General features: G+C 33.9%; 4 protein-coding genes, 1 non-coding gene and 2 pseudogenes across 5 annotated transcripts; 4 read left to right on the forward strand and 3 right to left on the reverse strand.

Moving 5' to 3' along the window:
- The first annotated feature begins 16,418 nt into the window (after nt 1–16,418).
- LOC123905178 lies at nt 16,419–17,874 on the forward strand (annotated as a pseudogene).
- A 29,905-nt stretch (nt 17,875–47,779) lies between these two features.
- On the forward strand, nt 47,780–50,442 carry LOC123907841 (50S ribosomal protein L18, chloroplastic). The gene is made up of 3 exons (XM_045958235.1): nt 47,780–48,085; nt 49,166–49,327; nt 50,201–50,442. Exons 1-3 carry the CDS (start codon nt 47,894–47,896, stop codon nt 50,348–50,350), a joined length of 504 nt encoding a protein of 167 aa, XP_045814191.1. The 5' UTR covers nt 47,780–47,893; the 3' UTR covers nt 50,351–50,442.
- Nucleotides 50,443–50,839: 397 nt separating this feature from the next.
- On the reverse strand, nt 50,840–54,471 carry LOC123907840 (protein TIFY 3B-like). Its single transcript, XM_045958234.1, has 5 exons — nt 54,269–54,471; nt 51,964–52,069; nt 51,659–51,848; nt 51,390–51,447; nt 50,840–51,278 (listed from the first exon to the last, which is right to left on the reverse strand). Exons 1-5 carry the CDS (start codon nt 54,289–54,291, stop codon nt 51,131–51,133), a joined length of 525 nt encoding a protein of 174 aa, XP_045814190.1. The 5' UTR covers nt 54,292–54,471; the 3' UTR covers nt 50,840–51,130.
- Nucleotides 54,472–74,255: 19,784 nt separating this feature from the next.
- Nucleotides 74,256–76,672, reverse strand: LOC123905179. Its single transcript, XM_045954811.1, has 4 exons — nt 76,411–76,672; nt 76,035–76,209; nt 75,271–75,921; nt 74,256–75,183 (listed from the first exon to the last, which is right to left on the reverse strand). Exons 1-4 carry the CDS (start codon nt 76,670–76,672, stop codon nt 74,256–74,258), a joined length of 2,016 nt encoding a protein of 671 aa, XP_045810767.1.
- LOC123912004 lies at nt 75,996–76,097 on the forward strand. The gene has a single exon (XR_006810858.1). It is a non-coding gene; the product is annotated as a small nucleolar RNA R71 (small nucleolar RNA).
- An 11,466-nt stretch (nt 76,673–88,138) lies between the features above and the next one.
- On the forward strand, nt 88,139–92,818 carry LOC123910221. The gene is made up of 6 exons (XM_045961311.1): nt 88,139–88,901; nt 89,196–89,293; nt 90,276–90,300; nt 90,472–90,592; nt 90,684–90,818; nt 92,363–92,818. Exons 1-6 carry the CDS (start codon nt 88,571–88,573, stop codon nt 92,565–92,567), a joined length of 915 nt encoding a protein of 304 aa, XP_045817267.1. The 5' UTR covers nt 88,139–88,570; the 3' UTR covers nt 92,568–92,818.
- A 43,759-nt stretch (nt 92,819–136,577) lies between these two features.
- Nucleotides 136,578–141,596, reverse strand: LOC123905181 (annotated as a pseudogene).
- Nucleotides 141,597–144,179: the final 2,583 nt, after the last annotated feature.

A 144,179-nucleotide genomic window follows, 5' to 3' on the forward strand; every position in this document is an offset into this window, starting at 1 on the left:
TTTGTGAACTCTTGCATTATACCTTCTGTCTTGTCAGACCTTTTTGCGGCTCTTTTTGCTTCATTCTTGCATTACAATTAAAAACAGAGCATATCACAAATTTTGAGAGAGATCAACCACATTGAAAGGTAAAAACTAAAAACCCTTGATACAATTAATTTCGTACTTTTTTATAACTGATTGTTTTATGTTTTTGTGTTTGTCTTGTTTGAATCACTTGTTTCTTCTTCTCTTCATTTGGCAAGTTGTTTTTTATTTTTAAAATTTTTGTACATATATTGTGCAAATAAAGAAATAAGTTAAACCAACTCATAGAGTTTAATTGGTTAGGAAAAAAATTTATAGCACGAATTGTTGAAGAAAATTCGAATTCAATTTCTTAAAAAAATAATTGTTTGTGCACTTAAGATAGTTTTTATATTTATTTGTTTCACTAGAATAATATTTTGGATTTATTATAGATATAATAATATATAACCGACATATATTAAGTGTGAGTCCTACGTTGGATAGAAGAGTATAGGTTACCATATAATTGAAATTACTCATAAATTTAATGTATTAAGATTTTAGAGAAAGAGGTGGTGTTAAAGCCACTTGTGTTGATTCGACCCAATGAATCTCACCTTCCTATATCCAATACTAACTTTCACAATCAAAGATGTAATAGTCATAGCCCACTTAGGGTTGCCCTAGTAATAGTTAGGTTCAATTCCTCATGGTGTTAATTTTAGTGGACTAGTCCATATATATTAAAAAAAACTCTGATTTTAAATGGGTGTCCACAAATGGGCGTGAGATTGATCATTGGGTTGGATACCAAATTTTCAAAATAAAATAAAACTTTACTTTTTTTACCCATCAAATTAAATCCTTTTTTTTTACTATTGCAAAAATAAAAGTAAATCTTTTAGTACTTACACAATCAAAGATCTCGTATTTATTGTAAACAAAAAAAAGATTTTGTATTTATGCAATTAGAAGATCGTAACCCACATTATAAATTAATCCAATTGATACTTTCATTACAACAACATCGCATTACCTATAGCTAGTGTGAGCTTATAAAAAAAAACCTATATCTATTGTGAGAGGTCAACAACACTGTGATTGGTAAAAAAAACCTCGTTATATACAACCTTCATATTATTTATACATTTACATAGTTAAATGCTTTTTCTTTGTTATTGCATTTGATTCTTTTATGTTCTTGTGTTTGATGTTGTTTGAAACCTTTACATTCATACTTTTGTCTCTGATTATTGTAGCTGTTAATAATGTTAAAGTGATTTTGTGAAAATAAGCTCTTGTGGGCCTATAATAATGTTAAGGCTTAAATATGACATTCTTTCCTACATGTACGCGCTTTTTTGATTTTAGTTTCTGTATTGTTTTTTTTTAAAACGTTCATGAATGTGCAAATCTTGTTGATTTCCATCCCTACCGGTTGCGTTTGTAGCTAATTAACTACCAATTAGCTATAAATGCAGTCGTTTTTTAACTGGAGGGATGAAAATCAACAAGATTTGCACATTCAGTGATATTTTTTTATATAAAAAAAAACAATACAGGGACTAAAACAAAAAAATCGCGTACACACATGAATGAATGTGATATTTAAGCCATTAAAAAATTAATTCAGGACAAAATAGAAAGAATTAAAGACTAAAATAGTTTGTATTTATATTTTTTCCTCCAAGATATTTTTTTTACTAACAATTGTTATATTTATATTTGTAGAAATGGGTCGTGGAAAAGTAACTCTGAAATACATTCAAAATAAGAACGATCGGAAAATATCATTCGGTCAGAGAATGGAGGGATTAACAAAGAAAGTTTCTAAATTTTCTAGCAATTTTGGGGTTGAATCTTGCTTAATTGTTCATGATGGTGATGCTACTAGACCAATGACATGGCCACAAGACTCTACAACTATACAAACCATGCTTAAAAAATATGAGCATCAAAAGTTTGTGACGGCTGCAAAGATATTTGATGTGAGAGACTATTTTGCAAATAAGAAGAATAAAGCTCAAGACGAGATTACTAGAGTGCGCAAACAGATTGCAATGTATAAGTATCCACCTTGGAGTCCATTTTTTAAAGTCATGGGGGAGGAGCAAATCAAAGTCTTTATTGGTATTGTAGATGCTAAGATTAAAGCTTGTAATCAAAGAATTAACATGCTAAAGAATATGCAACAAAGTGAAAATATCTCTGCTCGCATCATGGACGATCAAGAGAAAATTGATGTCGTGCACAACGTTCCTCAAATGCCGCAAAATTTCTTTGCTCCTGTGAAGGCGATTAATGAGATGGTGGATTTAACAAATCATGTTAGGTTGCCTCCTGTTTTGGCAACAAACAAACATGAGGAATGGATTAATCAGCTTTTCAGGTTAGATGATTGGATTAAGGAACTACATAAAGATTATATTAGTGGGATGGTGGACTTCACTAATGATGTTTATGTGCAACAAGGTGAAATTAGTTTCATGCTAAACACTGCTCAGGCGAATGTTATCTCGTCACATTCAAGCCAACAAGATGTCATGCATAACATTCCTAAAAAGCAACATTTTGATGAACTTGCTGCGTTGGAAGATTTTCTAATGGCTGAACCTGAGCAAGAATGTGATCCTCAACTTTGTGGTAAAGTACTTTTAGAGTTGAATGACCTTATGGGTGAACCCGAGGATTGTGATACTAAACTCGATGTGCCACTTGTTTCGTCAACAAACCAACTTGATGTCATGCATAACATTCCTAAAAAGCAACATATTTCTGATGATCCTATAAAGCAACTTAATAATGTCATTAATGTTGATGTGCCTCATGTTTCTTCAACAAAACAAATTGATGAACTTGCTGTGTTGGAAGATTTTCTAATGGCTGAACCTGAGCAAGAATGTGATCCTCAACTTTGTGGTAAAGTACTTTTAGAGTTAAATGACCTTCTGGGTGAACCCGAGGATTGTGATACTAAACTCGATGTGCCATTTGTTTCGTCAACAACCCAACTTGGTGGAGTTTTGGAGTTGGATAATCTTGTGGGCGAGGACGCCAAGCCTAATGACGGGGATACTGAAGTTGTAGATTTTGAAGATAATGCGAATTGGGTTAGTCAACCTGACGTGTTTGGGAAGCAAGGCCTTTCTTTGTTGTCCAAGAATCAACAACATTGAAACAATGAGAGTTAGACAACATTGAGTGAACTTATTTTGATTTTATTGATTATTTTGATCTAGTTTGACAACATTGAGTGTAAGAATGTTTTAGATACTCATTTACTTTTGAGCATTTTTTTTTCTTTCTATCAAGGAGATGCTAACAAACTCTACTAGTCCTCAATATTGATAAATCAAAGTAGTAAGCAAAAATATGACTTTAATCAAAGGTTTTTGTGCAACTTTTGGATTTTACTATTAAGATGAAACAAATTGTGTGCAATTTTTGTCCTTCTCAATTGTGTGCAATGTATGTTTCAAATTTAGATGAATTATTTGATGCCCTTCCTGTTGAACTTGGATCTCAAATTCATGTTATAGTTCAACAATGTGAACAAAACCACTAAAGGTTTCTTGAATGAACCACTAAAGGTATGCATTTGCAAATTCAAGTTTTCCCATCACAGAACACTTAGTTGGAGGCAGAGTTCTTAAAAATTATCACATAATCGAAAAATCTTAACAGAAGCTGTACATCAATGTTTTTTATGGGAAAGGAAAAATTAAGAATTAAGTAATACCGAACACGTCACAAAAAAATGAGCTCAAACGTTATAGGGGGCAAAATTTTGAGTTATCAAACTAATCTTTTATGCTAACACTAAGGTAGTTTGAAGGAGTGACATTTAAAACTTGTGTGGAACATTTGAGCTATTTTTTTTTACGTGTTCGGTATTAAGTTCTTCCTCCGTTCCAAAAAATAAGTTGATTTCAGACGTTTTTGGCAATGTTTGTTCAAATTTTCTCATCAAGAAATAAAATTTATGAACTTCAAATCCTAATTTGTGTCAAATCTAATGAAAAATCTTACTTTTAACAATATCTCAACCATTTATTTTAAGAACATTCAAATTAGTGTTTATTGAATAAACTGTGATTATGCAATGGTATATAAACAGTGTAGTTACATAGTAGTTTCATTTTATATAGCTTGTGAAATTTCAAAATGATTTCACGCCGCAATAGCCGCATTGCGCATTGCAGCAACCACAATGACCGCATTCGCAACAACCGCAACCATTACAACCGCAATTTAAAACCTTGCTTCCAACTACCTTCCTACATGAAACCAGATTGATATTTTTTTATATAATAATGTATTTGATGTTATTATATTTGGTTTCTATTTTATGTGATGTTATTAGATTTGTTTCCTATTTTCATGTGTAGATCTTTTCAGCATAAAAAATTATATACTCCTCCATTTTTTTAAGAGTTTTTTTAGAATATTAACACTAAATTAACAAAGTGTATTTTTGCGCATTATCTTTTTATTATATCATAATTTTAATCCACTAATAAATTCATATTTTTTTGCACACACTTTCTCTTTCCAATAAATTTAATATATTATGTACAAAAAAAATATGTTATGTACCAAAAAAATTTTTTTTTAAAAAAATAGGTTTCCAAATATATAACATCAATTAGTTTTATTGAAAAATATAAGAGTAATTGATAATGAGTATAATTGACAAATCGTACCCTTAAAATACAAAAATGACAATTAAATAGGAACGCTAAATTCGACATCAAAAGACACTAAAAAACCGGAAGAATTATAAAATTACTTTTTTTTTTTTAATCAAGAAAGATAGATATATAAAGCTTCAGATATATAAAATTACATTTTAGTGTAAAAGATATTACTCCCTCTGTTTCTTTTCAAGTGTCTGTTTAGAATAGTGACACAAAATTAAAAAAGTGTATTTTTGCACATTATCTTACTATTATACCCTAATTTTAATCCACCAATAAATTGCTATTTTTTTGCACACACTTTCATTTTCCAATAAATTGAATATATATTATGTAAAAAAAAATTTAATATGTTATGTACCAAAAAATACCTTTAGTTTTCCAAATATATAACATTAATTAGTTTTATTAAAAAAATAAGAGTAATCGACAAAGAGTACAATTGACAAATCGTAACCTTAAAACACCAAATGAACAGTTAAATAAGAACGTTAAATCTGACCTTTTTTGGACACTTCAAAAAAAACGGAGGAAGTATTAATATTAATAAGGACAAATTAAATAACTTGGTTGTGATTACTATAAATATATTGTTTAGTAAATTAGATATCAATATAAAATATTAAAATTAAACTATATGCTTATCCTTTAAACTTTGAAGTAAAATCTTTTAACATGTTCCGAATTAGAAAAAAGAAATCTTATAGGACAAATAAAATAATTTAAATTTTGGTTGAAAGATATATAAAATCAATCAAAGATTATGTAGTAAATTTTTTTTTTTCCGATAGTAATAGATTAAGCTGTGATTTTTTTAATGACATTACGTAGTGATAAGCATCTTATTTCGACTGTAACAAAATTTGTGTAGTAATCTTGAAAGATCCAACACCTATAAATCCAGTCTTAAAAAAAAAAAAAAACCTATAAATCCATGTCTTGTTAACTAATTCTAACATTATAATCATTCTGTTCATTTTTATTTATCATTTTAGAAAAAAAGAAAAAATTAAATTAAGAAAGTGTGTTTTTGCTTTCTATTATACCCTAATTTTAATCCACCAATAAATTAGTTTTTTTTTCACATGTTTTCTCTTTCTAATAAATTTAATATATTATGTAAACAAAAAAAAAACCAAATTTAATATGTTATGTACCAAAATAAAAATTTTAAAAAAATCTTTACTTTTCCAAATATCTATCAGTTTTATTGAAAGGATACTGTAATAGACAAAATATTCCGTATGATCCTTTTTTTTTCCTAACATACTCCGTATAATCTTAAATTGACAAAACGACAAATAAAAAGCAACGAGGGAATATTAATTTTGTGAACTCTTGCATTATACCTTCTGTCTTGTCAGACCTTTTTGCGGCTCTTTCTGCTTCATTCTTGCATTACAATTAAAAACAGAGCATATCACAAATTTTGAGAGAGATCAACCACATTGAACGGTAAAAACTAAAAACCCTTGATACAATTAATTTCGTACTTTTTTATAACTGATTGTTTTATGTTTTTGTGTTTGTCTTGTTTGAATCACTTGTTTCTTCTTCTCTTCATTTGGCAAGTTCTTTTTTATTTTTAAAATTTTTGTACATATATTGTGCAAATAAAGAAATAAGTTAAACCAACTCATAGAGTTTAATTGGTTAGGAAAAAAATTTATAGCACGAATTGTTGAAGAAAATTCGAATTCAATTTCTTAAAAAAATAATTGTTTGTGCACTTAAGATAGTTTTTATATTTATTTGTTTCACTAGAATAATATTTTGGATTTATTATAGATATAATAATATATAACCGACATATATTAAGTGTGAGTCCTACGTTGGATAGAAGAGTATAGGTTACCATATAATTGAAATTACTCATAAATTTAATGTATTAAGATTTTAGAGAAAGAGGTGGTGTTAAAGCCACTTGTGTTGATTCGGCCCAATGAATCTCACCTTCCTATATCGAATACTAACTTCCACAATCAAAGATGTAATAGTCATAGCCCACTTAGGGTTGCCCTAGTAATAGTTAGGTTCAATTCCTCATGGTGTTAATTGTAACGACCCAATTTTCAAATTATTAATTTTAATGTGTTAAAATATTTTATTTAACGTGGCATTTTAATTAAGTTAATAACTAGAGTTATTTATCGAGTACTTTAGTTATTAAGCGAATAGTGAGAGTTATGGTATTATTGGGCCAAGCCAATTGGGCTTGAGGCCCAATGGGCCTTGTGAGTGTGTGTGGCGCCCTTATGGCCATGAGGGGGGAGAAGAGAACATTTCATTTTTCTCATAAGTCTTGTGTTCTTGAGAGAAGAGAGGAGAGTTTGTGGAGCTTGGAGAAGGGATTCGAGGAGCAATCTTCGTGAGTTCGTCGATCCAAGGTAAGAGAGTAGATTTCATATTCGTGGGTGACCCGAGGAAGGGGAGAATGTCGATTTCTCCTCACCCGAACTTCCTCCACCCCATTTTCGTTTTAGTTGTGAATGGATTTTCTTTATGGAAATCGATTCTAAGGTTCATAACATGTTTAACATGCTCTTATCATGATGTATGAACGAATTTATTGGATAAAAACAATGTTTATGAAAGATTAAACTCAAGAACTTTGTGTTCTTGAGTGTTTTGAGTAAAAGTGATAAATCCTTACTTTTTCGTAGTAAAAATGGTAGATCGGTGAAATGAACCGTCCTTTTGTGTTTAGATATGCTTGTTATGCTTGAATATGAACTTATTTGGGGTTTATAACATGAAAAATGGGATTTTTGGGCGTTTTTGTGTAGAAAACGCATGTTTTTCCGCCTCAGGCACCATAATTTCCGCCTGAAACGGCAGATCAGTGAGCAGCCAACCTTTCAGATGTTTCTGCGCCTCAAACGTAAACTTTTGCGCCTCAGGCGTAAACTTCCGCCTCAAACGTAAATATTTTCGCCCCAGGCGGAAATGCTGCAGATTTCACCAATTTTTCATCTGCTATCTTCCTTTGCATGTATTTTCAATCAGTGTCTTATTCTTACATGATTGTTGATGCTTGTTGATGCTTATAACGATTGTTAATCATGTATGAAGTATAAATGAAGTATATTAAGGTGTTAATCAACTTAATAAAGAAGGATATTAGAATTATGTTATTCTAATAAAGACGGATATTAAGGTATTGATTATCTTAATAAAGACGGACGTTGGATAGTGTTCCACGTTATTGTTGACGGGCTATATGCCAAAATTGTTGATGAATATATTCATGAGTTTGAGTGCATGCATCATGAATATGTAGGGATATTGGCTTGTCCAATAAAGAAGGATATCGAACTATATTTGTTTGATAAAGACGGATATCGGAGGTGAAATACTCTGATAAAGACGATGGTACCACATGCATTAGAGGTGTCTAGAGGACATAACATGAATGTGAAGCATTAGATTGCATTAGGGATTATGTGTGCATTTTATAATAAATGATGTTTGACACATACTTGGTAAATGTTGATTGTTAATCCGTATGTGAGGAGCAGAGTCCGTCATGACTATAAAATGAACAACGCAGGGTCCGTCATGACCATAATCTGAACAATGTATTTGTTGATGTTTTGGTATTGTCCGAGACGACGTGAAACTATATGTTTGGTGTATTTTGTGGATGATTGATTATGTGATAATTGTTGACGTATAAGTGATGTTTGAATTATAATTTGTCTAGTAGATTATAATGGAATGATAGATGTTGGTGAATATGTATAGATGTATGATTATGCATGAGTATGAAGAAGTGTTTAAGTACCGTTTTACTTACACTTATATTTTGAGTATGTTATCTAACTCTCTTTTATGTGTTATGTGCTGGACCGTTGGGGGTCCAGATTTTACAGGATTTTGTGGTATTCGATGTCGAGTCGTCGGTGAAGCTCCGCTCTGATTGTGACACGGGAAAAAGGGGTTTTATATGTATATAGAGTCTCCTTATCTAGGTTGTTTTGTATAGCTAATAAATACATTAGTTGATTTAACATTTGTATAAACAAGTATTTTTACTAATTAACTACATTAGTATTATTTTGGTAGAGGAGTGTAATACTCGAACCGATATTCAATAAATTAAATGTGATTTTCCGTTGCGTATTTTGAAAAAGATTTTTCTAAGGTAGAAATATATAAATAATGGGTTTGGGTGTTACAATTGGTATCAGAGCCCCGTTGTCTTCGGACTGTGTGGGTTATGTGTCGATCAGAGCAGGTCTGTGCAGTCAGACCAAGTGAGTATTGTGTGTCAGTCGTGTTTGTCTAACAATTTTGTTGTGTTTGTTTTGTGAAATCATTCATGTTGTTCATTTAGGAACTATGAGTGATGTGAATTGGATTAAATTATTCGTTCTTTTTGTGAGTAATGGTGTGAGTGCTATACTCCTATGTTTATAATAGTTGTATATGCGTAGAGTTTAACCTTTTTGTAGTTTAAACTTGGTTGGTCGATGCTTATTTGCTAATTGTTGACGATCCGGCATGATATAAAACTGCATGTGATGATCCGGCATGATATAAAACTGCATGTGATGATCCGACATGATATAAAACTGCATGTGATAATGATTTGAAATAATTTTAAAAGAAAAACTAATATTATTTCTTGATGATGAAGATTTTGGTGAAAATATAAAATTATTTTCTTTTAAGTGAAAACTAAAATTTTTCATGAAAGTGAGAAGAGTAGGATGTTAGTGAATCCTAGTGTGTGTTGTTATATGTTTGTTTATAACATGTGCTAGATGATTACTAGGAAATCGAATTGTCATGCGTTTTATGAGTAAAAATATATAGATCTCATAATTCTATGTCGTGATTGTTGATGCATGATTCTAATTGTGCTTTCAAGTCTATTATGATGTTATATGCTTGATGTTTTGGATTTTGTGGATTAGTGAGTCGAGAAAACGAGAGTTTAGTGAGCGTAAGTTCAAAACCGTAGCAGAGCACCCAGATTTTTGGATGTGCTCGCTAGGCGAAGAATGAACCTCGCTAAGTCTCGCTAAGTCTTACTAAATCCTGTGAATGTTTTTGACTTGTCTCGCCGGGAGCTCGCTAGCTTTTGCTAAGCGAGGGAGCCAGACAAGAAATTTATTTTGTTGATGTCTTGTTCTAAGTTGATTAGATGTGAATATGAATTATTGCTATGCAATGTTCATTTTTCTTGTGTTGTTTTGATTTCCTAACTTTGAAAAGTGAGGGAAGTATAGGTTACTTGGATGCTTGCATGGTTTTGTGTAAGTGTTTAGGTATCGTGGGTTAGGTTTTGTCCCCTGTATGCGACATGCGTATAAACGATGTCGATACTAGTTTCTTCTTAGGAAGAATATGTTTAGAGACGATAGAACCGTTAGGTGTGAGCACCAGAAGTTCTAATGGAAGAGTGTAGGTGGGTTTGAGATAAGTGGGGGAGAAGGTTATATCCCTCCGAGATGTCTCGATCGTGAGAAGATGAGATGAGTAGAGATTGAAATTCCTGGCACACAGTGGACAGGTGTTGTTCAAGGTGTAGCAACACTTGTCTGTAGTAGACAGATGTTGTTACTGATGCGCCAACACTTGTCTATAAACAGAGCAAATAACATAAAACAATACAAACAGTAAAGTAAATAACACACGAGAGTTGTTAACCCAGTTCAGCCTAAAGCCTACTCTGGGGGATACCAATCCAGGAATGAAGTCCACTATCAGCAGTATTACTTCGAAGCTAAACTCACCCGTTTACAACTTCTCACTTAATCACTACCCAATGACCCTTCTACCTAGGAACTCCTAGATATGAGACCCCGTCCCAATTCCTACCTTAGCAACACAGACAGCGCTGCTATTCAATTCAACAATCACAACAGGTGGAGACACACTCCTAAGAAACTAGGATTCACTCTTGCTTAAAAGCTTGCGAGTAAACCACTCAACACAATAGAACAATCTCCGTACTTCAAAGCTTAGGAGAAGTTCACAATTACAACTCAGTAAAAACACAGGTCCTAAGCTTGCATCAATGAGATACAAGAAAGGCTCACAATTAACACTCTAAAACCCTAATAACACACGCTTTGTAAGAACACGGTTTTAGATACTTGAAACCATATGCTTGCCTTCGTATTTATAGCAGTAGAATGACTTGGGCTTCAAGACAAAATTAGGGCTTCTAGAATTGCGGCAGCAGTGATATATTTTTGAAAATAATAATTATATTTTTGAAACCGCAAAAATATATTTTCCAAAAATATAATTCCTTTGGAAAATAAAACTAGGGTTTGGCTGCCTCATGAAACACATTAAACACGTGCGCCTTCCTCTGTAAGAAACCTTGAAACAATTCTTCAAACAGATCTTCAAAAGATTGAGTAGAAAATAATAACACCTTAGCTGGCGCGCGCAGGAACAGAGTCAGGTGTTGTTCCAAAATGTCCCAACATTTGTCACAACACTTGGGGTCAGCACATTTGTCTCAACACTTGGCTAAGATATGTTTTTGCAAAATGTAGCCAATATACAAAAACCCAACAGAGATGTTCTTGAAGCGGAATATTCAGGAATTGGCGACGTCGTTCAAAGTGGAATGAATGGGCGTAACAAGTTATGAGAAACTATTAGAAGAGGAGTTGTCGGACCAAGTGTTTTGCCGTGAGGCGTTAGTGAGATTGGTTAAGTGAGATGAAGAGTATTCGGAATGATTGGAAATCGAGTGTTGCACTAAAAGTATGGAGGCGTGTTTTGTGGACCAAAGTTGAAGTACCTGTTTGATCGAAAGGAGTCGAATGTGAGGAAGAGGAAGTGATTATGATTCTTGAGAGGTGATGATTTTGAAGTAAGTTGTCATCCAAGTGGATCGGATGTTGTAGCGGATTCTTGAGTAAGAAGTTTTACGTGAGTCGTGCATATAGTAGTAGGTTGAATTGGTTGAACAATTTGGAATTCTAAGTCTAGTGTGTGAAGTGATTTTCAGAAGAGATTTGAGAAGCTTAGAGAAAGAGATGTGAAGATTAGTGAACCGTTGGTGTTAATTAATCAAGGAAGGGAAGTAAGTTTTAAAGTAGATGAGAATGGAATTGAGAAATATCATAATAGGATTGGTATGTTTGTTGAATCGTTGGAAGTGAGGATTGTATGAGTAGTCGAGTTTATTCGAAGATGGAAGTAGGATAACAATTCGAAAGATTTTGTGAGAGGCTTGCCGAAGAAAGGGTAATTGGATTTGGATAATGACAGGGCAATTTGTGTCGAAGTTGAATGAGATCCTAGAAGTGGAGATGAAGCTAAAAGAGAGGTATTATTTTTGAATGATGAAGAATAAGAAAGTTAGCCGTTGGAGAACGTGTTGAGAGTGAGTAATAGGAGGTCATGTTGGAAGTGACTTGTGTTAGGTGAGAGTTTGCGAAAAGGATTACCGCACATATGAGTAGATGTTGTGTTTGAGCACATATAGTAAGGAGTTGAAGGTGATGCCTAAGGTAAGTATCGGAGAGCATTTTGTAGTGCCCAAAAGATAAGAGTGAGTAAGTATTTGCTAAGGAAATTTGGATTTATGGAATACGAAAGTCGGTGGAGACTAGTGTTGTTAGATGCATCGTGGATGTTGATGTGGTATGGTCACAATCGGTGACAATGAAGTAAAAGATTTTAAATTGTTTCATCATGGATGATGGGACGGTAGTGATTTGGTGAATAAGAAACCGATGAGTGAATAAACGGAGAAGAGTGTGATTGTTGCAATGCAAGATGATGGGGAACATGGATAGGTGGAGCGTGAGCGAGTTGAAGATGTCGTTTGGAATCAACGAGATAGAAGTTATGATTGTTTGGAGAACCAATTTTAGGCAGTGGTCTAATTTGGAAGTAGCGAATTACTAAAAGATTAAGAAGTGGTATTGGAAATTGTTTGTGTTAAGGAATGCAAAGGTTGGTTAAGAGATTACTTGGGAATAGAATAGTCGTAACGAGATTCGACTCAATGATTGGAGATATGTTAAAAAAGGAATTTGACGGTTAGAGACGGTAGTTTTTAGCATGTGTCAATGAAGTTTGAGAATGTTGGTCATCAAGTGATTGTTGGAATTGAATTATCGAGTGATATGTTGGAATAAGATTCGAATATGAATAAGTGATGTAACACGGTTAAGTGATCCATGAGGGAATCAGAGATTTATAGGATTTGTGGAGTTATGGAGTATTCCACGGGAGTATCTTTTCGGAGTGTGTTCGATTAGTTGTACTTGTTGTGGGTAGCATTATGTGTACCGTAGAATGTGAGTCTATGGATGTTTCGTGAGAAGTTGACGTTTTAGCGGTTTGATAAGAATGGTTTATGCCGATATCATGATTGTTGACTATCTATCGACAAATTGAGGAACTGGCCGTCCTTGATCTCTTGTTGATAAATGGACAAAAATTGTGTTGGATGGGATAAACTAATTTTGTCAAACTTAGTAGTGTGTAGTGTTTTGAGCGTTTCGTTGGAGAGTCGGATACAGGAGTTATCCGGAGTTGTTTTAGTAGCATAATTTTCGAGGGCGAAAATCTTCTAAGTGGGGGAGAGTTGTAACGACCCAATTTTCAAATTATTAATTTTAATGTGTTAAAATATTTTATTTAACGTGGCATTTTAATTAAGTTAATAACTAGAGTTATTTATCGAGTACTTTAGTTATTAAGCGAATAGTGAGAGTTATCGTATTATTGGGCCAAGCCAATTGGGCTTGAGGCCCAATGGGCCTTGTGAGTGTGTGTGGCGCCCTTATGGCCATGAGGGGGGAGAAGAGAACATTTCATTTTTCTCATAAGTCTTGTGTTCTTGAGAGAAGAGAGGAGAGTTTGTGGAGCTTGGAGAAGGGATTCGAGGAGCAATCTTCGTGAGTTCGTCGATCCAAGGTAAGAGAGTAGATTTCATATTCGTGGGTGACCCGAGGAAGGGGAGAATGTCGATTTCTCCTCACCCGAACTTCCTCCACCCCATTTTCGTTTTAGTTGTGAATGGATTTTCTTTATGGAAATCGATTCTAAGGTTCATAACATGTTTAACATGCTCTTATCATGATGTATGAACGAATTTATTGGATAAAAACGATGTTTATGAAAGATTAAACTCAAGAACTTTGTGTTCTTGAGTGTTTTGAGTAAATGTGATAAATCCTTACTTTTTCGTAGTAAAAATGGTAGATCGGTGAAATGAACCGTCCTTTTGTGTTTAGATATGCTTGTTATGCTTGAATATGAACTTATTTGGGGTTTATAACATGAAAAATGGGATTTTTTGGCGTTTTTGTGTAGAAAACGCATGTTTTTCCGCCTCAGGCACCATAATTTCCGCCTGAAACGGCAGATCAGTGAGCAGCCAACCTTTCAGATGTTTCTGCGCCTCAAACGTAAACTTTTGCGCCTCAGGCATAAACTTCCGCCTCAAACGTAAATATTTCCGCCCCAGGCGGAAATGCTGCAGATTTCACCAATTTTTCATCTGCTATCTTCCTTTGCATGTATTTTCAATCAGTGTCTTATTCTTACATGATTGTTGATGCTTGTTGATGCTTATAACGATTGTTAATCATGTATGAAGTATAAATGAAGTATATTAAGGTGTTAATCAACTTAATAAAGAAGGATATTAGAATTATGTTATTCTAATAAAGACGGATATTAAGGTATTGATTATCTTAATAAAGACGGACGTTGGATAGTGTTCCACGTTATTGTTGACGGGCTATATGCCAAAATTGTTGATGAATATATTCATGAGTTTGAGTGCATGCATCATGAATATGTAGGGATATTGGCTTGTCCAATAAAGAAGGATATCGAACTATATTTGTTTGATAAAGACGGATATCGGAGGTGAAATACTCTGATAAAGACGATGGTACCACATGCATTAGAGGTGTCTAGAGGACATAACATGAATGTGAAGCATTAGATTGCATTAGGGATTATGTGTGCATTTTATAATAAATGATGTTTGACACATACTTGGTAAATGTTGATTGTTAATCCGTATGTGAGGAGCAGAGTCCGTCATGACTATAAAATGAACAACGCAGGGTCCGTCATGACCATAATCTGAACAATGTATTTGTTGATGTTTTGGTATTGTCCTAGACGACGTGAAACTATATGTTTGGTGTATTTTGTGGATGATTGATTATGTGATAATTGTTGACGTATAAGTGATGTTTGAATTATAATTTGTCTAGTAGATTATAATGGAATGATAGATGTTGGTGAATATGTATAGATGTATGATTATGCATGAGTATGAAGAAGTGTTTAAGTACCGTTTTACTTACACTTATATTTTGAGTATGTTATCTAACTCTCTTTTATGTGTTATGTGCTGGACCGTTGGGGGTCCAGATTTTACAGGATTTTGTGGTATTCGATGTCGAGTCGTCGGTGAAGCTCCGCTCTGATTGTGACACGGGAAAAAGGGGTTTTATATGTATATAGAGTCTCCTTATCTAGGTTGTTTTGTATAGCTAATAAATACATTAGTTGATTTAACATTTGTATAAACAAGTATTTTTACTAATTAACTACATTAGTATTATTTTGGTAGAGGAGTGTAATACTCGAACCGATATTCAATAAATTAAATGTGATTTTCCGTTGCGTATTTTGAAAAAGATTTTTCTAAGGTAGAAATATATAAATAATGGGTTTGGGTGTTACATTAATTTTAGTGGACTAGTCCATATATATTAAAAAAAAACTCTGATTTTAAATGGGTGTCCACAAATGGGCGTGAGATTGATCATTGGGTTGGATACCAAATTTTCAAAATAAAATAAAACTTTACTTTTTTTACCCATCAAATTAAATCCCTTTTTTTTTTTACTATTGCAAAAATAAAAGTAAATCTTTTAGTACTTACACAATCAAAGATCTCGTATTTATTGTAAACAAAAAAAAGATTTCGTATTTATGCAATTAGAAGATCGTAACCCACATTATAAATTAATCCAATTGATACTTTCATTACAACAACATCGCATTACCTATAGCTAGTGTGAGCTTATAAAAAAAAACCTATAGCTATTGTGAGAGGTCAACAACACTGTGATTGGTAAGAAAATCCCCATTATATACAACCTTCATATTATTTATACATTTACATAGTTAAATGCTTTTTCTTTGTTATTGCATTTGATTCTTTTATGTTCTTGTGTTTGATGTTGTTTGAAACCTTTACATTCATACTTTTGTCTCTGTTTATTGTAGCTGTTAATAATGTTAAAGTGATTTTGTGAAAATAAGCTCTTGTGGGCCTATAATAATGTTAAGGCTTAAATATGACATTCTTTCCTGCATGTACGCGCTTTTTTGATTTTAGTTTCTGTATTGTTTTTTTTTAAAACGTCCATGAATGTGCAAATCTTGTTGATTTCCATCCCTACTGGTTGCGTTTGTAGCTAATTAGCTACCAATTAGCTATAAACGCAGTCGTCTTTTAACTGGAGGGATGAAAATCAACAAGATTTGCACATTCAGTGATATTTTTTTATATAAAAAAAAACAATACAGGGATTAAAACAAAAAAAGCGCATACACACATGAATGAATGTGATATTTAAGCCATTAAAAAATTAATTCAGGACAAAATAGAAAGAATTAAAGACTAAAATAGTTTGTATTTATATTTTTTCCTCCAAGATATTTTTTTTACTAACAATTGTTATATTTATATTTGTAGAAATGGGTCGTGGAAAAGTAACTCTGAAATACATTCAAAATAAGAACGATCGGAAAATATCATTCGGTCAAAGAATGGAGGGATTAACAAAAAAGTTTCTAAATTTTCTAGCAATTTTGGGGTTGAATCTTGCTTAATTGTTCATGATGGTGATGCTACTAGACCAATGACATGGCCACAAGACTCTACAACTGTACAAACCATGCTTAAAAAATATGAGCATCAAAAGTTTGTGACGGCTGCAAAGATATTTGATGTGAGAGACTATTTTGCAAATAAGAAGAATAAAGCTCAAGACGAGATTACTAGAGTGCGCAAACAGATTGCAATGTATAAGTATCCACCTTGGAGTCCATTTTTTAAAGTCATGGGGGAGGAGCAAATCAAAGTCTTTATTGGTATTGTAGATGCTAAGATTAAAGCTTGTAATCAAAGAATTAACATGCTAAAGAATATGCAACAAAGTGAAAATATCTCTCCTCGCATCATGGACGATCAAGAGAAAATTGATGTCGTGCACAACGTTCCTCAAATGCCGCAAAATTTCTTTGCTCCTGTGAAGGCGATTAATGAGATGGTGGATTTAACAAATCATGTTAGGTTGCCTCCTGTTTTGGCAACAAACAAACATGAGGAATGGATTAATCAGCTTTTCAGGTTAGATGATTGGATTAAGGAACTACATAAAAATTATATTAGTGGGATGGTGGACTTCACTAATGATGTTTGTTGGAACAAAATTGATTTAAAAATGTTTGCCCCTAAATCTATTAAGGTTTTGATGATAACAAAGTATTAATAAACAATTGGAAGGACTAAAAATTTAATTTAAGTGTGCAGGACTTAGATTCAATTAAGCTCTGATTAATGATCAGAAGATAAGGACTTCAGAAGTTTGTTAGTGTTCAGAAGATTGTGAGACTCAGAAGTTGTAATCCTCAGACGATGAAGTCTTCAGAACTTCTTAAGGTCTTAACTTCATAAAGCTCTGATGATCTTCTTGAAGTTTGTAAAGATTCTCTTTTGCAAGTCAACTCTTCTACCAATGAAGAAAAGGACCTTTCAAGCCTGATCAGAACAGCTAATCTCCTTTTGTCTGTCCTCTTTTGAGAACGTGGGTCATCAGTAGTGTTAGCTGAATAAGGAAAGTCTTCTCTGCAGTAGTCAAAGTACCTGAAACTCTTTCTCAGTTTTAGATACAACCAAACTGCATCAAGACAGGCTGCTTGAAGACAAAAGATTATCTACTTCAACGGTCTTCTTTGCAACGACTCTTTTCTTGTCATATATATACTAGAAGGATCAGTTGTATTAATAAACAACATTATTAAGGAATTGACAAGCGCTGAACAAACTCTGAATTCTGTATACAAGCTCTGAACCTCTGATCTAGTGTTTTTGCACTTGTAGATTCAAATACTTTGTACTCATTGTATTTGTGCCTTTAGGTTCTCCTAAGAGCAGTTGTATACTTTCATTTACTTTATTATATCTTGTACTTGAGATAACTTAAGCTTGTGTGCTTAAGTGTGAAGTCTTAAGCTTGTGTGCTTGAGCAGTGTTGAGAAGTCTCTTGCTTGTGTGCTTGAGCAGTTGTAATCTTGTGTGATTATAGTGAAATCCCTTGGAAGTGCAAGGGGACTGGACTACTCTCGTTTTGTGAGAGGAACCAGTATAAATTGCTTGTGTGATCTCTCTCTCTCTCTCTTAACTTGTTTTATTGTGTTATTTATCCGCTGTTGTGTAGTTAAGTTAAGAACTTGAAAAAGTTTTAAACTTGACTAAAACACAATTCAACCCCCCCCCCCCTTCTTGTGTTTTCACACCTTCAATTGGTATCTAGAGCTCTGGTCTGTTACTTTCACTTAACAGTGAGACAGTAAAGATCTTGTGAGAACACTATGTCTGGAGGAGACGATAGTAGCACTAGAACAACCGGTGAAGCCGGTGAGGCCAGTGGAGCTGGTGGTGGTCCTAGAAATGCTTTTGGTTTTGACTACTTGAGTAATGAATCACATGAACATAGTGGCAACAGAAAAGCCCCTATATTCAATGGTGATGCATCATTATTTGAGTGGTGGAAGGAAAGATTGTATAGTAATATTACTGCTATTGATCATGAGTTGTGGGATTTGGTTGAGCTGGGAGTAACTTTTGAAAACTTAAATGAACATGGAAGATTGTCCATTGAGCATAGAAAGTTACTCACACCAGCTAACTTAAAAATCTACACTAAGCATCATAGAGTAAAGGACATTGTTGTTGGTGCTATTAGACATGAAGATTATGTCAGAATAGAAAACAAGTCTACTGCTAAATCTATCTTTGATTCGATGTGTGCTACCTATGATGGTAATGAAAAAGTTCAAGAGGCTAAGGCTAGTCTCTTGATAAGGCAATATGAACTATTCACTATGCAACAAGATGAAAGCATTGAGACTATGTTTACAAGGTTTCAAATCCTTGTATCTGGTCTTAAAGCTCTTAAGAGGAGTTATTCCACCTATGATCATGTTCAGAAGATTCTGAGAAGTCTTCCTATTGCTTGGAGACCTAAGGTCACTGCAATAGAAGAAGCTCAAAATCTCAAGACTCTGAGTCTTGAGGCTCTGATAAGCAATCTCAGAAGCCATGAGATGGGTCTGAACGCTGACTCAGAAGCTAAGAAGAAGTCCAAGTCTGTGGCTTTACAGTCAACTAGGACTCCTTCTAAAGCTCTTAAGACTCAGCTTCTTGACATTGAAGAGGAATCTTCTGCAGATGGTCAAGAGGAGGAAATGGGTGAAGATGAATTTGCTTTATTCACCAAGTTTCAGCAATGGAACAGATTTAACAAAAGAAACTTCAGAGGTAACAGCTCCAGAAACTTTGTCAGCAAAATGGATGATCAGAAGAACTGCTTCAACTGTAAGAAGCCAGGACACTTTATTGCTGACTGTCCAGAAATGTCTGCTAAAGACAAAAGCAAAAGATACAGCTCAAAGAAGCAACAATTTAAGAGCAAATTGAAAAAGAGTCTGATGGCTACTTTTGAAGAGCTATCATCTGAGGAAGAAGTTGAGGAAGAAGAAGAGGAAAATCTAGCCCTGATGGCTTCAACTGACTCAGATGCAGACTCAGAGGATGAATCAGAATCAGATTCAGAAGTAACAGATGAGGTATTTTCTGACTGTTCTAAATCTCAACTTATAACTGCACTTAACAAGGTCATTGAGAAACATCTCAGAGTGTTAAGTAAACAAAAAATTTTACAAGAAAAGCTTAACACTCTGACTGAACAAGCAGAACATTTTCAAGGTCTATATCAAGAAACTCTGAATAGAGTGAATGACTTTGAAAAGGGTTGTGCTGTTTGTCACAAACCTATTGATGAGCAGGAAATAGCTCTTCAACAGTTTGTGCATCTCAACCTTGGGAAGAGCAAAGCTGCTAATAGAATTTATAATGTTTTGAGACATAGAGGAGAAGGACTTGGCTATGAATATGGTAGAACGTATTCAAAGCTGAAGACCTCTGCCAAAAAGGTTGGAAAATCTTGGGTTTATTATGTTGTTCCATCCAGTGAAGAGGGAAAGAATCCTGGTATTGTTGAAAACAACAATGATGATCTGAGTGATTTAGAAGCTGACAGCTCAGAGGAACCAAGTTCCTCAGGATCTGGAAAGGAAAGTTCAGAAGATAGAAGTTGTTCAGAACCTGAGAACATTAGTTCAGAAGTTCTGAAAACTTCAAAATCTGAGACTTCAAATTCTGGAACCAAAGGAACTTCAGTACCTGAGGCTAGTCAATCTAAAAGCTCAGAAGTTTTTAAAAGAAAGAATTCAAACTCCAAATCTCAGATGCAGTACAGGACTCAGATTATTTATGATTCTAGAGTCAGTAGATATAATCAATCAGAACATGGGATTGGTAATAAATACAAACCCTGGAATCATAAACAATCCAAATCCTGGAATAATAACAGATCTCAAACAAAGAAAAGATTTCAAAAAGGTTTTTATTCCAAACCAAGATCTTTCTCTAACACTAAACAACATAGTAAGCATTTGTGGACTAACAAGCGTGGACCAAGAAGATGGGTACCAAAAGCTGAAATAATGTACCATTCAGATTTACCAACTAGGAAAGGATATGTCCTACCTAGAGCATGGAAACAAGTCCTATGCAAAGGAAGAAGGGCTTATGTCCTAGACAAATGGCTGACAAGTTCTCAAGTTAACAATCAGAACTTGAAAAATGAAGAGGAAGAATACTGGGATGACTTTATCATTAACTGTGATGAAGAGTTCTACCGCAATGATTAAAGTTGTTTCTCATACAGCCTGCCACTCAAAGAAGTATCATGAATCACTCATGGTATCTGGATAGTGGATGTTCAAGGCATATGACTGGTGACAAACAACTATTTTCTAAGCTGACTATGAAAGAAGGAGGATCTGTTGGCTTTGGAGGTAATCAAAAAGGAAAGATAATAGGTACAGGTACAGTAGGTAATTCTTCCCTATCTATTAATGATGTTTGGTTAGTAGATGGACTCAAACATAACTTATTGAGCATAAGTCAATTTTGCGACAATGGTTATGTAGTTGTCTTTAATAAGGAATCATGTACTGTGTCTAAACAATCTGATAACTCCATTATATTCAAAGGTCTGAGAAAGAACAATGTTTATAAAATTAATCTTTCTGATTTGAATGAACAAAAAGTGGTGTGTCTTTTGACCTTGAGTGAAGAAAAATGGATCTGGCATAAGAGGTTAGGCCATGCTAACTGGAGGTTAATCTCTAAGCTTAGCAAGCTTGACCTTGTCAGAGGTTTACCTAAAATCAAATATCACTCAAACACACTTTGTGGTTCATGTCAAAAAGGAAAAATTACAAAATCTTCTTTTAAACCTAAGAACATTGTCTCTACCTCAAGACCATTGGAACTTCTTCACATTGATCTTTTTGGGCCAGTTCACACTGCCTCTATCAATGGAAAGAAGTATGGATTAGTGATTGTTGATGACTACAGTAGATGGACTTGGGTAAAATTCCTAAGAACAAAAGATGAAGCTTATGATGAGTTTAGCATCTTCTGCAAACAGATTCAAAATGAAAAAGGCTACACTATTTTAAAAGTTAGAAGTGATCATGGTGGAGAATTTGAAAATGAACCTTTTGAAAACTTTTGTGAAAAATATGGCATCTTGCATGAATTCTCTTCTCCTAGAACTCCTCAACAAAATGGGGTTGTAGAAAGGAAGAATAGAACTCTGCAAGAAATGGCCAGAACCATGATGCATGAAACAAATGTAGCAAAGTTTTTATGGGCAGAAGCTGTAAACACAGCATGTTATGTTCAAAATAGAATCTATATCAGATCTAAGTTGAACAAAACTGCTTATGAATTGTTCAAAGGAAGAAAACCTGATATTTCTTATTTTCATCAGTTTGGATGTACCTGTTACATTTTAAATAACAAAGTCCATCTAAAGAAATTTGATGCTAGAGGTTATAAGGGTATCTTTATAGGATATTCTGAACGCTCAAAAGCATACAGACTGTATATTTCTAAAACACACACTGTGGAAGAAACTATGCATGTCAAATTTGATGACAAAGAGCCTGACCAAGTGTCAGAGCTTGTGGAAGGTTTGTCTAGATTTCAGGTATCAGAGGATCAGTATTCAGATATTCCAGACTACTCAGAACATCCATTCTCTGAAGAACCTCTGAATATGACAGTTCCTACAGACTCTGAACAACAAAGAACTGAAGCAACTGCTGAACCTGCTGTTGATGAGTCTGAAGATGATGAGCCCCCAAGAAATACTTTCAAATACAAATCATCACATCCAGAGGAACTGATCTTAGGCAACAAGGATAGTCCAAGGAAGACAAGATCTCAACTAAGAAATGAGGAATCTTTAGTTGGTCTTATCTCAATGATGGAACCTTCAAAGATTGATGAAGCTCTGAAAGATGATGCTTGGATTGTAGCAATGCATGAAGAGCTGAATCAATTTCAAAGGAATGATGTATGGACTCTAGTGCCTAAACCTTCACACAAGAACATTATTGGAACAAAATGGGTATTCAGAAACAAGCTGAATGAACAAGGTGAAGTGGTAAGAAATAAGGCTAGATTGGTCGCACAAGGTTATAGTCAGCAAGAGGGGATTGACTATACTGAAACCTTTGCACCAGTTGCTAGACTTGAAGCAATCAGGTTACTTCTATCTTATGCTGTTAATTATGGAATAACTTTGTATCAGATGGATGTTAAGAGTGCCTTCTTAAATGGTTTTATTTCTGAAGAAGTGTATGTTAAGCAACCTCCTGGTTTTGAAGATATCTCAAATCCAGAACATGTCTTCAAATTGAAGAAATCACTGTATGGTCTGAAACAAGCTCCAAGAGCTTGGTATGATAGACTCAGTAATTTCCTTCTTGAAAAGGGTTTTGAAAAAGGGAAGGTTGACTGCACACTCTTTAGAAAAACAACCAAAGAAGACATTTTAATCATTCAAATTTATGTTGATGATATTATTTTTGGTTCAACTAATGCTTCCTTGTGCAAGAATTTTTCTAAGATAATGCAGGATGAATTTGAAATGAGCATGATGGGAGAATTGAAGTTCTTTCTTGGAATTCAAATCAATCAGAAGAAGGAAGGAACTTATGTTCATCAATCAAAATATACCAAGGAACTTCTGAAGAAATTCAACCTAGATGATTGCAAGATAATGAACACTCCTATGCATCCAACTACCAACATGAGCAAGTCAGAAGAAGAAGGAAAAGTAGATCAAAAGGTCTACAGAGGTATGATTGGTTCCTTACTCTATCTGACAGCCTCTAGACCAGATATTTTATTCAGTGTTTGCTTATGTGCAAGATTCCAGTCAGATCCTAGAGAATCTCATCTTACTGCTGTAAAGAGAATCTTTAGGTATCTGAAAGGAACAACTAATCTTGGACTTCTCTATAAGAAATCCAATGATTATGTGCTAAATGGATTCTGTGATGCTGACTATGCTGGAGATAAAATTGAAAGAAAATCCACAAGTGGCAATTGTCAATTTGTTGGTGAAAACCTTATCTCCTGGGCTAGTAAAAGACAAACTACTATAGCTTTGTCTACAGCAGAAGCAGAATACATTTCAGCAGCTAAGTGTTGCACACAACTACTCTGGCTAAAATATCAGTTAGAAGATTATCAGGTAAGCAGTCACAATATTCCTTTATATTGTGATAACACTGCAGCCATTCATTTATCTAAAAATCCTATCCTACACTCTAGAGCCAAACATATTGAAATCAAACACCATTTTATCAGAGATTATGTTCAGAGAGGCATTATAGATATTAAGTTTGTTGATACTGAAAATCAATGGGCTGATATATTTACTAAAGCTTTATCTGTTGAGAGATTTGATTTTATAAAGAAACATCTGAACATGTTTTCAATCTCTGAATGAAAACTTTTTTTTGGCAATTAAAGTGTAAGAGGTTATGTATATCAGAACTTATGTTTCAGAACATCTGAAACACAAGCTCTGAAGTACTTAACTCTGATAGAGAATTTTAAAAAATCTCAGAGGCTCTGAAATATTTAAGTGGGAAACGTTTAGCATTCGCTGCTGAACAGTTGTCCATTAAAATAGCAGTTACCGAGTAAATTTCTGCACGTGGTCTACGTGTGTCAGGTAGTGGGTGGTTAATGATGATTTTTAGTATTCATATATTTGTCATTAAGCGTAACTTCCCAAATTTGCCATTTTTGTGTTTACTGTACACATTTAAATAAAACTTACACAATACACTTGCACACTTCTCACTCTCACAACCTACACTTTCTTTTCTCTCTAAACCTTCAACCAAAATTTTCTTTCTCTCTCATTAGTTCCTACCCTTACCTAAACTCCATCATGGCTGGTTCTTCGTCTTCTTCAACAACAAAGATTCCTCCGTTCATGTTCAGACATCTTCAGATTGTTGGGAACGAGATGGAATTCCCAGAATCTCAACTGACGTTACTACCTGAGAAGATGATCGATTTTGAAAGTCTAAAGGAAAATGGGTATGATGTGAAGCCGTACTTCTCTGCTCAAGGATGGAATAAGTATTTCGATATGTTGAATGGTCCTATTTATCCAGATCTTTTGAAGAAATTCTGGATGAAAGCAAGAGTCTTTACAAAGGTTGAAGCTAAGCAAGAAGAACTTGCAGCAATCGAAAGAGATCCTAGTCTGAAAGGAAAAACTAGGAAGGAGATGGGTCTTTTGGAGTTCACTGGTACACAGATTAGGTCTAACATCTGTGGTATCAATCTTACCTTCTCTCCAATTCACTTCAATGCTTTGTTGGGTTTGGACAACTCCGGTTTGGTGCTGGATGATTTTGAAAAAGATACAAGATTCAGAGACGAACTTCTGCACAGGATGTGCATTGACATGAAGTTAAAGGGAAAAGTTAAAGGATTGACAGATGAGTGCAGGGTTCTATTCAAGATTATTTTGTCTTCTATCAGTCCAAGAGTTGGTGGTACTGATACTATTTCATGGCCTCATCGTCATTTAATTTACTTTCTTCTGACTGAAAGGAAAGTAAATCTGGGTAAATACTTCTTTGAGAGGATCTGTGAAGCCATCTTCTCAAGCAAGTCTCAGAGGAAAACAACCATTGTTTATCCTAGACTGCTTTCAGATCTTCTCTTCCAAGGTCACATTGTTCAGAATCTAAAGAAGTTCTATCCAGAACTTATGGCTCAGAAGCTCTCGCCAGAAGTTCTGAATGCAAGCTTCTTAACAAAGATGCACTTAATCGACACCAAGCTGGTTCAACCTAAACAAGAGTTTAGAGTTAGTCTGGAAGATCGCCTGTATGTGGATGGATATCCAGTGATCTCTGAAATGGATGCTGAGCACATCATTCAAGATTATCTGAAAGTTCTTAAGGATGAAGGTTATACTGTTGATAGGAGTATGGTTCCAAAGGCTCCAATAAACATGTATAAGCCTAAGAGGAAACCTAAGAGGAAAGCTGATTCTCAGGATGAACAAGTTAAACTAGATCTTCTCGCTCAGAAGAAGGTTAAGGTTGAGCAATCTATGGCTGAACAGAGAACCAAGAGAAAACATGAGGATGTTGCTAACAAGGCTGCTGAAGCATCATCTAAAAAGCCAATCATTATTGAGGAGGACAGCTCATCTTCTGAAACTCAGTCTGATTCAGAAACTGAGTCTGATGAAGAAACTCTGAGTACTAGGATGCATCAGAAACAAGTTCCTGATCCCAAAGGTAAGTCTACTAAGTACATCTTTAATGAAGCTGAAATTGGAATAGGGTTTACCAAACCTCTTAGAACTATTCTTCCCAACATTTCAACTTCTGATAACCCCCTCTCTGAGCTAGAAAAACATCTTAGCCCTGACCCCCTCAATAATCAACCTTTCACTCATGAAACCCACAAATCTTCATCACCTTCTAAACCAAAATCACCTCTACCTCAACCTCAACCACAAAAACAATCACCTGACATTCCACCATCTGAACCTCAACCAGATATTCCCACTGCTGAACAACCCTCTGAACCAACCCCTAAACACAAATCTCCTGAACCATCACCTGAACACATTTATCCTGAATCAACATCTGACATCTCTTCCTCTGAATCAACTCCTGAACCCAATCCTAATCCACGCATTCATACTTGTGCCCCTAACCCTTCAGAAGCAGAAGTTGTTATCATTGACAAACCTACTAATGACCCAACAAAACTCTCTACCTTTCCCAATATCTCACCCTCATCCTCTGACCCTTTTGGTAACCTTTCCAATCAGCTGTATGATGATTTACTTAGGTTATCCCATATTCAGGACAAGTTTTTGGTGTGTCCCTCTGATGTGGATATGGAGGTGTCACTAATCAAGGCTATAATCTGCAAAGCTCTGGATGCAATGGGTGATGAGATCAAGACTGTGATTGGACAACGGGATTTGGATATGGTACATCTGCTGAAGGACAGCTTAGCAAGAGCTAGTTTGAAACGACTGACTGAGTTTAACCATGTAGAGCATGAGCGTGCTAAGCTTGCTGCTATTGCTGCTACTGCAAGGCATATGTCTGTTTTTAAGGAATGCTGGGTGGATTCCAAGCTGTTTAAGAGCCTTGAGGATCAAAGAATTGAGAATGAACGTCTGGCTGAAGCTGCTGCAAGACTTGCTGAAGAAATCCCTGAGATGAACCAAGAGGATGATCAAGATGCTGATATTCTGATGATTGATTATCCAGAGGATGGTGAACCCTCCTCTGATAAAGGCAAGGCACCTTTGGTTGAAGAACAGGCACCTTTGGTTGTAGATCAGCTGCAGATTTTTCAAGAAGCTCTGAGGGAACAACAAGAAGGTTTGGAAAGGCAAAGGACGGCTCACCTCAATTTGGAATCTAAAGTGGATGGTCTAGTTTCCAACGTGGGGTCTCTGAATGACAAATTTGACCAGCTCTTAGCCTTTCTTAAGAAACCTTCGGATTCTTTGCACTTTTTGTCTGTCTTGATATTTATCTTCTGAACCTGATATTCATATTTTCTTTACTTTATTATTATTGTCTGAACAATTTTTATTTTGGATTTTAACTTAGTTATGTGGTTTGTTATTTTTATGTGCTAATTTTTCTTTACCAGAACATAAGAACACAAGATGAATTTAAAAGAAAACTTTATTAATGATCTAACGATGTTGAGTACATTGGCTAAAAGAAAAAGACAACCTAATCCTAGTCAGATGGATAAACCTCAGAAGAAATCTCAGATTTCTCCTCAGCATCCTCTGATGAAATTTCTATGGGATCTGGGTTCTGCTCTTCTTCTTCTTCTTGTTCTTCTTCTGGAACATAGCCAGCCAAGAACTCAACATAGTCAGCATCATCTTCAGCTTCAGAATCTGATGAAATGATTATTATCTCAGCATCTTGTGGTTTCTTATCATCTTCTTTATCTTTCACATCTTTTTCGCGTTTTTCTTCTTCTTTCTTTCTCCGAACCTCTGCAATACATGAACTAAATCTTCTCATTCTTCTTGATTTTTCTTGATACTTTTTATTGTTTTTGTGTGAAGAATGCATGTTAACTCGTTCACCTTTTATAAACCCTTTAGCGCATTGTTTTTGTTTTTGAAATAAATTCACCTTTGTAACAACCACTCTTCTTCTTTGACTGTCTTGGTTATCTAAATTTTTTTACTTTTTGATAATGACAAAAGGGGGAGTAGTTACGCATTAATTGATAAGTGATAAGTTTCAAAGTTGAAACCACGCTCACGCTTTTATCTCGCTTTTATCCGTTAAGTTAAAAGTTGTTACTTTTAAGTTGTTTTACGTATTTCAATGTGGAGACTAAGTTAGTTGAAACTGAAATAAATTTCATAAGTAAGGATAAGTTAAGAGTGCAATTTTAACTTAGCCTTATGAGACTTAGGGGGAGAGCTTGCAAACCTCTCACTCTGAAGAAAGATATGAAATTTATTTTATTCCAAATTATCTTAATCTTATACTAAATTAAAATATCATGGATAAAAATTAAAGCTTAGGCTTTAAGGAGTATCAATCTTAGGGGGAGCTTGCAAACCTCACAAACCTAAGAGAAACATGATAAGTTAATTTAACAACAATTGTCAATTAATACTTATGTTTGTCATCATCAAAAAGGGGGAGATTGTTGGAACAAAATTGATTTAAAAATGTTTGCCCCTAAATCTATTAAGGTTTTGATGATAACAAAGTATCAATAAACAATTGGAAGGACTAAAAATTTAATTTAAGTGTGCAGGACTTAGATTCAATTAAGCTCTGATTAATGATCAGAAGATAAGGACTTCAGAAGTTTGTTAGTGTTCAGAAGATTGTGAGACTCAGAAGTTGTAATCCTCAGTCGATGAAGTCTTCAGAACTTCTTAAGGTCTTAACTTCATCAAGCTCTGATGATCTTCTTGAAGTTTGTAAAGATTCTCTTTTGCAAGTCAACTCTTCTACCAATGAAGAAAAGGACCTTTCAAGCCTGATCAGAACAGCTAATCTCCTTTTGTTTGTCCTCTTTTGAGAACGTGGGTCATCAGTAGTGTTAGCTGAATAAGGAAAGTCTTCTCTGCAGTAGTCAAAGTACCTGAAACTCTTTCTCAGTTTTAGATACAACCAAACTGCATCAAGACAGGCTGCTTGAAGACAAAAGATTATCTACTTCAACGGTCTTCTTTGCAACGACTCTTTTCTTGTCATATATATACTAGAAGGATCAGTTGTATTAATAAACAACATTATTAAGGAATTGACAAGCGCTGAACAAACTCTGAATTCTGTATACAAGCTCTGAACCTCTGATCTAGTGTTTTTGCACTTGTAGATTCAAATACTTTGTACTCATTGTATTTGTGCCTTTAGGTTCTCCTAAGAGCAGTTGTATACTTTCATTTACTTTATTATATCTTGTACTTGAGATAACTTAAGCTTGTGTGCTTAAGTGTGAAGTCTTAAGCTTGTGTGCTTGAGCAGTGTTGAGAAGTCTCTTGCTTGTGTGCTTGAGCAGTTGTAATCTTGTGTGATTATAGTGAAATCCCTTGGAAGTGCAAGGGGACTGGACTACTCTCGTTTTGTGAGAGGAACCAGTATAAATTGCTTGTGTGATCTCTCTCTCTCTCTCTCTTAACTTGTTTTATTGTGTTATTTATCCGCTGCTGTGTAGTTAAGTTAAGAACTTGAAAAAGTTTTAAACTTGACTAAAACACAATTCAACCCCCCCCCCCCCCCCCCCCTTCTTGTGTTTTCACACCTTCAATGTTTATGTGCAACAAGGTGAAATTAGTTTCATGCTAAACACTGCTCAGGCGAATGTTATCTCGTCACATTCAAGCCAACAAGATGTCATGCATAACATTCCTAAAAAGCAACATATTGATGAACTTGCTGCGTTGGAAGATTTTCTAATGGCTGAACCTGAGCAAGAATGTGATCCTCAACTTTGTGGTAAAGTACTTTTAGAGTTGAATGACCTTATGGGTGAACCCGAGGATTGTTATACTAAACTCGATGTGCCACTTGTTTCGTCAACAAACCAACTTGATGTCATGCATAACATTCCTAAAAAGCAACATATTTCTGATGATCCTATAAAGCAACTTAATAATGTCATTAATGTTGATGTGCCTCATGTTTCTTCAACAAAACAAATTGATGAACTTGCTGTGTTGGAAGATTTTCTAATGGCTGATCCTGAGCAAGAATGTGATCCTCAACTTTGTGGTAAAGTACTTTTAGAGTTGAATGACCTTCTAGGTGAACCCGAGGATTGTGATACTAAACTCGATATGCCATTTGTTTCGTCAACAACCCAACTTGGTGGAGTTTTGGAGTTGGATAATCTAGTGGGCGAGGACGCCAAGCCTAATGACGGGGATACTGAAGTTGTAGATTTTGAAGATAATGCGAATTGGGTTAGTCAACCTGACGTGTTTGGGAAGCAAGGCCTTTCTTTGTTGTCCAAGAATCAACAACATTGAAACAATGAGAGTTAGACAACATTGAGTGAACTTGTTTTGATTTTATTGATTATTTTGATCTAGTTTGACAACATTGAGTGTAAGAATGTTTTAGATACTCATTTACTTTTGAGCATTTTTTTTTCTTTCTATCAAGGAGATGCTAACAAACTCTACTAGTCCTCAATATTGATAAATCAAAGTAGTAAGCAAAAATATGACTTTAATCAAAGGTTTTTGTGCAACTTTTGGATTTTACTATTAAGATGAAAAAAATTGTGTGCAATTTTTGTCCTTCTCAATTGTGTGCAATGTATGTTTCAAATTTAGATGAATTATTTGATGCCCTTCCTGTTGAACTTGGATCTCAAATTCATGTTATAGTTCAACAATGTGAACAAAACCACTAAAGGTTTCTTGAATGAACCACTAAAGGTATGCATTTGCAAATTCAAGTCACAGAACACTTAGTTGGAGGCAGAGTTCTTAAAAATTATCACATAATCGAAAAATCTTAACAGAAGCTGTACATCAATGTTTTTTATGGGAAAGGAAAAATTAAGAATTAAGTAATACCGAACACGTCACAAAAAAATGAGCTCAAACGTTATAGGGGGCAAAATTTTGAGTTATCAAACTAATCTTTTATGCTAACACTAAGGTAGTTTGAAGGAGTGACATTTAAAACTTGTGTGGAACATTTGAGCTATTTTTTTTTTACGTGTTCGGTATTAAGTTCTTCCTCCGTTCCAAAAAATAAGTTGATTTCAGACGTTTTTGGCAATGTTTGTTCAAATTTTCTCATCAAGAAATAAAATTTATGAACTTCAAATCCTAATTTGTGTCAAATCTAATGAAAAATCTTACTTTTAACAATATCTCAACCATTTATTTTAAGAACATTCAAATTAGTGTTTATTGAATAAACTGTGATTATGCAATGGTATATAAACAGTGTAGTTACATAGTAGTTTCATTTTATATAGCTTGTGAAATTTCAAAATGATTTCACGCCGCAACAGCCGCATTGCGCATTGCAGCAACCACAATGACCGCATTCGCAACAACCGCAACCATTACAACCGCAATTTAAAACCTTGCTTCCAACTACCTTCCTACATGAAACCAGATTGATATTTTTTTATATAATAATGTATTTGATGTTATTATATTTGGTTTCTATTTTATGTGATGTTATTAGATTTGTTTCCTATTTTCATGTGTAGATCTTTTCAGCATAAAAAATTATATACTCCTCCATTTTTTTAAGAGTTTTTTTAGAATATTAACACTAAATTAACCAAGTGTATTTTTGCGCATTATCTTTTTATTATATCATAATTTTAATCCACTAATAAATTCATATTTTTTTGCACACACTTTCTCTTTCAAATAAATTTAATATATTATGTACAAAAAAATATGTTATGTACCAAAAAAAAAAATTTTAAAAAAAATAGTTTTCCAAATATATAACATCAATTAGTTTTATTGAAAAATATAAGAGTAATTGATAATGAGTATAATTGACAAATCGTACCCTTAAAATACAAAAATGACAATTAAATAGGAACGCTAAATTCGACATCAAAAGACACTAAAAAACCGGAGGAATTATAAAATTACTTTTTTTTTTAATCAAGAAAGATAGATATATAAAGCTTCAGATATATAAAATTACATTTTAGTGTAAAAGATATTACTCCCTCTGTTTCTTTTCAAGTGTCTGTTTAGAATAGTGACACAAAATTAAAAAAGTGTATTTTTGCACATTATCTTACTATTATACCCTAATTTTAATCCACCAATAAATTGCTATTTTTTTGCACACACTTTCATTTTCCAATAAATTGAATATATATTATGTAAAAAAAAATTTAATATGTTATGTACCAAAAAATACCTTTAGTTTTCCAAATATATAACATTAATTAGTTTTATTAAAAAAATAAGAGTAATCGACAAAGAGTACAATTGACAAATCGTAACCTTAAAACACCAAATGAACAGTTAAATAAGAACGTTAAATCCGACCTTTTTTGGACACTTCAAAAAAAACGGAGGAAGTATTAATATTAATAAGGACAAATTAAATAACTTGGTTGTGATTACTATAAATATATTGTTTAGTAAATTAGATATCAATATAAAATATTAAAATTAAACTATATGCTTATCCTTTAAACTTTGAAGTAAAATCTTTTAACATGTTCTTGACCAAAAAAATAAAAAATCTTTTAACATGTTTCGAATTAGAAAAAAGAAATCTTATAGGACAAATAAAATAATTTAAATTTTGGTTGAAAGATATATAAAATCAATCAAAGATTATGTAGTAATTTTTTTTTCCCGATAGTAATAGATTAAGCTGTGATTTTTTTAATGACATTACGTAGTGATAAGCATCTTATTTCGACTGTAACAAAATTTGTGTAGTAATCTTGAAAGATCCAACACCTATAAATCCAGTCTTAAAAAAAAAAAAAAAACCTATAAATCCATGTCTTGTTAACTAATTCTAACATTATAATCATTCTGTTCATTTTTATTTATCATTTTAGAAAAAAAGAAAAAATTAAATTAAGAAAGTGTGTTTTTGCTTTCTATTATACCCTAATTTTAATCCACCAATAAATTAGTTTTTTTTTCACATGTTTTCTCTTTCTAATAAATTTAATATATTATGTAAACAAAAAAAAAACCAAATTTAATATGTTATGTACCAAAATAAAAATTTTAAAAAAATCTTTACTTTTCCAAATATCTATCAGTTTTATTGAAAGGATACTGTAATAGACAAAATATTCCGTATGATCCTTTTTTTTTCCTAATATACTCCGTATAATCTTAAATTGACAAAACGACAAATAAAAAGCAACGAGGGAATATTAATTTTGTGAACTCTTGCATTATACCTTCTGTCTTGTCAGACCTTTTTGCGGCTCTTTTTGCTTCATTCTTGCATTACAATTAAAAACAGAGCATATCACAAATTTTGAGAGAGATCAACCACATTGAAAGGTAAAAACTAAAAACCCTTGATACAATTAATTTCGTACTTTTTTATAACTGATTGTTTTATGTTTTTGTGTTTGTCTTGTTTGAATCACTTGTTTCTTCTTCTCTTCATTTGGCAAGTTCTTTTTTATTTTTAAAATTTTTGTACATATATTGTGCAAATAAAGAAATAAGTTAAACCAACTCATAGAGTGTAATTGGTTAGGAAAAAAATTTATAGCACGAATTGTTGAAGAAAATTCGAATTCAATTTCTTAAAAAAATAATTGTTTGTGCACTTAAGATAGTTTTTATATTTATTTGTTTCACTAGAATAATATTTTGGATTTATTATAGATATAATAATATATAACCGACATATATTAAGTGTGAGTCCTACGTTGGATAGAAGAGTATAGGTTACCACATAATTGAAATTACTCATAAATTTAATGTATTAAGATTTTAGAGAAAGAGGTGGTGTTAAAGCCACTTGTGTTGATTCGGCCCAATGAATCTCACCTTCCTATATCCAATAATAACTTCCACAATCAAAGATGTAATAGTCATAGCCCACTTAGGGTTGCCCTAGTAATAGTTAGGTTCAATTCCTCATGGTGTTAATTTTAGTGGACTAGTCCATATATATTAAAAAAAAACTCTGATTTTAAATGGGTGTCCACAAATGGGCGTGAGATTGATCATTGGGTTGGATACCAAATTTTCAAAATAAAATAAAACTTTACTTTTTTTACCCATCAAATTAAATCCCTTTTTTTTTTTACTATTGCAAAAATAAAAGTAAATCTTTTAGTACTTACACAATCAAAGATCTCGTATTTATTGTAAACAAAAAAAAGATTTCGTATTTATGCAATTAGAAGATCGTAACCCACATTATAAATTAATCCAATTGATACTTTCATTACAACAACATCGCATTACCTATAGCTAGTGTGAGCTTATAAAAAAAAACCTATAGCTATTGTGAGAGGTCAACAACACTGTGATTGGTAAGAAAAACCCCGTTATATACAACCTTCATATTATTTATACATTTACATAGTTAAATGCTTTTTCTTAGTTATTGCATTTGATTCTTTTATGTTCTTGTGCAAATCTTGTTGATTTACATCCCTACCGGTTGCGTTTGTAGCTAATTAACTACCAATTAGCTATAAACGCAGTCGTTTTTTAACTGGAGGGATGAAAATCAACAAGATTTGCACATTCAGTGATATTTTTTTATATAAAAAAAAAACAATACAGGGACTAAAACAAAAAAAGCGCGTACACACATGAATGAATGTGATATTTAAGCCATTAAAAAATTAATTCAGGACAACATAGAAAGAATTAAAGACTAAAATAGTTTGTATTTATATTTTTTCCTCCAAGATATTTTTTTTACTAACAATTGTTATATTTATATTTGTAGAAATGGGTCGTGGAAAAGTAACTCTGAAATACATTCAAAATAAGAACGATCGGAAAATATCATTCGGTCAGAGAATGGAGGGATTAACAAAGAAAGTTTCTAAATTTTCTAGCAATTTTGGGGTTGAATCTTGCTTAATTGTTCATGATGGTGATGCTACTAGACCAATGACATGGCCACAAGACTCTACAACTGTACAAACCATGCTTAAAAAATATGAGCATCAAAAGTTTGTGACGGCTGCAAAGATATTTGATGTGAGAGACTATTTTGCAAATAAGAAGAATAAAGCTCAAGACGAGATTACTAGAGTGCGCAAACAGATTGCAATGTATAAGTATCCACCTTGGAGTCCATTTTTTAAAGTCATGGGGGAGGAGCAAATCAAAGTCTTTATTGGTATTGTAGATGCTAAGATTAAAGCTTGTAATCAAAGAATTAACATACTAAAGAATATGCAACAAAGTGAAAATATCTCTGCTCGCATCATGGACGATCAAGAGAAAATTGATGTCGTGCACAACGTTCCTCAAATGCCGCAAAATTTCTTTGCTCCTGTGAAGGCGATTAATGAGATGGTGGATTTAACAAATCATGTTAGGTTGCCTCCTGTTTTGGCAACAAACAAACATGAGGAATGGATTAATCAGCTTTTCAGGTTAGATGATTGGATTAAGGAACTAAATAAAAATTATATTAGTGGGATGGTGGACTTCACTAATGATGTTTATGTGCAACAAGGTGAAATTAGTTTCATGCTAAACACTGCTCAGGCGAATGTTATCTCGTCACATTCAAGCCAACAAGATGTCATGCATAACATTCCTAAAAAGCAACATATTGATGAACTTGCTGCGTTGGAAGATTTTCTAATGGCTGAACCTGAGCAAGAATGTGATCCTCAACTTTGTGGTAAAGTACTTTTAGAGTTGAATGACCTTATGGGTGAACCCGAGGATTGTGATACTAAACTCGATGTGCCACTTGTTTCGTCAACAAACCAACTTGATGTCATGCATAACATTCCTAAAAAGCAACATATTTCTGATGATCCTATAAAGCAACTTAATAATGTCATTAATGTTGATGTGCCTCATGTTTCTTCAACAAAACAAATTGATGAACTTGCTGCGTTGGAAGATTTTCTAATGGCTGAACCTGAGCAAGAATGTGATCCTCAACTTTGTGGTAAAGTACTTTTAGAGTTGAATGACCTTCTGGGTGAACCCGAGGATTGTGATACTAAACTCGATGTGCCATTTGTTTCGTCAACAACCCAACTTGGTGGAGTTTTGGAGTTGGATAATCTAGTGGCCGAGGACGCCAAGCCTAATGACGGGGATACTGAAGTTGTAGATTTTGAAGATAATGCGAATTGGGTTGGTCAACCTGACGTGTTTGGGAAGCAAGGCCTTTCTTTGTTGTCCAAGAATCAACAACATTGAAACAATGAGAGTTAGACAACATTGAGTGAACTTGTTTTGATTTTATTGATTATTTTGATCTAGTTTGACAACATTGAGTGTAAGAATGTTTTAGATACTCATTTACTTTTGAGCATTTTTTTTTCTTTCTATCAAGGAGATGCTAACAAACTCTACTAGTCCTCAATATTGATAAATCAAAGTAGTAAGCAAAAATATGACTTTAATCAAAGGTTTTTGTGCAACTTTTGGATTTTACTATTAAGATGAAATAAATTGTGTGCAATTTTTGTCCTTCTCAATTGTGTGCAATGTATGTTTCAAATTTAGATGAATTATTTGATGCCCTTCCTGTTGAACTTGGATCTCAAATTCATGTTATAGTTCAACAATGTGAACAAAACCACTAAAGGTTTCTTGAATGAACCACTAAAGGTATGCATTTGCAAATTCAAGTCACAGAACACTTAGTTGGAGGCAGAGTTCTTAAAAATTATCACATAATCAAAAAATCTTAACAGAAGCTGTACATCAATGTTTTTTATGGGAAAGGAAAAATTAAGAATTAAGTAATACCGAACACGTCACAAAAAAATGAGCTCAAACGTTATAGGGGGCAAAATTTTGAGTTATCAAACTAATCTTTTATGCTAACACTAAGGTAGTTTGAAGGAGTGACATTTAAAACTTGTGTGGAACATTTGAGCTATTTTTTTTTTACGTGTTCGGTATTAAGTTCTTCCTCCGTTCCAAAAAATAAGTTGATTTCAGACGTTTTTGGCAATGTTTGTTCAAATTTTCTCATCAAGAAATAAAATTTATGAACTTCAAATCCTAATTTGTGTCAAATCTAATGAAAAATCTTACTTTTAACAATATCTCAACCATTTATTTTAAGAACATTCAAATTAGTGTTTATTGAATAAACTGTGATTATGCAATGGTATATAAACAGTGTAGTTACATAGTAGTTTCATTTTATATAGCTTGTGAAATTTGAAAATGATTTCACGCCGCAACAGCCGCATTGCGCATTGCAGCAACCACAATGACCGCATTCGCAACAACCGCAACCATTACAACCGCAATTTAAAACCTTGCTTCCAACTACCTTCCTACATGAAACCAGATTGATATTTTTTTATATAATAATGTATTTGATGTTATTATATTTGGTTTCTATTTTATGTGATGTTATTAGATTTGTTTCCTATTTTCATGTGTAGATCTTTTCAGCATAAAAAATTATATACTCCTCCATTTTTTTAAGAGTTTTTTTAGAATATTAACACTAAATTAACCAAGTGTATTTTTGCGCATTATCTTTTTATTATATCATAATTTTAATCCACTAATAAATTCATATTTTTTTGCACACACTTTCTCTTTCAAATAAATTTAATATATTATGTACAAAAAAATATGTTATGTACCAAAAAAAAAATTTTTTAAAAAAATAGTTTTCCAAATATATAACATCAATTAGTTTTATTGAAAAATATAAGAGTAATTGATAATGAGTATAATTGACAAATCGTACCCTTAAAATACAAAAATGACAATTAAATAGGAACGCAAAATTCGACATCAAAAGACACTAAAAAAACGGAGGAATTATAAAATTACTTTTTTTTTTTAATCAAGAAAGATAGATATATAAAGCTTCAGATATATAAAATTACATTTTAGTGTAAAAGATATTACTCCCTCTGTTTCTTTTCAAGTGTCTGTTTAGAATAGTGACACAAAATAAAAAAAGTGTATTTTTGCACATTATCTTACTATTATACCATAATTTTAATCCACCAATAAATTGCTATTTTTTTGCACACACTTTCATTTTCCAATAAATTGAATATATATTATGTAAAAAAAAATTTAATATGTTATGTACCAAAAAAAACCTTTAGTTTTCCAAATATATAACATTAATTAGTTTTATTAAAAAAATAAGAGTAATTGACAAAGAGTACAATTGACAAATCGTAACCTTAAAACACCAAATGAACAGTTAAATAAGAACGTTAAATCCGACCTTTTTTGGACACTTCAAAAAAAACGGAGGAAGTATTAATATTAATAAGGACAAATTAAATAACTTGGTTGTGATTACTATAAATATATTGTTTAGTAAATTAGATATCAATATAAAATATTAAAATTAAACTATATGCTTATCCTTTAAACTTTGAAGTAAAATCTTTTTTACGTAGTAATTTTTTTTTTCCGATAGTAATAGATTAAGCTGTGATTTTTTTAATGACATTACGTAGTGATAAGCATCTTATTTCGACCGTAACAAAATTTGTGTAGTAATCTTGAAAGATCCAACACCTATAAATCCAGTCTTAAAAAAAAAAACCTATAAATCCATTTCTTGTTAACTAATTCTAACATTATAATCCTTCTGTTCATTTTTATTTATCATTTTAGAAAAAAAGAAAAAATTAAATTAAGAAAGTGTGTTTTTGCTTTCTATTATACCCTAATTTTAATCCACCAATAAATTAGTTTTTTTTTTTTCACATGTTTTCTCTTTCCAATAAATTTAATATATTATGTAAAAAAAAAAAAAAACCAAATTTAATATGTTATGTACCAAAATAAAAATTTTAAAAAAATCTTTACTTTTTCAAATATCTATCAGTTTTATTGAAAGGATACTGTAATAGACAAAATATTCGGTATGATCTTTTTTTTTTCCTAACATACTCCGTATAATCTTAAATTGACAAAACGACAAATAAAAAGCAACGAGGGAATATTAATTTTGTGAACTCTTGCATTATACCTTCTGTCTTGTCAGACCTTTTTGCGGCTCTTTTTGCTTCATTCTTGCATTACAATTAAAAACAGAGCATATCACAAATTTTGAGAGAGATCAACCACATTGAAAGGTAAAAACTAAAAACCCTTGATACAATTAATTTCGTACTTTTTTATAACTGATTGTTTTATGTTTTTGTGTTTGTCTTGTTTGAATCACTTGTTTCTTCTTCTCTTCATTTGGCAAGTTCTTTTTTATTTTTAAAATTTTTGTACATATATTGTGCAAATAAAGAAATAAGTTAAACCAACTCATAGAGTTTAATTGGTTAGGAAAAAAATTTATAGCACGAATTGTTGAAGAAAATTCGAATTCAATTTCTTAAAAAAATAATTGTTTGTGCACTTAAGATAGTTTTTATATTTATTTGTTTCACTAGAATAATATTTTGGATTTATTATAGATATAATAATATATAACCGACATATATTAAGTTCGAGTCCTACGTTGGATAGAAGAGTATAGGTTACCATATAATTGAAATTACTCATAAATTTAATGTATTAAGATTTTAGAGAAAGAGGTGGTGTTAAAGCCAATTGCGTTGATTCGACCCAATGAATCTCACCTTCCTATATCCAATACTAACTTCCACAATCAAAGATGTAATAGTCATAGCCCACTTAGGGTTGCCCTAGTAATAGTTAGGTTCAATTCCTCATGGTGTTAATTTTAGTGGACTAGTCCATATATATTAAAAAAAAACTCTGATTTTAAATGGGTGTCCACAAATGGGCGTGAGATTGATCATTGGGTTGGATACCAAATTTTCAAAATAAAATAAAACTTTACTTTTTTTACCCATCAAATTAAATCCCTTTTTTTTTTACTATTGCAAAAATAAAAGTAAATCTTTTAGTACTTACACAATCAAAGATCTCGTATTTATTGTAAACAAAAAAAAAGATTTCGTATTTATGCAATTAGAAGATCGTAACCCACATTATAAATTAATCCAATTGATACTTTCATTACAACAACATCGCATTACCTATAGCTAGTGTGAGCTTATAAAAAAAAACCTATAGCTATTGTGAGAGGTCAACAACACTGTGATTGGTAAGAAAAACCCCGTTATATACAACCTTCATATTATTTATACATTTACATAGTTAACTGCTTTTTCTTTGTTATTGCATTTGATTCTTTTATGTTCTTGTGTTTGATGTTGTTTGAAACCTTTACATTCATACTTTTGTCTCTGTTTATTGTAGCTGTTAATAATGTTAAAGTGATTTTGTGAAAATAAGCTCTTGTGGGCCTATAATAATGTTAAGGCTTAAATATGACATTCTTTCCTGCATGTACGCGCTTTTTTGATTTTAGTTTCTGTATTGTTTTTTTTTAAAACGTCCATGAATGTGCAAATCTTGTTGATTTCCATCCCTACCGGTTGCGTTTGTAGCTAATTAACTACCAATTAGCTATAAACGCAGTCGTTTTTTAACTGGAGGGATGAAAATCAACAAGATTTGCACATTCAGTGATATTTTTTTATATAAAAAAAAAAACAATACAGGGACTAAAACAAAAAAAGCGCGTACACACATGAATGAATGTGATATTTAAGCCATTAAAAAATTAATTAAGGACAAAATAGAAAGAATTAAAGACTAAAATAGTTTGTATTTATATTTTTTCCTCCAAGATATTTTTTTTACTAACAATTGTTATATTTATATTTGTAGAAATGGGTCGTGGAAAAGTAACTCTAAAATACATTCAAAATAAGAACGATCGGAAAATATCATTCAGTCAGAGAATGGAGGGATTAACAAAGAAAGTTTCTAAATTTTCTAGCAATTTTGGGGTTGAATCTTGCTTAATTGTTCATGATGGTGATGCTACTAGACCAATGACATGGCCACAAGACTCTACAACTGTACAAACCATGCTTAAAAAATATGAGCATCAAAAGTTTGTGACGGCTGCAAAGATATTGGATGTGAGAGACTATTTTGCAAATAAGAAGAATAAAGCTCAAGACGAGATTACTAGAGTGCGCAAACAGATTGCAATGTATAAGTATCCACCTTGGAGTCCATTTTTTAAAGTCATGGGGGAGGAGCAAATCAAAGTCTTTATTGGTATTGTAGATGCTAAGATTAAAGCTTGTAATCAAAGAATTAACATGCTAAAGAATATGCAACAAAGTGAAAATATCTCTGCTCGCATCATGGACGATCAAGAGAAAACTGATGTCGTGCACAACGTTCCTCAAATGCCGCAAAATTTCTTTGCTCCTGTGAAGGCGATTAATGAGATGGTGGATTTAACAAATCATGTTAGGTTGCCTCCTGTTTTGGCAACAAACAAACATGAGGAATGGATTAATCAGCTTTTCAGGTTAGGTGATTGGATTAAGGAACTACATAAAGATTATATTAGTGGGATGGTGGACTTCACTAATGATGTTTATGTGCAACAAGGTGAAATTAGTTTCATGCTAAACACTGCTCAGGCGAATGTTATCTCGTCACATTTAAGCCAACAAGATGTCATGCATAACATTCCTAAAAAGCAACATATTGATGAACTTGCTGCGTTGGAAGATTTTCTAATGGCTGAACCTGAGCAAGAATGTGATCCTCAACTTTGTGGTAAAGTACTTTTAGAGTTGAATGACCTTATGGGTGAACCCGAGGATTGTGATACTAAACTCGACGTGCCACTTGTTTCGTCAACAAACCAACTTGATGTCATGCATAACATTCCTAAAAAGCAACATATTTCTGATGATCCTATAAAGCAACTTAATAATGTCATTAATGTTGATGTGCCTCATGTTTCTTCAACAAAACAAATTGATGAACTTGCTGCGTTGGAAGATTTTCTAATGGCTGAACCTGAGCAAGAATGTGATCCTCAACTTTGTGGTAAAGTACTTTTAGAGTTGAATGACCTTCTGGGTGAACCCGAGGATTGTGATACTAAACTCGATGTGCCATTTGTTTCGTCAACAACTCAACTTGGTGGAGTTTTGGAGTTGGATAATCTAGTGGCCGAGGACGCCAAGCCTAATGACGGGGATACTGAAGTTGTAGATTTTGAAGATAATGCGAATTGGGTTAGTCAACCTGACGTGTTTGGGAAGCAAGGCCTTTCTTTGTTGTCCAAGAATCAACAACATTGAAACAATGAGAGTTAGACAATATTGAGTGAACTTGTTTTGATTTTATTGATTATTTTGATCTAGTTTGACAACATTGAGTGTAAGAATGTTTTAGATACTCATTTACTTTTGAGCATTTTTTTTTCTTTCTATCAAGGAGATGCTAACAAACTCTACTAGTCCTCAATGTTGATAAATCAAAGTAGTAAGCAAAAATATGACTTTAATCAAAGGTTTTTGTGCAACTTTTGGATTTTACTATTAAGATGAAACAAATTGTGTGCAATTTTTGTCCTTCTCAATTGTGTGCAATGTATGTTTCAAATTTAGATGAATTATTTGATGCCCTTCCTGTTGAACTTGGATCTCAAATTCATGTTATAGTTCAACAATGTGAACAAAACCACTAAAGGTTTCTTGAATGAACCACTAAAGGTATGCATTTGCAAATTCAAGTTTTCCCATCACAGAACACTTAGTTGGAGGCAGAGTTCTTAAAAATTATCACATAATCGAAAAATCTTAACAGAAGTTGTACATCAATGTTTTTTATGGGAAAGGAAAAATTAAGAATTAAGTAATATCGAACACGTCACAAAAAAATGAGCTCAAACGTTATAGGGGGCAAAATTTTGAGTTATCAAACTAATCTTTTATGCTAACACTAAGGTAGTTTGAAGGAGTGACATTTAAAACTTGTGTGGAACATTTGAGCTTTTTTTGTTTACGTGTTCGGTATTAAGTTCTTCCTCCGTTCCAAAAAATAAGTTGATTTCAGACGTTTTTGGCAATGTTTGTTCAAATTTTCTCATCAAGAAATAAAATTTATGAACTTCAAATCCTAATTTGTGTCAAATCTAATGAAAAATCTTACTTTTAACAATATCTCAACCATTTATTTTAAGAACAAATGGAGGAGATTGATTTTGTCAAATAAATTAAAAACAAAAAGAAACATAGAGGGAAAAAAACGCAGAGGAAAGGTGGTGGTGGTGGTTCATTAGGACTCAGGAAGAAGAAAAATGCGAGAGATAGAGAGAGATGTTTGAGCGGCGGCTAGGGTTAGAGAAAGTCAGAAAACTGAGTTACATCTAAGGAGTGGTTAGGTTTTTTATTTATTTTATGGGCTGGGCTGGGCATTAAGCCCAAACTAAGGCATGTATTTTGGGTCTGAAAGTACAAGTTTGATTGTATTTTTATACGGGGAACAAATTGCTTAGCCGTGTATTTATAGATCTCGTGTGTTTCTAAAAAGTATACTACACTAATTTATACGGGCAACAAATTGTTGGTGATGAAAAATTTAAATTAAGGCTTAACTACACATTTGGTCCCTTACATTTATTTTAGGTTTCAATTTAGTCCCTTACGTTTAAAAAGTATCAATTTGGTCCCTTACGTTTATTTTAGGTTTCAAGTTAGTCCTTTCCGTTAGTTTTGTCACTAACACCGTTTGAACAGTACACGTGTCAGCGTGTCCAAGTGCCACGTGTCAGTCCACATATGCAAATTGACTGCCACATGTGACAAAATTGACGGAAATGACTAACTTGAAACGTAAAATAAACGTAAGGGACCAAATTGATACTTTTTAAACGTAAGGGACCAAATTGAAACCTAAAATAAACGTAAGGGACCAAATGTATAGTTAAGCCTTAAATTAACTATTATTATACGGGGAACAAAGTATTTGCTGATGAAAAACTTAAATTAACTGAAATATACGGGGAACAAGTTATTGTTGATGAAAAAATTATTAACTATTATAAACAAGGAACAAGTTATTCTTGATGAAATTTTTTAATTAACTATTATATACACGGAACAAGTTATTCTTGGTAATATATGAGTATTTTTCATTTTAAACGTAGTAGCACCGTATGATTCAATTAAATTTTTATTTAAACTACAAAGAAAATATCTTTTATACTATAGTAAAATGGAAGGGACGTGCATTGGGCAGTGCAAGGGCTGAAAAATTCATGGATACACACCACATCCACATGTTCATGCATGTGCTAAGGCTAGCTATCTATACTAAAGTATGGATATTGTATTATTTTATTTCTAATATATTGCAAAGACAGAAACAATATACAATGGGTATTAGGACAAAATATTCTAACATATGGGAAAAATTATAATATAGTATTATTGTTTTTTTTATAAAAATTTCAAAATATCATATATATATATCGATAACAATCTCAAAATAATTATCATATATACTAAATAAATCATACAGGAGACAAATTATGTTACTGATTCATGAAACCCATAACAATCTCAAAATAACTAAATAAATTTTACATTAGACAAATTATGCTACTAATTCATATAACTCATAACAATATCAAAATAACAATCATATTTTTTTTAAAAAAAAACATTAGCGTGCATAGGCATCACATGATAACTATGACATCCCACTATGTTGGCACCCCATAATCATCACCTATCATTTGCAGCACAAAATAACAATCATATATATATATATATATATATATATATATATATATTAAATAACAATCAACTTAACATCAACTTATTTGTACTAAAATCTTTGTATTAACCATGATTTGTGTCTATGTTTGATCGGACGACAACGTGACTGCAAGTATACAGTCGTATCGTGTAGTTTTAAAAAGATATCGAACCCAAAGGACCAATAATCGACCTACCGTATTCTAATGTTACTTTGTAAATCTAAGGCTTAATGATTTAATTAAAGAGGAATTAAATTATAAAATATATTTTTCTTGATTTTTAAATTAAATTGGAATAAGTATTACTAGGATGTGCTTTTAGTTGCTTCAGAGGGTTCAATGCTTAATTCGTGCTAGACAAACTGTTAAATCTTCGAAACTATATTGTTTTAAAAACACTAATCTCAGCTCTCGCAAATCTTGACTAGTATTATAAATTATAAAGGTGGTGCTTAACTCTCGTCCTCACACCCGCTAATAAAATACTCTTTGAAAAGCAATATAATTTAATTAACTCTAATCCCAACTCTCGTTGCGAATTAGAGTTAATGTTCAGTTTTTACTATCTAGTAGAAATCTCACGCTCTCGCTCTATTGATTTTTACTTTAATTAATTCTCACTCTCGTGACGAATTATAATCAACGTTTAATTAAAAACTGCTTAAGAAAATAAAACAATCGCCGGTTTTCAAGAATTATATTTGATTTAAAAACACTAATCTCAGCTCTCGCAAATCTTGACTAGCGTTATACTTAGATAAAATAAATGCTCTGCTCTCACGCGCTCACTTACCTATATAAGTACCTTTGAAAACCAATATAAAACTCATCAATCCTAAATAGCTCTCGCGGACTTTAGAACTAACGATCAGTTTTAACTATCTGACCCTAAACCTCAACTCTCGTCAATGTTGGTTTATTGCCTTTAAAACAATCCTCACTCTCGTGACAAATCGTTTGAAAACGTATTTATTTAAAACTGGTGGTTGAAAACTATTAAGCACGAATTAACTACCGAACCCCTATTAGCTACTAACTACACATCCTAGCAATATTAATTTAGCTAGACATAACTAAAACTAAAGACATAAAAATAAAATAAGCAAATAAATAAAAAGACATAATAAAAATAAAAACGAAAATTAAAAGCATAAAATAAAAGCAATAAAATAAAGACAAGAAATAAATAAGACCATAAAATAAAATAGAACCTGAAATAAAAAGGCCGAAAGTACGGACGTCGGGAAATAAAAAAAACTTATTAAATTCTCAACGGAGAATAAAATAATACTAAACTCTCAACTTTAGAGAACAAAACCTTGTGGTACTAAGCCTAGTTCTCAATTCTCCAAGTCAAGTGTTATATTTTTGAGTGAAGAGAACTAGCCTATTTATACTAAAATACAAGAGGGGAAAGGGGAAAACTGGCCGATGTGGGACTTGTGAAATTCTTCGCCTGGCCATTTGATCAAATGTGTGGCCGTGATTTTGAAGGAAGTGGCGAGGGCCACTTGGAACAAGCTGGCGAGCAGCACCAATGGCCAGCTGGCGGGCGCCACTTTGGGCTGCTTGGTGAGCGGCACTGCTTGCTTGCGTGTCGTGGTGGGCTGCACATGTATGGCCCAATTGGCTGCACATGTGTGGCCTTTTTCGTCCGTTTTTGCTCTTTTTTAGTTCATTTTTGCTCATTTCTTCAATTCGTGCACTTTTTATCTGTTTATTTAAAATACGAGAAATAAGTAACTATTTATATAATAAAACTTCGAAATCGAAATAAAAACATATAAAATATAATAGTAAATTAACTAAATAAATAGCATCTTTTTAGGTGTATCAATGTTGTAATTGGTATTGAATGTTAAATTACTATTATTGTTAATCATTTTTGAAATAATCATACTATTTAATATATTAATGAATATATAATTTGATTATTTTTGGAATGTGGACTAATTAGCAAAGTGTAACTAAAAAAAATACGCGTAACATTACGACCCGTGCGATAGCACGGGTATATTGCTAGTGTGAACAAAACCACTAAAGGTTTCTTGAATGAACCACTAAAGGTATGCTTTTGCAAATTCAAGTTTTCCCATCACAGAACACTTAGTTGGAGGCAGAGTTCTTAAAAATTATCACATAATCGAAAAATCTTAACAGAAGCTGTACATCAATGTTTTTTATGGGAAAGGAAAAATTAAGAATTAAGTAATACCGAACACGTCACAAAAAAATGAGCTCAAACGTTAGAGGGGGCAAAATTTTGAGTTATCAAACTAATCTTTTATGCTAACACTAAGGTAGTTTGAAGGAGTGACATTTAAAACTTGTGTGGAACATTTGAGCTTTTTTTTTTTTTACGTGTTCGGTATTAAGTACTCCCTCCGTTCCAAAAAATAAGTTGTTTTTGTTCGTCAAAAAAAAAGAAATGTGATTAATATTATAAAGAAAAGAGAAATTATGAGTTAGTTTATAAAAATAAATTGAAGAATCGAAATGAAAGAGAAATAAATAGTTAAGGGTATAATAGAAAAAAGATGATTAATGCTTCATCGGTAATGTAAAGTAACTTATAATTTGTTACAATTATTTTTCTCAAAGTGAGAGGCCGTTTGTTATAACTTATTTTAGAAAAAAATCATTTTTTTTATAAAAATAATCACTTTTAATTGTTTTGCATATGTTTGTTACAGATTTTTAAAATAATCAGAAGCTAAAAATAATCAGAAAACAGCTAAAAATGAGAAGCTACTAAGAGTAGCTTATAAAATAATAGATTTTATTTAGAGAAGAGGGAAAAGAAATGTTAAACGAAGAAAATTATTTGTAATTAAAAAAATAATTTTTATAAGTTCTATCCAAACAAACAAAAGATTATTTTTATTTAAAAAAAGTGATTTTTATTATAATAAACAAACACAAAGTAAATTCAACTTTTTTTAATCTAATCTCTAAATTATTTTACATCAAAATCATTATTTTTTTAATCTGTAGTAAACGGACCCTGAATTACATTTGAGTAAAAATAATTGTAAAAAAAAAAATGTTAGCTTAAAAATTCAAATTGTTGTTTATTTGTATATTATTTTTACATTAAAATGATTTTTTGACTAAAAAAATGAGTTTAATTGATATGTACTGACGGTGTAAAATAGTTTTACTTGATCGGCTAATAAATCACCATCATTTTGACATGTCATGTCAAGAAAGTGGGATGAAGTGGGGTGATGTGGCGGAAAACATGGTTGATAGTGTAAAACTATTTTACACCGTCGGTGCATATCAATTAAATCCTAAAAAAATTACATTTAAAACTTTTATTTATTTAGTAATAAATTAAAGGGTCATGCTAAACAGTGCTCCTGGGGCACTAGTTAAGCATACTAAAAAAAGGAAACAAATGATAAAGTTAATGATGAGAGAGAATAATTTTTCACATCATTAAAACATTGAATGTACAATTTACGAGATAAAACTTCTATATTTATATCCTTAACTAGTGCCCCGGAGGCACCGTTTAGCATTTTCCTAAATTAAATACTAAATGTTAACACAGCACAGGTGTGAAATTGAAGGCGAGTGATAGTATGATGATAGTATCAGGATAAGATACCGATAGATAGGGAAAACGCTTGGGTTCATGAGAGTGTGTGATTTTTGAACGATAACTTAAAACAATGTTAACTTCTTCGCTCTCATTCCTTCATTCTTGCACATTTCCCTCTTCTTCTTCTTCTTCTTGTTCTTCTTCTTCTTTGCTCACAATTCCAAATCCCAATTCATCGTCTTCCTCTTTATCTTTTGTCGTTCAAGCAACCTCTACCCGAAGAGAAGACAGAACTGCTCGCCATGTTCGTATCAGAAAGAAGGTATACTCATTCATCATTCTTACCGTAATTTCTCTTTTTATCGTTTAATTAGGGTAATAACAGAACGATTTTAACTTCAATTTTGCCAAATTTGTGTTTTTTTTTTATTTTTATTGCATTGCGCCATTACTTTTTTGTGAATTATGGTTTTTACTACTTGTTGGTAGAATTTGCTGATTGATTATTACCTTGCTTAATATTGATACACGTATTTCTTTTATTAGTCAATTTAGTCCTTAAATATGTTTTGCGTTGATAAATTTAGTCCATCAAATTACTTACAAAATATGCACTAGGGATGTGTTTGCAATTTTGATATATATTTAGGGACTGTAGTGACAACGTCTCACACATTCAAGGACCAAAATTGTTGTTTTCTCCTTATTTCGTTCTAATTCTAAGTTCCTAATTATAGTTAGGAAGTTACAATTAGTCACAAAAATAATGGAATTTGCAAAATGCTATGCAGTTATTAAAATAAAGTTATTTGATTGGATAAAGAACGTGCAAAATTGGAAATAGTTTGATTGAAGTGTAAAATTGGAATGAAAAGGGCCTTTAGTTTTGATTGTTGCTTTTGATAGGAGCCTTTAGTTTTGCTTCTCCTGTTACAGAGAATATGCAGTGATTAATTAATTTTTGTGCATTGTCATAATGGTCTTATGTTATATATGCAAATATGTTTTATGATCCATTTTCATCGAGAGGAAGTTTATAATAGCCTATCCAGATACGAGGATGCAACTAAACTAACATATTTGTAAACTTGTTATCTTCTTTGGACAAGTTTATATGTATCTGTTCAATGATTTAAGAATAGAGGAAACAATAGAAAGCGACGAGGAAAGATTGAGAGGTGCAGACATTTAGATTACTTCTAGTTTTAGGATCGCAACAAATGTGCCTCGTAGAAGTTTTCTCTTCCATTTCCCCTTTTAATTTTTCTTCTTGTTAGTGCTATACTTGCAATGTAAACTGTAGTCCGTTCGTTGCTGAAATGAACTCTATAAAATTTGAAATCTGATGTGATGAATAATGCAGAGCATTTTCTATTCTTGAATAACTTTTTTTATTCTTCAGGTTGAAGGAACACCTGAAAGACCAAGATTATCTATCTTCCGATCCAACAAACATCTCTTTGTCCAGGTGATTGATGACACCAAGATGCATACACTTGCTTCAGCTTCGACAATGCAGAAGGCAATTGCTGAAGAGTTGAACTACACTGCCAGCCCTACGATTGTAAGTTCCTAAGACGCTGTTACGATTCTCTGATCATAATTATACTGCTGCCAGATTAGACTCTGTGTTGTGTATAATACTGAATGTATTCTACTCCTAGTCCTTGATGAACGTAACATTTCTTGTTTTTCTAAATACTAATTGAAAGGCATAACGATTCTGTAACAATGCATAAAAGTAAACACTGATCACAGAAACTAATTTTTTCTTCCCTTGTCCTCATATCAGCATTGAATCGCCACAAGGCATGTTCCTCGTTCCAAAGAAAGATATATTATTGCTGCATGATGTCATTAGACACCCTTCATTTTTATTATCATCTCTCTCAGTAAATTCATTACCTATTGGCCACAGAATTTTTTGTTGGATATAATTTTCCAACTTGTGTCACTAGAGAAATTAAACATGGATAAAGAAGAACCTTTTTGGTTCTGAGTATATTTCTTACAGAAGCCAGAAAGATTCTCATTCTGAATTTCTTGTGCACATCCAATGGTAATAACGAATACATTATTTTAGTTTACATTTTCCATGCGGCAAAATGACTCAAAAGCAAAGTGAGTACCAATGTACCATATTGTGCATTTGCACAACAGGATTCCGTAAAAACCGACACCCCTTGAATCTACCAAACTAGGCAAATAATCTTTGAAACCTATTTCATATTTGCATTTGAACAGTTGTATATTCAGATTTTCGTTTCATTATTAATCTTTGAAACTTCTAATTGAGCATAGATAAAAACATTTCTCGGTATGGTTGATATGCATCAATCCCCCTTACTTAAGAGCTTTCTTGTTGTAACTGCTATTCATTTTTACATTTTCATTTACTAAATGATGGTCCTGATCATTTCAAACTGCGTGGCTTCAGGAAGTAGCAAAAAGGATGGGTGAGATCATTGCAAAGTCCTGTCTGGAGAAAGGGATCACAAAGGTAGCATTTGACCGAGGTGGTTACCCATACCATGGCCGTATTAAAGCTATTGCTGATGCCGCTCGTGAACAGGGCCTCGATTTCTAAAATGAGCACTGTATTTCTTTGTATTTCATGTTTAAATTTGTAACCCAATGATTTAAACAGTTATTTTTTAATGACATTTCCTCATTTACTCATTTACCTATCCTTTTTTTACATGTTTAGTTGTCTGCACCTTTTACAAGAATGTTGATAGGGGTTTGCACATATAGAGTACTTAAATGGTCTGGTCGTTCTCCGAGTTCTTATCAGAGATCTATCTTAAACGTCCAAAGAATAGGGAAATGAATTATTCACCAATGGCTATTATTGATTGAAAGTAAAAGATACACGAACGAGCTTATCTTGTTTCCTAACACAATCTTCGAACAATTGTATCAAATATGAAAATTGAAAATATATTAGACACTGAAAATACTTGGATATCTTCGACTCTTGTGATTCAGTTACAACAAGCGTAACCTATGAATCACTGTTTTTGTTAAGAAGAAAAAACATGAAGGAAAAGGCAAAAATATATTTTATAAAAGTAGATTTTGAACATCAACACAACATATACTTATTAATTAGTTGTTTACACAGTCAGATACAGGTAAATACGATTTATAATGAGTGATCTAAGCACAAAGCTTTCTTTCTAGACATGACCAGAGACATGCAACTTCCAAGTCACACTTGTTACAATTTCAGGTTCAGTAGTTATGTTTTCAGAACATAATAATAACAGTTATATTAGTTTCTGTAGTTCTACATGCATAATGCACATTATCTCCCACAGACAGAACATAAACATATAAAGTATAAACAACAACACTAGAATTCTGCTTAAGAGGTAGATATAGTTGGCAGCAATTCCTCCTTTGGTCCCTTCATTGAAACCGAATCTGGGGAATTCTCAGAACAGAAGTTGTTCTCTATGTTGTCAGCCACCTTTGTTGTTGGGGAGGAAGGATAAGGTGCTTTACTACCCAACCTGTAATAAAAATAAATTATGTTAATAATAAAACTAGTATATAATAATCATAAGAGTTTAAATCTAAACTGATTAAACACATCTATTAAAAATGGCAGGTAGAGATTGTACCTGTCTCGCCGCTTCTGAAGAAACATTTGAAGTGAATGTCTGCGTGCTATTGGAAATTCTGATGAGAAATATCAAGCCAAATCAGACAAGACGAAAATAATATTGATATTAAATGTCTTTTTGGTTCAAATAGTTAATGCTTGGTTCAAACAGTTGATGCATAGTAGAAAACACAATTATTTTCTTTTTTGGTAAGAAAACATAATTATTTTCGAGATTATTGTCGAAATATACAATAATATATACAACAATAATGGGGAAATTAACACCTTGCAGCCTGCAGATGGAACTCTTCTGTGCAGGATAGCAGAGTCCCTGCTGTGAAGCAATATTATCAGTGGTTCCATGTGGAGAAGAAGGCCTAGTTGGAGCAGGTGAAGGGACGGGAGATTGTTTCACAATCTTCTTCGTTTCAGTAGACTTGGCCGCAGCAGCAGCCATGAGCATTATTTCCTGCACCTGTTAGTAAATAGAGAAAGTCAAAATATGATTTTGATTGTATCGAAACACGGAAAGCGGAGGGCTAGATTGAAGACAACAGCATAAGTTTCAGTTATCATCAGCATAGGGTTACCTTTTCTGCAGGTATTCCATCATAGATACAAATACTCCCATTATAGAATATGGTAAGCTGACTTGTATTAGGAACCACTGTGTTCATTCCAGATGCTGGCATGGACCTAAAAGCGAAAATAATAATAATAATTATGTGTAAAACCTTATAATAGGAGATCCGTGGAGGATGACCATTATGCCCCGAAATAATCTAGGCAGCTATTTGTGGTATTTATGGGCATTTGTTGTATTATAATAAATACGGACTGAATATTTCAGACTTGAAAAGGAGAGTAGGCAATTATTTCAGACTGGATATTGATTGAGAAAGTCCAAGCTCTCTAATTCTTAGAAGGGAGAGACGAAGCTCTCGAACATCTTGGTAGCAAACTTTTGTCACTGTTTTCCTTTATCTTTCTATTCTCTTTCTGTCAAACTCGAGAGTGTTTATATTTAGACTCTTCTCGTAGAATCCTTTGATAGAGGAAACATTTGACTCATGTTTTTAACGATCCTTGTAGTGATTTAGGATAATTTAGAATACTTTACAATTTCTATGTCAGTTCATTAGTAGAACAATGGAAAATACAATCATCACCAATCCCTCCTCATTACCAGTTACCCCAATATTACCAATGGTGGGTGGCGGATTATTGCAACAAGCCAGTAATCCACCATATAAACATGGAGTAGCGGGCTATGGTGGATACAATAGGTGTTTCTACCTATGGTGGTGAACACATAATCCACTATGCTGTAAGACCATGGTAGTTCCAGAAACAAGGGAAAGGAAATGAACAAAAAACCAACCAAAATTTATCATCTTTCTTCTCTGTTGTACACATTTATAGTGAACTTGTAAGGTGCATATTACACTAGTGCTGACAAACTTTGATTTCATCAGTAAGAAGCTGGGGCAATTGAAAATATATATCAGGCATAATTTGTAATAAAAAAAAGTGGCTAAATAAGATAAGAACAATGATACTCTATCATGTGAATGTAAAGTAGAAAGGTTCCACCAACAGCCTCAAGAGAAGTAACAAGTGTCGTTGAGATTGAGAATGCTGAGATAAATGGGTGTAAATACAAGAAACTATGAGATTACAAAAGAATTTATCCTATACAAACACGAAATACCACCGCACCAATTGAGGAGAAAAGTAGGGTGGTTTGATCATGTTGCAAGAATATCAATTAAGACGATGTCCCCGTGGAGAGGGGAGTATGATCACCCCCCCAAACCTCCATAAGGTGGGGGTTCTTTCTCCCCCATCCCGGATCCCCGAATGGGATAGTTTCCACGAGGATTCCCACTTACAGGTACAAATTGACATCCTTAGGCTCCAGTACGAAAAGTGGATCAAAGATAACAATAGGAGCAACCATTATAAAGTGGATCAATAGGCTCCAGTACGTAAAGTTAACTGGCATCAGTTCACTTGTAGCTTAGAAATACCTATTAGAATTTGAGAGGCCTATACTCAACCACAAAAGCTAGCTTGAAAGTTGAGGTTTGCACTACACTTATAAAGGCTATCTTTACCATATCTCTAGCCAATGTGGGACTTCTAACACACCCCCTCACGTCCAGAATTGAACAAGCTGGAACGTGAAATCAACAACAACGGGTGGCCCAAATATGGGAGGTCTCCACAACAAACAACAAATGGATCTAGGATAGGCTCTGATACCATATTAGAATTTGAGAGGCCTATACTCAACCACAAAAGCTAGCTTGAAAGTTGAGGTTTGCACTACACTTATAAAGGCTATATTTACCATATCTCTAGCCAATGTGGGACTTCTAACAATACCGACATAACCAAGGGCACAAGCAACGATACTCACACATGAACACCGATAATTTCAAGTTATGTAATCACATGTATCAGTGTTGCATCTATATCTGACCTTGACGCAAACACATGGTAGACATTGAACATGTCTTCAATTGGAAGTTACAGATCCACATCCATAAAAGGATACTATGATCATTCCAATTAACAACTTTCCTCAACTAATTACAACAATTCTAGATCAGATTTGAAACCATATAAGATAAGATACTAAAAAGTCAGAAAACTAAAGGTCACAAATTGAAACCATATAATAAGATAAGATACTAAAATTGGAAAAGAAACACCAGAGTTGATTCTTCATCCCATGTGTTCTTCTCATCCAAAAGATTGAAAACTAAAAAAAAAAAATGGAAACAAAAAATGGGTCTTGAAGAAACATACAGCATACATAAAAAGTGAAACACACAAAACATTATCAGTAATCAAAGACATGTTTTTTTGGTGAAAACATGAAAGACTTACTTGTTTGCTGAGGAATTCATCATTGATCCCACAAGTGGATCAACAAAATTAAGAGATGAGAATTGTTGAAAGGAAGAGTTTTGACTATAAATTTTGGAAAAAAGTTTTGATAATTTCAATGGTTTTAGAAAGCTGGTTTGATTCCTTTGGGAATATTGTAGTGATCAACTATATAATTATTGCCGGTTACTTTAAGCAACATGTGTTTTTTATGGTTTCTATATTAGTATATTTATGGCCAAGTCTAACGTGTGGTTCACGTGGGGTATCATGCACAAGTTTCGGATAATATTATAACGAATACGAATTTTATAAAATTGACTGTTTAATTGAAAGATTATATCATATAAATCATCCGTATAAATTTTTAGAAAAATTGAAAATTACTTGATATGTTATTGAGACACATCAAAATTAACGGTATTAAATAAAACTCATAAACCGCTAATTTTGATGGATCTCAATGACATATTAAATGATTTTCAATTTTTCTAAAAGTTTCTACGGATGATATATATATAATATAATCTTTCAATCCAACGATCGATTTTATAAAATTCGTATTCGTTATAATATTATTCGAGATTCGTACATGGTTCACTACATTAGAAAAAGCCTTTATATGTTTCTTTCATTCGAGACTTCTTTAAATCTTGTCTGTTTCTAACAGCTACGTGTGCCCACTTTGACCCTTTCATAGCGTATAATAGTTTGTTCTTGCTTAGTTAATTAATTATATACCAATCTTAATTAAATATAATCATAATATAAAATATGAAGTTTACGTGATCTTATTTCAATGGAAATTTTAATATGGACCACTTCATCAAGTGGTTTATGGTGGACCAATCATGAATAATATTATAACGAATACGAATTTTATAAAATTCACCGTTGGATTGAAAATTTATATCATATAGATCATCCATAAAAAAAATTTAGAAAAATTGAAAATCATTTGATATGTTATTGAGACACATCAAGATTAACAGTTTATTAAATAACGTAAATCTTGATAAGTCTCAATAACATATCAAATTATTTTCAAAAAAATTTAAAAAATTTATGAATGATCCATATGATATAAAATTTCAATCCAATAGTGAATTTCGTAAAATTCATATTCGGTAGATCATTTGTCCACGGTGGACCACTTGTGAAGATGGTCCACCGTAGCATTAGCCCTTATTTCAATATAGAAATATCTCATTTTATAGGCCAAATCTAACATGCACAACCACATTAAGTGATGTATCGTGCACAAGTTAGTGTTATCGTTATAACGAATACGAATTTTACAAAATCTATCGTTGGATTGAAAGTTTGTATCGTATAGATCATTCATGTCAATTTTTAAAAGGATTGAAAATCATTTGATGTGTCATTGAGACTCATCACGATTAACTTTCGTAAAATTCATATTCGGTAGATCATTTGTCCACGGTGGACCACTTGTGAAGATGGTCCACCGTAGCATTAGCCCTTATTTCAATATAGAAATATCTCATTTTATAGGCCAAATCACATTAAGTGATGTATCGTGCACAAGTTAGTGTTATCGTTATAACGAATACGAATTTTACAAAATCTATCGTTGGATTGAAAGTTTGTATCATATAGATCATCCATGTCAAATTTCAAAAAAATTGAAAATTATTTGATATGTCATTGAGACCCATCAAGATTAACTGTTTGAGTTTTTATTAAATACCGTTAATCGTGATGAGTCTCAATGACACATCAAATGATTTTCAATCCTTTTAAAAATTGACATGAATAATCTATACGATACAAACTTTCAATCCAACGATAGATTTTATAAAATTCGAATTCTTTATAACGGTATCACGAACTTGTGCACCATGCACCACTTAACCACTTAATGTGGTGGTGCATGTTAGACAAAGCCCATTTTATATGTAGGGATAAGATTCAAATACAAACACACCACTATTTATCTTATAAATGAGAATTTTAACAACTAAATTATCTGATAAAATAATAAAAATAAATACTACATATGATTTGGGATGAGATCAATGAACACTAGCTATTCATTTATGTTAATCAAAGGCTAACAATTATAAGGCAAATGCTAAATAGTGTTCGAGAGTCACTTGTTAATCAAAGGATAATAACTATAAGTTTAGAAAGTTTTTCTTAAAATTGGTATAGTCAACATAATAAAAATCTAAATTTTGATGTTTTTAAAGCACAACTATTATTTTACTTTTATTTTTAGTTCCTTAACTAATGTTCCTAAGATACTAGTTATCAGGAGTTCAGGACCCTAACTATAATAAGGAATAAGCTAATTATGCTAACTAGTATCCGTCTCAAAATATAAATAAAAATGAGTCAAACAAACTTAATGTATTTTGTTCAAAATTTGGACCAAATACATTTATTTTTGTTAACCAACTTTTGCTTATAATTTGGGACGGATGGAGTATCTCGATACTAATTAAGAAATCAAAAGTGGTAAAATTGTCTTGAAACTTGTGTAATAATTTTTTAAAAAATGTAAAATATACCGTTTTCAATGTAAAATTTCCTACTTTTTACTTCATTAACTAATATCGCAAAGACACTATTACTTAGCATGACCCCTGTACTAGTTATATCCTTAAAAAAAAACTATACTAATTATAAGTGTCTTTTTTAGTTCATGTTCTATTCAATAAAAAAAAAGCTAAATTACACTTTTTGCCACATAACTTTCATAAACTTATGATTTTGACCCATTAATTTTTAAAACAGAACCTTTGTTTAGTGTATTTTGCAAAAGGATGCCCCTTACTAATTTTAATCAGGTCAATGTACATGTAGCAAGTGATTCACATTTCACACTAGCAATGAGGACAATGACTCGTATGTCATTTCAGCATATGTGGCAAAAAGCTTATTAATTAAATGACCAAAACGAAACTTCAAAATTAGTTAAGAGATCAAAAGAGTAACTAAGCCTTGTATTTTCTTTGTAGTTTTTGATTCATATCTTCCTAAGCCATATGTATTTTTTTATTTTTTTGTCAAATAGCTTAGTAGCGAGAAATTTCACCCTTAAGGTGGATAAGTGAGATGACCAACGGTTTGAACCCCGACTCCCTACATATATAATGTAATGTCCCTATCAACTAAACTAAATTGATGGACAAATACATCTCTAATGTATCTCTAATTTATTACTGTTGTAAATTATATTTGGGGCTTGTTGGCTCTCTAAACCCATTTAATTATTTCAACAAAATCTTTCACAAATGAATCAATGAAAGCATAATAGATTAACATCAACTGGAAATATTTTTATGTTTGAGCAAACTCTAGTGTGTTACTCTTCTGTTTTATGGGTATATTTATGTTCAAGCATTCATTAAATGTTGTATTAGTGTCGCATCGCATGCAGAGGGGGAGAGATAGAGAACTATAATCCGGTGAAAAAATGACCAATAAGATCATCTACGTTTATTTTGATCTAATGGTCAATTGAAGTGGTACATCGCTGAAAGATTTAAGTGATCCCTGATCCAAAAAATCACCATATATTAATAGATGCACATTTCTCTTAAGTATGTTGTATTTGCAATATAAGTTTTATTAATAAGTGTAGCATGTATTGGATTTAAATTTTTTCACATATCCATATATGCTTATTGTATCATACCGACACTTTACTATGTATCCATTCGTCATAGGAAATTAAGATCTTCTCAACTGAAAAAAAAAAAATGTAAAAATCATGATGAGATATAATCCATTGGATGAGTTAAAATATAAAACCCATTGGATTAATTATAAAGAAAAGATAGTATTGAAATTTGAAAAGAAAAGTTCAAAAAATAAGGAAGATAAAAAGAATAAGAAGATTCAAATCGGTTTGATAACTTTAAATCTTCTACTCCCTCCCAAAATATAAGAATTTATTGACAAATGCATAAGAATTAAGAAAAGTATAGTTTTTTGCATTAAATTTATCAATAATGTTGCATTCTCTTTCTAAAATTATATATCATTCAATTATTAAAAGAGGGAAAATAATGATCTTCAATTATCCTTCAACCGAAATTTTTTTTTCTACCCCAACAATCTTCACTCTACCCCAACATATTTTTCAAAATACCCGGTATACCCTTATAAAAATTAGTATATTTTAATAATTTTTTTTGTCGTATTATACTGTTCCGGTAGACTGTTTCATCCTCCCAAAAAACTGTCCCGGTAAATATTTATCTATACCGGTATGTTAATTTTACCGGTACACGTTTTAATAAGTGTTTCGGTGTTGATTTTACCGGTACACTTGGTTTTAATAAGTGTTCCGATATGTAAAAGAATAAAACTTGTAATAATGATATTCACCAGATCCAAAATCTGCTACCTTTAATATCCCTTCATTATTCACCAGAAGATTTGACCCTTCAATGTCCCGGTGCATTACACCCCTTGAGTGACAGTGCTCAAGACCAGATAACAACTGTTTCATGTAGCATTTGATTTGCACAACAAAATCATTTTGTCCTTTTAATCAATCTTTCATCACAATTCATAACCAAAGTTTTAAACTATTGTTGCCAATATTCATAAGGGAAAGTTAAGTTAAGCTAAGGTAAGCTAAAAATACATGTGATTCAGTAAAGTTAATTTCTGGTTTTGACAAGAGCCCTTTAACATCATGCTCCATGTACTCAAAGTCTCAAATACAAGGTAGATGCTACAAGACAATCTTGAAGTAATCAAGCCTTCCAGTTTAATGATATTGGGATGATCAAGCCTTCTAAGAATCAATATTTCTCGTGCCATAAACCGTACACTTTCTGGCTCAAAATTGTCAAATCACACCTTCTTTAAAGCCACTATCTTCCCCGTCTCAATCTCCTTCGCTCGGAAAACACTGCTATATGTTCCCTGCCCAATCTATTCATACAGGTTCCAAATAAACACCAATTGTCAAGAGATCGGTGTTTAAATTATTACAAGAGATTTGTGGTGATTCTGGAGCACAAGAGATCGGTGTTTAAATTATTACAAGAGATTGGTGTTTAAATTAAACATACTACCGGAACACTTATTAAAAAGTGTACCGGTAAAATTAATATATCGGAATATTTTTTAAAAAGTGTACCGGTAAAATTAACATATCGGTATAGATAAATATTTACCGGAACAGTTTTTTGGGAGGATGAAACAGTCTACCGGAACTGTATAATACGACAAAAAAAAATTATTAAAATATACTAATTTTTTTATAAGGGTATACTGGGTATTTTGAAAAATATGTTGGGGTAGACTGAAGATTGTTGGGGTAGAAAAAAAAAAATTTCCCTTCAACCATTCACCTGATCCAATAACACCCAACTCGGCCCATTTATCAATATGGGTCAAAACTTTTCTCTCCCGACCCCCTCATTTCTTTTCTACCCCCAAAAATCCCATTTTGCCCCTTGCAGTATGAAAATTTTTTGCCAACAAACTTCGGTTTATATAAACCGAAGTTTTTAAACATGGAAAAAAAATTCGGTTTATATAAACTGAAATAACATATACCCCCGAAAAAGAAGGAAAATTAATTATGTGAAAATTCGTGTAGAGCTACCTGTGGTAAATTTAGCATATCTCTCTGAATATAGGTCGTATGCTAATGATTTTTAATCCAGTGTAAAGAAGACAAAATTTACTACAAGATTGACACCGGAATTATTAAATTTCATTAAGTATAGTATGAGAAAATATACCTACAAGGTTGAGAAAAGTTTCTTTAAAATGTTGTAGAGATACCTGTGGTAAATTTATCATAGCTCTCTGAATATAAGTCGTATGCTAATAATTTTTAATCCAGTGTAAAGAAGACAAAATTTACTACAAGATTAACACCGGAATTGTTAAATTTCATTAAGTATAGTATGAGAAACGCTACCTACAAGTTTGAGAAAAGTTTCTGCAAAATGTTGTAGAGATACCTGTGGTAAATTTATCATAAATCTCTGAATATAAGTCGTATGCTAATGATTTTTAATCTAGTGTAAAGAAGAAAAAATTTAATACAATATTGACACCGGAATTGTTAAATTTCATTAAGTATAGTATGAGAAAATCTACCTACAAGTTTGAGAAAAGTTTATGCTCTGTTTCTGTACCAGTACCCATTATTAGGTCAAACTTAACCAATTGGATAGTTAACCCTCAAAACAAAAATTATATTTGTATTCTTGACACCCTAAGCTTTCCAACGAGTGGTCGTTTACTCAAATCGGATATTGTTTAGTATTTCAAATAAATTGTGGAAGTTGAGGGTCTCATGCAGAATTTATGTAGGAAAACTGAAAAAAAATTTGGAACACAATATTTCGGTTTATATAAACCGAATTTTTTAGCATGACAAAAAAATTCGGTTCGTATAAACCGAAGTACCCCCAAGGGCAAAAACGAAAATTCAGGGGGTAGAAAAGAAATGAGGATGGTCGGGAGAGAAACCATCTTAAATAAAAAGATAAAGGGCCGAAAATATAGCCACACATGGATTGTATGCTCCCCTAAAAATATGGACTAGTAAGGCCAGAACGTGGGGGAGCTCGCCCAATGCTTCTCTTCCAAAATCATCACATTCAACATACTCACTAACACTAAAACTTAGACCTAGAGCATCATTTAGCTAAATGCATACCTACTCAATTCTTAGCAAGAGCATAGTATTTTTATGAAAATTTAATTAATGCACCTTAAACTTTGAATAAAGTTTTATAAAATAGGACAATAAAATATTAGAAAAAAATATTATATTTTGGAACAAAGAGAGTATATAATCAAAAGGAAATAAAGTCGGAAATTCCGCAAATTAATAACTAAAAATTATCCTCGTGTTTAATTAATTCCCTAGATAACAGGAGATTAAATTACACTCCACTTTTTGAAGAAGATAATGGTGTAATTTTCACTAGGGAGTAGTCTCCCTGGTTTTTTTCTTCTTTTTCCTTTTCTCTTCATGTAACAACAAAAAATATATAATTTTGCATAAACAAACTTCTTAATAATTTTATATAAAGAAATTTCAGAGAAAAGAATTGTAGATAAATTATTTGAGACTCTTTTTTATGTTTAATGTACACATGGCATAAGGAAAAGAGTACTAGTATTCTTTTGACATTAATTTCTCATAAGCAAATTAATTAAATGTTGACCAATATATAATTGTCGACAAAAAACATTTATGTATAGCTAAAAATCCCGATTTGCCTTTAATTGATGTATGTATATTTATTGTTGTATATTAAGTTTGATCCAACAAAGTTTTTATCTTGACAGAAAATCAACAAAATTTATGTGTGCCTTTATTATCGGCAACGTGGCAAAAAACAACAAATTTTTAAAAGATTAGAAAGCCAAATTTTAAATTTTTATTGAGTGATTTTTTTTACCGAAATTTTTTATTGAGTGATAAAAACTTCTACAATACGTTTATATTATTATATACCCACAAGTATACAACAAATCCTTCACAAAAAAAAAAGTATACAACAAATATAGTTTTTTTTTGTTACAAAAATATTGTAATTGTTTAATTTCACAAATATTATATTTCTTTTTTCATTATGAACTTACATGTTGGAGTACATCTCATATTTATGCACATTTACATTAAAAAAAATGAGTGTACACATGTTTAGAAAATTTCTACTCCCTCAGGCCTCTTTTATAAGCAAATATTTCAATTTGCACACTTATAAAGAAGTTGTTTTTTGTCTTGATTTTATGTAACAGTCCTATTACAATTACTAAAATAACCTTATAATATTTTAATTTTGCATTGGACTCTACAATCATCTTAAAAAGTAGTACAATTAATGAGGATAATTTTGGAAAAATAACATTGAATAAAGTTGGTTTTGGTTACTTTTGCTTATATTTAAGACAAAAAAGATTTGTTGACTAAATTTGCTTATATTGTACAGACATTTTTGTTAGCATTAATGTATAGTTTTAATTTTCGGTTATTTCATCTATAAATCAAGAAAACTAATTAATATGATTATTTTACTCTCCCTGTCCCAAATTATAAAGGAAAAAACTCACTTTTATTGTCCCAAATTATAAGGGAAAAACACAAACATTTATCTTTTTCAAAATTACTTTTTGTTTATTCTCATAAAATTAAATGCAAACCGCATTTAATTTACTCTCTCTTATCTTTTCCATAACCAATAATCAATAAAAATTGTTTTCACATCTTACCATGCAATTATTTTCAAGAAAAATACAAAGAAACATATTTCAAATTATTATGTTTTGTTTTTTCTTAAAAAATGTGTTTTTTATTTTTTTTCTCTTATAATTTGGGACGAAGGGAGTATGTCTTTGCTTATAAATAATGCTTTTTAGACTTACATGTTTTCCACCATTTTTGAAAGCCTCCTCTAAACCTCTATTTTCTCTGTTCTTTTATATTGTTCTTTGTGTTTTATTTTTTGGTACATCATTGTGTTCATATTTTTTATTCTCATATATTATTTTTGTTGCAATTATATATTTTCAAATCATGCCTATATATTTTTAGATGAATATATGACCAAGATTTTTTCATTTTTCTTATGATTATGTTAATATGATATTTTGTATTGGATTTATTCATTATTATATTTCATTTGCAGATGTGTAGAAAGACTACGATAGGAATGAGTTAAGACCAAGATGGTTGCAATTGAACTTGACGGATCAATGATATTCTTTTATTAGAGTGGACAAAATTGATTTTATTTGATTAGGTTAAGATTATTTTCCGTATTAATTTTTTATTTATTTCGAGAAGACCGACAACAAAGAGGAGAAAGAGTGATACAATTTTCCAACTTTATTTTTGTGTTTCTATTCAATTGTTTCCATTTGTATCTATTAATCTATTAATATGAAAAAATCAGAACTATTTGCTTTTCTCTCTCATAGAAAATACTCTTCTCCAATTGTCTTTATTCCTTACTGCAATGTTTTTTATTGTTGCTACTGTAATTTTGATTTGCCTTACACAGAAATTGAGTTATAAAAGCTAGCATATGGAGTTTAACCTTACTATGAAGGAAAAAAGTATAATTGGTATGTTTGCATCATACTCTTTTGCTCAAGTTTCCTACGTTGTGAAGGAGAATAGCGTGTATAAAAGAGATTAAAATGCAGCGGAATTAAAATTTCCTTCACTGAATCCTTGCGAATGGGCATGATCAGGGTTAAACGTTATACCTTTGTAGAACTGAAACAACAAACTCTTTGCTTCTCCTATTGATCACAAGCACCACACGACGGCAACACCTCTAGCTAGTCCACACGAACAGGTCTTCAACTTTCAGTGCTAGCTGCTACAACATGAAGGCTTAGGAAGTGCGATTAGGGTTTCAGAGTTTTAGGGTTTCTCTGAAAACGAATTGTGAAAAAGCAAAAAAACAAACTGAACTACACAAGCTTCTATTTATAGAGTTTCTTGTGTGGTCAGTTGGGTCATACGGTGTTTGGTCTTCTTAAGCCCAAAACTATTTTTTCACTAATCGCACCCTCAAAATAAGTCTTACTTATTTCTTCCATATCGACTGTCCTTATGTGTGTGACCCTGTAGGTTCTTATGACGTTGGCAATAATATTAATCTTAATATTATAAACAGTGAGCGGTATCTAGCAACACATCACTGCTACCCAAGTCACAAGAATGTCACGTGATCTGACAAACCTTTCCGTGATAAAACTCATGTGTATAATTACCCTTTTACCCTTATGTCTATATTGAACACAAGGCATAGTACGTCACCCTTGTTAAGTTCAATATTGGGCCCATAGACATATCTCCTGTTATGTAGGAGGGGTAAATTCCATCTAGGTCACTCATGTCCCTTAGCATGATTCGTGGAATACCCATCAACCAACTTTATAGTCATCCTGTTACGGATAACTTTGAATGGCGACAAAGTACTACACTCCTACATCTAGGGAACATAGTGGTTTCAGGTCGAAGGGTGGAATACACCACTTATCACTATGAGAATATCTTATGACATTTCATAACATACTATGTAGTATTCTCATGGTGGGTCAATCCGATATAAATATTACTCTTAATATTTATATCTATGTGAAGACTTGATAACTCTTTATCTATGATCCGTGAGATGTGATCATCAGTCTACCAACATAATAGTCTCTATGTTTTGATGTTATCCCAATTCACAGTAAAGCTCGACTACGGATGTTTTAAGAATAGTGTTCTCATGTGTAATGGATTCTCACGATTAAGTCACACTTAACGTTCCATTCAATGAACTTACTATTCTAGGGACTCTATTATTATTTAACACATAAACATAATAAAGAAAAGCCTTTATTTAATAAGTAAATTGTCCAATACAAGTATCATGCAATTATAAATAATTGGCCTCTAGGGCTTACACCAACACGTTGCAACACACATAGTGAATGCATTAATGAACACTTTAAAAGATTGCAACTTTCAATAGTGCAATATATAACTGTATGTGCACTAAGAGTTAATTACTCGCGTAATGGGATGCTCACCGGTGATGGTCTAACATCAACGGCCAATAAGTTGTTTTGCAGCAAAGGATGGAGAACATGATATTGCTTCCTTTTTCGAAAACTATTTTCCAAAATGATGATCACACATTGTGTTGGAATGATGTGTTTTTTTTCCTTATCCGCTTCACTAAGAGTACGTGAAGTGGTGTTTTTTTTTTTTTGCTTATGAATTTCTCCTTTGTTTCGTTTAAAATTTCCTTCTAAATATGAATTTCATTTTATCAAATTACACTTCATCCTTAAAAATTGATTAAGCATACGAATACGGTGGTAGAGTTTGATTTTGTTTTTTTTAAGAGGATTGTCTTTCACCTTTCTTTACCGGATATATAATTCAATGGGTTATTTTTCTGTTTTTATGTTTCATTTTCATTAATTTATGATCTTCTAAATGTTAAGCTTATCTTTACGAATGACATCCCATATGCAAGCCATGTGTGTAAAGATCCATAGCTCACTCTCAAAATGCTCTCATCCTCTCTACGCATAACAAATTTGTTTAAAATTGACTAAAATGTGTTCTTTTGTAGTTTAATCTACGAACTATTAAAAAACTCCATTATTTGGTGACAAGTTTTATGCATCAAGTTTAAAAGATGTCAAATAAATGACATTGGAGAGACAATCAAACATAAGGTAATATTAGATTCTCAATTTCTCTAATCACTTCATCTTTTGTTCGTCCCATAAGCTTTTAATCATAACTTGAAATTTATGACTCAAACTAATGTTAGTTTAATAACCTTTAGATACTGAATGGTGAAAGGCAACAAACTAAAAGTTACAAGAAGCCTCTCCTATGTTATCTGTTATATGGATTAATCTGCAAATTTTATAATAGGCGTTCATACTAACATGTTCAAGGAAACAATGGGAAATCATGGAATAGCTAGTATGTCTTTGCTTATAAATAATGCTTTTTAGACTTATATTTTTTCCACCATTTTTGAAAGCCTTCTCTAAACCTTTATTTTCTCTGTTCTTTTATATTGTTTTTTGTGTTGTTTTTTTTGGTACATTATTGTGTTGTTATTTTTTATTCTCATATATTATTTTTGTTGCAATTATATATTTTAAAATCATGCCTATATATTTTTAGATGAATATATGACCAAGATTTTTTCATTTTTCTTATGATTATGTTAATATGATATTTTGTATTGGATTTATTCATTATTATATTTTATTTGCAGATGTGTAGAAAGACTACGATAGGAATGAGTTAAGACCAAGATGATTGCAATCGAACTTGACGGATCAATGATATTCTTTTATTAGAGTGGACAAAATTGATTTTATTTGATTAGGTTAAGATTATTTTCCGTATTAATTTTTTATTTATTTCGAAAAGACCAACAACAAAGAGAAGAAAGAGTGATACAATTTTCCAAATTTATTTTTGTTTTTCTATTCAATTGTTTCCGTTTGTATCTATTAATCTATTAATATGAAAAAACCAGAACTATTTACCTTTCTCTCTCATAGAAAATACTCTTCTCCAATTGTTTTTATTCCTTACTACAATGTTTTCTATTGTTGCTACTGTAATTTTGATTTTCCTTACACAGAAATTGAGTTATAAAAGCTAGCATCTGGAGTTTAACCTTACTATGAAGGAAAAAAGTATAATTGGTATGTTTGCATCATACTCTTTTGCTCAAGTTTCCTACGTTGCAACACACATAGTGTATAATGCATTATAATGAACACTTTAAAAGATTGCAACTTTCAATAGTGCAATATATAACTGTATGTGCACTAAGAGTTAATTACTCGCGTAATGGGCTGCTCACCGGTGATGGTCTAACATCAACGGCCAATAAGTTGTTTTGCACCAAAGGATGGAGAACATGACATTGCTTCCTTTTTCGAAAACTATTTTCCAAAATGATGATCACACATTGTGTTTGAATGATGTTTTTTTTTTCCTTATCTGCTTCACTAAGAGTACGTGAAGTGGTGTTTTTTTTTTTTTTGCTTATGAATTTCTTCTTTGTTTCGTTTAAAATTTCCTTCTAAATGTGAATTTCATTTTATCAAATTACACTTCATCCTTAAAAATTGATTAAGCATACGAATACGGTGGTAGAGTTTGATTTTGTTTTTTTTAAGAGGATTGTCTTTCACCTTTCTTTACCGGATATATAAATCAATGGGTTATTTTTCTGTTTTATGTTTCATTTTCATTAATTATGATCTTCTAAATGTTAATCTTATCTTTACGAATGACATCCCATATGCAAGTGTACAAACTTCGTCAATTGAGTAATAAAAAGATATCGATCCTCAAGGATTGCGTTGATCAATCAAGGTGATTGTGTCTATGAACATACTAAAATTAAAACACATTTTTGCGGGTTTGTTTGAGTAATTGGTTTGTAAGAAAACGTTTGGAAATCAAATGGTAAACGAGTGAGGTTGGATCATCGAAACTCCCTAAACTTGATTTTATTTGATTAGGTTAAGATTATTTTCCGTATTAATTTTTATTTATTTCGAGAAGACCAACAACAAAGAGAAGAAAGAGTGATACAATTTTCCAAATTTATTTTTGTTTTTCTATTCAATTGTTTCCGTTTGTATCTATTAATCTATTAATATGAAAAAACCAGAACTATTTACCTTTCTCTCTCATAGAAAATACTCTTCTCCAATTGTTTTTATTCCTTACTACAATGTTTTCTATTGTTGCTACTGTAATTTTGATTTTACTTACACAGAAATTGAGTTATAAAAGCTAGCATCTGGAGTTTAACCTTACTATGAAGGAAAAAAGTATAATTGGTATGTTTGCATCATACTCTTTTGCTCAAGTTTCCTACGTTGCAACACACATAGTGTATAATGCATTATAATGAACACTTTAAAAGATTGCAACTTTCAATAGTGCAATATATAACTGTATGTGCACTAAGAGTTAATTACTCGCGTAATGGGCTGCTCACCGGTGATGGTCTAACATCAACGGCCAATAAGTTGTTTTGCACCAAAGGATGGAGAACATGACATTGCTTCCTTTTTCGAAAACTATTTTCCAAAATGATGATCACACATTGTGTTTGAATGATGTTTTTTTTTCCTTATCTGCTTCACTAAGAGTACGTGAAGTGGTGTTTTTTTTTTTTTTTTGCTTATGAATTTCTTCTTTGTTTCGTTTAAAATTTCCTTCTAAATATGAATTTCATTTTATCAAATTACACTTCATCCTTAAAAATTGATTAAGCATACGAATACGGTGGTAGAGTTTGATTTTGTTTTTTTTAAGAGGATTGTCTTTCACCTTTCTTTACCGGATATATAAATCAATGGGTTATTTTTCTGTTTTATGTTTCATTTTCATTAATTATGATCTTCTAAATGTTAATCTTATCTTTACGAATGACATCCCATATGCAAGTGTACAAACTTCGTCAATTGAGTAATAAAAAGATATCGATCCTCAAGGATTGCGTTGATCAATCAAGGTGATTGTGTCTATGAACATACTAAAATTAAAACACATTTTTGCGGGTTTGTTTGAGTAATTGGTTTGTAAGAAAACGTTTGGAAATCAAATGGTAAACGAGTGAGGTTGGATCATCGAAACTCCCTAAACTTGATTTTATTTGATTAGGTTAAGATTATTTTCCGTATTAATTTTTTATTTATTTCGAGAAGACCAACAACAAAGAGAAGAAAGAGTGATACAATTTTCCAAATTTATTTTTGTTTTTCTATTCAATTGTTTCCGTTTGTATCTATTAATCTATTAATATGAAAAAACCAGAACTATTTACCTTTCTCTCTCATAGAAAATACTCTTCTCCAATTGTTTTTATTCCTTACTACAATGTTTTCTATTGTTGCTACTGTAATTTTGATTTTCCTTACACAGAAATTGAGTTATAAAAGCTAGCATCTGGAGTTTAACCTTACTATGAAGGAAAAAAGTATAATTGGTATGTTTGCATCATACTCTTTTGCTCAAGTTTCCTACGTTGCAACACACATAGTGTATAATGCATTATAATGAACACTTTAAAAGATTGCAACTTTCAATAGTGCAATATATAACTGTATGTGCACTAAGAGTTAATTACTCGCGTAATGGGCTGCTCACCGGTGATGGTCTAACATCAACGGCCAATAAGTTGTTTTGCACCAAAGGATGGAGAACATGACATTGCTTCCTTTTTCGAAAACTATTTTCCAAAATGATGATCACACATTGTGTTTGAATGATGTTTTTTTTTCCTTATCTGCTTCACTAAGAGTACGTGAAGTGGTGTTTTTTTTTTTTTTTTTTTTGCTTATGAATTTCTTCTTTGTTTCGTTTAAAATTTCCTTCTAAATATGAATTTCATTTTATCAAATTACACTTCATCCTTAAAAATTGATTAAGCATACGAATACGGTGGTAGAGTTTGATTTTGTTTTTTTTAAGAGGATTGTCTTTCACCTTTCTTTACCGGATATATAAATCAATGGGTTATTTTTCTGTTTTATGTTTCATTTTCATTAATTATGATCTTCTAAATGTTAATCTTATCTTTACGAATGACATCCCATATGCAAGTGTACAAACTTCGTCAATTGAGTAATAAAAAGATATCGATCCTCAAGGATTGCGTTGATCAATCAAGGTGATTGTGTCTATGAACATACTAAAATTAAAACACATTTTTGCTGGTTTGTTTGAGTAATTGGTTTGTAAGAAAACGTTTGGAAATCAAATGGTAAACGAGTGAGGTTGGATCATCGAAACTCCCTAAACTATAACAATCGCATGCAATCAATCATATCGTATTGAATCATTCAAGTGGCACAACTAGATCAAAAATATGGTAGATTTCAATCTCTTGATAAATTCACCCTATCCTTTATCGATACTTCTCCAATAACACTGTTGAAAAGCATTGCAAAGTTGATCAGAAATTGAAAAGCATTAAGCATTGATATTCATAATCAGAATCTAAAATCATTGCAAAGTTGATCAGAAATTAAAAAGCATTAAGCGTTGATATTCATGAAATAACACTGTTACAAGAGATTCAATACATAATAGGATAGATTACATTCAATTACATAGCTTAGTTCATCTCTAGATCCAACCTCTATGAGGGGTTTAGCTCCTCATGGTGATGTGGACAAATCCAAGCTTCAACTTCACAAGAGAGGCTCCCATGCTGTTGAACTTCTTGAATCTAGCCACTAGAATGCAGGATCAAACTTCAATTCCTGCACAAGATCTCAGAAAATCAATGATGAACTCCAAATTTTCGAACCCCTTTCCAGAAAATGAGATTTTAATATATACAGATCGCAACCACGCCGTGCGTCAGATCTATCACGCCGCGCGTGGTTGCTTCTATTCCACTACGCCGCGCGTGTAACTGCATCATGCCGCGCGTGATCAAGGCAGAGGAGAACTGATCTTCAGCACACGTTATTACGTCGTGCGTCGTTGTCTTTACGCCCCCGGCGTAGTTCATTTCTACCTTCACGCCGCGCGTGGTACCTCTCACGCCGCGCGTGATTAAGTCAGTGGCAAATCCATCTTCTGATCAGGGTATTACGCCGCGCGTGGAAAGGTCCCCACGCCGTGCATAATAGAAGCAGGGGAAAATCTTCTTCTGATAAGGCCATTACACGGCGCGTGATGCTCCACGCCCCCAGCGTAGTACAAATGCATCTTTTATTGCATAATTCCCTACTTTCTTGTAATCCAAGTAATCTTGCTTCTGAGCTGATTTCTCTTTGTTTATTCACTAAAAACCTCTAAAAAGAGTCTAATGTCCCTCAAATAAGCATGGATATAAGAGTGTGACGATAAGTCATCATGTGTAAAGATCCATAGCTCACTCTCAAAATGCTCTCATCCTCTCTACGCACAATCTTTTGCAGAACTTCGACTAGGAAAACACAGGAGTCGTCTCTCCCCTCAAGAACGAGGTGATGAGCATTCTAAGTTGTCGAGTTTTTGTCTGAATTGGGTTATTGTTTATTGGTCTTCAAGAACTTCACACTTTTCAACCGATGCTCAATGATTTCATCACAATCCTCACATACACTCTTCAATCATGGTTAATTCACTCAAATCAACACATCTAGCAAGTCAACAATGATTTTGCAAGTATTCTGGAAATTCAATCGATTCACTTTGTGCACACACATTAGAGGTCTTAAGGGTTATAACGTGGCTCGGTTAAGTAGTAGAAAAAACTTGGAGTTAGATCCACCTAAAGTCAAAGAAAAATTTTCAAACCAAAACCCTTTTTCTTTTAAAACCACAATGGACTAGAGAACTTTTCATTTCATCATACAAGTTTTTGCAAATCTTTTGCATTCAAGGCTATCACTTCTTTTGGTATTTCTTTTCTCTTTTTCTACATTCATCTCTTTCTCTTTTTTTTTTCTTTTCTTTTCTTCATATTTTTCTCTATAGCCTTGCAATCTTTTGAAAAAATTTCAACAAAACTTTTGTAAGTTCTCTAGTACCCTCATCCCAAACTTCATTGTATGCTAATTCCAAAGAGCAACCCCAAACTTAGTGGTGAGCATTGCGCATCAACCACTAAATAGGTGCCTAACCTCCAAGAAAGTCATTCATTTTTCCATAAATTTTTTTTTTAAGGTTTTGCAAAAATAAACATTGTTTCTTTCGGCTCAAATTGGTTAAGCAAAGGAGATATATGTAAGGGTGGATAAAAAGGCTCAAAGGTACCAATACAACATGCCTCGTGTGTGCGACAATATTACCAATCAAATAAAGAGAATACAAGCAAAATCGAGAGACAATACAAGAGTGGATATCACATAGAAAGAATGAGAAGTGTTTGGCTTAATACCTCACGGTTAGGTCGAATCAATGAGCCGGTAAAAAGTGTGAATTCCTTTCCTTTGCCTCTTGATCACATGAGTGCAACAAGCAATTGCACTGAAAGTATCACAAATCACACACGGATAGAATCAAACAATTGATACTCAAGTGATAGAAAGAACATGCCAAGATATTGAAACAAATTCTAAAGGTAAACGAAATTCCACAATTGAACATAAAAAGATTCAAATTCAAAGTTAATTATTACAATCATCCAGCAAATCCAAAGGAACATCAAACAATTATTAACATGACAAAGATAGTAGTAAAGTAGAAGGAGTAGGAGTAAAGTAGCAGCGGCAACATATAACCAAGATCATCTGAAAAGCTCAAGACTCGTCATCCGGCTGAGCACTGAAGTAGTCAGTGAAAGAGTGATTCAAGTTCAAGTTCAGCCCGTCAACATCCAGCATCTCACGCTCCATAGCAGCAACTTCCTCTTGCTCAACCCGGCGCCGTCTCTCCATCTCAGCAAGCTCAGAGGTCCTCAAGCTAGAGTTGTAAGATTGTCTAGCCTGAAAGGATGCCATCTCCCTAGCCTGGTGCGCCTCCCACTCGGTATCAACCGGATATAGAGTTCCAAAGGTGGGAGGAGGGAAAGTGGACCGGTAGGACATCGCCTCAGAGTACATCAAGGAGGAAGTGTCATAGTACATGTTAGGGAGACCGGAGTAGTGAGAGATCTCCATTTGGTGTAACATAGAAGCCAACTGATTAACATCATGAGAATAAAGAGGAGGGGCTGTTCCGGCACCCCTTGTGGTTCAGTTACCGGTACACCATGTTGGTCCGGATGTACACCATCTTCAAACCGATTAATTTCTTCTTCTTCCCTTGCGGCTTCATCTCTCCCCGCATTACCATCACCACGGTAAACCATAGGACCTCTCTCAAACTTTTTAGTGAAGTATGACAAAGAAAGAGGACGGATGGGATGAAGATCACCATCATGAGCAGCCACAGTGACATTCCTAGCTCTACATAATGCCGAAATCAAATTACAATGCCCAAGAGTAAATGTTTGATTGGAATTGTTAGCCATTTCATAAAGATCCTTCGACAACCATAGACCAAGACCAATAAACCTTCCCTCAGCAAGAAACCGGACTGCACCAACATTGTCCGCTTGTATTTCCGAACTATTACCAACCACTCTTACATTTTTCAGCCAAAACTCACCCCAAGCACGATGAACGGGGTTAAACGTCGTCAAACTCAACCTGGTAGGGAATGAAGTGGCCGAATGTGGTAGCCACCTAGCACCCGGCCAACAAATAATATTTTTCAACTCTTCCCTCACCGCCAAATTACCAACATCAATCCTAGCTTTTTCCGGCAAAAACTCACATGCCGCCCTAATTCTACAGCCCAATAAAGTATTAATAGCTTCAGCAGAGAAATTAACTCGCACACCTCTCACCACAGATACATAAGCAGGATACTCCGGTTTCGCCGGATCATAAGCATTGGCGAGGAATTCCCTCACCCACAATTGGTTACCCGGATTTTCCTCATCTTTCATCATCAACTTATTAAACTTGACCCACTTTCTAGCTTTTAAAGAATCACCTAACTCAGCCACCCCCTTCAACAAATCCTCTCCAAAACCCTTCTCCTGATTGATAGTAAAAGTGCGAATTTTAAAGTACCTTTGTTGGTGAACATCGCTCAAGAACCGGTTGTCGATGAGCGGTTGAGAAGAATTAGCCGGACGGAGCACCGCTGCTTGAGGAGAGGATTCCGGTGGAACTTGTGAAGAACTAGAAGATTGACCCTTTTTGTAACCCAACCATATTAATCTTTTTTTCTTCGGTGGTTCTTGTGGTGGTGTGTTGTCGTTCTTCTTTCCTTTTCCAGTGAGTCTTGTAAGCATGGAAGACATTGTAATTTCGAATTAAGGTTGAAGGTGATGGAAAATAGTTGAATATGGTAGAATTGGGAATTTGGATGAAAATAGAAATTGAAATGGAAATTGGAGTAGTTTTGATGTGGATTATGGTTGTATGGAAGATTGGAGTGATTTGTGAAGGTTTTGGATGAGTTTTGAGAAGGTTTGATGGTGAAATAGGGGTTAGAATTGGTGTTGGACGCGTGAAGGACGAGTGGGAATATTGAAAAATGGATGAGTGTTTTGGGGAAGATGGAGAAATTCGAAATTACACGTTTTCCAACGCACCTACGCCGCGCGTGATGCCCTTCCACGCCGCGCGTAGTGCAAATTCTGTAACGGTCACATTTTTACCAGAGATCATGCCGCGCATGATTATGTCAGAGAGCTAGCTTCATTTTCTTTAGATATTACGCCGCGCGTGATGTGCTTCACGCCGCGCGTGATGAAGTCAGTGAGCTTCTTCCTTTTGCTCCAGTTATTACGCCGCGCGCAGACCTATTGTGCTCCCGGCGTAATGCAATAATTCCTCCCCTGTTTTTGTCTCAGTTTTTGCTCCTGCTGCATGCTTAACCTACAAACATCAAAACAGAAAAACTAAATCATTAGTAACACGTTGGGTTGCCTCCCAACCAGCGCTTGTTTAACGTCCCGATGTTTGACGTCCAATACCCCTAAGGGTTATGGAGTAGAGTGCCACCTTGTGGCAAGTGAGTTTCCTTCCATGGTAACTTGAGAGCTTCTTTGATCATTTCATCATACACTTGGACTTGGAAACATTGAGGATCTCCATCATAGCACTTCATAGTTTTAAAGACATTGAACACAATTTGATGGTCCTCAGTTCTCTGCATAAGTTCACCCAACTCCACATCAATAAGAGCACGACTTGTGGCCAAGAAGGGTCTTCCAAGAAGTAATGGTTTCCAATCACTTGTTTCTTCTATGTCAAGCACCACAAAATCAGCCGGGAGCACAAAACCAGCCACTCTCACAAGCACATCATGTAAAATCCCTTCCGGATTTACAATAGACCTATCCGCCAAGGAAAGACTCATCTTGGTTGGATTTGCTACCGCACCCGGTATCTTCTTCATCATAGACAATGACATCAGATTAATACTCGCTCCCAAGTCACATAAAGCCTTACCAATTGTTAGATTTCCAATGGAACATGGTATAGTGAAGCTCCCCAGATCTTTCTTCTTTTGGGGTAACTTCCTTTGAATTAACGCGCTGCACTCTTCAGTCATGCTTACCATCTCATCATCTAACGGCTTCCTCTTCTTGGTGAGAAGTTCTTTCAAGAACTTAGCATAGCTTGGCATTTGTTCTAGTGCCTCAACTAAGGGAATCGCCATCTCAAGTTTATTAAGAACTTTCATGAACTTCTTAAAGTCTTTTTCACAATCTTGGTTCTTCACTCTTTTCTTCCTAGGGTATGGCACCCTAGCATATGGTGATTCATCTACACCCTTGCCTTTCTCACTCTTCTTTTTCTCCTTTTTTCTCAACTCCCTCTGTTTTTCAACTTCAACTTCCTCATCATCACTCACTTCTACTTCCCTAGACAACTTCTCATTTTCAACTTCTCCCTCATCTCTCATATTTTCAACTACACCATTATCTCTTTCTTTTTCTACTTCTCCCTCATTCATTTTCTTCTTACTAGTCTTCTCAATGACTTGCCTCTCCAGAATTTCACGGCTTCTCAAAGTAATTCCATTGCATGATTCATTCGTTGGGTTATCTAGAGTGTTTCCACCAAATCCTCCATTATTTTGCAACATAGAGAATTGCCTTGAGAGTTGACCCATTTGTACCTCTAGATTTTTTATTGAAGCCTCATGGTTTTTGTTGGAGGTTTCTTGGCTAGACTTCATAGCTTCAAAGTTGCTTTGAGTCATCATCATAAACTGATTCAATGTTTCCTCCATTCTTGAGGGAGGTCTTTGTTGAGCAGATCCTTGTCCTTGCATATTTCCCCATCCGGAACCATTGTTGTTGTTTGGATAAGATTTCCGGAAGTTGGCCAAGTACCTGGCTTCCTCCGACCCTTCTGGGAAGCATCCACCATTCGGATGGTCTTGCAAACAAAAGTCACATATCACATTTTCAACCTTGCCAACTAAAGAAGCTTGAGTTTGAAACTTCATCATGGCCTCCATTTGACTTGTCATTAACTTTTGTTGGGCCAAAAGTGCAGTTTGTGTATCAAGCTCTAACATTCCTCCTCTTTTCTTCGCACCTCTATCATTGGTTGCACGGTATTCATTCTGTGCCATACTCTCCACAAGTTCCCTTGCCTCGGTTTCATCTCTGTTTTCAATGATCCACCAGCTGATGCATCCAAAATCATTCGGGTTGAGGCTCTAAGTCCTTGAGTAAACATCTGCATCTGGTTATGCCCATCAAACCCGTGGTTTGGACATCGCTTAAGGCACACTTTAAACCTTTCCCACGCATCATACAAGGTCTCACCGTCGGCTTGTTCAAAGTTACTTATTTCTGCTCTTCTTTCCAGAAATTTATGGATTGGAAAGTAGCGATCAAGGAACTTTCTCTCTAGCTGCCTCCAAGTCTCAATGGTCCCTGCTGGAATAGTATCAAGCCAATCCTTGGCTCTACCTGACAATGAATGCTTGAACAATCTTAACCTCTTGTCGGACTCGCTTACCCCTGGAGGATCCGTGTAGTCACACACCTCGTAGAAATGAGATAAGTGCAGGTTTGGACATTGCGACTCAGAACCGGAGTATGGATTCTACTTTAACGCAGAAAGCACAGTGTTTTTGATATCAAAAGAGACCGGATTGGCCGGATGGAAACCTTGGTTGGCCAATGCATCGTTGTCTCTTCTTCCATAGTCACCTAAGGTCCTTCTCAGTGGTGGAGGTGGTTGTTCATGAACCAGTGGCTCTTGTTCGTCCTCCATATCAGAAAAATTCTGCTCTTGACAGTTTTGAGCACCACTTGAAGTAGCTTTGTGTCTAGAAGCTAGTAGAGCTTCCCTTGCTGCCTTCCTATTCGCTCGAGTAGTTTTCTCTATCTCGGGATCAAATTGCAGCTCACTCGGACCTGTTCTCCGCATGCACAATAAAACAAACAAGTAGAAATCTCTTGACAGAAAAATAAAAACAGAAAAAGTAAACTAAACACAGAAAAATAGACACAATTGCCTTGTCGAATCAATCAACAATCCCCGGAAACGGCGCCAAAAACTTGATTGACTCTTTGCAAGTGTACAAACTTCGTCAATTGAGTAATAAAAAGATATCGATCCTTAGGGATTGCGTTGATCAATCAAGGTGATTGTGTCTATGAACATACTAAAATTAAAACACATTTTTGGGGGTTTGTTTGAGTAATTGGTTTGTAAGAAAACGTTTGGAAATCAAATGGTAAATGAGTGAGGTTGGATCATCGAAACTCCCTAAACTATAACAATCGCATGCAATCAATCATATCGTATTGAATCATTCAAGTGTCACAACTAGATCAACTATATGGTGAATTTCAATCTCTTGATAAATTCACCCTATCCTTTATCGTTACTTCTCCAATCTCTTGGATGGAAGCTACCGATAACGGAGTAATTGAAAATGCGTTGATCGTGTGCTACACTCTATGTTTCAATCTCTCGACCGGAAACACTTGAGTGCTTCATGAATTCATGTCAGATTATAACTCATATTCTGCATGGATAGATTACATGCAATTACATAGCTTAGTTCATCTCTAGATCCAACCTCTATGAGGGGTTTAGCTCCTCATGGTGATGTGCACAAATCCAAACTTCAACTTCACAAGAGAGGCTTCCATGCTGTTGAACTTCTTGAATCTAGCCACTGGAATGCAGGATCAGACTTCAATTGATGCACAAGATCTCAGAAAATCAATGATGAACTCCAAATTTTCGAACCCCTTTCCAGAAAATGAGATTTCAATATATACAGATCGCAACCACGCCGCGCGTCAGATCTATCACGCCGCGCGTGGTTGCTTCTATTCCACTACGCCGCGCGTGTAACTGCATCACGCCGCGCGTGATCAAGGCAGAGGAGAACTGATCTTCAGCACACGTTATTACGCCGCGCGTCGTTGTCTTTACGCCCCCGGCGTAGTTCATTTCTGTTGGTGTAAGCCCTAGAGGCCAATTACTTATAATTGAATAATAGATGTATTGAATAATTTACTTATCAAATAAAAGGCTTTTCTTTATTTATTTTATATATGATAAAATGATAAAGTCCCTAGAATAGTCAGTTCACTTATGGAACGTTAAGTATGACTTAATCGTGAGATTCCATTAAATATAAGAACACTATTCTTAAACATATCCATAGTCAAGTTTTATTGTGAAATGGGATAACGATAAAGCATAAAGACTATTATGTTGGTAGACTGATGATCATATCTCACTGATCATGGATAATGAGTTATCAAGTCTTCACATAGATATAAATGTTAAGGGTAACTTTATATCGGATTGACCCACCATGAGAATACTACATAGAGTGTTATGAAATGTCATAAGTTTTCTCATAGTGATAAAAGGTGTATTCCACCCTTCGACCTGAAACCACTATGTACCCTAGATGCAGGAGTGTAATACCTTGTTGTCATTCAAACGTTATCCGTAACTGGATAATTATAAAGATGGTTGATGGGTATCCCACGAATCATGCTGAGGGACATGAGTGACCTAGATGGAATTTGTCCCTCCTACATAACGGGAGATATGTCTATGGGCCCAATATTGAACTAGACAAGGATGACATACTATGCCTTGTGTTCAATATAGACATGAGGACAAAAGGGTAATTGTGCACAAGATATTTATCACGGAAAGGTTAGTCAGATCACGTGACATTCCTATGACTTGGGTAACAGTGATGTGTTGCTAGATACCGCTCACTGTTTATAATATTACGATTAATATTATTGCCAACGTCATAAGAACCTACAGGGTCACACACATAAGGACAGTTAAGAAGGGAAAAATAAGTAAGACTTATTGTGGGGGTGCAGTTAGTGAAAAACGGTTATTGGGCTTGAGAAGCCCAATTTCGTGTAAACTAAAGACCTCATAAGAAACTCTATAAATAGAGCCTTATGAAGTTCAGAAGTTACACTTTTTGAAACCCTAACTGAGTTTAGAAAAATTCTGAATTTCTCTAAACCCTAAACCGCACAAAATTCCCTCAGCCTTCATCCAAGAACAGCTAGCACTGTGAGATCGAAGGTCTCTGTTCGTGTGGACTAAGTGGAGGTGCTGCAAGTGCGGTGCTTGTGATCGATAAAGGCGGCCACAGTTTTGTTCTTCAAAGGTAATATTCTAGACCTGATCATGCTCATTCACAAGAATCCATTGATGGGAAATCTTAATTTTAAAACTCCGCTGCGTTTATAAAAGTGTTTTATGAAACGATTTCCCAACAGTGGTATCAGAGCCACTTGTGAAACCATGAATCGGTTTGCTGTTTTATTACTGTTTTATTAATATGATTTTGAATCGGTATTAATAATAAGAACAACAAGGATTAATAAAATTTGATTGATCGGTTTAAAATATATATGTGATATATATTTCTGATACGACGCATCAGTGTATGTGATACATTGATCGTGTCATTCATTCGAATGTTTTGAGTGATTGGCGTTTAATTTGGATGATTGTGAGCGTGAGCTTCGGAACCGTTTATGGTGAAGCATCATATATCCAATCGTTCATCTAGAACTAGCAGTCCTGAAACGTTTTGATGAATGGCGGTTGTATTAGGGTTTATAACAATACAAGTGTTGTGTTGTTATATATAAACAGAATATATTGTTCATTGAAAGTTTTAAGTGATTGTCGTGAGCATGGATGATTGTGAGCGTGAGCTTCGGAACCGATAACTGGTGAAGCATCATATATCCAATCGTCTATGGTGAACAAAATCCTGAAACGTTTTGATGAATGATTACTGTAACAATACAAGGGTTGTGTCGTTACAAAAACAGAGTACGGCTAGGGTTTGTATCTGAAGCATCAAGTGTTGGTGCGATTAGGAACCACCGTCCGCTGACCGGGCAGCGGAACCCCCGGCTAACTCTGCGTAAGGTGATCAATCATAGTATTTTATTAATTGGACTAATGTAATAATAATAAATTGTGTGTTTATTGTTATTAAAGTTGCATGATGAATGGTTATGGCCTTAGTTCTTTTTCGTTTTATTTGGGATTTTAAATACGGCCTGCGTGTCGTGCCTCTCTTATATTTTCTTGATGTAATTTCTTTTCTCATCTCACTCCCTCGTATGAACACGAGTTTCTTGTAGAGATGTAATATAAGATTAGCAAATAGGACAGGAAGGACATCAATGAAGATCTATCTTGGAGAAGTATAGGTCATTCTTAGATATAGCATAGGTTCTCTCAATGGCTTGAGGGAACAATTACGCTAGGGGCCATAACCATATCATTTTATTATATTATGTATGTTGATGCATGTTATGAATGGAGTGACGTCATTGTATGTAAGCCGTGGTAAGGTGAGATCAAATTAATTATAAAAGCCCTCAAAGGAATTAATATTAAGTTTTATTGCTTTCCAACGAATAGCGCCCTTCAAGATCAATATCGATCAATGTAGGTTTTGCCAACGCGAAGTGCATTGTCAATATTGATAAGTTGCGGTGAGGTAATTTATTTATCCGATCGCTATTTAATGGGTCTAACTTAACTAAAGAAAATATAATAAGATTATATAACTTTAGAAGCAAGTATTGGGTTATTCCATGTGATGGATTAGAATAAGTGTTATTCACCCAATAGAAAGGATATGAGAGTTGTATGAGATACAATTGGAAAGGAGTTTCCTACCTAAATAACTAAGTTTTGTGTAATCAGCCCAACGCTGACTTAAAACGAAGTGAAATATGGATCTCATTCTCACTAGAAAATCTTCCAACGGGATTTTCCGAATCAAATGTCGAGGGTCATTTGTTTTGAGTAAAATAGTGAGAGAGCATGTTTAATTAAAGGCCTAATTAAATGTGTATTAAAATTGTTCAATACTTATATTTTCACTTTTATAATTGTAGATCACCATGTCAAACACCAATACTTCGAACAACATTTTGCGAAGCATTCTTGACAAAGAGAAATTGTCTGGGACAAATTTTCTTGATTGGCATCGTAACTTGAGGATAGTCCTCATGCACGAGAAAAAGCTGTATGCTATTGAGGAACCCCAACCTAACCCTGAGGATGAACCTGCCGCCAATGCTCCAAAGGCACAAAGGGATGCTTATCAGAAGCGTCTTGATGATGCCATGGATGCAAAGTGCCTCATGCTGGCTACCATGACCTCTGAGCTTCAGAAGCAACATGAGGACATGAATGCATTCGATATGATCGAACACTTGAAAACGCTCTATCAAGAGCAAGCCAGGATTGAGAGGTTTGAGGTTTCCAAAGCCCTGTTTTCAGCCAAGCTATCTGAGGGATCTCTAGTAAGTCCACATGTGCTCAAGATGATTGGGTACGTGGGGAACTTAGAAAAATTGGGATTTCCACTTGGAAATGAGCTTGCAACTGATCTGATCTTGCAATCGTTGCCGGAGAGTTTTAATCAGTTTGTTCTGAACTTCACCATGTCGGACATGGAGAAGACTCTGCCACAACTGCTAGGCATGTTGAGGCAAGCTGAGCAGAATATGAAAACAAAAGGGAAGTCCAACCATGTTCTTATGATTGGCAATGGAAACAAAGGGAAGGGCAACAAAGGGAAGGGAGTCAAAGGGAAGGGCAAGGAAGTTGCCAAACCCAAACCTACCCCTAAAGCCTTGAAGCCCACTGGGGGAGTTGCAAAGGAGGGTAGGTGCTTCCACTGTAACAAGACTGGACATTGGAAGAGGAACTGCCCAAAATACCTGGAAGATAAAAAGAATGGAGTAGAGAGCTCTAATTCAGCAGGTATCTTTGTTATTGAAATTAATTTATCTACTTCTTCTACATGGGTATTAGATACCGGATGTGGTTCTCACATTTGTACTAATGTGCAGGGGCTGCAAAGGAGTAGAGGATTGGCTAAAGGTGAAGTCGACCTACGAGTGGGAAATGGAGCAAGAGTTGCCGCATTAGCTGTAGGAGTTTATAATTTGACTTTACCTTCTGGTTTAATAATACAGTTAGAGAACTGTTTTTATGTACCTGCCATTAGCAGGAATATTATTTCTGTTTCTTGTTTGGATAAACTTGGCTTTTCATTTACAATAAAGAACAATTGTTGCTCCATTTATTTAAATGATATTTTTTATGCCACAGCACAAATGAGTAATGGATTATATATTCTTGATCTTGAAATGCCAATATATAACATTGATACAAAAAGGATTAAACCTAATGAGTTAAATCCTACATACCTTTGGCACTGTCGTTTAGGCCATATAAATGAGAAACGCATTTCCAAGCTCCATAAAGATGGGCTCTTGGATTCATTTGATTATGAATCTTTTGAAACATGCAGATCTTGCTTATTGGGAAAAATGACAAAGACCCCATTCACTGGTAAAGGTGAAAGGGCAAGTGATCTTTTGGCTCTCATACATACTGATGTATGTGGACCATTGAACACACATGCTAGAGGAGGTTTTCAATACTTCATCACATTTACTGATGACTACAGTAGATATGGATATGTGTATCTAATGAAGCATAAATCCGAATCCTTTGAAAAGTTCAAAGAATTTAAAAATGAAGTACAAAACCAACTAGGAAAGAAAATCAAAATCCTTCGATCAGATCGAGGAGGTGAGTATTTAAGCCTAGAGTTTGATGACCATCTAAAAGAGTGTGGGATCTTATCCCAACTCACTCCTCCTGGAACACCACAATGGAATGGTGTGTCTGAGAGAAGAAACCGAACCTTGTTGGACATGGTGCGGTCTATGATGAGTCACGCTGATCTTCCAAACTCCTTTTGGGGACACGCCCTATTGACAGCAGCTTATACACTTAACCGTGTTCCTTCTAAAACGGTTGAAAAGACACCATATGAGATATGGAGTGGCAAGAGACCACATATGTCTTACTTAAAGATTTGGGGTTGCGAAGTTTATGTAAAACGTCAAATTTCTACTAAACTTGAACCTAAATCTGACAAGTGCTTCTTTGTGGGATATCCAAAAGAAACAAAAGGATATCACTTCTACAATCCTTCTGAGGGCAAAGTGTTTGTCGCTCGAACAGGAGTATTCCTAGAAAAGGACTTTGTTTCCAAAGGAATCAGTGGGAGGAAAGTAGATCTTGAAGAAATTCACGATCCACAAAGTAGTGACACACCAATGGAGGAACAAGAGCAGGATGCACAAGATGTTGTGACAGAAAATCCTGCTCATGTAACACAAGAACCACGTAGGTCCAACAGGATACGTCAAGAACCTGAAAGATATGGATATTTCATATCGGAACAAGGCGATGTATTACTCATGGATCAAGATGAGCCTGTGACTTACCAAGAGGCCATCACTGGCCCTGAATCTGAGAAGTGGCTTGAAGCCATGAAATCTGAAATGGATTCCATGTACACAAATCAAGTTTGGAACTTGGTGGAAGCTCCTGATGGGATTAAACCCATAGGATGCAAGTGGGTCTTCAAGAAGAAGACTGACATGGATGGAAAGGTACAGACCTACAAAGCGCGATTGGTTGCTAAAGGTTTCAAACAAATTCATGGGGTAGACTATGATGAAACATTTTCACCAGTTGCGATGATCAAATCCATTCGGATCTTACTTGCCATCGCTGCATACTATGATTATGAAATCTGGCAGATGGATGTAAAAACTGTCTTCCTTAATGGGAGTCTCCTTGAGGATGTGTATATGACACAACCTGAAGGCTTTTGCATTCCAGGAGAAGCCAAAAAGATATGCAAATTACAGCGATCAATCTACGGATTGAAGCAAGCTTCCAGAAGTTGGAATCTTCGTTTTGATGAAACTGTAAAACAGTACGGATTCATTCAAAATGAAGATGAGCCTTGTGTTTACAAGAAGGTTAGTGGGAGCATAGTCGCATTCCTAGTATTATATGTAGATGACATATTACTAATAGGAAACGACATCCCTACCTTGCAACAAATTAAAACTTGGTTAGGGAATTGCTTTTCTATGAAAGATCTGGGTGAAGCAGCCTATATATTAGGAATAAGAATCTATAGAGATAGATCACAAAAACTGCTTGGCCTGAGCCAGAGTACATACATAGATAAAGTGTTAAGACGCTTTAATATGCATGATTCCAAGAAAGGATTCATTCCTATGCAACATGGCCTATGTCTTTCAAAGACACAGTCTCCTTCATCTAAAGAAGAAAGAGACCGCATGAGTAAGATCCCTTATGCATCGGCTATAGGATCTATCATGTATGCCATGATATGTACTCGACCAGATGTTTCATATGCCTTAAGCGCAACAAGCCGTTATCAGTCTGATCCTGGTGAGGCTCATTGGGTGGCTGTCAAGAACATCCTTAAATACTTAAGGAGGACTAAAGACTCATTCCTAATATATGGAGGCCAAGAAGAGCTAAATGTAATTGGTTACACTGATGCTAGCTTCCAAACAGATAGGGATGACTTTAGGTCGCAATCAGGCTATGTGTTTTGCATAAATGGTGGTGCTGTGAGCTGGAAGAGTTCAAAGCAAGATACAGTTGCTGATTCTACAACCGAAGCTGAGTACATCGCTGCATCAAATGCAGCAAAGGAAGCTGTTTGGATAAAGAAGTTCATTACTGAACTTGGCATATTCCCTAGTATTGTGGATCCCATTGAATATTTTGTGACAACAATGGTGCAATCGCACAAGCTAAGGAACCTAGATCTCACCAAAAGTCCAAACACATACTCAGGCGCTATCATCTTATTCGAGAAATAATTGATAGAGGAGATGTGAAAATATGCAGAGTACCAACACTTGACAATGCTGCTGATCCACTTACAAAGCCTCTTGCTCAGCCGAAGCATGAGGGCCACACTAGGGGCATAGGTATTAGGAGTATGCCTGATTGGCTCTAGTGCTAGTGGGAGATTGTTGGTGTAAGCCCTAGAGGCCAATTACTTATAATTGAATAATAGATGTATTGAATAATTTACATATCAAATAAAAGGCTTTTCTTTATTTATTTTATATATGATAAAATGATAAAGTCCCTAGAATAGTCAGTTCACTTATGGAACGTTAAGTATGACTTAATCGTGAGATTCCATTAAATATAAGAACACTATTCTTAAACATATCCATAGTCAAGTTTTATTGTGAAATGGGATAACGATAAAGCATAAAGACTATTATGTTGGTAGACTGATGATCATATCTCACTGATCATGGATAATGAGTTATCAAGTCTTCACATAGATATAAATGTTAAGGGTAACTTTATATCGGATTGACCCACCATGAGAATACTACATAGAGTGTTATGAAATGTCATAAGTTTTCTCATAGTGATAAAAGGTGTATTCCACCCTTCGACCTGAAACCACTATGTACCCTAGATGCAGGAGTGTAATACCTTGTTGTCATTCAAACGTTATCCGTAACTGGATAATTATAAAGATGGTTGATGGGTATCCCACGAATCATGCTGAGGGACATGAGTGACCTAGATGGAATTTGTCCCTCCTACATAACGGGAGATATGTCTATGGGCCCAATATTGAACTAGACAAGGATGACATACTATGCCTTGTGTTCAATATAGACATGAGGACAAAAGGGTAATTGTGCACAAGATATTTATCACGGAAAGGTTAGTCAGATCACGTGACATTCCTATGACTTGGGTAACAGTGATGTGTTGCTAGATACCGCTCACTGTTTATAATATTACGATTAATATTATTGCCAACGTCATAAGAACCTACAGGGTCACACACATAAGGACAATTAAGAAGGGAAAAATAAGTAAGACTTATTGTGGGGGTGCAGTTAGTGAAAAACGGTTATTGGGCTTGAGAAGCCCAATTTCGTGTAAACTAAAGACCTCATAAGAAACTCTATAAATAGAGCCTTATGAAGTTCAGAAGTTACACTTTTTGAAACCCTAACTGAGTTTAGAAAAATTCTGAATTTCTCTAAACCCTAAACCGCACAAAATTCCCTCAGCCTTCATCCAAGAACAGCTAGCACTGTGAGATCGAAGGTCTCTGTTCGTGTGGACTAAGTGGAGGTGCTGCAAGTGCGGTGCTTGTGATCGATAAAGGCGGCCACAGTTTTGTTCTTCAAAGGTAATATTCTAGACCTGATCATGCTCATTCACAAGAATCCATTGATGGGAAATCTTAATTTTAAAACTCCGCTGCGTTTATAAAAGTGTTTTATGAAACGATTTCCCAACAATTTCTACCTTCACGCCGCGCGTGATTAAGTCAGTGGCAAATCCATCTTCTGATCAGGGTATTACGCCGCGCGTGGACAGGTCCCCACGCCGCGCGTAATAGAAGCAGGGGAAAATCTTCTTCTGATAAGGCCATTACGCGGCGCGTGATGCTCCACGCCCCCAGCGTAGTACAAATGCATCTTTTACTGCATAATTCCCTACTTTCTTGTAATCCAAGTAATCTTGCTTCTGAGCTGATTTCTCTTTGTTTATTCACTAAAAACCTCTAAAAAGAGTCTAATGTCCCTCAAATAAGCATGGATATAAGAGTGTGACGATAAGTCATCATGTGTAAAGATCCATAGCTCACTCTCAAAATGCTCTCATCCTCTCTACGCACAATCTTTTGCAGAACTTCGACTAGGAAAACACAGGAGTCGTCTCTCCCCTCAAGAACGAGGTGATGAACATTCTAAGTTGTCGAGTGTCACTTTTTTGTTGATCGACCTCTTGTATTTTTATTTTGTCATTCTAGAGTTTTTGTCTGAATTTGGTTATTGTTTATTGGTCTTCAAATTTAGATTACCTAATTACATCTCTAATTTCACTAAAATGTGTTCTTTTGTAGTTTAATCTACGAACTATTAAAAAACTCCATTATTTGGTGACAAGTTTTATGCATCAAGTTTAAAAGATGTCAAATAAATGACATTGGAGAGACATTCAAACATAAGGTAATATTAGATTCTCAATTTCTCTAATCACTTCATCTTTTGTTCGTCCCATAAGCTTTTAATCATAACTTGAAATTTATGACTCAAACTAATGTTAGTTTAAAAACCTTTAGATACTGAATGATGAAAGGCAACAAACTAAAAGTTACAAGAAGCCTCTCCTATATTATCTGTTATATGGATTAATCTGCAAATTTTATAATAGGCGTTCATACTAACATGTTCATGGAAACAATGGGAAATCATGGAATAGCTAACATGTTCCACCAACTGAGGAGAGTAGCAGTGAGAACACATGTAGTAAGTATTTTTTGAAAGACATGATAAAATCTTGATTATCCTTGCTACATTTCACAACCTTGCATAAGTACTTCATGTTGGACTTCCTACTTCCAAACATGACATCTTCATCACCTTATAACTTTGGATCACTAGCAAAAGATCATGCAAAGGTATTATGCCCTTTTAATTTGAGTTATTCTAATATTATTAATCGATCAAGTTTAATATTTTCTTGGATAAGTATTAAATACTCTTTGTTGGAGTATTTCTTTCTTCTCTCAAATAATAGTTTTATATTTAATTCAATTTTTTATTAATAAAATGATAACAGGTATTAAGCATATTTTAACTGATGTGGGTATTTTGTGTGGCTTATTAAACATGTTCACTTTTTATGTTATAATTATAACTTTTAATTTTTTATATATGAAAATTTTAATAATTAAATATTATTTATGTAGTCACATTTTTACCCGTACCTGACACGGGTCCGGATACTAGTTTAGCTAAATGCATACCCGCTCAATTCTTAGCAAGAGCATAGTATTTTTATGAAAATTTAATTAATGCACCTTGAACTTTGAATAAAATTTTATAAAATAGGACAATAAAATATTAGAAAAACATATTATATTTTGAAACGAAGAGAGTATATAATCTAAAGGAAATAAAGCCGGAAATTCCCTAGATACAGGAGATTAGATTACACGGCTACTGCTACGGTGGACTACCTTCACAAGTGGTCCACCGTGGACAAGTGATCTACCGAATATGAATTTTACGAAATTCACTGTTGGATGGAAAGTTTATATCATATAGATCATCCATAAATTTTTTAAAATTTTTTGAAAATCATTTGATATGTTATTGAGACCCATCAAGATTTACGTTATTTAATAAACCGTTAATCTTGGTGTGTCTCAATAACATATCAAATGATTTTCAATTTTTCTAAATTTTTCTATGGATGATCTATATGATATGAACTTTCAATCCAACGGTGAATTTTATAAAATTCGTATTCGTTATAATGTTATTCATGACTGGTCACCACTTAGAATTTACCTAAATTACACTCCTATTTTTATTTTATTATTTTTTTACTAATATTACTGTCATCGTAAAAAAAAACTATTTTTTTTTCTCCTTCAAATGAACCCATGTCTGCATGTTTGCCACATTGATTCATCCGTTCTTCTCAAACTGATCCGTTTTCACGACAACATATTCTCCCATGAAAATTTTCTCTTCTGGGTCTTTGACTCTTTGTTTTTAGGACCAATTTTTTTTTTTGTTTTTAGGTCCATCAAATCAAACATTTCATTTGTTGTTTTTGTCGGTTAAGGTTGTCACCTCATAATAGTTATGATCAAAGTTTGTTCCTTTATGAACCATTGCATTGTTCTACTCAATTGCTTTTAGTGCTATAATTGGTACAAAAATTCAAAGGTTTTTGCTTTTTTTTCAAAATTTTACTAATTTATTTGTTTTCTTTGAATTCATCCGTTACAATTTTATGATGCTGGAATGAAATTCACAGCAAGATTCTGGTTTTATTATATTTAAATTTAAATTTAGAGAAATTTTTATTTCTGCAATCATGGCAAATTTGTTGAACTATGATCCTTCCCATGTCACAAGAGCTTTTTCTCAATACCCTTTTGTTTCTTCTTCATATTTTGAGGTTAACAGAAGTGTTAGGTTCAATCTTAGATCCTGTTTTGATACAAGTAATGGAAATGTTGATGTTAATTCCAAAAGGGGTTTTTTGAAGGCGAAGACAAAGGGTTTAGAGAAGGGTATTTCTGTCATAGATGGAAAATATGATGCCACTATTGTTGAGCATAGATCACCAGGTGGAAGTCACAATAAACCTTTTTGTGATCATCAAATTCCTCAGAAACTTGTAGTTGCTGTTGATGTTGATGAAGGTGTGCTTTTTACCGATTTTTGTCCAATAATAACTAAACATTATTGAGGTATATTACATGTACATTTGATTGAGTTTTACTTAGTGTTGTTAATATTGGCCATGGTGATGTCATGGCTGATTGTAGTAGCGGAATATTTTGCAACCGTCATGGCCAATTCGTGAAGGATTGTGGCGCCACCGCGTTCTATGACACCATTGTATCATATCAAGCATTTTTACTCTTTCTGTTGTTAAGTATGCACTTTTGTTTTCCCTCTGATGTGTATTTGTTTTATTTCTTTTTCATATGCAGTATTAGGAAACTTTGTGTCAGCGCTGAATAAGTTCATAGCAGCACGATATTCATCAAATTATTCAGTTTCTGAGTATCATGTGTACGAGTTCTTCAAGGTATCACCAATTTATATGATAGTTAACTGGACATTGGAAATTTTGCATTAACAATAAATACTACATTTATATTAGGCTTTTATGAGATTATTGAGTACTCTTTGGTATTATTCCTTGATAATGTAATTTCAGCTCAATATACTTTTGAATTTGATAATCATATAGTAGTACATTTAATAAAGGGGTATTAGCTTGGAGGGTTGGAATTTGCAGTTCCTCTGCACAAAGTGTTAGGATACCAATTGAGAAATGCGGGCCCAAAGAGTGATGTGGGGAAAATATCGGAAAAGGTAGGGAATTAGGTGATGCGGCAAATTTACCGATTTTGTTATAAGGGGTGTGCAGAGAGTGAGAATCGAGAAGTATCATTCAACATATTTTCTGTTAGAACCATATTGCTCTAGGGTTACAGCGGTTTTCTCTTCCGTAATACATCTAGTAGTTTTTCATCAATAATAGTTTTTTTTTTTTTTTTTTTGGCTTTCATCACCAGTTTAATCTGGTTTGGGCGTCAGTTCTGGAATCAAGTGGTTCCAGCCCCCTCCCGATCACAGTTGCGGGGGATCGAACCGTGGTCCTCCCTACCAAGTTCGGGGGTCAGTTCAATTTCACCTACTTTTCGAGTTCCTATCCCAAAGCAACGGAGCATGATCGATTAATTGTGCCATAAACATTTCGAGTGTTTTACTTGTGTTACTGTTTTGTAGTTAATGGTGATACATACAAGATCAAGGGAGATAGATGTTCATTGATACATAAACAAAAACATAGATTTTTCTTAACACGTGATTCTGTTCTTTAATAGTAGTTTTCTTGGTGTTTCTAGATTTGTGAACCCTTTCTCTCAATTAATTATACATTATCTTGCATTGAGAATTGAGATATACTTTTAAAAACTCATTTAGTTTGTAGTATTGTATTGCATAGAATTTTAAGCATGTTTGTAAACGAGTCTCTGATGAGCTCTTCATTTCTCTTACAGATATGGAATTGTTCACGCGAAGAAGGTATCATATAGTCGCTCTATTATTACATTTTGTTAATTATTCTTCATCATGTTATGAAAACTTGTGCGATCTTGTGATACAAATTATTTTTCACCATGTCCATTCATTGAAATTGGTTATCTTTATCCTGATAAAATTGGACTGGTTTTAAATCACTACCTTGTTGCATAGCTAATACCCGTGTTCATGAGTTTTTCGAGACACCGTATTTCAAGTCAGGGATCCACCCTATCCCAGGTGCTCAAACGGCCCTGCAGAAATTATCAAGATTCTGTGACCTATCAGTTGTAACGTACGTTTTAGCCACTGAGTTTACTTCAACATGCAGCAGAATCTGTGACTCATCAACTTATGGGCGTTTGTTTATATGTTTTAATGATCAGATCTCGGCAGAACGCAATCAAAGATCACACAATTGAGTGGATAGAGAATAACTTTTCAGGTTTGTTTGATGAGATTCACTTTGGAAACCACTTTGCCCTTGATGGGGTGTCAAGACCAAAGTCAGATATTTGTAGGTATGCCACTTAGTCCTATCCACTTTCATTTCGACTATGTTTTTTCATTCCCTAAATAATGATGCACAAATACTCCAAAATTGGAGATATATCCATATCGGATACCAATAATTTGTGGATACTCGTGGATACATAACCTAGAAGTATTAGAATTATTTATTTTACTTTTAAAAAAATATTTTAGCGGGTACATATCAGATACTTCAAGGATACTTGCGGATACGTATCTAGAATCCATATTGAGGATACATGTGAAAAATTCTCATCTTGAATCCATAGGATACATATATATATTTGATATGCTTCTCAATTCTCGTCTTGAATCCTGATACATATCCACCACTTGTTCATATCAACCCTGTATTAATTTGATATAGGACTTGAATTTTGTATTATTTTCAGATTAACAGATGATATAATAGCTTATAGGTTTGCTATGTCACTTTACATAAAAATGTCAATTATATTGGCAGTGCATCTTACAATTCATTATAGGATTCGATTCACAATCCAGAAAATAGGTCTTCCAATTCATGACTATGTTGTCAATAGAGCACTATAGCGCTGCTATAGTGGTGTAGCATGGCGGTGCGGCCCTCTACTGCTATGGCATAGGCCCGTGAAGTGCCATTGAGAGTAGCGGCCGCTATTATAGCTATTTTGATTTTTTATTTTTTTTTAAAATTTGTTGAGGGTATATTGGTCCTTTGTACCCTTTGAGTGACCTACTATTATAACTCACTTGCTGAGTGCTTAATTGTGGCCCATCATTGGTCTCTTTGCTGTTTTTTTGCTTGTCTTTTTTTGATGGGGATGTCAGTTTGACTACTTTTAGAACTTGATTTTGAGTACAATAGCGGCTATGATGTTAATAGCGGCGCTATAGCGTGGCGTCAGACCACCTCTCCGCTATGCTATAAGGCCACTTTCCGCTATTTAGAGAAGCGGAAATAGCGGCCACTATTTGCAGGACAATTGCGGTGGCATAGCGGATCGGTAGCGCTATTTGGCTGCTTTTGCATTTTGGAGGGAAAAGTTTTATAAAAACCCTTATTTTGGAAATAAATCATAAAGTGAGGGGTATTTTAGTCTTTATTTAGAACCTATTTTGATGGTAAATGACAATATTTAGTATAATTATTAAGTAAGAAAGTCCTTTTAATTTTGTGTATTTTTCTATTTTTCAGTATTTATGTATGTTGTTGGAATTGATGTTTAATTTGTACATGGCCGCTATACTGCTAAAGCGCTACCCGCTATACCGCTATAGCATTTTCTAGGGTCGGTGCTACGCGCAGCTATCTGATATTAACAACATAGAAGAGCGGTCATCCCACTATACTGCTATAACATTTTTGGGGTAGCACTGCTATCTAATATTGACAACATAGATTCATAATTTGAACCTTAATTTGATAACCATGCATTCATATATTAACATTTTGAACTATGCTCTAGATTGACAGATCCAAGTCATTTTTATCTTGATGCAAGCCTAATGGTTCCAATGATTTATTGTTTATTGAATCGTTATACATTGTCAGGTCTTTAAATGCTAAGGTTCTTATTGATGATAACCCAAGATACGCAATTGAGTGCGCTGAAGCTGGAATTCGAGTCCTACTTTTTGACTACGAAAATTCATATCCTTGGAGCAAGACTGAGTTGGCTTATCAGCATCCTCTTGTGCACAAAGTTGAGAATTGGGAAGAAGTTGAACAAGCATTAATGTCATTGATAGCTTTGTAGTTACTAAAAGTCATGCAGGATCATGGATTTTGTGAAAAGAACCCTTTTAGGTTTTTTAACTCGACTTATGTAATACTCTACACAAATTTTGATGTATTAGATACAAAGAAACTATTTGTAATACTCGCGCACAAATGAATGGTGTATATATGTAGATTGTTGAACCGAAGGGTTGACAATGTTGAGAAGCATTTTCATGTATGATGATGATTTGGAAGAATGATTAACCTCTTTCATTTGACTGTTGTAAATGGAATCAGGATACTCACAGACAAGCTACAATGTGATGGTAATATCTCTTCGGCGGAAGGAGAAAATGGGATGTGGCGGAGATTGTTAGGAAAGCATGAAGTTGGAGAAGATTAAACCCCAGCATTTTTTTTTGGTTAAGAAACCCCACAATTTTTATTTGTTTTTACGACTACCGGTAGCCACCATATGCCAAACCCCAACCCCACCATTTATCACTCCCAACTCACCGACGAATCTTCCTCTTCACCATATGCAAACAACCATTTTTTATGTGTGCTCTCATTATATGAAAAAAAAAAAAACTTAGATTTGTTTTAGCTAAGAAGATTTGTTGTTGTGTTCTCTGTAAATAAACTCTAGTGTATATTGAAAATTTGGGGTTTTGATTTTTGTGTTTAGAAGAAGTATGTGAATATAACATAGATTCATGCTAGGTATATTTGTGTAGACATGTCGGTAACACAACAAGTTATGATCCTCATAATATTTCACATTACGATTTTTTGTCCTGCATCTAATCAACTCATCAATGTGTACTACATATTTTTGAATAATTTTTTTTTATTCTTGTGTACAATTGATCTTACCTGATGATCAGAGAAGGTTGATGGCCAGATTGTTGGAACACAATCCACTCTATGAATCACACACACACAAACTGGTGTAAAACCTGAAAAGCAAAATATGAAACTATGAAACTCAAAATTGATCAACAGTGGAGGAATTGATTCGGAAGAGAGAGAGGAAGAAGATGAATACACTTTAGGGAAAGTTTATTCTCTTTAATCACAATACAAAAAAACTTAATTTTTACAATAGATGCAAGTGCATTATATAGCTATAATACTTGCACCCTAAGTTACACACTTGTAACTTCTAACAAACTCCCTAATTATTAGCTAACTAACTAATAACTACTAACTAACACTCTAACTAACTTTTATCTAGTTAGTTAGTTAGTTACACTTAACAACTGTAACGACCCAATTTTCGTATTATTATTTTTTATGTGTTAAAATATTTTATTTAACATGGCATTTTAATTAAGTTAATAACTAGAGTTATTTATCGAGTACTTTAGTTATTAAGCGAGTAGAGAGAGTTAACGTGTTATTGGGCCAAGCCAATTGTGCTTGAGGCCCAATGGGCCTTGTGTGTGTGTGTGGCGCCATATGGCTATGAGAGGGAGAAGAGAAATTCATTTTTCTCATGTTCTTATGTTCTTGGGAGAAGAGAAGAGAGAGCTTGAAGAGCTAGGGCAAGGGGAGAGCTAAGGATTCGAGAGCTTCGTCATGTTTTCTTCGAATCCAGGTAAGAGAGTAGATTTCATATTCGTGGGTGACTCGAGGAAGGGGAGAATGTCGATTTCTCCTCACCCGAACTTCCTCCACCCCATTTTCGTTTTAGTTTGGAATGGATTTTCTTGATGGAAATCGTTTCTAAGGTTCTTAATATGTTTAACATGCTTTTAACATGGTTAATGAACGAAAATAATGGTTAAAAACGAGTTTATGAAAGATTAAACTCAAGAACTTTGTGTTCTTGAGAGTTTTGATGAAAAAGTGTTCAATCTTTACTTTTTCGATGTTTATGATGTAGATCTGAGAAATGAACTGTCCTTTTGTGTTTAGATATGCTTGTTGCACTTGAATATAAACTTATTTGAGGTTTATAACATGAAAAATGGTTTATGTGAGAGTCTTGAGAGTTTAGAGTTTGAAATGAGAAATGTAGAAAATTGTTATCTATGAAGTCTGAACCTTTACGTGCAATTTTGACCTCTTTTCGTTGTGAACTGATTTTAGTGGCCAACATAAAAGTTGTAGCCCTGTTTGTTAGCTTTCCAACGAGTATATGTGCGTCTCCATTGGACTTTCGTAGCCCAAGTTATGATCGTTGCAATGAGAGGCTGTCCTGCAGAAATCCTGCACAATTTGTCTGTGGCGCACCGTTTTAGAGGAGTGGTGCCCAGGCGCCCAGAGAAGTCTAGAAATGCCATTTTGACTCTGTTTTGTGACGAAGGCTGGCGCCCCAGCGCAAACACTGTTCACAGAATTGAAAATGTTGACTTTTGGTTGACTTTTGAGGGTTTTCGACCCCGGAACCTATTTTACTCAGTTTTTCGTGTAGACTCCGATTCCGGTGTTTGTTTTATGAGTTGAGCCATGCTTAATGTAGTTGTTATATATTAATTGCATGAGGGTTGTGTTGATGTTTATGTGATGATAGCTTGTTGATGAATGATGATGTTTATTTAAATGTCAAAGAAGTATATTAAGGTGTTAATCAACTTAATAAAGAAGGATATTAGAATTATGTTATTCTAATAAAGAAGTATATCGAATTATGTTATTCGATAAAGAAGGATATTAAGGAATAGTGTTATCTTAATAAAGAAGTAATGTTGGATAGTGTTCCACATTAGTAAATGAAGAGCTTAATGCGAATTAAAATGATTGTGAGTGAATTCATGAAAAACATATACATGCATTCATGAATATATTTGATATTGGATATTCCAATAAAGAAGGATATCGGATTATATTTATCCGATAAAGAAGGATATTAGAGGTGAGATACTCTGATAAAGAAGATGGTACCACATGCATTAGAGGTGTCTAGAGGACATAGCATGAATGTGAAGCATTAGATTGCATTAGGGATTATGTGTGCATTTTATGATAAATAATGTTTGACACGTACTTGGTAAATGTTGATTGTTAATCCGTATGTGAGGAGTAGAGTCCGTCATGACTATAAAATGAACAACGCAGGGTCCGTCATGACCATAATCTGAACCGTGTATTTGTGGTGTTAGATTACATTAGGAACTTTATGTGTATTCCTATTTGTAATTGAGTTATGTGTATTTGTTGATGTTTTGGTATTGTCTGAGACGACGTGAAACTATATGTTTGGTGTATTTTGTGGATGGTTGATTAGGTGATAAATGAAGTATATGCATGATATATGAATATGCATGAATGATGGTGATGTATATGTATAATGTATGATTATGCATGTTTTTATGAAGAAGTGTTTAAGTACCATTTACTTACACTTGTATATTTGAGTATGTTATCTAACTCTCTTTTATGTGTTATGTGCTGGACCGTTGGGGGTCCAGATTTACAGGTTTTGTGGTATTCGATGTCGAGTCGTCGGTGAAGCTCTGCTCTGATTGTGACACGGGAAAAGGGGTTTTATATGTATATAGAGTCTCCTTATCTAGGTTGTTTTGTATAGCTAATAAATACATTAGTTGATTTAACATTTGTATAAACAAGTATTTTTACTAATTAACTACATTAGTATTATTTTGGTAGAGGAGTGTAATACTCGAACCGACATTCAATAAATTAAATGTGATTTTCCGTTGCGTATTTTGAAAAAGATTTTACTAAGGTAGAAATATATAAATAATGGGTTTGGGTGTTACAATTGGTATCAGAGCCCCGTTGTCTTCGGACTGTGTGGGTTATGTGTCGATCAGAGCAGGTCTGTGCAGTCAGACCAAGTGAGTATTGTGTGTCAGTCGTGTTTGTCTAACAATATTGTTGTGTTTGTTTTGTGAAATCATTCATGTTGTTTATTTAGGAACTATGAGTGATGTGAATTGGATTAAATTATTCGTTCTTTTTGTGAGTAATGGTGTGAGTGCTATACTCCTATGTTTATAATAGTTGTATATGCGTAGAGTTTAACCTTTTTGTAGTTTAAACTTGATGGATTGATGCTTATTTGCTAATTGTTGATGATCCGGCATGATGTAAAACTGCATGTGATGATCCGGCATGATATAAAACTGCATGTGGTAATGATTTGAAATAATTTTAAAAACTAATATTATTTCTTGAAGATTTTGGTGAAAATATAGAGTTATTTTCTTTTGGGTGAGTGAAAATTAAATTTTCAAAATGGTGAGAAGAGTAGGATATTAATGTGTCCTGGTATGTGTTTGTTATATGTTTGTTTATAACATGTGCTAGATGATTACTAGGCATTTGAATTGCTATGCGTTTTATGAGTAAAAACATGAAGATCTCATAATTCTATGTCGTGATTGTTGATGCATGATTCTAATTGTGCTTTCAAGTTTATAATGATGTTATATGCTTGAAGTTTTGGATTTTGTGGATTAGTGAGTCGAGAAAACGAGAGTTTAGTGAGCGTAAGTTCAAAACCGTAGCAGAGCACCCAGATTTTTGGATGTGCTCGCTAGGCGAAGAATGAACCTCGCTGAGTCTCGCTAAGTCTTGCTAAGTCCTGTGAATGTTTTGACTTGTCTCGCCGGGAGCTCGCTAGCGTTTGCTAAGCGAGGGAGCTAGACAAGAATTTTATTTTGTTGATGTCTTGTCCTAAGTTGATTAGATGTGAGATTCTTGTCTTCTTGTGTTTGCTAGGACTAGAATAAATGAGAATATGAATTATTGCTATGCAATGTTCATTTTTCTTGTGTTGTTTTGATTTCCTAACTTTGAGAAGTGAGAGAAGTATAGGTTACTTGAATGCTTGCATGAATTTGTGTTAGTGTTTAGGTATCGTGGGTTAGGTTTTGTCCCTTGTATGCGACATGCGTGTAAACGATGTCGATACTAGTTTCTTCTTAGGAAGAATATGTTTAGAGACGATAGAACCGTTAGGTGTGAGCACCGGAAGTTCTAGTGGAAGAGTACGAGCGAGTTTGAGATAAGTGGGGGAGAAGGTTATATCCCTCTGAGATGTGTCGAACGTGAGAAGATGAGATGAGTAGAGATGTTCTTGAAGCGGAATATTCAGGAATTGGCGACGTTGTTCGAAGTGGAATGAATGGGCGCAACAAGTTGTGAGAAACTACTAGAAGGGAAGTTGTCAGACCAAGTGTTTCGCCGTGGGGCGTTAGTGAGATTGGTTAAGTGAGATGAAGAGTATTCGAAATGATTTGAGGTTGAGATGAAGCTAAGTGAGTAGTAACGTCTTAGAATGATGTGAAATCAGAAAGTTAGCCGTTGAAGAACGTGCAGAGGATGAGTAGTAGGAGGTCATGTTGGAAGTGACTTGTGTTAAGTGAGAATTTGCGAAAAGGATTATCGCACATGTGAGTAGATGTCGTGTTTTAGCACATATAGTATGGAGTTGAAGGCTATGCCTAAAGTAAGTGTCAGAGAGCATTTTGTAGTGCCCAAAAGATAAGAGTGAGTAAGTATTTGCTAAGGAATTTGGATTCATGGAATGGAAGAGTCGATAGAGACTAGTTTTGTTAGATGCATCGTGGATGTTGATGTGGTATGGTCACAATCGGTGACAATGAAGTAAAAGATTTTAAATTGTTTCATCATGGATGATGGGACGATAGTGATTTGGTGAATAAACTTAAGATGTATTTTGGACGAGAATTTTGGAAATTTTCTAGAGATGTCATATTGGGATTAGACAAGAGTCATGAGTAAGAATACTAAGACAAAGGCTGATTAGAATTTAATGGATAGAGTTAGATCGTATGGCGAATATTTGGAGCTTGTGGATTAAATTCAAGAGTTTGATTTTGAGTATTGAATGTACTAAGGAGGAGTTTAAAGATAGCTATCCATAGAGAGATGATGATTGGTAGAAGTCAGAGGTGAATAAGAATTCGATGAGTGAATAAACGGAGAAGAGTGTGCTTGTTGCAATGCAAGATGATGGGGAACATGGATAGGTGGAGCGTGAGCGAACTGAAGATGTCGTTTAGAATCAACGAGATAAAAATTATGATTGTTTGGAGAACCAATTTTAGGCAGTGGTCTAATTTGGAAGTAGCGAATTACTAAAAGATTAAGAAGTGGTATTGGAAATTGTTTGTGTTAAGGAATGCAAAGGTTGGTTAAGAGATTACTTGGGAATAGAATAGTCGTAATGAGATTCGACTCAATGATTGAAGATATGTTAGAAAAGGAATTTGACGGTTAGAGACGGTAGTTTTTAGCATGTGTCAATGAAGTTTGAGAATGTTGGTCATCAAGTGATCGTTGGAATTGAATTATCGAGTGATATGTTTAGAATGAGATACGATATGAATAGGTGATGTAACACGGTTAAGTGATCCATGAGGGAACCAGAGACTTATAGGATTTGTGGAGTTATGGAGTATTCCACGGGAGTATCTTTTCGGAGTGTGTTCGATTAGTTGTACTTGTTGTGGGTAGCATTATGTGTACCGTAGAATGTGAGTCTATGGATGTTTCGTGCGGAGTGGACGTTATAGCGGTTTGATAGGAATGATTTATGTCGATATCATGATTGTTGACTATCTATCGACAAATTGAGGAACTGGCCGTCCTTGATCTCTTGTTGATAAATGGACAAAAATTGTGTTGGATGGGATAAACTAATTTTGTCAAACTTGGTAATGTGTAGCGTTTTGAGCGTTTCGTTGGAGGGTCGGATACAGGAGTTATCCGGAGTTGCTTTAGTCGCGTAATTTTCGAGGGCGAAAATCTTCTAAGTGGGGGAGAGTTGTAACGACCCAATTTTCGTATTATTATTTTTTATGTGTTAAAATATTTTATTTAACATGGCATTTTAATTAAGTTAATAACTAGAGTTATTTATCGAGTACTTTAGTTATTAAGCGAGTAGAGAGAGTTAACGTGTTATTGGGCCAAGCCAATTGGGCTTGAGGCCCAATGGGCCTTGTGTGTGTGTGTGGCGCCATATGGCCATGAGAGGGAGAAGAGAAATTCATTTTTCTCATGTTCTTATGTTCTTGAGAGAAGAGAAGAGAGAGCTTGAAGAGCTAGGGCAAGGGGAGAGCTAAGGATTCGAGAGCTTCGTCATGTTTTCTTCGAATCCAGGTAAGAGAGTAGATTTCATATTCGTGGGTGACTCGAGGAAGGGGAGAATGTCGATTTCTCCTCACCCGAACTTCCTCCACCCCATTTTCGTTTTAGTTTGGAATGGATTTTCTTGATGGAAATCGTTTCTAAGGTTCTTAATATGTTTAACATGCTTTTAACATGGTTAATGAACGAAAATAATGGTTAAAAACGAGTTTATGAAAGATTAAACTCAAGAACTTTGTGTTCTTGAGAGTTTTGATGAAAAAGTGTTCAATCTTTACTTTTTCGATGTTTATGATGTAGATCTGAGAAATGAACTGTCATTTTGTGTTTAGATATGCTTGTTGCATTTGAATATAAACTTATTTGGGGTTTATAACATGAAAAATGGTTTATGTGAGAGTCTTGAGAGTTTAGAGTTTGAAATGAGAAATGTAGAAAATTGTTATCTATGAAGTCTGAACCTTTACGTGCAATTTTGACCTCTTTTCGTTGTGAACTGATTTTAGTGACCAACATAAAAGTTGTAGCCCTGTTTGTTAGCTTTCCAACGAGTATATGTGCGTCTCCATTGGACTTTCGTAGCCCAAGTTATGATCGTTGCAATGAGAGGCTGTCCTGCAGAAATCCTGCACAATTTGTCTGTGGCGCACCGTTTTAGAGGAGTGGTGCCCAGGCGCCCAGAGAAGTCTAGAAATGCCATTTTGACTCTGTTTTGTGACGAAGGTTGGCGCCCCAGCGCAGACACTGTTCACAGGATTGAAAATGTTGACTTTTGGTTGACTTTTGAGGGTTTTCGACCCCGGAACCTATTTTACTCAGTTTTTCGTGTAGACTCCGATTCCGGTGTTTGTTTTATGAGTTGAGCCATGCTTAATGTAGTTGTTATATATTAATTGCATGAGGGTTGTGTTGATGTTTATGTGATGATAGCTTGTTGATGAATGATGATGTTTATTTAAATGTCAAAGAAGTATATTAAGGTGTTAATCAACTTAATAAAGAAGGATATTAGAATTATGTTATTCTAATAAAGAAGTATATCGAATTATGTTATTCGATAAAGAAGGATATTAAGGTATAGTGTTATCTTAATAAAGAAGTAATGTTGGATAGTGTTCCACATTAGTAAATGAAGAGCTTAATGCTAATTAAAATGATTGTGAGTGAATTCATGAAAAACATATACATGCATTCATGAATATATGTGATATTGGATATTCCAATAAAGAAGGATATCAGATTATATTTATCCGATAAAGAAGGATATTAGAGGTGAGATACTCTGATAAAGAAGATGGTACCACATGCATTAGAGGTGTCTAGAGGACATAGCATGAATGTGAAGCATTAGATTGCATTAGGGATTATGTGTGCATTTTATGATAAATAATGTTTGACACGTACTTGGTAAATGTTGATTGTTAATCCGTATGTGAGGAGTAGAGTCCGTCATGACTATAAAATGAACAACGCAGGGTCCGTCATGACCATAATCTGAACCGTGTATTTGTGGTGTTAGATTACATTAGGAACTTTATGTGTATTCCTATTTGTAATTGAGTTATGTGTATTTGTTGATGTTTTGGTATTGTCTGAGACGACGTGAAACTATATGTTTGGTGTATTTTGTGGATGGTTGATTAGGTGATAAATGAAGTATATGCATGATATATGAATATGCATGAATGATGATGATGTATATGTATAATGTATGATTATGCATGTTTTTATGAAGAAGTGTTTAAGTACCATTTACTTACACTTGTATATTTGAGTATGTTATCTAACTCTCTTTTATGTGTTATGTGCTGGACCGTTGGGGGTCCAGATTTACAGGTTTTGTGGTATTCGATGTCGAGTCGTCGGTGAAGCTCTGCTCTGATTGTGACACGGGAAAAGGGGTTTTATATGTATATAGAGTCTCCTTATCTAGGTTGTTTTGTATAGCTAATAAATACATTAGTTGATTTAACATTTGTATAAACAAGTATTTTTACTAATTAACTACATTAGTATTATTTTGGTAGAGGAGTGTAATACTCGAACCGACATTCAATAAATTAAATGTGATTTTCCGTTGCGTATTTTGAAAAAGATTTTACTAAGGTAGAAATATATAAATAATGGGTTTGGGTGTTACAACAACCAATCAAAACACTTTAAAACAAGCTATTGCTTGTAACACAAGTAAACTGCAACATATGAATTATAAACTAACACAGATAACCGTCGTTGAGCAATCCACCGAAAGGGGGTTTGTACCTGACCCTCATATTAAGGAGGGCTTTTTTTTTATTGAACTAGCCCCCGACGCTGGGCCAATGGTCTCCATAATGGGCCGAGTTGAGCAACCCACTAAGGATGACTGTCAGGATTCTACGTAGATGTAGGGGCGAGCTGTTTAGGCTCGTCATCCTGGGTCAAGCAGTTCCACTTATCAAGGATAAGTGATAGGCTTGAATGAACACGAGTCATCGTCGGAGGAGCACGTGGGACATGTGCGTGTGATGATGTGGACGGGCAAGGCCACATCCTTGTTGGGCCGTCCTCAACATCCTAGCAGGAGGGGATTTGGGTCAGCTTTAGACCAAGTCCAGAACAATAATATTATAAATATCGTTCCTACAAAAATTTAGAGTTTTTTAACAAGATAAACTAAATATGAAATTTTAGTAAGTTTATAAAAAAAAACTATAAAATTCATGATTAATCTATCCCTTGCGAAGAAAAAATTAAAATTTTTCAAGAGTGATTTCTATAACGTGTTCAACATGACCACAAAAAATAATTTAATTTTTTATTTTTTAACAATACACATGAGTTAACTTAAAAATATGGGCAAAAATTTGTGATAGAAAATATTTAGGAGACTAAAACTTATTGAAATTTTTACGTGGACTATACAAATTAATGAAATTTATGATATTTATAAGGGCAAAAAAATTATTTAATGCAATTTTTAATGAACATAAAAATAAAAAAGGTTTAGATGAGATGACATTTTTTTTTTTTAACTTCGTCAATATCTCAACTTCAAATCCGAACTTAGGCATGCAGCAAACGGCCGTCCATTTGGTCCCAAAACACTCAAGATATTAATCTCTAAAATTCTACATAGTGGTGTACCAATTTTTTTTTTTTTTTTGACAGTGTGTACCAAATTTATGTACACCAAAAATACCGCTATAAATTAAAATTGTCAATATAATGAGAGAAAAACAAAATGTCAATATAATAATTCATACTCGTAATAAATACTCTAAAAAAACATTGACTCATTTTCATTTTTGAAGGATAAAATTGTAAAAATAACACTGATTGTCAATAAATTTAATATGACACAAGTTACTTTCTTAATCTCCGTAATTTTCTTAATGGAGTCTTATACTTACTCCGGTCACTATTATAAGCAAAAACTTATTTTTTACATTCATTGAATTGAAAAATTGATATATTTGATCTATATTATAGACAAAATATATCAGGTATTCAATAAATCTAAAATGTAATTTTTTTGTTTATAATAGTGACCGAAGTATTTAAGAAAAGAGATTATTGACATATAAAAGAGAATATTGTATTGGCCTCCCTCCCAATCCCATAAACTGGCCTCCTATGTTGCCTAGGTACGGGTACGGTACCGGTATCCGGTACTGGTACGCGGTACGATATTTTTAGAAAATTTAAGGTACGGGTACGTTAGTATAAAATATTAAAAAAATTATTTTTAAGTGAATTATTATCATCATGCTTTGAAGATTTAATTTTTTTGTCTACCGTCTCAACTATTTTCATAAAAAATGAGAGATAATTGAAATATAATAAAAAATTATAATATTTTAAGAGATTTTTCAACAGTCAATATGGTTTTTCGTATTCATGATCATAAATCACCCAAATAAAAATGGGTACGGAATCGGTGCGTACCATACGAGTACCATGGAGTATCCGGTACTAATACGTACCCGTATAGGAGTACCATGCTACATAGCTGGCCTCATATCCGAATATTATTCAAAAGACAGGACCCCTACCATCCACACTTCTGTCTAAAAACAATGAACATTCATTCGCCAAGTGATTACTAGCTAGCATGCATATGGGTCGATCAAACTAGTTTTAATAAAAACAGACAAACAAACATACTTTTTAATTTTCTTATGACAGATCATATGATACACCAAAATGGTACGACTGAACATTTTGTTTGATGATCGAGTCAGTGAATCACAATAGAGAATGTTAAAAACATATGGTAAAATTGATTAGGCGGAAATTGTAGAAGTTACTTTGGATGAGATTGCAAAGGGGCGCATGCTAGGGTGGGAAAGTTAGGTAGGTCTCCCACCATGGGAAAGACATGTGAACCGTTAGATGATAGATGTTATGATGTACCAACTGTATTTTATACTTTCTCTCTCTCTCTCTCTTTTTCCATCATCTCTCTCATTGCTGCTGTGTTTTGTTTCTTAGTTGTGTCTCTCATTCCTTTCTTCTACCTCACAATCACTTCTTTTTTAATTACTTTCTTCAAACTAATTATTATACACAAATCTATTGATTTAATCTCCTATTAATTTCATTCAAATTAGCAAGAAAAATGAAAACCCTCAAATAATTTGGTGGGTTTATTTGGGTTTGATCTGAAGTCTAAAAACCTTCAATAGAGATGGAAAAAAAAAAAATTAAAATACCAAAATTTGATGAAGATGAAAAATTTGATGGAGACATTGAAATAGAGAAAGAGAAGGACTATTTTGGATTTTTAATTATTATTATTTTTTTGGAACAGCAAAAAATTTCATTAGAGAAAAACAAAAGCACAAGGAGTGCTAGAGCATAGACAGCGTTTGACACTAACACCAGTTTAATTGTCCAAAGATAATTGGAACCCATGTAAATAAGGAAAAATAACCATATCCTTCTAAATAAACTGTAAGCTCCTTTCCTTTTCAAAAACAGAGATGAAATAAGGTGTTTCATTATTATTAATTATTAATGTGTGGCTTTGATCTTAGAATAAGGTGTTGTATTTAAGAGATGAAAGTTTTGATTTGGAGGTGAAGGAAAAAAAAATGGCGTAGAAAAAGAACAAAAAATAGTTGCAGAGAGTGTGACAGAGATACACTTCTAATCAATTGATATCTTCCTGCATAACTCAAAAGCTTAGCGGTTCAGTGTCGAATTTTAGCCACTATCTTATCAATAAGAGGTCTGCATTGATGTACAGTTAGTTTTCGACTCGATAAAGGAACACCTAAGTATTTAAAAGGCAATGTACCAGCAGCAAAGCATGTAGCAGTAATAATCTTCTTTTGTTCCGGAGTTTGTACTCCTCCAAAATAAAGTTTACATTTTCAAGGGTTGACCTTCAAACCAGTTGAATCTGAGAATTTTTGAAATTCCCCCATTAGAAGCTTGACTGATGTCTCATCCCCTCTTGTGAACATAATCAGGTCATCTGCAAAACAAATGTTAGTTATTTGTAATTTCTCACACTTTGGGTGAAAATTGAAATCTGGTTTTTTATGAAGATTCTTCAAACATCTGTGCAAATACTCCATAATAAGAACAAACAACAAGGGTGATATGGGATCCCCTGTCTTAGACCCCTTTTAGCCTTTAGGATCTCACTTTGTTGACCATTGATTGCATATTTGTAAGAAACTGTGCCGACACATATCATGACCCACTTAATGAATTTTCCAGGAAAATTCATTTCTCTCATGATGGTTTCCAAAGCAGTCCATTCCACCGTATCATACGCTTTCTGTAAGTCCATTTGTATAGCACATCTAGGAGAAATATGTTTTCGATTGTATCCTCTTAATAATTCATGTGCAATGATGATGTTATCATGGATGATCTTACCAGGTACAAAAGTTGATTGACTTTCATCCACCACTGCATTGATCACCTTGCTTAAACATGTAGTTAATATTTTTGAGATAATTTTGTACATTATAGTACAACATGCAATTGGCCTCATATCTTTCATTGTTTTTGCATCAGAGGATTTTGGAATAAGTGTGACCAGGGCACAGTTGACTACAGCATATAATCTATCATAGTCAAAAAATTCATGGATTGCCGCTATTACATCTGATTTAATTACATTCCAGCTAGCTTTGAATCCATCAATCCCCGGGGCTTTGGTATCTCCTATATTTTTTAGAGCATTCCAAATTTCTTGGTCAGTCATTGGTTGAGTGAGACTACTCTGATGGATTTCCTGCAATTGTGTTCCGTTTCTAATTGCAGCAACATCGACATGTAGCAATCTTTGGGACGGTGTACCAACTAGGTCCTCATAGAAGCGTAGTACTTCCTTCTCAATATCTTTGAAATCAGTGAGCACTCTGCCATTGTGGTCCTCTAGCTTATAGATTCCAGTTTGCTTGTTTTTTCCTTTTATATTAGCATGAAAATAAGCATTATTACCGTGTCCTAATTTCAGCCATGTAATCTTGGATTTTTGCATTAGAATTTTCTCTTCCAACTCAGTAGTTTGAATTATCTCATCAGACCAGTGTTTAACATCTTTGATATATTCTTGATTGAAAAGATCTCCTGCCAAGAGATGTTGTGCTTGTTCCAATTTGATCCTGCTATCCTGGATTTTTTGGACCCCTGCAGTCACTCTTCTATTCAGTCCACATAAGATAGGTTGCAGCCGTTTGAGTTTTCTCCACAAGACATACATTGGCCTTCCTGTTATTTCTGTATTCCAGCTATTAGTAACCATGTCCAAGAATTCAGGTCTCTCCACAACACAGTTCAGAAATTTAAAACGTGTTTGGTATCGATTCATATCAGTGTTAGTGTCCGACAACCTTACTTTGAGGGGAGAGTGGTCAGAGATGTGAGGGTTCAAAACTTCAACTTCACAATTTGGATATTTAAGAAACCACTCTCTATTACATATAGCTCTGTCAATTCTAGTATATATCACTCCATTTGTGTGCTTGTTTGACCAAGTAAAATGACTCCCTCTAGTATCATGCTCATAAAGTCCTATCTCATCCATCATACAATCCAAGTCATAGAATTCTGCAGGTTGTACGGGTATCCCACCTGCTCTGTCAGCTACTGTCCACACATTATTGAAGTCGCCTATTACCATCCATGGCCCCTGTATAGAATTTGCACAATTCTTGATGTCTAGCCACAACTTTTTCCGGTTTGCTAACTGATTTTGGGCATAGATCACAGACATCAAATGTGATAGTTTACCACTGACATCATATACTTCAGAGTGAATGAATTGATCAGAGCAAGTAAGTAGTTTCACATTCCATTTACAAGTTTTCCACATCAGCCAAATTCTTCCATTAGGGTGATGATTGTAGTTATCTAGGTAGTGTAACACCCAAACCCATTATTTATATATTTCTACCTTTAGTAAAATCTTTTTCAAAATACGCAACGGAAAGTAATGTTTGATATTATAAAAGTTGTGGTTCGAGTATTACATTCTTCAATCAAAATAATACTAATGTAGTTAATTAGTAAAAATGCTTTATACAAAATAATCCTCTTTATCAAAAGGTATAGTTTTACAAATAAATATCAAAAGTTATAAAGACTCTATAGTCTAAATACAACCCTTTTTCCCGTGTCACAATCAGAGCAGAGCTTCACCAACGACTCGACATCGAATACCACAAAAACCTGTAAATCTGGACCCCCAATGGTCCAGCACATAACACATAAAAGAGAGTTAGATAACATACTCAAAATATACAAGTGTAAGTAAATGGTACTTAAACACTTCTTCAATAATCATGCATATATCATACATTCATACATATTCATCAACAATCTACCATTCAATTATAAGTACATAAACACATATAATCGAATACCCACACAATCAATTATCACTTATCACAATTAGTCAAGTATGTGTCACATATCACTTACCACATAAATGTACACATAACCTAATGCATTCTAATGCGTCAACTTCATGCAATGTCACCCTAGACATATCTAATGCATGTGGTACCATCTTCTTTATTAGAGTATCTCACCTCTAATATCCTTCTTTATCCGATAAATATAATCCGATATACTTCTTTATTGGAATATCCAATATCCTATTTAATTCATGAATGCATGTATATGTTTTTCATGAATTCACTCACAGTTATATAGCATAAAACTCTTCATTTACTATGTGGAACACTATCCAACATACTTCATCATTAAGATTTAACAAAACTTTAATATTCTTCATTTATACTTCATACATGATTAACAATCAATTAACGATTAGCAATGAGCATTATAAGCATCAACAATCATGTAAGAATACCATTATCATGAAGAATAAGACACTGATTTGAAACTACATGCAAAGGAAGATAGCATATGAAAATTTGTGAAATTTGAAGTATTTTTCGCCTGGGGCGAAATATTTTCGCCTGGGGCGGAAAAATTGCTGAAGAAACTGGTCTGCTCTCTGTTCTGCCGTTTCAGGCGAAATTCTGGCGCCTGGGGCGAAACTGCTTGCGTTTTCTACACCAAATCACCCAAAAATCCCATTTTTCATGTTATAAATCCCAAAAGAGTTTGTATTCAAGCATAACAAACATGGATAAACACAAAAGGAAAGTTCATTTCTCAGATCCACATCATAAACATCGAAAAAGTAAAAATTGAACACTTTTTCATCAAAACTCTCAAGAACACAAAGTTCTTGAGTTTAATCTTTCATAAACTCGTTTTTTAACCATTAAATCCGTCCATTAATCATGTTAAAAGCATGTTAAACATATTAAGAACCTTAGGAACGATTTCCATCAAGAAAATCCGATCTAAGCTAAAACGAAAATGGGGTGGAGGAAGTTCGGGTGAGGAGAAATCGACATTCTCCCCTTCCTCGAGTCACCCACGAATATGAAATCTACTCTCTTACCTTGGATCGACGAACTCACGAAGATTGCTCCTCGAATCCCTCCTCCAAGCTCTTGCTCTAGCTCTCCTCTTGCTCTCCCTTCTCTCTACTTCTCCCAAGAACAAGAAAAATGAAACTTTCTCTCTCTAATGGGCTATAAGTAGCGCCCCCCACTCATGAGACAAGGCCCATTGGGCCTCAAGCCCACTAACTTGGCCCAACTCGCATTAACTCTCACTAACTCGCGCGTTAACTAAAACCCTCAATAAATAACTTAAAGTTACTATCTTACTTAAAAACCACATCACCAAATAATTAAACACTTAAATAGTGAATAATAAATTTGGGTCGTTACAACTCTCCCCTACTTAAAAGATTTTCGCCCTCGAAAATTACGCTACTAAAACAACTCCGGATAACTCCTGTATCCGACACTCCAACGAAACGCTCAAAACACTACACATTACTAAGTTTGACAAAACTAGTTTATCCCATCCAACACAATTTTTGTCTATTTATCAACAAGAGATCAAGGACGGCCTGTTCCTCAATTTGTCAATAAATATTCAACAATCATGATATCGGCACAAACCATTCTTATCAAACCGCTAAAACATCCACTTCGTACGAAACATCCATAGACTCACATTCTACGGCCTCACAACGTTACCCTAAAACTGGTACAACCAATTGAACACACTCCGAAAAGACGTGAAATACTCCACAACTCCCCAAATCCTATAAATCTTTGATTCCCTCATGAATCACTTAACCGTGTTACATCACTTATTCATATTCGAATCTTATTCCAACTTATCACTCGATATTTCAATTCCAACAATCACTTGATGACCAACATTCTCAAACTTCATTGACACATGTTAAAAACTACCGTCTCTAACCGTCAAATTCCTTTTCTCACATATCTTCAATCATTGAGTCGAATCCCAACACGACTATTCCGTTCCCAAGTAATCTCTCAACCAACATTTGCATTCCTTAACGCAACATTTTACAATACCACTTCTCTTTAACCCCTTAGTAATTTGCTACTTCAAAATTAGACCACTGCCTAAAATTGGTTCACCAAACCATCATAACTTCTATCTCATTAGTTTCAAACGACATCTTCAATTCGCCCACAATCCATCTATCCATGTTCCCCATCATCTTGCATTGCAACAAGCATACTCTTCTCCTCTGTTTATTCACCCATCAGTTCTTATTCAATTCTAACCTCTACTAATCATCATCTCTCAATGGATAGCTATCTTTAAACTTCTCCTTAGTACATTCGATACCAAAATCAAACTCTTGAATTTAATCCACAAGCTCCAAATGTTCACCATACGATCTAACTCTATCCATTAAATTCTAATATAAGGTACAAGGTCTTCCAATATCAACTCTTTGTCTTAGTATTCTTACTAGCGACTCCTTGTCTACTCCCAACATGACATTTCTAGAAAATTTCCAAAAATTCTCGTCCAAAATACATCGTAAGTTTATTCACCAAATCACTACCGTCCCATCATCCATGATGAAACAATTTAAAACCTTTTACTTCATTGTCACCGATTGTGACCATACTACATCAACATCCACGACGCATCTAACAAAACTAGTCTCTACCGACTCTTCCATTCCATGAATCCAAATTCCTTAGCAAATACTTACTCACTCTTATCTTTTGGGCACTACAAAATGCTCTCCGACACTTACTTTGGGCATCGCCTTCAACTCCTTACTATATGTGTTCAAACACAACATCTACTCACATGTGCGGTAATCCTTTTCGCAAACTCTCACCTAACAAAAGTCACTTCCAACATGACCTCCTACTACTCATCCTCTGCACGTTCTTCAACGGCTAACTTTCTTATTTCTAATCATTCTAAGACGTTACTACTCACTTAGCTTCATCTCAACCTCCAAGACTCTACGTTCTCATTCAACATGTGACACCAATTGTCCGGTCATTATCCAAATCCAATTACTCTTTCTTCGACAAGCCTCTCACAAAATCCTTCGAATCGTTATCCTACTTCCATCATTGAATAAACTCGGTTATTCATACAATCCTTACTTCCAATGATTTAACAAACATACCAATCCTATTATGATATTTCTCAATTCCATTCTCGTCTACTTTAAAACTTACTTCCTTTAATTTCCTCGATTAATTAATATCAACGGTTCACTGGTCTTCACATCTATATCTCTAGCTTCTCAAACTTCTTCCAGAAATCACTTCACAGACTAAACTTAGAACTCCAAATTGTTCAACAAATTCAACCTACTACCATATGCACGACTCACGTAAAACTTCTTACTCAAGCATCCGCTACAACATCTGATCCACTTGGATGACAACTTACTTCAAAATCATCACCTCTCAAGAATCCTAATCACTCCCTCTTCTTCATATTCGACTCCTTTCGATCAAACAGATACTTAATCTTTGGTCCACAAAACACGCCTCCATACTTTTAGTGCAACACACGATCTCCAACCGTTCCGATTACCCTTCATCTCACTTAACCAATCTCACTAACTCCCTACGGCAAAACACTTAGTCTGACAACTTCCCTTCTAGTAGTTTCTCACAACTCGTTGCTCCCATTCATTCCACTTCGAACAACGTCACCAACTCCTGAATATTCCGCTTTGTTGGATATTTGAATTGGCTTAATTTTGCTAAAACAAATATACTAACAAGATGTTGGAAAACATGTTACAACATCATATTTATTCAAGGAAATCTCGCGCATTTATGAGAGCATCTGCTATTTATGGAAATCCACTTAAAGAGCACGCTCAATGGAGATTTGATCTGATCAGGAGTTTTAAGGATAAGACAAAGTTAATGAAATAGCTGGATGACTTATCCTATCATATAAAGTCCTTTAAACACTTTTGGAAAGTCTTGATATATCCTTAATGAAGATCAAAAGAGAATCAGATCATCCTTTATGATTCTCAAGGAGCGTCTGAGCATTTGTGAAGAAAGAGGAGCGTGCCTAATCATTATATATACGAAGACCAAGCTCAAGAATAGACATCTCATGGAAAAATATTAGTTCATATATTGAGTCTTTGTTGAGTCTTTTATTGTTTGATTGTAATTCTTGCTTGTGGATTCTATAACACGAGTTAAGAAGTAAGTTTGTTATTTTAAGGTTACTCCTAAGCTTTGAAGTACGGAGTTTACCGTGTGTGATTCACTTGAAGCTTTTAAGCAAAAGTGAAGTGTTGTCTTGACAAGTTGTCACCACATCTTTCCCAACATTGTATAATCAACACAGGTTGTGTTGTGTTAGTGGAAGTGAGATGGGATCTCATGTCTAGGAGTTCCTAGGCAGAAGTTGCATGAGTAGTGTCGAGGTTATAAGGCGTAAACCAGGGGTTTGCTGGAGGTCTTAGTGTAAGGCGTAAATCCTAGGGTTTGCTGGAGGTCTTAGTAACTAGAGCTATTAGTGGATTTCCTTCCTGGATTGGTATCCCCCAGAGTAGGCAGTTGGCTGAACTGGGTTAACAATTACTTGTGTCATTTATTTATTGTCTGTCAGTTTTTTATATGTTATATAAGATGTGCCAACAATAGAAAACAACATTATTCACAAAGTAGTTGTTGGGACATCTTAGGCAACATCATTCTAGTGATACCAGAATTTCAATTGGCATCAGAGCAGGCACCCTGTTCTGTTATTTTGGGTGAGCTCCAGGGAGAGTACTTTCTGGTACAATGGATAAAGAAGGAGGGTCAGTGTCTAAACCCCCCTTACTGACAGGTCCTGAGAACTATGATTATTGGAAAGCTAAAATGGAGGCTTTTATAAAATCAATTGACAGCAGGACATGGAAGGCTGTGTTACGCGGATGGGAACCACCAATGGTTCTTGACAAAGATGGCAATAAAACTGATGTCAAGAAGCCAAATGATGAATGGACTAAAGATGAGGATGATCTGGCACTTGGCAACTCCAAAGCCTTGTATGCAATTTTTAATGGTGTGGATGCAAACATGTTCAGGCTTGTTAAGAGATGTATTACTGCTAAGCATGCCTGGGAAATTCTGAGAAAAGCTCATGAAGGAACATCAAAAGTTAAGCTATCTAAACTTCAGATGCTCAAAACCAATTTTGAGAATCTCAGAATGAAGGAGGAAGAAACCATTCATGACTTTCAGATGAATGTGCTTGACTTTGCAAATTCGTTTGATGCACTTGGAAAACCTATCTCAGATGAGGAGCTAGTTGGAAAAATACTCAGATCTTTGCCTAAAAGATTTGATATGAAAGTAACAGCTATTGAGGAGGCTCATGATCTTTCAAGTCTAAATTTAGATGAACTCATAGGATCACTTCAGACCTATGAAATTGGCCTAAACAGGAGAAATGAAAAGAAAGATAAGAATCTAGCCTTTGCTTCGAAAAGTGCTGCTGATGATTTACAAATTGAATCTGAAGGTGAAGAAAGCTTAGCTGAGTCTATGGCTATGCTTGGAAGACAGTTCAACAAGTTGATGAAGAAAGTGGATCAAAGGCACAAGCCAAATGGTCGACTCAACAACAACAAACAGTCCAGCTTTCAGAAAAAGACAAATGAAGATGAAAGAGGAGTGAAATGCCACGAATGTGAAGGTTTTGGCCATATCAGACCTGAATGTCCAACCTTTCTAAAAAGGCAAAAGAAAAGTCTTGTTGTTTCATGGTCTGATACAGATTCAGAGGAGGAAGAATCTGCCAAATATGTTAATGCTTTAACAGGAGTCTGTGAATCTGATTCAGAATCATGTGATGAGGAGGTAACCTATGAGGAACTAGCTGCTACTTATAAAGATCTCCATACTAGAAGTATAGAAGTTTGCAAAGCATTAGAGAAACAAAAGAAGATCAATGGTAAACTACAAGCTGAGAAAAATGACTTACTCATAAACATTGATAATCTCAATGCTAAGGTTGAAGATCAGAGTAGTCAAATTCAACAGCTGGAAATGGAGAAGTCTAACCTCCTATGTAAAGTTGCTGAACAGAATGAAGAAGTAACCAAATTAAATGCTGATTTAGATCAAGTCACAAAAGTGGCTAAAATGATGACCAAAGGTACTGATGCTTTTGAGGAAATGTTACAGAGACAAAACTATGGGAAACCTAAGCCCATTGGTTTTGAACATGAAAGAGTAAAGCAGCAGATGAAGTTCAACAATGCTACTATACATACTCCAATCAGTAGCACGTTTGTGTCAGGAGGATTGTCGCAACATCTGATGGGACATTCTATGCCCAGGTTCTACAACTGGACATGTCATCATTGTGGCAGGAAAGGACACATTAGGCCTTTCTGCTATAGGCTGCACGGATATCCAAGGAGAGTTCATCAAGAATTCTATACTCCTGTCTTTCCTAATGTTACAACAAGACAGGAATGGAGAGAAAAGAAGAAGATCACAGGTCTAATAGCTCATACATCCTTAAGAGCTTCTTCAAGAGAAACCTGGTACTTTGATAGTGGCTGTTCTAGACACATGACAGGTGTTGAACACTATCTTGAAGACTTGAAGTCATATGCTACCAGCTTTGTGACTTTTGGAGATGGAGCCAAAGGAGAGATCAAGGGAGTTGGTAAACTTGCAAACCATGGCTTACCAAAGCTAGATAATGTGCTGCTTGTAAAAGGGCTTAAAGCAAATCTAATCAGCATAAGCCAACTTTGTGATCAAGGCATGAAAGTTAACTTCACGAAAGCTGAATGTCTAGTTACAAATGAGCAAGGAGAGCTGTTAATGAAAGGAGTAAGGTCAAGAGACAACTGCTATCTCTGGATCCCTAAAGAAGAAGATGTACCAACATGTCTTATTAGCAAAGAAGATGAGGTAAAGTTGTGGCACCAAAAACTTGGCCACCTGCACCTTAAAGGCATGAAGAAGGCAATAGCTAAAGAGGCTATCAGAGGACTTCCAAAGCTCAAAATAGAGGAAGGAAATATATGTGGAGAATGTCAAATAGGGAAGCAGACAAAGATGTCGCATCCAAAGTTGCAACATCTTACCACAACAAGGGTTCTAGAATTACTGCACATAGACTTGATGGGGCCAATGCAAGTGGAGAGCCTTGGAGGAAAAAGGTACGCGTTTGTCATGGTAGATGACTTTTCAAGGTTCACATGGATTGAATTTCTAAAAGACAAATCTGAAAGTTTTGATGCATTCAAAGAACTTTGTCTTCAACTCCAAAGAGAAAAGAACTCTGCTATTGTTAGGATACGAAGTGATCATGGTAAAGAGTTTGAGAATGCAAGCTTTCTTGAATTCTGCATCTCTGAAGGAATCAAGCATGAATTCTCAGCTCCAATCACACCTCAACAAAATGGTGTTGTTGAGAGGAAGAACAGGACAATACAAGAATCAGTCAGAGTGATGTTGCATGCAAAACATCTCCCATATCAATTCTGGGCTGAGGCTATGCATACTGCTTGTTATATTCACAATCGTGTCACACTCAGAACTGGAACTTCTACTACACTATATGAACTGTGGAAAGGCAGAAAACCAACTGTCAAACACTTTCATGTGTTTGGAAGTAAGTGCTATATCCTATCTGATAGAGAGCACAGAAGAAAAATGGATCCTAAAAGTGAAGAAGGGTTGTTCCTGGGATACTCAACAAACAGCAGGGCCTACAGAGTTTACAACCAGAGAACTAAGGTAATAGTAGAATCTATCAATGTTGTGATAGATGATTTGACATCTGCTAAAACATCTGATACTGAAGATGATGTTGCAACAACTTTGCCAACATCTGAAGAAACTATAGCAGAAAAGGAATCAGATTCAGATGATGAATCAACCATTCTTACACCTCGCCCTGTGAGCAAAGTTCCTTCAATAAGAATACAGAAGAACCATCCCAAGGATCTCATCATAGGAAATCCTAACCAGGGAATTGCTACAAGAAGGACAAATGAAGTGGTTACTAATGCATGTTTTGTCTCAAAGGTTGAGCCTAAAAATGTAAAAGAGGCTCTCACTGATGAGTTCTGGATAGAAGCCATGCAAGATGAATTAACTCAGTTTAGGAGAAGTGATGTGTGGGATCTTGTTCCTAGACCCAATGGTGTTAATGTCATAGGCACAAAATGGGTGTTCAAGAACAAGTCAGATGAAAATGGTGTTGTAACAAGAAACAAGGCAAGATTAGTGGCTCAAGGGTACACTCAGGTTGAAGGACTTGATTTTGATGAAACATTTGCGCCTGTAGCAAGACTAGAATCTATTAGGCTACTCCTTGGTATAGCATGCATTTTCAAATTTAAGCTGTACCAAATGGATGTCAAGAGTGCCTTTCTTAATGGGTACTTACATGAAGAAGTTTATGTGGAGCAGCCAAAAGGTTTTGTAGATCCTGCTAATCCTGATCATGTGTACAAGCTGAAGAAGGCTCTTTATGGACTGAAACAGGCTCCAAGGGCTTGGTACGAAAGGCTGACAAATTTTCTTGTTAGTCAAGGATACAGAAAAGGAGGCCATGACAAAACCTTGTTTGTTAAAAAACAAGAAGAGAAGCTGATGATCGCCCAGATTTATGTTGATGACATAGTATTTGGTGGAATGTCTGAAAAGATGGTGCAACATTTTGTACAACAAATGCAATCAGAGTTTGAAATGAGTTTGGTAGGTGAGCTGACATATTTCCTTGGTCTGCAAGTTAAACAAATGGAAGACACCATATTTGTTTCTCAAAGCAAGTATGCGAAGAACATGGTCAAAAAGTTTGGAATGGACACTGCAGCACACAAGAGAACTCCAGCTGCTACTCATCTGAAGCTAACCAAAGATGAGAATGGCATTGATGTTGACCAAAGCCTATACAGGAGCATGATTGGCAGTCTATTGTATCTTACAGCTAGTAGACCAGACATCACCTTTGCTGTGGGTGTTTGTGCAAGATATCAAGCAAAGCCAAAGATGAGCCATCTTGTACAAGTCAAAAGGATTCTGAAATATATAAAGGGCACCAGTGATTATGGGATTCTGTATTCCCAGACCAAGAACTCAACTTTGATAGGGTATTGTGATGCAGATTGGGCTGGAAGTGCTGATGATAGAAAGAGCACTTCAGGAGGATGCTTCTTTTTGGGTGATAATTTGATCTCATGGTTCAGCAAGAAGCAGAATTGTGTGTCTCTGTCTACTGCAGAGGCTGAATACATAGCTGCAGGAAGTAGTTGTTCCCAGCTGATGTGGATGAAACAGATGCTGAAAGAGTATAATGTCGACCAAGATGTCATGACATTATATTGTGACAACTTGAGTGCAATCAATATATCAAAGAATCCAGTTCAACACTCAAGAACCAAACATATAGACATCAGGCATCATTTCATCAGAGACCTTGTTGAAGAAAATTGCGTGGAGCTTAAGCATATTGGTACAAGTGAACAACTAGCTGATATTTTTACAAAGGCGCTTGATGCTAATCAATTTGAATTTTTAAGGGGCAAATTGGGAATTTGCCTGCATGAAGAAGCATAGCAGTTACTGCAGTTGTGGCGTGCAAAAGGAAACCGTTTTCTCTCCCATCATTCAATGCACGCTAATTTAGGGAAATCATTACAAACTTTCCTTAAATACATCATCACACGCATTCAATTGTTTTTCTTCCAAATTCTAACCTTTGTCTGCAAACCCTATTCTCTCACTTTGCTCATCAAACTCCATCTATCCATCTTCTCAACCTTCAAAAACTATCAAAACATGTCTGAATCTTCACAAACCACTAAAACCGGACGGTCTACTCGATCAAAGACAAAAATCGATCCCTCAAAGATTATCAAGGACGCGGTCCCCGTTACAGTTGTTCATACATCCAAACCCAAAGCTCAATCCAATGACGCTGAGAAGCAAGGAAAAGGAAAAACTGTTGTGAAGAAGGGAACTTCTGAGGTAGGCGATGATATCTCTCCTTCTACTGCTAAAATTACTAAATCTAGTAAAGGAAGTTCTAAAAGAAAGAGAAGAGACTACAAGTCTAAGTTTGCTCTGTCTATGTCTGATTTGGTTTTTGAATCGAATGTTAACACATCCGAGAAAACAACTGAAGTAGCGTCTCAGAACCCTAAACCTGTGTCTGAAGTTGTTGAGACACTTATTTCAATTGCTGGTAACCCTAATCAAGATAATTTGGGATCTGATGCTGAGAAGAGAGATCTGGATAATATGCATGTTGATACTGAGATGGAAGACACTCCTACAGAGGTTGAAAAAGAAACTGCTAATAAATCACCAACAATTGCTGAAATGGTGGCTGAAAAATCAACCCCTGTTGTTACTGAAGAGGTTGTCATGCAAGCTGTTGAGACATCCTTAAATGAGAATGAAGATGCTGAAACTGTTGAGAAAGAACCTGTGAAAGTTGCTGCTGAAAAAGATGTTGAGACAACTGTCACAACATCTGAAACCTCAGATGAAGAGACTGAAATTGCTGATGAAGGAGTTTCTGCTGATGAAGAGGAAACTCAATCTGAAGAGAGCAACCAGTCCATCCCTACAGATGAGCAAGAGGTTGAAGCTGACAAGCCTGCAGAAGCTGAGAAAGAGAAAGATGTTGTTGATGTTGATGATTATGTCACCACCAAAACTGCTGAAAATTCAACTGGTGGTATAACAAAGAGATTGAGAAGTTGTACAGGGAAGGCTGTGCCCACTGCAACCAAGACTCCTACACCAAGAATCAAAACAAAAGGTGTTGGACCAGTCAAAGGTTGGAGCAAAGTTCTCTCCCCTCCGAGTAAGAAGAAGGAAACGCTGAAGAGAAAGAAGGAGTCATCTAGTGACTCAGACTATGATGTTGCTGAAGATGTTGCTAACATCTCATCTGTCAATCCTAAGAGAGCTACTGTGAAGAAGGCTCCTCAAGGTGTTGAAGAAGCCCCATGTGATAACATCTCTTTTCATCGTGCTGCCTTTGCATTAAGATGGGACTACATCTACCAAAGGAGATTGGCTGTTGAAAGGGAACTGACCAAAGATGCTCTCAAATGTCAAGACATCTTTGACTACATCAAAGAAGCTGGTCTGATGAAGACAGTCTGTGACTTCAGTCCCTGTTATGAGCTGCTTGTGAAAGAATTTCTGGTGAACATCCCTGAAGAATGTGATAACCCACTGAGCAAGGACTACCATAAAGTTTTTGTCAGAGGTAAATGTATCAATTTTTCTCCTGTTGTCATAAATAACAACTTAGGTAGGTCTGTAGAACCTAAGGCTGAATTAGAGGTTGCTAATGATGTTGTGAGTGCTGAGATAACTGGTGGTAAGGTTAAGGTCTGGCCTACAAAGAAGCTGATACCCACGAGTAAATTGAATGTCAAATATGCCATCCTCAATAGGATAGGGTCAACAAATTGGGTGCCAACCAAGCATGCAACCAATGTTGCTACAAACCTGGGTAGATTTATATATGCTGTAGGGACCAAGGTTGACTATGACTATGGGACCTTTATTTTTGATCAAACCATTAAGCATATTAGATCAACTGCTGTGAAGATGCCAATAGCATTTCCATCACTATTGTGTGGAATCATTTTGGCCCAGTATCCAGAAATCAAGGCTGTGACTGACACTCCCAAGAAAAGGGAATCTGGTTTTACTTTTCATCATAAGCTCTTTGGTAATCACAATGTTACTGATCATGTTGGGACATCTGCTGCTGGAGCTGGTGTTATGACCAAAAGGGAGATTATTGCTGGCTTAAAGGTTCAATGTCAGGATATTGATAAACAGCTGGCTGAGCTTGAGGAGAGGAAGAATGTGTTCTTGAAAATGATTGAAGGATTGGAAACTGATGAGGTACCTGTCAAAGCTAGTGCAAATGTGGCTGCTACAGGTGATCAAAACAATGCAGATGAGGAAGAAGGTTATGCTACTGCTACAGATGAGGATGAAGCCTCTGACAGTAGTGATGATGAATGATTTTGTAATCTGTTTTAATGTTTTACTGAACTTTGTTATTTGGTTTGTGGGTTGTTTTGTGCCCTGGATTTTAGCACCTTCTGAGTGCATGGTCTGTACTTTAAATTCTGTACTTTGGATACTTAACTTTCCTGTTTTGGCACATTTTGTGGCTAAAAAGGGGGAGTAGTACCTTTTGTGTGTTTCTGCTACATGTTGTTGTGTCTTTTGTTATGACATGTTTTAAGTAGCAGTAAGCAAGTATTCAGGGGGAGTAAATTTGTTACCCTGAGATGATGCACAAGCTGATAAAGTCAGGGGGAGTTTGCTACTGAATGGATGCCGCCCTGATTGGACGAACAGGTGCTAGAAGATGTGCTCCCATATGTCACAACATCTTTGATGACATATGATATATGAGTATTCATTTACTCTGATACCACGTTTTATTTTGCTCGAGGCTAATTGATGATAACTCCGCTGCTGCTGCCTCTGATGCATATATTTTTCACCTATGTGAAAATTTGTTTAAATGATGCTCTAACATTCCTTCTTTTGTGTGACCATGGTGATTTGAAGGATTGCGCTTTTTAATCTCTCAAGGGTAATGGCCTGAAATTGTTTTAGCCAAAAATTGCCAAAGGGGGAGATTGTTGGATATTTGAATTGGCTTAATTTTGCTAAAACAAATATACTAACAAGATGTTGGAAAACATGTTACAACATCATATTTATTCAAGGAAATCTCGCGCATTTATGAGAGCATCTGCTATTTATGGAAATCCACTTAAAGAGCACGCTCAATGGAGATTTGATCTGATCAGGAGTTTTAAGGATAAGACAAAGTTAATGAAATAGCTGGATGACTTATCCTATCATATAAAGTCCTTTAAACACTTTTGGAAAGTCTTGATATATCCTTAATGAAGATCAAAAGAGAATCAGATCATCCTTTATGATTCTCAAGGAGCGTCTGAGCATTTGTGAAGAAAGAGGAGCGTGCCTAATCATTATATATACGAAGACCAAGCTCAAGAATAGACATCTCATGGAAAAATATTAGTTCATATATTGAGTCTTTGTTGAGTCTTTTATTGTTTGATTGTAATTCTTGCTTGTGGATTCTATAACACGAGTTAAGAAGTAAGTTTGTTATTTTAAGGTTACTCCTAAGCTTTGAAGTACGGAGTTTACCGTGTGTGATTCACTTGAAGCTTTTAAGCAAAAGTGAAGTGTTGTCTTGACAAGTTGTCACCACATCTTTCCCAACATTGTATAATCAACACAGGTTGTGTTGTGTTAGTGGAAGTGAGATGGGATCTCATGTCTAGGAGTTCCTAGGCAGAAGTTGCATGAGTAGTGTCGAGGTTATAAGGCGTAAACCAGGGGTTTGCTGGAGGTCTTAGTGTAAGGCGTAAATCCTAGGGTTTGCTGGAGGTCTTAGTAACTAGAGCTATTAGTGGATTTCCTTCCTGGATTGGTATCCCCCAGAGTAGGCAGTTGGCTGAACTGGGTTAACAATTACTTGTGTCATTTATTTATTGTCTGTCAGTTTTTTATATGTTATATAAGATGTGCCAACAATAGAAAACAACATTATTCACAAAGTAGTTGTTGGGACATCTTAGGCAACATCATTCTAGTGATACCAGAATTTCACGCTTCAAGAACATCTCTACTCATCCAATCTTCTCACGTTCGAAACATCTCGGAGGGATATAACCTTCTCCCCCACTTATCTCAAACCCACCTACACTCTTCCACTAGAACTTCTGGTGCTCACACCTAACGGTTCTATCGTCTCTAAACATATTCTCCCCAAAAGAAGAAACTAGTATCGACATCGTTTACACGCATGTCGCATACAGGGGCAAAACCTAACCCACGATACCTAAACACTTACACAAAATCATGCAAGCATCCAAGTAACCTATACTTCCTTCACTTTTCAAAGTTAGGAAATCGAAACAACACAAGAAAAATGATCATTGCATAGCAATAATTCATATTCACATTTATTCTAGTCCTAACAAACACAAGAAGGCAAGAATTTCACATCCAATCAACTTAGGATACAACATCAACAAAATAAAATTCTTGTCTAGCTCCCTCGCTTAGCAAAAGCTAGCGAGCTCCCGGCGAGACAAGTAAAAAACATTCACAGGATTTAGCAAGACTTAGCGAGACTCAGCGAGGTTCATTCTTCGCCTAGCGAGCACATCCAAAAATCTGGGTGCTCTGCTACGGTTTTGAACTTACGCTCACTAAAATCTCGTTTTCTCGACTCACCGATCCACAAAATTCAAAACTTCAAGCATATAACATCATTATAGACTTTAAAGTACAATTAAAATCATGCATCAACAAACACAACATAGAATTATGAGATCTTTATATTTTTACTCATAAAACGCATGACAATTCGAGTTCCTAGTAATCATCTAGCACATGTTATAAACAAACATATAACAACACACACTAGGATTCACTAACATCCTACTCTTCTCACTTTCATGAAAAATTTTAGTTTTCACTTAAAAGAAAATAATTTTATATTTTCACCAAAATCTTCAAGAAATAATATTAGTTTTTAAAATTATTTCAAATCGTCACCACATGCAGTTTTATATCATGTCGGATCGTCACATGCAGTTTTATATCATGCCGGATCATCACATGCAGTTTTATATCATGCCGGATCGTCAACAATTAGCAAATAAGCATCAATCAACGAAGTTTAAACTACACAAAGGTTAAACTCTAAGCATATACAACTATTATAAACATAGAAGTATAGCACTCACACAACTACTCAAAAAAAGAATGGATAATTTAATCCAATTCACATCACTCATAGTTCCTAAATGAACAACAAAAGTGATTTCACAAAACAAACACCACAAAATCGTTAGACAAACACCACTGACACACAATACTCACTTGGTCTGACTGCACAGACCTGCTCTGATCGACACTTAACCCACACAGTCCGAAGACAACGGGGCTCTGATACCAATTGTAACACCCAAACCCATTGTGTCACAATCAGAGCAGAGCTTCACCAATGACTCGACATCGAATACCACAAAAACCTGTAAATCTGGACCCCCAACGGTCCAGCACATAACACATAAAAGAGAGTTAGATAACATACTCAAAATATACAAGTAAATGGTACTTAAACACTTCTTCAATAATCATGCATATATCATACATTCATACATATTCATCAACAATCTACCATTCAATTATAAGTACATAAACACATATAATCGAATACCCACACAATCAATTATCACTTATCACAATTAGTCAAGTATGTGTCACATATCACTTACCACATAAATGTACACATAACCTAATGCATTCTAATGCGTCAACTTCATGCAATGTCACCCTAGACATATCTAATGCATGTGGTACCATCTTCTTTATTAGAGTATCTCACCTCTAATATCCTTCTTTATCAGATAAATATAATCCGATATACTTCTTTATTGGAATATCCAATATCCTATTTAATTCATGAATGCATGTATATGTTTTTCATGAATTCACTCACAGTTATATAGCATAAAGCTCTTCATTTACTATATGGAACACTATCCAACATACTTCATCATTAAGATTTAACAAAACCTTAATATTCTTCATTTATACTTCATACATGATTAACAATCAATTAACGATTAGCAATGAGCATTATAAGCATCAACATGCATCAACTATCATGTAAGAATACCATTATCATGAAGAATAAGACACTGATTTGAAACTACATGCAAAGGAAGATAACAGATGAAAATTTGTGAAATTTGAAGTATTTTTCGCCTGGGGCGAAATATTTTCGCCTGGGGCGGAAAAATTGCTGAAGAAACTGGTCTGCTCTCTGTTCTGCCGTTTCAGACGAAATTCTGGCGCCTGGGGCGAAACTGCTTGCATTTTCTACACCAAATCACCCAAAAATCCCATTTTTCATGTTATAAATCCCAAAAGAGTTTGTATTCAAGCATAACAAACATGGATAAACACAAAAGGACAGTTCATTTTGATGACAAAATTAGCAAGTGTACTAACTTATCGTTAAGTAATAATATTTATAAAGTTCGTATCCGCAGGGATTGTTCAATCTCGACAAAACAATTGAATCGTATTTAGGACGTAAATATAAGGAGGTATGCTTGGCATATATTTTGTTTATAAGACAATTAAAATAAAGATTGCAATAAATTGACGAAGACTTTTTAATGGAGCGGAGCGATTAGGGATTGTTTCGAATCCTCTCTGTATCCCTATTTGGTACTCTAGGTTCTAATTCTCAACAACCAAACTCTAATAGTTACGATAATTTAACAAAATAGATTAAGTCCAATTCCTTGGCTCATGATCCCTTTTATCTAATAAAGTACCATAATTCCTTAGGCGAAACTAATATTATCAAAAGCGTTATTGAACGTTAAATTCTCAATCATACCAACTAATTCTTTATTCCTAAAGCAATTACGATTGGCAAACAATTAATTTAGTTCTAGTAATAAAACCTAGGGTCAGTAGTGAATTATTTCTTGAAATCAATTCGATATTGGCCGAATAAAGAAAAGCATTAAACACGAAATTAACTGAATAACTATTAGTTTTGATTGCATAAATAAGAACACATAGTTACATGGTTTAAATAGTTCTACAGAGAATCATCTAAAATCCCTAATCTGATGAGATTAGTTACTCATAATAATAATTGACATAACAATTAAATAATAGTACATGTGAGAGCACCTTGAAATAATGCTCCTATGGAAGAATTCGTCACAGCCGTACTCCTATTTTTCCAGTCTGCAAAGTTCTGCGTCAATCTCCCTAGGTTAAAAGGAAAGCTCTTATTTATACCTTCCAAAAGGAACACATGTCCAATCCGTAAAAAAAGCAAGAGAATATTTAAATCCTCCCTATAGCTGCATGCCACGTGGTTTAGGAGATACTAAAGTTGATGATGTCACGCGTGCCCCTAGGTGGCGTGTGCAGGTCTCACATGCATGTGGGAACATAAAATCGTGCCCCTTTGAAAGTTTTTCCGCGACGCGAAATAAACTGAGAGTATTGGGCAAAGTTATGTCTCCAAACATAGAATTTTTTCCATGTCTTTTCTTCTTTTGGTCTTTAGTCTTCAAATTCTTTTATTTGTCAATTTCTTCAAATATTCTTCTCTTTGACCATGAATTACTACTAAAAACTAATTAAAAAAAACTAAAATTGAAATTAAAATTAGCAAATGACTGACTGTCATCACAACCCCAAACTTGAACTGTTACTTGTCCTCAAGTAACATGCCTGTCAAAACAAAATTGTTAGTGAATTAACAAATTAATTTGAATGATAAAAATCTCACAAACTTTTTTCTCTTCATCCGGCAATAGAACCACCGGTGTTAACTTCAGTGATCCTGCTCAATCAACACTTTGGCTTCCAAGACTTGAATCAAATTTGGTCCAATGACCGTTCCACACAATGTACAAAGTTCAACCTTATCTCTCACTCACTAATTCACTCAATTTTTGACAGGGTATTCACTCCATCAACATGCAAATGCTATTTTACCATAAGCTTGAAACAATTCTGAACGTCAATCAAAGTAAATACATTGCACACATTTTTGAGGTCTTGAGGGTTATAACTTGGCTTAGGTAAATGGTGGGATAATTTTGGGAAAAGTAGGCTAAATTGGAGTTAGGTATCCACTACTATTCCTTATTGAAAAATTACCATTATCGGGGCTCACTTCATTGTTAATTAGGTACTTAGAGAATTTATCCTTCAATTTTTTTTTCTTTCTTTTTGAAGATACCAATATTTTTCATGCTTAATGGCTCTTTATTATTTTTTTGTTAAGAAACTCCATTATTTTTGTGAGTCTCTATTATTCTCTTTTTTTTTTTTTTTTTTCAAGTTCTCTAGTACCCTACCCCAAACTTAAGATGTTGCTAATTCCAAAAGCAACCCCAAACTTAAAATGTTGCCATGACAAGAAAATTTAAAGCTTCTACCTAACTCCAAGGAGGGCAAACAGATAAAAAATTTCAGGTCTAAAAGGCTTATAATTTGGTATGTCACCGAAAGAAAAGGGAATTTTTTTTTTTAGGCTCAAAATGGTTTAGCAACGGATAAATAATAAACAGGGTAGCTTGAAAAGGCTCAGAGTACCAAACAAATGTGCCTCTATGTGTGAAAATGTAAAACCAATCAACAGTAGAGAATAATCGCAAGTTCTAGAAAAGATACAAAGCATGGATACACTCATAAGATGTGAAAGAAATAGTATACCGTGGAATTTATTTGGCTCAATATGCTCACCAGCTGAGGTATCTGAAAGTTGAACTAGTACACCGTGCAAAACTCCATCTTTCCTATTCATCTCTTTGTCTCTTGAACCATCGCGCTTTCATGAGCAGTCACACGTCAGTTATTCTTTTATGTGCAAGTCTAAGAGATTCTCATCATGCAAATTCAGGTGTTAACACACTGACAATTCTGAAAAGACATAAAAACATTCAACATGATAATAAACAAAGTAACATAAGGATGAAACATAGGGGATTGTCAGCAAACAACAACCATGACTGACTCTTTTTTTTTTTTTTTTTTGAAAAATTAAAGACTGAAAAAAATAAAAACATATCTGATGGGTCGCCTCCCATTAAGCGCTTCTTTACAGTCATTAGCTTGACTCATCACCAATCGTTAGGGTGGCATATATGACAAAAAGAACACGTCATCCTTCTCTTTCCTCTTGTTTGGTAGGAATTCCATGAACTTGACATAAAGAGTCAAGTGCTCCCATCCTCTAACAGCCAAGCCTTGGTAATATGTGCTCTTCCACTTTAGAGAAGAATAATGCTCCTTTTTCAAGTGACATTTCTTTTTACTTTCCATTGGTGGAGACTCATTTGTCGCATAGAGATCAACATTCTTCACTCTTGAATTCTCTTTCATGCCATTATTTTTGTTTTTCGAATTTTCTTCTTCTACCACAATGGCATGATGTTTCATCTCCATCTCAACCAACTTCTCACACTTATTTGCCTTTTCAACAAGATTACCACATTCAACTTCAAATCCATTAAATGAACCTTGATTTGACCTCAAAAATTCATCCAAAATCTTTTCGAGTTGAGAGTTGAAATCAACCTTAATCTCTTGATGTTCTTTTTCCTTTAAACAAGTTTTCTCACAATAGTCATTGTGATTATTCTCCCCGCAAAAGTCACTTCTCGCCTTCAATCTTGAAATCCTTGCATCCAGCCTCTCTTGCTCATAAGATAGTAAACATAGTTGATAACAAATGATACGTATTTCTTCACTATCAACCAATCTATTATCAATCCATTTCATTGCTACAAAACTTGGAGAAAATTTTCAGTAGCAAAACAAACTAAAGAAGACATAAAGAGAAAATTTTATATATACAAGAATAAAATGAAAATAACAAGAAAAAAAAATCCTACGTAAAATAAATTGTCTTGTCAAAATTAATCAACAATCCCCGGCAACGGCGCCAAAAACTTGATGACAAAATTAGCAAGTGTACTAACTTATCGTTAAGTAATAATATTTATAAAGTTCGTATCCGCAGGGATTGTTCAATCTCGACAAAACAATTGAATCGTATTCAGGACGTAAATATAAGGGGGTATGCTTGGCATATATTTTGTTTATAAGACAATTAAAATAAAGATTGCAATAAATTGACGAACACTTTTTAATAGAGCGGAGCGATTAGGGATTGTTTCGAATCCTCTCTGTATCCCTATTTGGTACTCTAGGTTCTAATTCTCAACAACCAAACTCTAATAGTTACGATAATTTAACAAAATAGATTAAGTCCAATTCCTTTTATCTAATAAAGTACCCTAATTCCTTAGGCAAAACTAATATTATCAAAAGCGTTATTGAACGTTAAATTCTCAATCATACCAACTAATTCTTTATTCCTAAAGCAATTACGATTGGCAAACAATTAATTTAGTTCTAGTAATAAAACCTAGGGTCAGTAGTGAATTATTTCTTGAAATCAATTCGATATTGGCCGAATAAAGAAAAGCATTAAACACGAAATTAACTAAATAACTATTAGTTTTGATTGCATAAATAAGAACACGTAGTTACATGGTTCAAATAGTTCTACAGAGAGTCATCTAAAATCCCTAATCTGATGAGATTAGTTACTCATAATAATAATTGACATAACAATTAAATAATAGTACATGTGAGAGCACCTTGAAATAATGCTCCTATGGAAGAATTCGTCACAGCCGTACTCCTATTTTTCCAGTCTGCAAAGTTCTGCGTCAATCTCCCTAGGTTAAAAGGAAGGCTCTTATTTATACCTTCCAAAAGGAACACATGTCCAATCCGTAAAAAAAGCAAGAGAATATTTAAATCCTCCCTATAGCTGCATGCCACGTGGTTTAGGAGATACTAAAGTTGATGATGTCACGCGTGCCCCTAGGTGGCGTGTGCAGGTCTCACATGCATGTGGGAACATAAAATCGTGCCCCTATGAAAGTTTTTCCGCGACGCGAAATAAACAGAGAGTGTTGGGCAAAGTTATGTCTCCAAACATAGAATTTTTTCCATGTCTTTTCTTCTTTTGGTCTTTAGTCTTCAAATTCTTTTATTTGTCAATTTCTTCAAATATTCTTCTCTTTGACCATGAATTACTACTAAAAACTAATAAAAAAAAACTAAAATTGAAATTAAAATTAGCAAATGGCTGACTGTCATCACATTTCTCAGATCCACATCATAAACATCGAAAAAGTAAAGATTGAACACTTTTTCATCAAAACTCTCAAGAACACAAAGTTCTTGAGTTTAATCTTTCATAAACTCGTTTTTTAACCATTAAATCCGTCCATTAATCATGTTAAAAGCATGTTAAACATATTAAGAACCTTAGGAACGATTTCCATCAAGAAAATCCGATCTAAGCTAAAACGAAAATGGGGTGGAGGAAGTTCGGGTGAGGAGAAATCGACATTCTCCCCTTCCTCGAGTCACCCACGAATATGAAATCTACTCTCTTACCTTGGATCGACGAACTCACGAAGATTGCTCCTCGAATCCCTCCTCCAAGCTCTTGCTCTAGCTCTCCTCTTGCTCTCTACTTCTCCCAAGAACAAGAAAAATGAAACTTTCTCTCTCTAATGGGCTATAAGTAGCGCCCCCCACTCATGAGACAAGGCCCATTGGGCCTCAAGCCCACTAACTTGGCCCAACTCGCGTTAACTCTCACTAACTCGCGCGTTAACTAAAACTCTCGATAAATAACTTAAAGTTACTATCTTACTTAAAAACCACATCACCAAATAATTAAACACTTAAATAGTGAATAATAAATTTGGGTCGTTACAGGTAGCACCAGTCATTACCAGAACTATTTCTAATTCTATCAGCATTATTAACTTTCACTCGAGTTTCTAATAAAGCAATACAAGACACGTGAAGTTTCTTGAGATGGGCTCCGATCTCAATGTGTCTTGCTCTTTTATTCAAGCCCCTTACATTCCAGGACAAAATCATGGCACTTTGTCATCAGAGGCTAATGAACATTCTCCAGTTCTTAGAACCTCAAAATCATTTTTACAACCAAATAATTCCTTACCTGCAACTTTGATTTCTTTCCCTTTGTGTTTGTTGGCCGATCCCACAACTGTCCATGTTACTGCTACTGACTCGTTAACTTTATCCCGTGCTTCTGCATTTTCCTTGTGGATGCCGCTAGTGTCATTTGTAATCTCAGGTGGTGGTGTAACGATGTTTTTGTCTGGTTTAGTTGTCCACACTTGTTTGATTTGTTCTGGCTGCTTCTTTGTTTGTTGTTTATTCACCTTACATTCATGACCGACCTTGTTACACTTTGTGCAGAAAGGTGGCTTCCATTCATATTCCACTTGTTGCTGAATCTTGTTCCCTTTTGGATCCCTTATGGTGATATAGTTTTTCAGCTCAGTGGTTACATCTATTTCAATCAGAACTCGAGCATAAGATACTCTCAATTTCTTAGTTGTGCATTCATCTGTCATCATGTTCTTAGCTTTCTCTTTCTCTCTCCACCACTGCTAAACGGCGCCGTATTGAGGACGAAGCACTGAAGTTTGGGCGAATGGGTCGTGGCTGGCCGAGGAAGAAGGCGGCGGCGACTCCACCGGCGATGGTCGTGCTTTCTCCATCGTCTAATGCTCGATTGGAAGATGTTAGCATCAGAATGGAGGGATCTGGTATTCAAAGACCTAGCGTATCAAGACACGAAGCAAACGGAAAGGGGACGACAACGCCAACACCCTCCCCTGGGCAATCTCAGAAGAAACTGGAACCGATTATTGAAGACAGCAAAGAGGAAGAAAACATAACCACCGATGATGCATCAACACAGCCACCAAAACCATGGGTGGACATTATCAAAGGTAATTGCTTACCCTCTAATGGTATTGGAATTGAATATACAGCACCAACAATTGTTAATGGAGAAATTGAGGTGATAATAGAAGAACAAGATGTTGAAACTGAAAAGAAATTTTGGGAAAATGCTCTTATCATGTATGCTCTAGGGGAAGATTTGTCTATGAATGCTGTTAACAAATTCATGATTAATATGTGGAATTTTGTATCACTCCCAGAATTGTATTACAATGAGGAAGGGTACTTTATCCTTTGTTTTAAGTCAAAAATGGACAGGGAGGCAGTTCTTCTGAGAGGACCATATACCATCTATCGCAAGCCCATGTTTCTGCATGAATGGACTCCATACTTTTACTCTGAAGGATGACTTATTAAGGGTGTTACCAATATGGGTCACTTTCCCTCAACTTACATTGCAACATTTATTTTCCTTCTTTTTCTACTTCAGCAAATGAATTATTTTTTTATTAGGACCAAAATATGCTTAATATAGTCATTAGTCACACGTTTTTTTAAATGAAATTAACAATGACATATATGTAATAATTAATAATTTAGAGATCGATATATTATATGAAATTAGAACACACTTACTTGATAATCATAATCACAAACTATCGTTACCGGAAGCGCACCAATATCGAAAACATCCATATACTAGACATGGTCTTCCTTTGCCTATCACTTGCTCCAGTCTTTGAAGTCTTTGATGGGGAAGACAACAAATGAGCGTTCAGCTTATTGCTAGCTTGACAACATGACGGCAAAGGGGACCTAGCCTATCTATTTATAAGATAACAACCCTAGTACCACCCATCATGGACTCTAGAGTTGGGCCTACACTTTGTTTCTACACAAATCAGAATTAGTGTTCAAGCCCATTATTACTGATCACAATTATCAGGCTTAAGCATCATCAAATGGATCACAACAACATCAACCCGTTTTTATTAAAACCAAAACCCACAATTGATTGCAGCCCACAAAATATTAGAAAATATTCTAACATTCTCCCACTTGGGCAAAATCAATTGTGTATATTTAATTTGAAGAAAACATTTTGAAAACGACTCTCGGGTTGACAACATATTTTAACGTGGCCACATTGATCCCAAGATGCAACATCTAATTAAGACTCCGTCCAACAAAAGTTAAATGATATCGAATCATAGCGGTAATTATATCATTATCGACACAACACCTTCCATGGTTACAAATACCACCAAACTCCGTCGACTAGTCATTTGTGTAGAGTGTAGCGAGAAAATGATATGTTTGTGATCTCAACCATACTATCATTTTCTTCGTCAGTCCTCAATTTCTCTCAAATGCCTTAAAGCCAGAGAAATTCTATGGTCCATAAGATACCACAAGTCCAAGCTCCAAAACAATGTTGACTACCGCGGTATAATGATCTAATCAACATCGAGCTCTAATATTTTAGACATAATTTCTTTCAAATGCCTCAAAGCCAGAGAAATTACATGGTTCTTAAGATACCATAATGCCTCAGCTCCAAAATAGTGTTGATCACCGGCTAAGTGATCCCGACAACACTGAGCTTAATTTATTTATTTATGTTTACACATAATGCCTCAGCTCCAAAATAGTGTTGATCACCGGCATAGTGATCCCAACAACACTGAGCTATAATATTTATTTATATAATGCCTCAGCTCCAAAATAGTGTTGATCACCGACATAGTGATCCCAACAACACTGAGCTATAATATTTATTTATATAATGTCTCAGCTCCAAAATAGTGTTGATCACCGACATAGTGATCCCAACAACACTGAGCTATAATATTTATTTATATTTCAAATAATTATAAAGAAGTTAATATAAAATTTTAAACTCTCACTAATAAAACATATCAAAAGAATATAAGTTATCTCCCACTAATCAAGTGGTATATTAAAAACTCCCACTTATCCAAATGTTCCTTCACAATTTTTAAAGAAACTCCAAGTCTTGCATCCATTTCTTATAATTTAAGATATTCAACATTTCAATGGAAACATAACTGGAGAAATTCATTTGAATCAAAACCAAATTGGATTAGTATTATCAAAAGAGGCCAATATAATAGTACAATCACCTTTGGGCAGAATGTACCAACTAAGGTCAAAACCTTAGTCAAAACCTCAGATGAGTTAATCAATGAGTATACATTGAACTTTGAAAGTTGTCACCTTTAGGCAGACAAATTCCTCCGATCAATACATCCTCCAATAACTTCATCTCAAATTAATTTTTAATCATAACATATAATAATCACCTTTGGGCAGAAAATTACATGTTATAATTAAAAACATTCCTCAAACTACAAAGAAAATTCCATAAATTAATATAAGCAGTCTCACTTTGATGGTAACGGCCTATACCAACGCACGAAATCTCTTGCATAGGAAACAATAATTAAAAATTTTCACATATAATTATATGTCTTTAGTTGGGGAGAGAGATCATTACTATGAAACAGTCAACTCATAAGAGATCATTACTATGAAACAGTCAACTCAATATAATAAATAAATAATTTATGCAGCGGAATAATATGAGACTTTATTTGAATATTATTGAGGATATAAAGCAAATAGTCCCGAACTTTTATAAATAGCATAGGACTCCTCAATATAAATCTCTATAAACATTTATATATAGTTGACATGTAAAACTCTCCCACTTAATAGAGAATTATAGTTGAATTTACCAATCCAAAAGCGTTAAAATATTTAAACAAATATTTAACTATTTTCTCTATCACACAATGGACATGTCAAACAATGTCACACTAAATTTATATTTTTCCAGAATAGAACTCTCGAAATATTAAACTTGAAATACTCCCACTCATTAGGGTAAAGTTTTTAAAAATTGGAGTATATAACAAAAAATCAATCAATGATTAGAGGATTTCTAATTTTAGAATATTCTGGAAAATAACAATAAAATTTCATATATAATTGCACATTTATTATTTCAAAAGGAGTAGATAATATTGAAAATAAATTTCTCCTTATATGCAATTATAATAAGTCACAAGAGAATAATAATTGCACAACTAACCTCCAAAAGTGTGACATCCATCCTTGCAATTAGAGTTAATGAACTTTAATGATTTGAGAGTATAATGAAGTCTTTTACAGCGCCATCTCAAACAATTCACAAATCAACAACAAACCATTATATCATAATAATAACTTTTAATAATAATCAACTCAATTTATATAAATAAAAGATGCAAGGATGTTAATTGTAAAATTGCCATAATTGCTCAAAAGAATAATATTTCACATGTTTGCGGCAAAATAGAATTGAAAGAAATCAAGCACCAAACAATTTCAAATATCATTAGTCCCAAATCCAAATATTGAGGATACAAAACCCACAAGGATGATAAGTATGATGGAGAGAATATAATATATAAACAACCATTGATTCCTTCTGCCTGCAATCCATTCAACGTAACTGATTTTGCTCTTATTTAGCCAATTATTTCCAAATATCACATACTTTAAATTGGCAAATAAATAGATCGTAAGTTATTATTAAAATATGAATCATAGCAACATTCAAAATTAATAGTCCAAAATCTGAATTTGAGCAAAACAGAAGAATTTGAGCACTTATACCATAACACGTTAAATTGAATAACCGGCAACTAGTGGTGGTACAAAAAATAAATAAAAAATTTCTCACCGAATTTCTCTTAACATACTTCACACTTCACATGCTTGTTGCAAAATAAAATTAGTAGCAATCCCACATAGAATAATGAGTGACCAATTCCAAATAAAGTAATAATAATAACCACTGATATAAAAATAAGAAAAATATGGATCTCTCTGATTTATAAAGGAAACTTATATCGGTTCCAAAATTAAGGAAACAACCGAAACACTAATGTGTCGAAATTAAACAATACTATAATAGTGATTAACCGATATTATCTGGACATGCCAAATTGAATCCACATGTTTAGGAAATAAATAAGCTGACAAACATATCAAAAAGGTAAAATATTAGCAAAGCAAATTCAGTCTAATATTTCCCCAATATTTCAACGCATTCCCCATTCTTAGTTTTTAAATACTTCTCACACAAGGTCTTAATCAATAATTAAAATCACATTATTTTAGGACTCAAGAAATTTGATGATCAAGCATAAACTTATGCCAAGAGAACAAAAGGCATAATTGCAACCATTACACCGATATTTAACAATACCTCAAATTAAATTGATGGTTTCAACAAAGCTTTAATTCCCAATTATGAGAAATCATGTGTGTACGTAAAAGGTGCAAGATTGCACAAATTTGTCTTATACTGTACCAATTTACATAAAACAGTGTCTATGATGAAAGACCCACGATGAACAATCTTTTACTTATACAAAGACAATTGAATCACAAAGTTAAAAAAATGTACAAGTCCATTAAAACTTGATCCAAATAAAACATGAATCATGTAGCGGAAGGCTATAAAAAAAAAATTGCATCATGTGAATAAAGCAATACCTCAATGACCTTTAAGAAATAATTTTTGTTATACTCCATCAAGAAACTAAAACTAAAAGTCAATTGAATAAATTGAAAAATCAGTCCAAGGAAAAAGACATTTTTATGTCACGATTCACAAGTTACGTGCCTAGTCTTGTTACACTCGTTTTACAACTTCAAATAGTGACAATTCTGGAAGAAGAATTTTACATAGCACATAAAACAAATCGAGAATCATGAAAAGCTAATCGAAATAAAATAAATTCATTCCAATTTGATATATTGAACTGATACCTAACACCGTATATTAAACTTCGGGTAACCAAAACAAATTATTGATTTTCGGTGGGAGTATTTTTATCATAAGAGGCTAAACCATATGAATAATGATAATCAAACTTAATTATATACATCAAAATCGATAAAACATATAATTGCATCACATGATGAACCCAAAAACTAGTTCATATATGCAGAGAAGCCGAAAACATTAGCACAGTAAATAAATAAATCCTTGCTAATAGCCAAAAATCAAATAAAATATCATCACATGGTATAGCCGAAATCATCAAAAAACATGATACGATAGGTACTATCTCATTAACGCAGAACACAACAATAAAGTATGAAAACTAACCATGCTCGAAGATACAATTCAAAATATTAAAGCCGAAACAGTGTTTACACGGTTGATCCTCAAAAACAAGGGTTAGCTTTCACAATTAAAATTAGGGTTCTAAATCATATAATAAAAGCTCTGATACCACATGTAATAATTAATAATTTAGAGATCGATATATTATATGAAATTAGAACACACTTACTTGATAATCATAATCACAAACTATCGTTACCGGAAGCGCACCAATATCGAAAACATCCATATACTAGACATGGTCTTCCTTTGCCTATCACTTGCTCCAGTCTTTGAAGTCTTTGATGGGGAAGACAACAAATGAGCGTTCAGCTTATTGCTAGCTTGACAACATGACGGCAAAGGGGACCTAGCCTATCTATTTATAAGATAACAACCCTAGTACCACCCATCATGGACTCTAGAGTTGGGCCTACACTTTGTTTCTACACAAATCAGAATTAGTGTTCAAGCCCATTATTACTGATCACAATTATCAGGCTTAAGCATCATCAAATGGATCACAACAACATCAACCCGTTTTTATTAAAACCAAAACCCACAATTGATTGCAGCCCACAAAATATTAGAAAATATTCTAACAATATATGCATGTTTTGTGGATGGAAAAGTTTCCTAATATCTCTTGTATCTTTACGAGAAATGTGTTGTTTTTCTTTTCCACTTAAAAATATACCTCTATAAACAATATATTCATTAATATCTTAAGTGGAAAAAAATAGTATAATTATTCATATCAATATTATCAAAAATAGCGATGACACTGTTTATGTATTATGAATCAGTTTGGGTATCGAGTATAAATTTTCCTAATTTAATTATATAATCAATCCTATCATTATTACCAACTAGTATGAGACCCGTGCCAAGCACGGGGGTAAAAATTTACTTATTTTTTTTTATAACATAAATAAAATCTATGATGAATAAAATAACAAAAAATATATGATGAAAAACAATGGTCAATTTTTACAAAATCAAACAACTCATACAATTTCTTTTCGTGATATCTAAACTAATGGTCAATATTTAGGAAACCAAACTTATAATTTATTGACACCATTAACAAAAATATATCATCAAACGGTGAATCTCATTTGAAGTAATAACAGATTTGTGCTACATGGGCTCACACATCTCGATACACCTTCGCATAATATCAATGAAAGTTATTTTTATATCACTGTTGTTGGTTGTGTACACCACTTATACGTAATTCACCTTAAAACAATATAAATGCTTTCTTATCCAATAAAAAAAATGATTCAACATGAATAATAAATAAAACGATTGTCAACACTATTTGAAACTTCAACATAAATGTGCATATATTGAAGCGTGTTTCATAATAGTAATCTGTTATTAATAATAGTCTGAACTGCAAAAAACAAATGTAAAAAAAAAATGAAGTTAGAAAAAAGTACACAAATAATAATAGATGAAATTTAAGAAACAATAATAGTATATTATAATGTTAAGAACTAACCTGAAAAGTTTAGAAATCTCTATACGTTCTGAAAAACTTCCCGATACACAACATTTGTAGTCTCACTACAAATATTATTATCTTCATCCAAAATCAACAACTTCAATCCCTTTCTAGATGTAACACGCGAGATAAATGCCTACATGAGATAAAGATTGACCTTGACTTTTATTGATGGTCATTGCAAAACAAAGAGTTTTTGGAAATTGTCTACGCTTAAATTTAAATGGTAGACCAGGATCACTTGGTAGCAAATTAAATCTAGGAATAAATATTTTATCACCCGCATTTTTTCCTATAATGACCGTAGCACTTATACTTTTCTTTCTTAGTTGGGTCACTGTTAACCTCGTACCATTACATAAACCATTTGCCTGATTAATGTTTCTCAGGAGCATAACAGGACATCCCACTTTTGGTTTCAATTTGTGATTAGGAATCCCCGAAACCTTGATATCATTCAAAAATTATGTTGTGAACCAATCTCCTTGAACCTCTGAATTTTCATCTGATCGAACCCAGGAGTCAGAGCTTAAATATTCTCTCTCATCGCCGGGAATCAATGACATAAGATAATCATTAACATACTCAACTGATTCGAGAGTCGGGGCAAGAATTCCCGTTTCTTGAAAAAAAAAAATGGATTGTTTTTTTTTAGATGAAAAATTTGGATCGTTAATATTATCCAGAAAGTTTGGATATACAAAATCGACCAAAGACATCAACGGATTTGTAGTATCAGTTATAAGCAAATCTTCAGGGATTTTAATATTGCTCTGACCATCTTCATCTGCATTGTCATCACTGTCACCAATTGATAGTATCCATTTACCAAATTCTGCAATTTCTTTTTGTCCAGCCGGTATAGATGATGCACCCAATCTCATATTCACAGTAAGTCGCATTACAGTACAATGAGCCCATAATTTCGAAGAATTAATTGCCGAAGAAACAATATCTTGTCTTGACCCTCTCCTGATTACAGGTAATATCTGTCTAAAATCACTGCCAAGAACCACTGTTATACCACCAAACGGTTTGTACTTGTTGAGCGAATGTTTCTTTTTCATAATATCTCGCAAAAATCTATCAACTTGGCTTCACAAATTAGCTCTTCCTGTAGACTATCCTTAAAGTTGGATGTAGACAACTCATTAATTTTAATAGGGATTCCAAAAGTTGAGTGTGCAGTTCTTCCACCCGGTAATAACAGTGATGCAATTCTGCTAGAAGTTGCATTTAATACAATTAACCATTTTGATCTAACGACAGCAGACAATGTTTTCTATATAAATGTTTTTCCAGTACACCATAACCATATAAGAAAAAGAAATGACCGTAACCTGAAAGAACAGATTCCATAATCTTATCATATACATCCCTCTGCTCACTGGTCAACATGGATAATAGAGAAGCATGTGTCTTTGCCAATTCAGTCCTATCATAATTAAGGGCATCTACGATAAACATATTTGTGAAGGTCGACATACCGGTATGATATGGATGTGGCATAGGCTTGTACTTCTCAAGAGTTTTTCCATTTAAAAGAAGCACCATTTCAATCTATATTAAACACAAATTCTTCAAATCATTTTCAAGTTGGCGGGAATTTTGCGGGAATTTTTTTTTTACTATTGTGCAGAAAAAACTGTTGATTCTTCTATATTTTGCACAACATTTAGCATATACACGTCATTTGCAAGTTTCACCTTGAAATAGTATTGGTTTTCTTTAGCAATTAATTTCAAGTTATAGCCATATCACAATAATAAATGAATAAATAATATAGTACATGTTCAACAATATTAATCAGACATATATTAATTCAAACTCTAAAAGAAAATAAATATCGAACATTTGACAACAAATGTATCTACTTGAATTATGGATTACTAAGGATTCCCGTTCTCAATATATTATAGAGACTTAGAGTTCATCTTCTTATAACCACTTATCTTCTTATAACCACTTATCCAACTAACATTTACATAAAGAATAAAAAAGTCTACATAAAAAGTATGCGTATGTCTTTATATAACCATTCATCAATAATTGTTGTTTTCGACCCCGTAAGACATCTCCAAGTATTCTTGAGATTGAAAATAAACTTTTAAATTTTCTCTTTGTAGCTTCCTTTACGACTTACATTACTTGAAGAAAAAAAAGAAAAAAAATAGGACATTAAATCATTATAAGGTAAAAGAAGAATATAATAAATTAAGAAGAAAAAGTTAATGAAATCTAAAGACAATCGAGTTGAGTGAATAAATTGAAAAAAAAAAGTACATTGTTATTAGTCTCTTTGTTAGAACTTCAATATCACTTGTGATCTTTATTACTCAAAATCCTTTCTAACACTAACATCATAACATTAGAATAGCAAAGTATCAAAGAGGAAAAATTGAGGTTTAGAGACGAATTTGGAAAACACAAACTGTGACTATAAACTTTAAAAAGGACAATTTATAAATATAGACTCTCATAGTAATATGAGTTTAAATGAGACATCATATTAATATATGACTATAAATATAGTTCTAAACTTCTAATATGAATTACTAAAAAATAAAATAAAATAGGCCTTTTATTAATATATGACTAAAATACAGTCCTCAAATTAATATATGAGTAAAAATACAACCCTATATAAATTATAAATAAAAAAGACCCGTATAAATTACAAAATAAAAATAAGTCTCTATATTAATATATGAATATAAATATAGTTCTCATATAAATTAAAAAAAAAAATAGTCCTCGTGTAAATTACAAATATAAATAAATTATTAGACCCTGTAAAAATGCAAAAAAGAAAAAAAAACTTATGTATTAATATATGAGTCATATATATATATATATATATATATATATATATATATATAAAGTAAAATAGATATGAAAAACTACTTACTTACGGATAGTGAATTTCATCATCGAATAGATGATGAACTTTACTTAAAGATAAACTAATTAGAAGATTATGAGTTCAAATTTTGATTGAATTGATTATTGGACAGACTTTACTTATGGTCTACTTGAATTATGGATTACTAAGGATTCCCGTTTACTTATGTTCTACTTTACTTATGTTCTACTTAAATTAAGACCCAAAAAAATAATATGAAATTTTAAATACTTCAAAAGATTAATCATTGCAGTTGCGCGTAGATCACATATTGAAAAGAAAAATGTCTTGCACAATTCTTCACGTTAATTTGCTAAATTATCTTGAGTCATTAGCATGTCTTGTTTGGCTTTGTGAAGAGAAAACAATGCAAATTTTTGGGTCTAAAACCCCAAAAAATGGCCGATGTACACATAAATTATTTTATTAATTAATATTTGACAACAAATATTGTCTAGTTAAGACTACATTAAACAATATATTATTGAGAGAGTACTTTACTACTTTAGAGTTCATTTTCTCAAAACCATTTTTTGACTAACATGCATCTAATAATTGTTGTTTTCGACTTTGTGACATATCTCAAAGTGACCTTGAGATTAAAAAGACTTCTATCTTCTCTTCATATCTTTCTTTCTTTATGATCACAATTAATCCTGAAAAATAGAAGAACATAAAATGATTAACATAATAATAATAGAGTAAAGAAGAAAAAATTGAAGAAAATTATACGGACAACAAATATGAGTAATAAAAAGGGAATAAATTGAAATATAAAAAATAATTCACATCACAAATAATCGTGGAAACAACTAATTAATATTAGTTTTAAAATTTCAAGTAAATAAATAACAATTAAAATAACTAAAAGAAAATATTTGAAAAATTGTGATTTGTAGTATTCACACCGTAGTATTCACACAAAGATCATATATATATATATATATATATATATATATATATATATATATATATATCACCGTTGTTGGTTGTGTACACCAGTTATACATAATTTACCTTAAAATAATATAAATTCTTTCTTATCCAATAAAAAAAACGATTCAACACGAATAATAAATAAAACGATTGTCAACACTATTTGAAACTTCAACATAAATGTGCATATATTGAAGCGTGTTTCATAATAGTCATCTGTTATTCATAATAGTCTGAACTGCAAAAAAAAAATGTAAAAAAAAAATACCAAGTTAGAAAAAAGTACACAAATAATAATAGATGAAATTTAAGGAACAATAATAGTATATTATAGTGTTAAGAAATAACCTGAAAAACTTCGCGATACACAATATTTGTGGTCTCACTACATATATTATTCACACTGGTCGGTCCAATTCAGCTGGCTACAATGTCTTTGCACAACGGTCACCTATGCATGGAGCGTGCAACTCAACTATAAAAACAACACTCCATCATAGAGATCATTGACGAACACGTGATCTATTCTTTGCACACTCTTTTTTATACTACAAAGCACCCAAGCTCTGAACCTTTGAATTTCATTCACATAAAAAATACTTTGAAGTCTATTTCAACTCATTGTATTTTAGCTCCAAGGTTTTATTAGTGTTTTGCATTATCACAACAATCTTTATTTATTATTTATATTGAGAAGTCTCTTGCTGTGTGCTCGAGCATTGTGTAGAAGTCCCTTGCTGTATGCTTAAGCAATTGTAATTTTGTGTGATTATAGTGGAAATCCATTAGAAGTGCAAGGGGACTGGACTACTCTCGTTTTGTGAGAGGAACCCGTATAAAATTGACTGTGTTCGTCTTCTCTCATTTATCTCTTTACTCTTGTGTTTGTTTTGTGTTTATCCGTTGCCTTTAAGCTTAAACTTGAAAAAGTTTTTGTTTGTCATAAAACACAATTCACCCCCCCCTCCCATTCTTGTGTTTTCTTATCAATAATGATACTTTTATATAAGTTTAACTGTATTTTTCTCGGCTTTCAATCATGTAATTTTAGCCTCTTTAATTTGTTTAGCGATATGATCATCTACATTCGGTGCAACCACACTTTTTGTGGGACCTAGAGATCGTGAGTTTTGAGGTGAGCATCGGTGGAGGATAATGTATATATGTAGTCTTGGCTACCCCATTTTTATATAAATCTTTTGATGGAGAATTTTGTCACTCTTTATATTAATAACCAGCTCAATGAATTAATCACTACAACTGTATGTAAAGAATATTCGAGTCATTAATAAAAAATCTTTACACTGGATTTTAAATGAGACTATAAAGGTCTCTTTACTCTTATAAATATTTCTATAACAATTCGAAATTAAAAATGGATCAAGTTAGGAACATGTAAACGAATCATTACATATATTATATTAAAAAGTGTGTAGTTAGTTGTATAATTCTTGATAGGATAGACATATATTATGGTTACAGTTTTATTTAGTTCTTTTGTGTTGATTCAAAACTCTAATAAATTTGGAGTTAGAATAATATTCTTTTGTGGTGACATGTGCTTTGCCAAGCACAGGATGATTTCGAGTTAGAATAATATTTTTTTTTGTTACATGAGTTGGAATAATATTTAATTATTATTGTGTAAATAAATGTCTTAATTGTACCCAAAAAATAAAAATAAATATCTTAATTGTATAATTGGTCTTATATATGTTGATCACTTACGTTATTGATGTCAACTCGTCTTTTTTGATAAATTTTGAGTTAATTTCGTCTACAACTTTCACGTGTCACCCTCCTAAGTTATTCATGCATGCAACTTTATTAGTTACACATATTTTTCTTTTTTCTTTTTTTATTTTTTATTTTCTTTTATTTTTATTTTTTTTGTTAAAATAAAAATTAAATTAGTTACACATATGATTTAAACAAATGTTTGACTAAAAGGATTAACTTGACACTTTTCAAACATAAGGGAAAAATTGAAATCTAAAATAAATATAAGTGACTAAACATATAATTAAGCCTTAATACATTTAAAATAAATACAAATTAATTAATTTTAAAAATGATAATATAATTATTATTTAGTTTGATTAATTTAAACAATTACTCTCACCCGTAGGATTTTTTTGGTACAATATTTGAAGGGATTCATTCACACAAAAAAATTTGTAGGAATTTTTAGTGATGTTTACTCTAATTAGAATTCGCAAATTATCAAAAAAATAAATAAATTAGAATTTACAAATAAAAAAATAACAATTATATAGAATAAGATATGCATTCTAAATATCAAAACTTTGTAACCAAAATAAAAAATATCAGAACTTGAAAAGGGGGAAAAAAAAAAGTGTAAAAATTTCTAAAGAGAATATAGAACATATATAACTTTTAAAATTTTACATTTACCTAAAATTGGAGTAATAAACCACTAAAAGAACCATTAACAGTGGATGGCTAGTAAATATTAAGATAGAAATGATACATTGATAGCAATAACATTAACGCCTAATACTTCTTTTTTTTTTTTACGGAACGCCTAATACTTCTAATTAAGAAACTAAAAAAAATACTAATTTACATCTTTAATATAAATCACACGCTTTTCGCCGATTGTATGTATTGCGGAGCTTTTCCAATAGTTTTACTCACATCCTATAAAAAAATGGTTACGTTAAGCAAAATAAATTAATCAATCAATAGTATAAAATAAAATTGAAGAAAAATAAATAAATAAATAGACAAAATTATTTGATAGTACTGGCAAAAGAAGCAACACACCTTATATAGAAAATACAATTTTGACAATCATTCTTATTGACATGTTAGTTTGTTCAAAAAATATATTTTACGAAATGTTCTATGCGCATGATTTATATTGCCTTTTATATTGAATCAATCAATAGTATAAAATAAAATTGAAGAAAAATAAATAGACAAAATTATTTGATAGTACGGGCAAAAGAAGCGCACACACCTTATATAGAAAATACGATTTTGACAATCATTCTTATTGGCATGTTAATGGAAATAAATTAACATTTAATATTATTTTTTTAGTTTGTTCAAAAAATATATTTTAGGAAATGTTCTATGCATATAATTTATATTGCCTTTTATATTGCATAAAATAAATAAAATAAATGTGGGATACTAAATTTGAACCAACATTGACTTTGTGCATTATAAAAACCTTTTAAGCAAGCCAACGATTTTCCTATAAAAAAAGTATATAATTATATATTTCACACCAAAAATTGATTTTTTCATCTTAATTATTATATATTTCACACCAAATAAATTAAATTAAAAATGAAACTATTTAACATTTAATATTATATATATATATATATATATTATATATATATATATATATATATATTGTTCATCAAAATTGTTATTCATTTCAATTCACTGAAACAATAAAAAGTATTACCTACTTGATATCGAGAAATAATGTTTTGCTATTCTGGTTTTGAGTTCGTGCCCGAATTCGCTAGGTAGTGTCTATGGTGGGTGAATTTGCATTTGTTCTTGTTTTATACCTGTTAAGGTTATTTTTAACCACCAATGTAGTTGGATTGTAATGTTTTTTTATTTTCGTCTGGGTTGTTACTACACTTTTGTGTAGGGTCAGGTTTTCGTCTCCCCAACTTTTTATATTATCTTTTATTTTAATTTATTCTGGGCGTTAGATAGATTTACCATCTGCACGTAGTTCTGCCTAAAAAAAAGAAAAATAATGTTTTGCAATAAAATAA

This window comes from Trifolium pratense, linkage group LG2, assembly GCF_020283565.1.
Source record: "Trifolium pratense cultivar HEN17-A07 linkage group LG2, ARS_RC_1.1, whole genome shotgun sequence".
Taxonomy (NCBI): Eukaryota; Viridiplantae; Streptophyta; class Magnoliopsida; order Fabales; family Fabaceae; genus Trifolium; species Trifolium pratense.

Coding starts and splice junctions, on each gene's coding strand:
- LOC123907841 (XM_045958235.1), top strand. CDS start 47,894: ATGTTAACTTCTTCGCTCTCATTCCTTCATTCTTGCACATTTCCCTCT. Junction 48,086..49,165: donor ATGTTCGTATCAGAAAGAAG/GTATACTCATTC, acceptor TTTATTCTTCAG/GTTGAAGGAACACCTGAAAG. Junction 49,328..50,200: donor ACACTGCCAGCCCTACGATT/GTAAGTTCCTAA, acceptor GCGTGGCTTCAG/GAAGTAGCAAAAAGGATGGG.
- LOC123907840 (XM_045958234.1), bottom strand. CDS start 54,291: ATGATGAATTCCTCAGCAAACAA. Junction 52,070..54,268: donor ATGAATTCCTCAGCAAACAA/GTAAGTCTTTCA, acceptor TTTCGCTTTTAG/GTCCATGCCAGCATCTGGAA. Junction 51,849..51,963: donor ATGGAATACCTGCAGAAAAG/GTAACCCTATGC, acceptor ATTTACTAACAG/GTGCAGGAAATAATGCTCAT.
- LOC123905179 (XM_045954811.1), bottom strand. CDS start 76,672: ATGCGGAGAACAGGTCCGAGTGAGCTGCAATTTGATCCCGAGATAGAG. Junction 76,210..76,410: donor CGATGCATTGGCCAACCAAG/GTTTCCATCCGG, acceptor ATTCATTGTCAG/GTAGAGCCAAGGATTGGCTT. Junction 75,922..76,034: donor TTGTATGATGCGTGGGAAAG/GTTTAAAGTGTG, acceptor TGGATGCATCAG/CTGGTGGATCATTGAAAACA.
- LOC123910221 (XM_045961311.1), top strand. CDS start 88,571: ATGGCAAATTTGTTGAACTATGATCCTTCCCATGTCACAAGAGCTTTT. Junction 88,902..89,195: donor TGCTGTTGATGTTGATGAAG/GTGTGCTTTTTA, acceptor TTTCATATGCAG/TATTAGGAAACTTTGTGTCA. Junction 89,294..90,275: donor ATGTGTACGAGTTCTTCAAG/GTATCACCAATT, acceptor TTTCTCTTACAG/ATATGGAATTGTTCACGCGA.